The sequence below is a fragment of the Eumetopias jubatus genome, unplaced genomic scaffold (genome assembly GCF_037043125.1).
Source record: "Eumetopias jubatus isolate StellerSeaLion01/CBP00866 unplaced genomic scaffold, mEumJub1_p1.0 scaffold_16, whole genome shotgun sequence".
In the NCBI taxonomy this organism is placed as follows: domain Eukaryota; kingdom Metazoa; phylum Chordata; class Mammalia; order Carnivora; family Otariidae; genus Eumetopias; species Eumetopias jubatus.
The window spans coordinates 87,110,649-87,251,106 of record NW_028274822.1 but is presented as its reverse complement, the minus strand read 5'-3'; the positions used below and the strand labels follow the sequence as shown (position 1 = coordinate 87,251,106).

General features: G+C 49.1%; 4 protein-coding genes across 16 annotated transcripts in view; 2 read left to right on the top strand and 2 right to left on the bottom strand.

Moving 5' to 3' along the window:
- ABCB9 (ATP binding cassette subfamily B member 9) overlaps positions 1 to 11,676 on the top strand; it is a 22,333-nt gene extending 10,657 nt beyond the window's left edge. Inside the window, exons 6-11 of one of the 2 annotated variants that reach the window (XM_028092518.2) lie at positions 188 to 316; positions 2,286 to 2,474; positions 2,918 to 3,091; positions 5,907 to 6,066; positions 7,925 to 8,061; positions 10,455 to 11,676. In XM_028092518.2, the coding sequence (XP_027948319.1) occupies positions 188 to 316; positions 2,286 to 2,474; positions 2,918 to 3,091; positions 5,907 to 6,066; positions 7,925 to 8,061; positions 10,455 to 10,715 (1,050 nt within the window). In that variant the 3' untranslated portion in view covers positions 10,716 to 11,676. The remainder of the gene's footprint in view (positions 1 to 187; positions 317 to 2,285; positions 2,475 to 2,917; positions 3,092 to 5,906; positions 6,067 to 7,924; positions 8,062 to 10,454) is intronic. The other variant, XM_028092519.2, reaches the window with a different exon arrangement.
- Positions 11,677 to 37,064: 25,388 nt separating this feature from the next.
- On the top strand, positions 37,065 to 63,334 carry VPS37B (VPS37B subunit of ESCRT-I). Of its 3 annotated transcripts, XM_028092484.2 has the most exons (5): positions 43,117 to 43,184; positions 43,598 to 43,670; positions 58,782 to 58,953; positions 60,388 to 60,470; positions 61,250 to 63,334. In XM_028092484.2, exons 2-5 carry the CDS (start codon positions 43,662 to 43,664, stop codon positions 61,745 to 61,747), a joined length of 762 nt encoding a protein of 253 aa, XP_027948285.1. In that variant the 5' UTR covers positions 43,117 to 43,184; positions 43,598 to 43,661; the 3' UTR covers positions 61,748 to 63,334. The 3 variants fall into 3 exon arrangements, with proteins under 3 accessions (XP_027948284.1, XP_027948285.1, XP_027948286.1); XM_028092483.2 differs by lacking the exons at positions 43,117 to 43,184; positions 43,598 to 43,670 and adding an exon at positions 37,065 to 37,213; XM_028092485.2 differs by lacking the exons at positions 43,117 to 43,184; positions 43,598 to 43,670 and adding an exon at positions 57,287 to 57,393.
- Positions 63,335 to 65,078: 1,744 nt separating this feature from the next.
- On the bottom strand, positions 65,079 to 92,791 carry HIP1R (huntingtin interacting protein 1 related). 3 transcript variants are annotated; one of them, XM_028092435.2, is made up of 32 exons: positions 92,617 to 92,789; positions 78,961 to 79,024; positions 78,190 to 78,332; positions 77,879 to 77,935; positions 76,667 to 76,747; positions 76,191 to 76,267; positions 75,890 to 75,951; positions 74,009 to 74,149; positions 73,012 to 73,069; positions 72,838 to 72,913; positions 72,535 to 72,675; positions 72,362 to 72,423; positions 72,214 to 72,286; positions 71,949 to 72,132; positions 71,771 to 71,859; positions 71,561 to 71,677; positions 71,380 to 71,481; positions 70,882 to 71,076; positions 69,948 to 70,095; positions 69,705 to 69,791; positions 69,301 to 69,408; positions 69,012 to 69,148; positions 68,651 to 68,761; positions 68,246 to 68,304; positions 67,999 to 68,029; positions 67,857 to 67,919; positions 67,391 to 67,491; positions 67,164 to 67,269; positions 66,933 to 67,056; positions 66,788 to 66,849; positions 66,485 to 66,691; positions 65,079 to 66,234 (listed from the first exon to the last, which is right to left on the bottom strand). In XM_028092435.2, the coding sequence occupies exons 1-32, from the start codon at positions 92,707 to 92,709 to the stop codon at positions 66,187 to 66,189; spliced, it is 3,207 nt and encodes a 1,068-aa protein (XP_027948236.1). In that variant the 5' UTR covers positions 92,710 to 92,789; the 3' UTR covers positions 65,079 to 66,186. The 3 variants fall into 3 exon arrangements, with proteins under 3 accessions (XP_027948236.1, XP_027948238.1, XP_027948237.1); XM_028092436.2 differs by lacking the exons at positions 65,079 to 66,234; positions 66,485 to 66,691; positions 66,788 to 66,849 and having other exon boundaries at positions 67,377 to 67,491; positions 92,617 to 92,791; XM_028092437.2 differs by lacking the exons at positions 75,890 to 75,951; positions 76,191 to 76,267; positions 76,667 to 76,747; ... (2 more) ...; positions 78,961 to 79,024; positions 92,617 to 92,789 and adding an exon at positions 74,936 to 75,022.
- Positions 92,792 to 94,325: 1,534 nt separating this feature from the next.
- CCDC62 (coiled-coil domain containing 62) lies at positions 94,326 to 137,318 on the bottom strand. 8 transcript variants are annotated; one of them, XR_015766925.1, is made up of 14 exons: positions 137,124 to 137,318; positions 134,953 to 135,145; positions 132,524 to 132,690; positions 130,252 to 130,353; positions 126,924 to 127,095; positions 123,780 to 123,881; positions 119,014 to 119,102; positions 118,557 to 118,672; positions 116,048 to 116,776; positions 113,091 to 113,247; positions 109,406 to 109,531; positions 98,410 to 98,503; positions 95,965 to 96,099; positions 94,326 to 94,558 (listed from the first exon to the last, which is right to left on the bottom strand). XR_015766925.1 is itself a non-coding variant. In XM_028092464.2 (13 exons), the coding sequence occupies exons 1-12, from the start codon at positions 137,157 to 137,159 to the stop codon at positions 98,450 to 98,452; spliced, it is 2,043 nt and encodes a 680-aa protein (XP_027948265.1). In that variant the 5' UTR covers positions 137,160 to 137,318; the 3' UTR covers positions 94,326 to 96,099; positions 98,410 to 98,449. The 8 variants fall into 8 exon arrangements, 7 of the variants coding, with proteins under 7 accessions (XP_027948265.1, XP_087875445.1, XP_027948267.1 ...); XM_028092464.2 differs by having other exon boundaries at positions 94,326 to 96,099; XM_088019319.1 differs by having other exon boundaries at positions 94,326 to 96,099; positions 119,014 to 119,099.
- Between the last annotated feature and the right edge of the window lie 3,140 nt (positions 137,319 to 140,458).

Sequence of the window (140,458 nt, the reverse complement as noted above, 5' to 3'; positions counted from 1 at the left end):
CCGGGCACCAGCATGTGGGAGGACATCCCTGCCTGGCTGGAGTTTCAGTCTGTGGCTGGGCGAGCACAGCCCACAGCTGCTCTCACCTCCCCCTGAAGCCTGGGGTGGGGGGTTTGGGGGGGGGCGTGTCAGGGTCTGAGCCAAGGCCCCTGTGACCCAGGTCCCCCACCCTTCCCTCTGCCCCCAGCTCACGCTGCTGGTAGTCCAGGTCAGTATCCTCTACTACGGGGGCCACCTCGTCATCTCGGGACAGATGACCAGCGGCAACCTCATCTCCTTCATTATCTACGAGTTTGTCCTGGGAGACTGTATGGAGGTGAGGGGCTGGCTTGGGGAGGGAGTCCGGGGGAGCTGGAGGGATGGGGAAGAGGGATGTAAAGGGGGGAAATACTCCAGGGTCTGACGGATGGGGTGTTTCTTTCTAAGTAGGTGGGGGAGAGAACACAATACCAACGATGACACGGCAGTATTGCCAAGTGGCTACCGCAGCTCCATTTACTGAGCAAAGTGACAGGGACAAGGATGTTTCAGGAAATGCTCTGAAGAACACCGTGAGGGGTCTCAGTACTATGCTACCTCCCATTTCTCTGAGGCTCAGACAGGTTAAGGGACTTGCCCACCACGCTGGTGGGGGAACCGGGTTCAAAGCCAGACGGGTCTGACTCTGAGGCAGGGAGCTGGGGTGTTTCTGCCCGAGCCGCCCTCCGCCGCTGCTTGAGGATGCTTCGAGTGGGGGCCTTAACTCCCTGGCACTACGACGGGCCTCCGTGTCCTCCAGTGATAAAGCTGGGGGTGTGCCTGGGGGAGGGGGTGTTAGCGCTCTGCATCGGCTAGAGCCACACCAGCCTGTCATTTGACGCTGCAGTTCTGCCTCTGGGAACCTGGGCCGCAGAGACGCCCACTCCGGTGGGCAGAGGTGTGTGCGCGCTCAGCGAAGCGTTGCTTCTCATAGTGCAAAGTCCAAGCGTCCTCCAGTGCCGGGGTCAGGGATTGGGCCAGCATGGCCCATCCGAGTCCCAGAAGCAGGACGTCTGCACGATAAGAAACTAGGCAGCAGCTACTGATGTAGGCAGATCCGTGGGTACCAGCGTGCAAGGGACCCTGAGACGCACCATGAAGCAATGGGAAGAGGCTGATTCCAGTGGCGTGGTTTTTAAATCTCAAAATTATTTATCATGTATGTGCACGTGCTTGTAAATGCACAGAGGAAGGACTGGAAGGAGACGGTACGCAGATACCTGGGGCCAGCTGTGGGAGGAGGTGTGAGGGGCACCGCTCCACGGTGCGCGTATCTTAACATGAGTGATACTGTCTTGATGTTAATGATAACAGTCCTAGCTGTGCTGGATTCCCCAGCCAGGCCCCTCGGTCATAGCACGCAAGGGCCTGAACTCAGGAGCCGACCGTGCCCAGGTTCAAGGCCTGGCTCTGCCACGTCCTGGCTGTGTGAGCTGGGGGAAGAGACTTGAGCTCTCTGTGCCTCAGTTTTCTCATCAGCAAAAAATGAGATAATGCTAAAACCTACCCCATAACATATGCAAAGCGCTCAGCAAAATGAGTCGTCATGATCACTCACATTTATGTTGTATATGTTTTTACCCAAGGAGAATGGATAGCGTGAATTAAGGGCCGTTTTTTAAAACCGAAATTTTAAAAATGCTGTGGCAGCCTAGAGAGGAATTCCGTTCCGAATTCCTGTTCTGCCACATTCTAGCTGGTTCCTTTAACTGCCCTGCCCTTCCGTTTCCTCCGCTGGGGGGTGGTAACACCCACCAGGCAGGACGGTGGTGAGCTTTAGCTGTACCGGCCACGAGGCGCTGGGCTCCTGATGTGTTCTCACCAATGGCTCAGTCTTCGTTATTGCTGCTCTCGTGGGTTTTTGGTTTTTGTTTGTTTGTTTGTTTAAGATGTTATTTATTTGAGAGAGAGAGAGGGAGAGTGAGCATGAGCAAGGGGAGGGGCAGAGGGAGAGGGAGAAGCATGCTCCCCGTGGAGCAGGGAGCCCGATGCAGGGGTCGATCCCAGGACCCTGGGACCATGACCTGAGCTGAAAGCAGACGCTTAACAAACTGAGCCCCCCCAGGCTCTCCTTGGCTCCTCTCCTTTTATCAGTGTTGTCATTATCTGCTCTACTACTGGGGGGCCCCGGCAGTGTCCTGCACCCCCCCCCAGAACGGCTGCTGTGTCCCTGCTCTCTCTGCACCCTCTTCATCTCTCTGGCCACCATGGGGGTCCCAGCGCTGCGGTGTCACTGGGCCAAGAACTTGTGTCTCCTCCCCCCGCAGTCCGTGGGCTCCGTCTATAGCGGCCTGATGCAGGGAGTGGGGGCCGCCGAGAAGGTGTTTGAGTTCATTGACCGGCAGCCAACCATGGTACATGATGGGAACTTGGCCCCTGACCGCCTGGAGGGCCGGGTGGACTTTGAGAACGTGACCTTCACCTACCGCACTCGGCCCCACACCCGAGTCCTGCAGGTAAGGGGTGCCCGAGGCCCGCCCACATCATCCCTTCCCTCACAGTGTAGCCAGGATCACGTAAGGCGGAGTCCTTGTCCTCGTGGAGTTTGGAGTCAGGGAAGGCAGATCATTAACAGAGCATTCCAGATACTAAGTGCTAGGAAGGCAGTAAATCAGGGTGGTGTGGTAGGGGTAGCGCACAGGGATGGTGTTAACAGTCAAGGAGGGCTTCTCAGAGGAGAGGACATTGGAGCTGGGTCCTGAACAAGGAGAAGAGGCACCCAGGCAGTGGAAATGAGCATCCAAGTCCTGCCAAATCCTAGAAAGGAGAGCATTCCAGGGGCTGGCAGTGCCCAACCATGGCAAAGGAGCATGGGTGGGCTGGGAAGGGTGCCCGCCGGTGTCCGAGGCCAGAGCATCTGAGCCAGTGGCCCCACACCATGTCTGCCTGTTCCTTGCAGAATGTCTCCTTCAGCCTGTCCCCAGGAAAAGTGACCGCGCTTGTGGGGCCCTCGGGCAGTGGGAAGAGTTCCTGCGTCAACATCCTGGAGAACTTCTACCCCCTGGAGGGGGGCTGCGTGCTGCTGGACGGGAAGCCCATCAGCGCCTATGACCACAAGTACCTGCACCGCGTGGTACGTGAATGGGCCTTTGTTGTCCTCCTGTGCACTTTGTCCGACCTTCACCCTCGCGAGCGATAACGCAGGTGCAGAGAAGTGATACAGGTAACACAGGCTCAGAGGGTCGTACCCGCGCACCGGCGCCCAGGTCAAGAAACAGAACATTCCAGCACTCCTCCACCCCGTGTGTCCCTTCTCTTCCCCACAGAGGCTGCATCTCCCTGACTCTTAGGATCTTCTCTTTCTTTTCTTCAGTTTTACCATCGCTTTGTGCCTCCCCAAATAACAGAGCTGTGTTTTGCCTAGTTTTGAACTTTATCTGGCTGGAATCATAGAGCATGCGTTCAGATGGGTCTTGCTTCTTCCACTCAGCCTTATTTGTGAGACATCCAGGTTGAGGCTGTGGTCGTAGTTCATTCATTTTCGTTGCTGGGTGATAATCTACTGTGTAAACATGTCACAATCTATTTATGCATTCTGCCCTTGATGGAGACTTGGGTTGTTTCCTGTTTTTACCATTACCAATACTGACATAGACAACTTTGTCCACGTTTTCTGGTGCACACGGGTACGTATGTTCTCCCAGAGTGGATGTATATGCCCAACTTTAGTAGCTATTGTCACTAGGGTGGTCATACCACTTTACATTCCCACTAGCAGTGGATGAGAGTTCCAATTGCTCCACATTTAAGTCATCTCTAGTACTCAAAGGAGGCTTATTCATGACCGTAGAGTTTTTGGTAATCATTTCAGGAAGGGATCCTCAACACCTGATCCTGTGCTAGCATAAGAACAGGGATGCCCTGGGGGGTGCCTGGATGGCTCAGTCGTTTAAGCATCTGCCTTTGGCTCAGGCCATGATCCCAGGGTCCTGGGATCGAGCCCCGCATCGGGCTCCCTGCTCAGCAGGGAGCCTGCCTCTCTCTCCCCCACTCCCCCTGCTTGTGTTCCCTCTCCCGCTGTGTCTCTCTCTGTCAAATAAATAAATGAAATTTTTAAAAAATTAAAAAAAAAAGAACAGGGATCCCTGGATGGTTGTTCAGGTTGTACATATAACAAGAAAAACCAACTATCAAGGAGGCACCATTTCCATCATCAACATACGTGAAATTATAGGAGAGCCTGAGGGTTGGCACAGAGATTCCAGAACTCCTAGCCAAGTTCTAGATGGTGGCAGAGGCCACACATTGTGATATATGCCTACCCATCTGCATATAACCAGGTGTAGATGGCTGAGCAGTGACCCCAGATATGTGATGACAAGGCTGCTGCCCAGCAGAGTTCTGGAAGTGGCCCTTAGGTAGAGCTATTCAGGCTTTGCAATAGCTAATATGCTCAGACATGTAATATTCTTAGACAGTTAATATTGTCAGTGCTGATCTTTTGCCAGCTGGTGAGTACATACGTAGAGGTAGTTCACAGAGGTCTTTTGCATTTTCCTGATGACCAAACATATCAAGTACTTTAACATACGGTTCAGTACTTCGATTTCCTCTTTTGTGACTACCTTCTCTTTAGTTCAAATTAAAAGTTTTAATTTTCATAAGCCCCAAACAGTAAAATGCAACAATCTAACCACATTCCCATATATTCAGAGAATTTTGGAATTAAGACGTGAGAATTCCCCTTCATCTCGCCTTTTAAGTTCCACTCCATGGAGATTAACTGGTGTTAGCAATTTAGCAAATATCCTTTCCAACCTGTTTCCTATCTTTATATAAATATATTGATAAGTAAAGGTACATATATAAGTTTTTTGCTTTTTCGTTTTTTTTTAAAGAGAGAGAGGGGGAGAGAGAGAGAGAATCCCAAGCAGGCTCCATGCCCAGCACAGAGGCTGACGCAGGGCTCGCTCTTATGACCCTGAGATCATAACCTGAGCCAAAATCAAGAGCGAGACGCTTAAACGACTGAGCCACCCAGGCGCCCCTACATATATAAGTTTTTTTTTTAACAAAAACAGAATCATGGTGTGTGTGTGTATGCGTGTATGCATATTTGATTTAATGGATACACTGTGATTATTAGTTAAGCCCCAATTTATGAAACTGATTTTTTTCTGTTTACAATGTTGCAGTGATATCCTCCATAATATCATTTTTGTAGGCTACATTCCTAAAACTGGGATCATGGAACAAGCTTCTTTAAATTATTCTCTCTGGGGGCGCCTGGGTGGCTCAGTTGTTAGGCGTCTGCCTTCGGCTCAGGTCATGATCCCAGGGTCCTGGGGTCGAGCCCCGCATCGGGCTCCCTGCTCCGTGGAGAGCCTGCTTCTCCCTCTCCCACTCCCCCCGCTTGTGTTCCCTCTCTCGCTGTGTCTCTCTCTGTCAAATAAATAAATAAAATCTTTAAAAAATAAATAAGTTATTCTCTCTGGAGGGAGGGGACACCAGGGAGGCCTTTATGGCCTGGGGGCTGCGGTGGCCTCTTGTCTTCTGGTGTGGACAGAGCGACTCACATTCTACATTCTCTTTCTTTCTACGGCGCCGCCCCGCCCCCCCCACCCCACCACACCCCACCCCCGCCGCCCCAGGACTGGGGCAGAAGGCAAGCTCTCTTAGCGGTCAGGGAACTTGGCTTAGCCCAGAGCACCCAGCTCAGCAGGCCCCAGATTTTTGGTCAGGGGAAGCTGAAGGCTTGTGCAGATTGTGGACTCTGTTGTTTTTGAAGGAGAGAGGCAGCTGATGCTATAGCAGCCAGGCGCAGGCCCTGCTCGGATTTCAGACCCGAGACCCCTGGCGTCAGGCAGGCCTGGGGCTGGCAAGGTTCCCGGTGACAGCTGGACGGATGCGTGCCCGGCCTGTCATGCCCCATCCTTTCTCCTACACAGATCTCCCTGGTGAGCCAGGAGCCGGTGCTGTTCGCCCGCTCCATCACAGACAACATCTCCTACGGCCTGCCCACCGTGCCCTTCGAGATGGTGGTGGAGGCTGCACAGAAGGCAAACGCCCACGGCTTCATCATGGAGCTCCAGGACGGCTACAGTACAGGTACACAGCCCAGGAGCATCACCTCCACCCTGCCTGAAAGGTCCACCCTCAGGGATGTGACCCTCTGAGTTAAGCATTACTCTCTGCCAGTTGCTGTTCACTATTTCAGGTGAAACTCACTTGACATTTAGTACCTTTACAGTACTATGCAACCAACCACCTCTATTTAGTTTTAAAACATTATTTTTTTTAAGATTTTTATTTATTTATTTGAGAGAGCGAGAATGAGAGAGAGAGAGAGAGAGCACATGAGAGGGGGGAGGGTCGGAGGGAGAAGCAGACTCCCCGCTGAGCGGGGAGCCCGATGTGGGACTCGATCCCGGGACTCCAGGATCATGACCTGAGCCGAAGGCAGTCGCTTAACCAACTGAGCCACCCAGGCGCCCATAAAACATTATTATTATCTATTATTTTTTTAGAGAGAGAGAAGGCATGAGCAGAGCGGGGAGGGGCAGAGGGAGAGGGAGAAGCAGGCTCCCCACTGAGCAGGGAGCCCGATGCGGCACTCGAGCCCAGGACCCTGGGATCATGATCTGAGCCGAAGGCAGGTGCTTAACCAACTGAGCCACCCAGGCACCCCAGAGAGAGAGAGAATCTTAAGCAGGTTCCACCCAGCAAGCCCAGGGCAGAGCCCGACAAGGGGCTCGATCCCACGACCCTGAGATGGTGACTTGAGCCAAAATCAAGAGTTGGTTGCTTAACTGACTGAGCCACCCAGGCGCCCCCAAATATTATTATTTTTAAATTATATATATATATCTCAGATTAATTATAGTTGCTTAATTTTATATTAATAATATAATAAATTTAACAATATACTGATTTATGTTATATATTTTGTTATATTTAACATACTTTAAAATTTTAACTCTTGTGAAGGGGCTGTTCGCATGGTTCAAAACTAAAAACACATATGAAATGATAAACAGTGAGGGGTTTTACTCCATCTCCTTCTCTGCCCCTGTTTCCTCTTGGGCCACCAAAACTTTTGTTAGCTTCTTACATGTCCTTTGGGAGCTTCTTCATGCAAATAGGAATGTATATTTTTATTTCCTCCTGACCTTTTACAGAAAAAAAACAGCACCCTATATTCTGCACCTAGCTTTTTTTTTTTTTTAACTTAACACAGTGTCTTAGTGCCCATTCCACATTGTCACTTAAAGAGCTCCCTTGATCCTTTTTGAAACAGTTGCATAGTATTCCAGGGTATTGGGCTTTATGATAATTTGTTTAAATAATTAATTCAGTTTCCTGCTGATGGACGTTCAAGTTGATCTTTTGTTTTGATTTGCAGTATTAGTACTGTGAGTCGTGCATAACACGTGCCTTTGCCACTGTACGTGGGAAAGTCAATTGTAGGGACAATTCACAGAGGTGGGGGTGCTGGTGCCAGGGTTGTGCACTTGTACTTGTGATCCGTAGACTTGCACAGCACAAAATGATAGACACAGAGGTATATGCCCTGCGGCCAGAGGGATCACCCCCCCCGCCCCCGTGCTTGCCCCAGGAAGGTGGGGGAGTGCCTGTCTCCCCACAGCCACGCCAGGACGGTGTATTATCAGACATTGGGATCTTTGCCAAATTAATAGGTAAAAATTGGTATCTTGGTGCCAATTGAATGTTGTTATGATTTGCATGAACAGGGAAGGAGAGCATCCTTTTGTGAGTTTGGGAGCCGTTGGTTGTCCGGTGGCCCTTCGACCCACACCTTTTCCCGAAGAGCACAGCTCCTGTGGCAACAGGGAGAGGAAGGGGAGGGGGCCTTCTCTCTACCCCAAGTCTGCGCCGGCCTCTCTCTACCCCAAGTCTGCCCTGGCCCCACCCTCTGCTCACTTGCCCCGGCCCCTTTGTCACGCAGAGACTGGGGAGAAGGGTGCCCAGCTGTCAGGTGGACAGAAGCAGCGGGTGGCCATGGCTCGGGCTCTCGTGCGGAACCCACCCGTCCTCATCTTGGACGAAGCCACCAGTGCTCTGGACGCAGAGAGCGAGTACCTGGTGAGTTGCGGGCTGGTGGGGTGACGCCAGAGTACGGGGCAGGCGCCGGGAAGGGCTTGGAGGCGCCATGGGGGCTCTCCCAGGCCGTCAGCTTCCGGACTGCGGTGTTCAGGGCTGAAGGCGGGGAGCCAGGGGAGAGGGGACCCAGGGCTGAAGGTCTAGCCAGCCGGCTCTTGGCAGAGCTGAAACTATGTGATGCGGATTTGGAGTCGAGGCCCTGCCCTCCGCTCATCGTGGGAGTCAGGGTTGTCTGCTCCCTGAGCCCCCTTTTCAAGGTAAAGAGCGTCCAATGGTGTATTTGTCACTGACTAGCCACCTTGGCCCCCCCGTGGGTCGAATCATTGATTACACAGGTATTCCCTGAGCTCCTCCCGGCCACCAGGCTGCAGTGGGGGCTGACCAGACAAAGGCCTGCCCGCGCAGCGTTTCCAGTCCGGGGGGAGACACGTCACAAACAAGGAGACAAGCCTGAGTTCAACCTGTGGCCTACGGCACGGAGAAAACGAAACCATCATTTGAGAGAGAGATTGAGACAGGTCACCCCTGTCACAGAGAAACACAGCCAGACACTGACGCTGGAAAAACAGATTTTATTCAGTAGCAAGTGACAGTAGGGGAAAGAGCGGGACTCCCTTCTGCTTTGTGCAGAGGGGACAGCGGTGACAGGCATTGAAGGAGGATGAAGGCATAGGGAGCGGGCTCACGGGAAAGCCAGTGGTCGGCCAGTGTGGACATGGTTAGGAGCGGTGTCTGCTGGCTGCCAGCCGCGGGCCGGAATTCTGTCCTCCTGTAGAGCCTCGAGACCCAGGCCTGTCCTCCCTGATGATTACATTTCAAAAATGGCCTTCAGGTCCTTGAGGAAAACACTCTTGACTTGTAGGAGATTCACATATATATATATCGAAGGGACAGAGAAAGGATTTACAATTATAAGCCCTTTTTATTAAACGCTCTAAGAAAGGGAGGTCGGGGGCCTACCGTCAAGTGTTGGCTAGAACAGTCAATTCTCCTGGCAGCACCGAGCATTGGGGGGGGGGGGGCTGGGTCATCCCTGAGACACGGCCTTACACTGCCGGAGCCCTGCTGGAGTGTGCCCGTCTCCCCGATGGAAGTGGGGTCTTCAGGTGCCATTTGAGCTGAGACCCAAGAGGAGAGGAGCCAGCTGAGCGTCCAAGGAGGAGAGGGCAGCAGGTGCAAAGGCCCAGAGCAAATTCACAGGCAAGCCCAAAGGTCAGCGTGTCAGGCTGGTGGGAGTCTAAGCTGAGGACGGAGTCATAGACACAGCCTCCTCACGCCCTAGTTATAGTTTGGGTTTGTTTGTTTGTTTTTAATTAATGGAATTTTTTTTAAAGATTTTATTTATTTATTTGAGAGAGAGAGAATGAGAGACAGAGAGCACGAGAGGGAGGAGGGTCAGAGGGAGAAGCAGACTCCCCGCTGAGCAGGGAGCCCGATGCGGGGCTCGATCCCAAGACCCTGGGATCGTGACCTGAGCCGAAGGCAGTCGCTTAACCAACTGAGCCACCCAGGTGCCCTGGAATTTTTTTTTTTTTTTTGAAGAAAAGTTTCAGTTTTAAAGAAAATTGAGCAAAAAGTGCAGAGAGTTCCCATGTATCTCCTTTTCACCCCCCAGTTTCTCCTGTTATTAACATCTTGCCCTGGTGCATCCGTTACAATTGATGAGCCAGTTTTAATACATTGTTACTAACTGAAGTCCCTGGTTTATATCAGGGGTCGCTCTTTGTGCTGTGCGCTCTTGTCTATGACAAGTGCAGAATGGCAGGTGGAGGGAGTCTGGATTTTATTCTTGTTTGGGACACGAAGCTGTGGCGGGGGGTGGCTCAGAGCAGGAATTCAACAAGAACCGATTGAAATGTTAAATCCACGCAGGCAGTGGGAGGGGGCGGGGCGGGCAGGTTGCAGGCCTTCGGGTGAGAAGTAACAGGTAGCCGTGGCAGGATGGAAAGAACCAGATGGACTGGGGAGAGATGCACCTGCAGGATTCGGGCGTGAGTTGGATTTGGACAATGAGCGAAGGAGTTGAGGGTCATGGTCTCGTTGGCTTGAGCTTTGGGGCTGACGGTGAGACCTTGAGGCACGGCGAAGGTTAGCGAGCCGGAAGGAGCAGGAAGAGCAGAGGTGACCAGGTTAGCAGGTTAGGGTTCACCTGTCACTCGCCACGCACCTCCCCTGTGCCGGGCCCTGAGCTCCGTCCCCTGTGAACAAAACCCCAGGAAGCCTGTCATGTGCGAGCCCTGAATGAGGAACGGAGGCTCAGAGAGGTGAAAGCATCGCTGCGACGTGGTGGGTGCGGGAGCCGAGCCAGGCCCAGACGCGGTGGTGGGCGGCTGGGGGCAGTGCCCGCACGAGCCGGCGCCCTCGTGTCTCCCCAGATCCAGCAGGCCATCCACGGCAACCTGCAGAAGCACACAGTGCTCATCATCGCGCACCGCCTGAGCACGGTGGAGCGTGCGCACCTCATCGTGGTGCTGGACAAGGGCCGCGTGGTGCAGCAGGGCACGCACCAGCAGCTTCTGGCCCAGGGCGGCCTCTACGCCAAGCTGGTGCAGCGGCAGATGCTGGGGCTCGAGCCTGCCTCGGACTACTCAGCCGGCCACAAGGAGCCGCTGGGCAGTGGCGGTCACAAGGCCTGACCGCGGGCCCGGCCTCTCACGGTGGGGCCGAGGCCCCGGCGCCCGCCTGGCAGATGTACCCATGGGGGGCCCCCCCACACCCGCTGCCCTCTGAGCCCAGGCCCACAGCGCTGGAGGGCAACCTGCCATGTCCCATGTGTCACTGCTTCCTGCATCGTGCCCCTGCTTCCTGCCCCGTCCTCCGGGCCACCACCAGCCCCCTGCCCCCCTTCCCTGCTGCCACAAACCGCCGCCTCCAGTCAGGCAGTGGAGACACCACTGGTCTCTCCATCTGGTCTCCCAAGGCTTCTAAGAGAAGGTAGAGCTACCTTTTTAAACCAAGATCTTACCAGGTTTTTTACTGCTTGGTTTGATGGGCCCCAGTCAACTCCCAGATTTCAAAAACTTTTTTTTTTTTTTAATTGGGAGTAATGATGGGCAAGGTCACTGAGATGCTCTAGAAACTTCTGAGCCAGGAGTAAACGATCCTTCCTAATAGCCTGGGGGATGCCAGAGGAGAACTAGGCCTCTACCCTTTGCCCCTCAAGAGAAGGGGCTTTCCTGTCCCAGAAGGGGGACACAGAGGGGGGGACTTCTCTCTTCCCAGCTTCGTGAGTCAGGCCCAGGGTCGGCGGGGAGAGTGGAAAGCGCCTGTCTGCCCGTGGTCCCTGCCGCCCTGCCAAATCTAAGCCAGTCTCACTGTGAACCACTACTAACCTTAACTGGGGGAGTGAGGGGCTGGCCAGGCCTGGCAGAGCCTCAGGGTGTCCCCAGCCCTGCACCCAGCTTGAGCCCCTCAGGCCCACCTTCATCCCCTGCTCCCATCAACCCCCTCCAGCTGGCAGCACCCCCCCCCAACATCCACCCCTGCCGCTCTGCTCTTCGGAGGCCCGGAAGCCCTTCAGATGTTGGATGTTTGAGAGACACATTCTCTTCCCTGTCTGGTGGACGGGACGGCGGCAAAGCTCAGGCTCTGGCTTTGCAGGGGGGTGGGGTGGGAGGGGCATCGCAAGATGTTGGAAGAACCCGGTCAATAAAGTGTACTACCTCTGACCCCTGACCTCTGACCTCTTCCTGGGCCCTGGGCCCCGTCACCTGGTTAGGTTTTTCCATCAGACCTAGCCTGAGAGATTTGGGGTGGTATAGGGCCTCCCCGCCCCAGGGTCTGGGAGCCGCCCTTCTGTGCTCTTCACATCCCCACAATCTCCAGCCCCAACGAATTATTCAGGTCTGTCTGTCTGTCTCCATGGGGCTTGTGCAGGGTCATGGAGGCCTGTCTCCTTGAAATCTGGGGGACTTCTGTGCCTCCTGGGGCAGCCGAGATCCAGCAAATGCCACCTGCTTTTCCATCAGGGACCGGGCACCCCACATCCCCTCCACCCCACGGAGCCAGGAAGCCTTATCTCATAGCTCCATCAGAAGGGAGGGGGGCGACTGGACTCAGGAAGACTTCTGTGGCAGTTATTCTTACTTGCTGGGCTGTGAGGAAGCCTGGGGTCCTGGGAGGGGGCCGAGGGACAGTGGCTATTTACCAACCAGTAGAGAAATATTTCAGTACCGTAACTGCTGGTACAGCCATACGGCATACGTCAGCTCAGTGTCAGCCACGTACCCATTTTCCTGCCAAATAAGCTGACCCACGCTGCGATCAGCTGAGTCTCCTGCTTCGCCTCAGGGGCTTGAGGGAATGGAGTCCCAGGGAGGTTAAGCTGCTGGTTCAAGACCACCAGCTAGTAAGGGGTAGAGCCGGGATTCACGCCCAAGAATGTGTGTGTGTGTGTGTGTGTGTGTGTGTGTGTGTGTGTGTGTGTGTGTCTGACCCTGACCACGGGACACCTAAGAGTGGAGCTCCAAGGGCACGGGCTGGGGACACTCTATTGGCCTTGCAGTGAAGACTACAGATTGAATGTTGGACTTGAGTTCTCAAACAGAAGTGCCTCCAGGAACCAGGTAGGGATCAGAAGTGTGTGCAATCAGCCAGGTGTAAGAAAAGTCAGACAACGCTCTTGGTTTCTTTTCTGCTTTTCCATTTTTGCGATGGTGCAGAGAAATCTTTCTGTTCCGTTAAAAGAGAACACGGTGCAAGCCTGAGGATGAGTGGCAACCAAGACCTCAGACCTGTGAGGCACGGGTGGCTGGGACTGGGCTGCAGCCCCTCAAGGACGTGTAGGAAGGTGGCCTTGAGTTAGCAGATCTGCAGAGATTTTCAGAGAAGCTGGAAATTCCAGTTTTAGTGTGAGATTGACGGCTTTTTATAGATTGGCTCAAATTAGTTTTACAAAACCCAGGGCCAATAAACACATCTGGAGGCAGTCTGCAGCCTGTGGGTCACCAGTTTGCAACCCCTATGCTGAACGTCCTTTTCCTCCAAAGTCTTTGGAGCTTCCCCATCAGGGAGTTTTCCCTTCTTGCGGGGCGGAGCGGGGGGGGGCCGCAGCCCAGCCCCATTCCAGCCCAGGCTCCTCTCTCACCCCCTCCCTGCTGCCCGTCTCTTCGCCTCACCCCCCACCCCCCCAACAACCCCAGGCTGGGCTCTCAGATTCTCCCCACTTTTCCACACCAGTGGCAGCTACAACTCCCCAGTTGGCAAACCTGAACCCAAAAGCAGACCCTACGCAGACAAGAGAACCTTCCAGAGACCAAGCTTGTTGCTTTTCAGAAGGCAGATATGATTTTTATCTTTATTTTTTTAAAGATTTTTTTATTTATTCATCAGAGGGAACACAAGCAGGGGGAGCAGCAGAGGGAGAAGCGAACTCCCCGCTGAGCAGGGATCCCAGGACCCTGGGATCATGACCTGAGCCGAAGGCAGATGCTTAACCAACTGAGCCACCCTGGTGCCCCAGGATAATTTTAGTATAACAGAAAAGTTGCAGTGAACAGAAAGAGTCCCTCAGCCAGTTTCCCTCCTGTTCCTATCTCATGGAACTGTGGCGCACTCACCGTGACCAAGAAAACAACACTGGTCTCTCACTGTCCACGAAACTCCAAGCTTTTTTTCTATTTCACCGATTCTCCAATAACGTGGTTTTGTTGTTGTTGTTCAAGGATCCAATTCAGGGCACCATATTGCATTTCAAGATTTTGGGGGGTTTTTACTGTAATAAAATATACAACATAAAATTTACCATTAATGACATTTAGTACCTTCCCAGTGTGGGACAACAATCAGCATCTTCTAGTTCCAGAACATTTTCATCCTTTCCCTCCAAAAAACCCATCCCATTAACAGCCCCTCCCCGCTGCCCCCTCCCCAGCCCCTGGCACCCACCAGTCCGCTATCTGTCTCCGTAGATTCACCTCCTCTGGACATCTCCTATCAGTGGAACCATGCACTATGTGGCCTTTCGTGTCTGGCTTCTTTCACTCGGCATCATGTTTGCAAGGCTCACCCGGGTTGTAGCAGGTGCCCGCGCTTCCTTCCTCTTCAAGGGCTGAATCGTTCTCCATTGTGTGGATGCACCACGTTTTGTTTATCACTTCATCCTCTGACGGACACTTGGGTTGTTTCCACCTTTCGGCTGTTATGAATAGTGCTGCCGAGAACATGCATGTCTTTCTCCAGATCTAAGTTTTTCTATCTCTTGGGTAGACACCTAGGACCAGAAGGCTGAGTCATACGGGCACTCCCTGTTTCGCATTTTGAGGAGCCACCAAACTGTCTCCATAGTGGCTGCCCCATTTTACGTTCTAAAGTATTAGGGTTCCAATTTCTGCACATCCTCACCAAATGCTTGCTATTTGCTGTTTTTCTTTATTTATAATTTTAAATTACAGTCATCCTGGTGGGCCTGAAGTGGAGAGCCATGATTTTTAAAGTAAACTTTTTCTCCTTTGTGATTAATTGAGCAAATAGGGCTGTCCTGTTCCGTCTCAGGTCTTGTGTGAGGCAATCAGGGAAAACCCACGGCAGCCAAGCCTTCGGGGAAAGCGCCGTCCGCTGGGGAGACAGACAAGGAAATAAGTAAGGATGAGACTGAGTGGAGATGGGCACAGGGGCCGTGGGGGCCCAGAGCAGGCTTAATCCTTAATCCTGGTGTAAGGACCCAGGGACGAGAGGAGGACAGAGGCAGGGCTGTCTTCCCACACACTTGCAACCTACATTGAAATTTTTGAACAAGGGGCCCTGCATTTTCATTTTGCACCGGGCCCTGCAGATTCTGTAGCTTGTCTTGGGTAGTTGTCCCAGCTGGAGGCAGGGTTCTGGGGAAGCCAATCTCCACAGCTGCATCTTTGACATCTGGAGGAGGGGGCTTTTTGTTTTTAATTTTTTTTAAAGATTTTATTTATTCATTTGAGACAGAGAGATACAGAGAGAGAGAGAGCATGAGCAGGGGGAGAGGCAGAGGGAGAAGCAGACTCCCCGCTGAGCAGGGAGCCCGATGCGGGACTTGATCCCAGGACCCTGGGATCATGACCTGAGCCGAAGGCAGACGCCTAACCGTCTGAGCCACCCAGGCGCCCTTTAATTTTTTTTTTTTTAAAGATTTTATTTATTTATTTGAGAGAGAGAGAGAGCACATGAGAGGGGAGAGGGTCAGAGGGAGAAGCAGACTCCCTGCTGAGCAGGGAGCCCGACGTGGGACTCGATCCCGGGACTCCAGGATCATGACCTGAGCCGAAGGCAGTCGCTTAACCAACTGAGCCACCCAGGCGCCCCAATTTTTTTTTTTTTAACCTGGGTATTTCTGACCTGTCAGGACCCTGCTGTGGATCCTCCTTCCCCTCGTGCTGCCTCCTCTCTCTTCCAAGCTGGTCCCTGAAGCTGAATGAGTGCATTAGGCAGCAGATGGGTTTTTCCAAATGGCTGGTCTCAGCAGACTCTGATCCAGAGTGTACATGTTGGGAGGAGGCTGTTAATCTGATTTGGGGTCACAGTCACAGCTGACAGCTCCAGAGACAGAAACCCAGCACCTTAAGATGCTGGTTCATCAGCTGCAGAGCTGAAGAGGTCGCTGAAGGTGGGCTCTTTGAGGCCAAGCAGCCTCACCTGGATAGTAGGAATGACGGTCCCTCGACAGTATGTTCTGTCTGTTGCCCAGTGGCTATGCCAAGGCTCCGACCCCACCTTCCCCTCAAGCTCCCAAATCTGCTTTTCTCCCCAAGTCTGACTGAGACCTCCCCTATCTCAGGAAGCTTCCATAGCTCATGGGCTCAGAAATCCACCTGTCCTCCTTTTCGGGTTTTTTTTTTTCCCAAGATTTTATTTATAGGGCTGGCTCAGTCCATAGAGCACGTACATCTTGATCTCGGGGTCCTGAGTTCAAGCCCCATGACGTAGGGCTTGCTTTAAAATAATAATAATAGGGGCGCCTGGGTGGGTCAGTCATTAAGTGTCTGCCTTCGGCTCAGGTCATGGTCCCAGGGTCCTGGGATCGAGCCCCGCGTCGGGCTCTCTGCTCGGCGAGAAGCCTGCTTCTCCCTCTCGCGCTCCCCCTGCTTGTGTTCCCTCTCTGGCTGTGTCTCTCTGTCAGATAAATAAATAAAATCTTAAAAAAAATAAAATTAAAATAAAATTAAATAATAATAATAAAACTAAAAAATAAAGATTTTATTTATTTATTTGAGGGACAGAGAGAAATCATGAGAGGGGCAGGAGCGAATGGGGGGTGAATGGAGGGGCAGAGGGAGAGGGAGAAGCAGACTCCCCGCTGAGCAGAGAGCCGGACACAACATGGGGCTCAGTCCCAGGACCCCAAGATCATGACCTGACTCGAAGGCAGACGCTTCACCAACTGAGCCACCCAGACACCCCTCGATTATTTTTCTCTTCCGTGCCAAGTGTTGGTGTGGGTGTGGGGAGACAGAAGTTCTCATCCACTGTCTCAAGAGTGCAACCACTTTGGAGAGCGATTTCCCACGTATGGTAAAAAAAAAAGGTTGAGATGAGCAAACTGTACGAGCCACAACCCTGCCCTTCATGTGCCTGAGAGGAGTGGCTTTAAAAAAATTTTTTAATTGAGGTAAAATTCACAGAACATAAAAATCACCACTGACACCATTTTTTGAAAGCGTAGAATTCACTGGCTTTTACTAAGTTCACCATGTTGTGAAACTATCATCAGGACCTAATTCCAGAACATTCTCGTCACTCCGGAAAGGAAGCCGTACCCATTAAGCCCTCAGTCCCCATTTCCCCTCCCCCCAGCCCCTGGCAACCACTAATCTGCTTTCCGTCTCTATGGATTTGCCTGTTCTGGGCACTTCATAGACATGGGATCATACCCTATGTGACATTTTGAGTCTGGCCTCTTTCACTCAGCATCACGTTTTCAGGGTTCATCCATGTTGGAACATGTATCAGCACCTTATTCTTTATTACGGTGGAATAGTATTTGATTGCACGTGGCAGGAACATCTCTTGTTTATCCGCCCATCTGTCGATGAATACGTGGGTTGTTTCCACCCTTGGCGGTTGTGAATAGAGCTGCCGTGAACATTTGTGTACACGTTTTCTTGTGGACATCCATTTTTAATTCTCTTGGGTGGAATTGCTGGGGGAAGAATATCTTTTAAGCCTTGTTTTTGGGGCGCCTGGGTGGCTCAGTCAGTTAAGCATCTGCCTTTGGCTCAGGTCGTGATCTCGGGGTCCTGGGATCGAGCCCTGCGCCGGGCTCCCTGCCCCCTCTGCCTGCCGCTCCCCCTGCTTGTATGTGGTCTTTCTCTCTGTCAAATAAATAAATAAATTTTTTTTAAAAAAAGTACTTATTACAAACTATTCTGACCTATGTCATTTAAGAAAAAAATAGATTTCATGACCCATTAATGCCTCAGGCAATTTGAAAAGCACTGCTTTGAGATTTTTTTTTTTGAAGTTTTTTTTTTTTAATTTAAATTCAACTGGGGCGCCTGGGTGGCTCAGTCCTTAAGCGTCTGCCTTCGGCTCGGGTCACGATCCCAGGGTCCTGGGATCGAACCCCGCGTCGGGCTCCCTGCTCCGCGGGAAGCCTGCTTCTCCCTCCCCCACTCCCCCTGCTTGTGTTCCCTCTCTCGCTGTGTCTCTCTCTGTCAAATAAATAAATAAAATCTTAAAAAAAAAAGAATAAGAGTAAATTCAAAGCAAATAGAATAAAATGTTAACGTTTGGTTCTGAGTGTTGGGCACCTGTGTTTGTTCCATGTACATTTCTTTTTTTTTTTTAAGATTTTATTTTTAAGAAATCTCTACACCCAACTTGAGGCTGGAGCCCACAACCCTGGGATCGAGAGTAGCACATTCCCCCAACTGAGCCAGCGGGGCGCCCTCATGTACACTTCTGAATATTAAAATTTTCCCCAGGGATGGGGGAACGGGACACTCAAAACAAAGTAAACCAACCCTTGTGTGCTAAGCCCTGAGGAGTCCCACCCACACTTCCTGGAACAAGATGGAAGGCCGCTGTTGTGATTTCTGTTTACTGGAAACAGAGGTTGTTGAAAGCTCAACAGCGAGCTAGCCTGTCTAGACGTCTCTTTTGGACCTGAGAGGCCACGGTGGACATCTTCATCTTCCTCCCTCTCTGAGAACCTCCACTCCAACCCTGCACTTCTCCAGGGCCCGAGATTCCAGAAAATTCCACAGAGCAGCACTCAAACACCCATTACAGCCGAGGTCAGTAATTTCTGGTCCCAGGTAGGAGAGCTATTATATTTCAAATAATAATACAGAAACGTTCTTTCACTTTTTGGGGGGTGTTGGGTAGGGTGGGGTCTGAAAGAGGTTGGTGATTTGTTTAATGTTTGCCTTTTTTATTGTAAAATACAGATAACATAAAATTGACCATTTTAAATTGTGCCACCCAGAGGCCTTAAGTACAGTCACAATTTTCCTTTAACTTTTTATTTTAATTTTAATTTTTTAGATTTATTTAAGTAATCTCTCTACCCAGCATGAGGCTTGATCTCAGGACCCCAAGATAGAGAGTCACATGCTCTTCTGACTGAGCCGGCCAGGCGTCCCTCCTTTTATTATTATTATTTTTTTAAGATTTCATTTATTTATTTGACAGAGAACACAAGCAGGGGGAGTGGGAGAGGGAGAAACAGGCTTCCCGCTGAGCAGGGAGCCCGATGCAGGACTCGATCCCAGGACCCTGGGATCATGACCTGAGCCGAAGGCAGACGCTTAACGACTGAGCCACCCAGGTGCTCCCCTCCTTTTACTTTTTAAAAACACATTTATTGGGGCACCTGGGTGGCTCAGGTCATGATCTCAGGGTCCTAGAATCAAGCCAGGCTCAGCGGGGGTCTGCCTCTCCCTCTGCCCCCCACTTCGTGCTCTCTCTCTCTCTTAGGCATTCTCTCTCTCTCTCAAATAAGTAAATAAAATCTTTAAAAAAACAAAACAAAATTTATTATCTCCTTTCATCTGAATGGCCAGCCTGCAGATATGAGGTCAGAGACGGGCAGATGATAGTGATGCTAGCCACTATTCTGGTATAAAACGTTTCGACACACTAATGTCACACTAAGCATTTTGTGTAATATTCATTCTTCGGCTCCTCACAACAAGCCTGTGAGGGAGCTAGTACTATAAACCATGTTTTTCCGAATAAGAGAAATGAGATTAAGTAACCTGCAAAAATTCACAGAGCTATGTGACAAAGCTGGGACCTGACCCGGTCATCCTGAACACCTGAACCCCAAGCTGGAGCCCTTAACCAGCATTACCAGGCTGATCACGGCCTTATTCATCTAACCAGTTCCCCACCCAAATTCTTTTCCATCTTCGTGGCTTTTTTTTTTTTTTTTTAACCTTTGCAATAAGTCATTAAGAGTTACTTGTTCTGGCCCAAGGACTGGGAATCGCTGAAGAGATGTCTGTGCTGAGTCACAAACAGGGAAGAATGAAGAAACAGAGCATAACCAGTATTTGCTTTCTCGGAGCGGGAGGAAGTAGTCCATTTAAATAGCTAGTCACTCCTTGGCAGTCCCAGCAGCAACCTCAGATGACAAAGACATGCCTCACGTTGTTGCTGCTTCTTAACTTTGACAACCCGAGATCAGTCATTCAGCAATGATTATTATGTATTGAGGGCCTACCGTGAACCAGGCACTGTGCTAGGTTGTGGGTCACCACGGAACATAAGAGGTACGAGGTCGCCTACGTTCTAATGGAGCATGAACGCCAAATGGTGAAAAGACAAGAGAGTGACTTGGGGGAGGGTGCTGTTTGAGTTGGGGTCATCTGAGGAGCTGACATCTGAGCTGAGTGAGGCAAAGGGCCAGCTGCAGGTATCTGGGGGAAAGAATGAGCCAACAACAATCAGGTGGGTCCTCAGAACCCTGAACATGGAGTAACCCTAGGACCCAGCAACTCCACTCCTAGGTAGAGACCCACAAGAAATGGAGACATGTCCACGCAGAAACTTGTACATAAACGTTCGTAACCGCTCTATTCACAAAAGCCAAAAGGCGGAAACAGCCGGATTGTGCATAAAGTCACAATGGATAAACAAACGGTGGTATATGCACACAGTGGATATGGTTCAACTGTAAAAAGAGAACAAAGTTCCGACACCTGCTACCACGTGGATGAGCCTTGGAAACATCATGGTAATGAAAGCAGCCAGTCACAAAAGCGAATAGTGTATGACTCCCTTTGTATTACATACTCAGAATAGGCAAATCAATGTCAGAAAGCAGGTTAGAGGTTACCGGGGCATGGGCGGGGGTGGGGGGGTGGGGATGGGGAGTGACTGCTTTAATGGGCATGACCTGTCTTTATCAGTTGATGAGAAAGTTTTGAAGCGCGAGAGACCTAGAGGTTGCATAGCACTGTGAACAGGCTAATACCAATGCATTTGCACACTTGAACATGGTTAATTGCATGTTATGTGAATTTCACACACACACCCCACCCCGCAAAAAAAAAAAGGTGGGTGGAAAAAGATTGATCTGGGCAAAGGAATGGCAAGTTTAAAGATCACAAGGCAGGAAGAAGCCGGGAATTTGTGGAGCAGGAAATGAGCAGTGACAGGGATGCATGGAGAATGTAAGAGAGGAAGGAGGGACAGGGCTGGATCCAGCGGCTTCTGGAAGGTGGTTGACCTACTCTGCCAAGAGTGGAGAGTGTTGGAGGGTTTTGAGCAGGGTGTGGAAAATGTGCTGGACTGGACGGGGCCCAAGAGAGGCAGCAGACACCCCACGCCCCACCCCAGGCAGCCAGGCCTGGGCTCAGCCCCCTGTGTAGCCTTGGAGAGGGACCCTCACTCAGGACATCCTGCTGTTACTTATAACCGAAGGGGCCTGGGGCTGTATGAGTTTCCAGCGCTTTCAGAAAAACACTTCAAAGAATTTTCTGATGGAACCAGAGGGTGTTATGCTAAGTGAAATAAGCCAATTGGAGAAAGACAATTATCGTATGATCTTGCTGATATGTGGAATTTAAGAAACAAAACAGAGGATCATAGGGGAAGAGGGGAAAAAAATAAAACAAGACGAAATCAGAGAGGGAGACAAACCGTAAGAGACTCTTAAGCATAGGAAACAAACTGAGGGTTGCCGGAGGGGAAGAAGGTGGGGGATGGGGTCACTGGGTGATTGACATTAAGGAAGGCACGTGATGTAATGAGCTCCGGGTATTATATAAGACTGATGAAATCACTGACCTCTACCTCTGAAACCAGTAATACATTATATGTTAATTGAATTTAAATAAAAATTTAAAAAAAGAATTTTCTGCTCTATATACAACAACATCAAAAAATGGCATTAGCTAGGGCCCTGGGGTAGATACACAATAGAGGCCCTTCACCATTCCTAGCCCCAGAGCAATACAGCACACACCCAGAGGCAACTGGAGACTCTGTGACACCCCCGCCCCCCCCAACGATGACTCTTGGCAGTTATGTAAGCCCTTCAGTTGACAGGTCTGGTCAGCTGCCAGACATGAGTTCCCTGACCTCTGACCCTCAATTATCTGGCGATTCTGAGTATCAGCCTAGAGAAAGAGAAGGCTTTTTCCAAAGGGGAGACGGGCTGGAAGCCGGACTGATGTGTGCTGGCTCCAGTCAAGGACAGGCTTTCCCAGAGCAGGAAGCTGGCTGACATCTGCTGTGCCCTTCGGCCTGTTGGCATCTCCCTGATTCCCCACTACCCCAGCTGGTCTCCTCCGTTCTCATTGGTTTGACCTGTCAAAGCTTCCCTGGCCTGTTGCTTGCCCTTCGAACATACTACAAGTTTCTTCAAGCCTTTTCACACCTGGATCCCCTCCTAGTAGGTGTGCTCCTTGCTCCTAAGTAGGTACCCAAACCTCCACCACAGGACAAACTCCCACAACCTCCCTGCCTACTCGATCTTGCCTCTCTGATGCCCCACAGGCCCCTCGGAGTCATCGGGGCAGAAATGCAGCCCCAGGCTTTCCTCCCAAACCTACTTTTCTCATAGTCAACTCCATCTTAGTTAATGACACCGTCCACCAGGTGCTCAAGTTCAAATATCTGGGCATCATACCCGACTCCTCCCTTTCGCTGTCCCCTACAGTTCACCTCTTGGTGAGGCCTGCCACACTGTCAGGGGGTCAGATCCCTTGAGTTGGATTCTCTTTTTCCCTCTCCCCCCGAGACCCAACGTATAACCCATTCTCCACAGTCACCAGCCAGATCTGACCTTTTTATTAGAGGACTTTGTTTTTTAGAACTGTTTTAGAGTTACAGAAAAATTGCAACAATAGTACAGAGAGTTCCTGGGCGCCTGGGTGGCTCAGTTGGTTAAGCGACTGCCTTCGGCTCAGGTCATGATCCTGGAGTCCCGGGATCGAGTCCCGCATCGGGCTCCCTGCTCGGCGGGGAGTCTGCTTCTCCCTCTGACCTTCCTCCCTCTTATGCTCTCTCTCTACCATTCTCTCTCTCTCAATAAATAAGTAAATAAAAATCTTAAAAAAAAATAGTACAGAGAGTTCCTATAACTCGCTCACCAGGTTCCCATTATAATACTTAAGTTAGTACAATCCATTTGTCCCAATTAACCAATATTGATGTGTTATTATGAACTAAAGTCCATAGTTTATTTAGATTTCCTTCCTTTTCCCCTAACGTTTTTCTTCTGGCCCGGATCCTGTCCAGGACACCATGTTCTACATGGTCCTCGCATCTCCTTAGGCTCCTCAGGGTTGTGACAATTTCTCAGTCTTTCCCTGTGTTTGGTGATGAGGACAGTTTTCAGGAGCAGGGGTCGTGGACTTTGCAGGTAGTCCTCTATCGGGATTTGTGTGATGTTTTTCTCATGATCAGACTGTGATTTATGGGTTGGGAGAGGAAGACACAGAGGCCACATGCCGTCGTCAGCACATCGCATCGCGAGTATCCACCAAACATGATTGCTCACTCTTGACATTGACTTTGATCAATCGCCTGTGGAGCTAGTATCTGTCAGGTTTCTCCGCCGTGAAGGACCCTTCTCCTCCCTTTTCCATACTGTGCTTTTTGTTGTTTGTTCGTTTGTTTTTAAGATTTTATTTTTAAGTAATCTCTACACCCACCATGGGGTTCAAATCCACAACCCCGCGATCAAGGGTCACACGCTCTACCAACTGACCCAGGCAGGTGCCCCCATACTGTGCTCTTTGGAAGGAAATCACTAGGAACAGCCCACACCTAAGGAGTGGGAGTCATTGAGATCATTAGAACTGTTAATCTGTTCTCTTACTCCTCTGGTTCAAACCTTGGCCCTGGGTAGCCTGGCCCTGGCCCATCCCAGACTCTCCTCTGCCACCACCCACCCCACCTCGCCATTCCAGCCATGCTGTCCCCTTTCTTTCCTCAAAATGCAACTCTGGGTGCGCCTGGGTGGCTCAGGTGTTAAGCGTCTGCCTTCGGCTCAGGTCATGATCCTGGGGTCCTGGGATCGAGCCCCGTGTTGGGCTCCCTGCTCGGCGGGAAGCCTGCTTCTCCCTCCCCCACTCCCCCTGCTTGTGTTCCCTCTCTCTGTCAAATAAATAAATAAAATCTTAAAAAAAAAAAGGCAAATCTGTCCCCACCACTGGGCTTGTGTGAGGCTCTTCCCTCTGTCTGCATCCCCTTCCCCCCAGTTCTCTCCTGGTTGGCTCCTCCTCATTCAGGTTTCTGCCGCTCAAACGTCACCTCCCCTGGGGGATCCAGGCAAATCCTGGGGGAAACCCTGAGTCCCATAAGGGCTCATCAAAGGCTTTCTTTTGCAAGGGCATATGCCAACCCATGCACACAAAGGGCAGCGTGGCTTTTTTTCCTCCCTGATTGCTAAACATTTACCCAGACACCACCGACAGACATCACTGACCCCAATCCTAGGGGATGGTCAAGAAGCTTGTCTGGACGCTGAGCGACCCGGAGGAAGAGAAAGGAACAAGAAGAGAAAATTCCTGAGAAGTTGTCACAGCTCACCCACAGACGCGCCTCAGCTGTGTGCTGATCCGAGGTGGCCCTGCTGGGTGGTGCCCTGGGAAGCTGGCAGAAGCAAACACAACTCTTCTTCAGAGCACGGCTCATTCATTCTAGGCGTCTCTGAATCCCTGCAAATAATTTCCCAAGGGTAATGCCCCACATACAGTTGAAGAAAACCTGGCCCATGAGGAAACAAGGCGCCGGGAGCGAGAACCGAGAGAAGGAAGGGGGCAGCACATAGACCTGATACTGGAATTTTCCCAACACAGATTTGAACGCAGTTATGCTTACCCCATGTAAAGAAATAATCACCAAGCTTGAAGGGGTTTACAAGGAATGGAAGTCTGTAAAAAGTGGCATAGAAGATTTGATAAAGAACAAGACAGAACTAGGGATATTAAAAAATAATAAACTCAACTGTATTTGACAGAAGATGGGACACAGCAGAAGGATTAACGAGGTATCAGAAGAAATTATCCAGAATGCCACACACAGAGACAAAAAGGACAGATAATACCAGAGAGAGAAAATGAGAATGTGAAGATTCTGGGAGATGTTGTTGTTATGCATTTGTTTGGAGTTTCAGACAGAGGCGAGAGAGGATGGGTGGAGGGCGCTTTTTAAGAGATAATGGCTGAGAATAATCCAGAATGGATGAAAACATGTCAACCTACAGATTTGAAGAGGCCAAATATTTGTTGAATGAATGATTCAACGTCTTTTTTTTTCTTTTTTAAAGATTCTATTTATTAATTTGACAGAGAGAGACACAGTGAGAGAGGGAACACAAGCAGGGGGAGTGGGAGAGGGAGAAGCAGGCTTCCCGCGGAGCGGGGAGCCCAATGCAGGGCTCGATCCTAGACCCTGGAATCATGACCTGAGCCCAAGGCAGATGCTTAATGACTGAGCCACCCAGGCGCCCCATTCAACATCTTTCAATAGGAATGAAAGATTCCTTGGTGAGCCTGTTCTGCCCCCCTCCCCCTTCCAGCGTGAGCTGCTGTGGGTGGAAAGCCCCCTCATTCTTCCCCAAAACTTTGCACAGTGGGAGCCAATCCACGTGACTGAAAGTCTGTCAGCCTCCTGCCAGATGTCCTTCACCCACTGTTCAGCCTTTGTGGTCTTGCCTCGCCTCCCTAGTTATCTGTGTGGTTTTAAACTAGACGGGCAGGGAGAGGAATGTTGCCCAGCTACTGAGCTGAGACAAGCCCAGCTTGCAACCCCAGAGATTCTCCAAAACTTTCCCCTCAGGGAAAAGGAACATCTAAACCTGCTTAGCAGTCTTTTTCTCTTGGAACAAAGGGAAAGATTTCCGAACCCAGAAAAACAATCCGAGTAGCCCTCCAGCTGAGCAAGGGGGGAGGGGTGGGTAACGGATGAGAACAGGTCTGTGTTGTTGTCATTCTCTCTGCTGAGCCCCCACCAGGCATCAGGGGCATTGCACACCACCTGCACTAGGCTGCCAGGGGGCTGATTGGTCAATGCGGCATCATTGGCCCCATGCACGTTTTTCTAGAACTATTACAATGGCTTGTTTTTGTGGTGAAAGAGCTGAGACAAGAATCGGCCCCATTTTCCAGAAGGGAAAACTGAGGTCCAAGAAGCAAAGCAATCTGCTCGTCTTTTTAATTGACAGAACCCAGTTTCTCTGGTGGGCCAGAAGAGGCTGTTCCTTGTCGTTGAAAATGGACATCAGTACCTGCCACCATGAATCAAATTCTCATGTCCAAAGCAGGCCACTGGACTCTGTAGGGGACCACCATCTGACTTTCCTGATCCTGGGAAATTGGATCAGCTCATTGGCAAGGACAGACCACATGCAGGTGGAAACGGTTTCAGTCAGTTTACAAAAGAGAAGGCAAACAAAGACAGGTCGAGAGAGCACGGACGGAAGAAGCGCGGGGTTGCCAAATGGAACACAGGTAACGCGGTCCGGCGCGGAGGAACTCTGAAAACCTACGCAAAGTTGAGGAAGCTAGATCCAAAAGCACAAATACTGTATTTCATTTACATGCAATACCTACGACAGGCAAATTCAGAAAGTGGAATTGAAGTCACCAGGGGGTGGAGGAGGGGGACAGGGAGTTGGTGGTAAACAGGGACAGAGTGTCCGTTCAAAAATGTTTGGGGTAGTGGGGCGCCTGGGTGGCTCAGTCAGTTAAGCATCTGACTCTTGATTTCGGCTGGGGTCGTGGTCTCAGGGTCGTGAAATCGAGCCCTGTGTTGGGCTCTGAGCTCAGCCGGGAGTCTGCTTGAGATTTTCTCTCTCCTCCCTCCCCGCTCCTTAAAAAAAAATGTTCTGGAGACAGATGGTGGTAATGGTTGTACAAGAATAGGAAGGTACTTAATGGCACTAAGCGGCAAATTTAAAAATGGTTAAGATGGTAGATTTGTTTTTAAAGGTTTTATTTATTTAATTGACAGAGAGAGAACACAAGCAGGGGGAGTGGGAGAGGGAGAAGCAGGCTTCCCGCTGAGCAGGGAGCCCGATGTGGGGCTCGATCCCAGGACCCTGGGATCATGACCTGAGCCGAAGGCAGTCACTTAACCAACTGAGCCACCCAGGCGCCCCAAGATGGTAGATTTTATCTTATGTATAGTTTGCATGATACACAAATATTTTTAAAAAGTGGTAGCTGAACTTATTCTATATATATTAATAGAGGTGGCTCCTTAGAACAGAAAAAGAAGCATGTCACATAATATGATGCCCTTTAGGTTTGGGGTTTTTTTTGTTTATTTAAAACTCCACCAAAACCAATACTAAATAAATATGCTACGTATTCATATGTACATACGTTAAAGCATAAAAATGGTCTGGAAAAATGCACCCCGTAGAGTTAATAGTGGTCACTCCTGAGGGAAAGTCTGGAGAATAGAGCTAGGCGTCAAAGGCGGTCTTAGGTTCTAATTTATTTGTTCTTGAAGGAGGACGGCATGGCAGGCTGGGTACCATCCCCCATCCCCTTCTCCCCCAGTAAATCCGCATCCCAATCCTCAGCACCTGTCAGTGTTGCCTTTGGTGGCAAAAGGGGCTTGGCAGGTGTGAATCAGCTAGAGATCATGGGTGGGCTATCCAGGTGGCCCATATAACCACAGGTGCTTATAAGGGGGAGGCAGGAGGGTCGGAGTGGGGGGGGAGATGCGAGATGCGAGATGCGAGATGCGAGATGCGAGATGCGAGATGCGAGATGCGAGATGCGAGATGCGAGATGCGAGATGCGAGATGCGAGATGCGAGAGCAGAAGCAGTTTCCTGCCATGCACTTTGAAGGACAAAGGGAGCCACCAGCTGAGGAGTGCAGGTGGCCTCTAGAAACTGTGAGAGAAGCAAGGAAGCAGCTTCTCTCCTCCCAGCCTCCAGGAAGGAACCTGTTCTGCCAACACCTTGGCTTTGGGACTTCTTGACTTCGACTGCTGAGCTTCAGAACTGTAAGAGAATAAATCTGTGTTGGGTTGGTGGCGGTTTGTTAAAGAGGCGTGGGAAACTATACATGGCTGGGTTCATATATTGTGCAGTTAAACATTACGGAAGGTATGTAAATAAAAGACAACGGACACGGGAGGAGGCAGGTCAGGCGAGGCAGCCCCTCTCAAGAGTGAATTCGTGGGCTTCTGGAACCCCGGAGGAGTTGAGGTAAGAGGTACCTGAAGTGGGGGGTGTCGTGAGGCGATTAGCATGTCACAGCCGCCTGGGGAACTAAAGGTGTTCATGAAATAAACTCACATCTTCACACATTCTTCTGCCTAAGATTAGACCTGCAAAATTTCACAGTGCTCAGAACAGTCCCGATTTAGTGTCTGAATTAACACCTTCTGCCTAGAAGAATCTTCACTTAAAAAACGCATGGATTGAAAGAACAAAACGACTCTATTCCAGTACTAAGGAAGCAACGTGAACTTGGGCAGCGTCTCTTGAGAGCTTCACACGCTTCTGGAATTATCCGAGGGTCAGATCATGTTAAGGAGTCGCATCTATTCATCTTTAGCAACATGATTTCAAAATGTCAAATTCCATTTGAATTTAACTCCCCTTAAAAAAGGGGGGGGGAGTCGGTGGCAGGGTGGAGATGAGCAAAGTTGCTTGAATATGCATTGAAAGACGGGGGTGCCTGGGTAGCTCAGTGGGTTGAACGTGGGACTGTTGATTTCGGCTCAGGTCATGATCTCAGGGTCGTGAGATTGAGCCTCGTGTGGGGCTCTGTGCCGAGTATGGCCTCTGCTTGAGATTCTCCCTCTCCCTCCGTGTAGCGCCCCCCCACCGCACCCTCTTTTTTTTTTTTTTAAGATTTTATTTGTCAGAGAACACAAGCAGGGGTAGCAGCAGGCAGGAGAAGTGGGCGAGGATGCCGATGCGGGGCTCGATCCCAGGACTCTGGGATCATGACCTGAGCTGAAGGCAGATGCTTAACCGACACTGAGCCACCCAGGCGCCCCTCATTAGAAAGTGAAGGGAACATGATTCCCCACTCTTCAGGTGTGGGCTGTGCTGAGTGACTTCCTTCCAAAGGGCACACTATGGAAAGCCTAGGGTGGGATTGGGGTGGGGGTGGGGGTGGGGGGGTGAGAGGGGCAGTCCTTTCAGAGCTGAGAATCTCAGCAGGTGATCAAGGTTAACATCAGTGGGATCAATCAAGTTTGGTGGATACTCATGATGACAATGGCATGTGGCCTCTGTGTCTTCCTCCCCATAAACCCATAATCCCAGTCTAATCCTGAGGAAAACCTCAGACAAATCCCAGTAGGGGACCACCCACCAGTACCCCTCAGAACTGCCCAGGTCATCAAAAACAGGGAAAGCCTGAGCAGTTGCCACAGCCGAGAGGAGCCTGAGGAGACCTGGAGTAAACATAATGCGTTGTCTTCCCAGGGCAGAAGAAGGACATTAAGGGAAAAACCAAGGAAATCTAAGAATATGGACTTTATTACTAACTAAAATATTAATGTGGGTTCATTAACTGGGCATCTGTACCATATTAATGTAAAATGTTAACAGGGGAAACTGGGTGAGGGGGTATATGGGAACTTTCTGAACGACTCAATTTTTCTGTAAATGTAAAACCATTCTAAACAAAATCAAGGGGCTCCTGGGTGGATCAGTTGGTTAAGCGTCTGCCTTCAGCTAAGGTCATGATCCCAGGGTCCTGGGATCCTGTCCTGCATCAAGGCTCCTTGCTCAGGGAGCCGCCTTCTCCCTCTCCCTCTGTCCCTCCCCACAGCTCATGTTCTCTCTCCCCCAGGGGTGCGTGCGTGCACTCTAAGTCCTTTTTATTTATTTATTTATTTTTTTAAAGATTTCATTTATTTATTTGACAGAGAGAAACACAGCGAGAGAGGGAACACAAGCAGGGGGAGGGGGAGTGGGAGAGGGAGAAGCAGGCTTCCCGCGGAGCAGGGAGCCCGACGCGGGGCTCGATCCCAGGACCCTGGGATCATGACCTGAGCCGAGGGCAGACGCTTAACGACTGAGCCACCCAGGCGCCCCATGCACTCTAAGTCTTAAAAAATATTTTTAAAATCTATTAAATGGTTCAGTTCAATTTCTAGGAAATTGTCCTATGTATATGCTCACAGGTACACAAAGACATGTACGCACAGGTGCCCATTACATTGTACTATGGGGACAAGAAGGAACCTAAATGCCCAAAGTGGGCACTCTGGAATACCCTATAGCAGTTAGAGATTGTCGTCTGGCTAAAATGACCCGCCAGTTGCCAAGTAGTGAGATCCAACTTACGCTAAATGAAAAGTTACATATGTGCCTGTTTTTCTAGACGTAGAAAAATTCTAGGGAGAGAAACACAACTACTTGTAGTTGGATTTGTTGTCTTTAACATTACAGTTTACCTCTTTAATGTTTGGACAGCTTTTATAATAAACAAATATTTAAGTATTTGAATGTTAATTTGTATACTTAAAAAATATTCTAGACTAGCCCAAAGGGATAGAGAATATTAAATCTGTCATCCAGCTAAGAAATGAAAGATGCAAATTACTTCTATGACTAAAAACAAAACCCCAAACCCTATAAAGTTTCCACCTTGAAAGAGTTTCAGTTTCTCCCTAGAGAGTTTGCAAGCCCAGTGCCTGGAAATCCTGTCTCTCTAGTTCTACTTAACTGTAAAGCAACTTGAGTGTCCTACCCACTTCCCCAGTGTTGAGTTTTTCAAATCTTGTCAGGGCTGCAAGTGAAATTTAGAGCTACGTTTCTTGGTGCATGAACCTGATATTCTCGAGATAGTGGGGCTTACTGCAATGTGTGCAAGCACAAAACAGGCTGTTTACGGCCTCTGTCGCAAAACAGCAGCGTCAAGGCAAAACAGGCCCAAATACTGAAGGATCGTTTTTGAAAGTCCATTGTGGTGAGGAAACCAAAATTCCAGCATTTGAAAACTTTTGGGGTCCTCTCCAGGGATGACCTGTGAATTGCTCTTCCGAGAAGCAAAAGTTACTCTTACAGATGATCCCTGTGAAATGGGGTTGGCTGAGCAACAGGATGTAAAAATTACCTCTGATTACGCTTATTACCTCATTTTTGTTTTGCACTTTTATTTCAAATGTTTTTTGGTGAGCTACAAAAAGCAAATCAAACATGTTAACTATCAGGACACTTCTCTGTTGTAAACCTTTCTTTTTGTTTTGTTTTGAATTAGGTACTCTAGGTCCAACAACTTAAAAAGACTGTTTCTATGTTCCTAGACAAACCTGACTTGTTCATGGGTATGTATAATTTCAGCACAGGCATACATTTATATTTTGCTTTTGTACCTCAGTATGAATTCATACTGGATTTTCCATATTGCTTCATGATCTTATTTTAATGACAAGAAAATATACCTGAACCAGATTTACCATGATTTACTTAACCATCCCTTGGTCATTTAAATTATCCTTTTTAGTTGTTTAAGATTTTTTTTTTTAAAGATTTTATTTATTTGACAGACACAGCGAGAGAGGGAACACAAGCAGGGGGAGTGGGAGAGGGAGAAGCAGGCTTCCCACGGAGCAGGGAGCCCGACACGGGGCTTGATCCCAGGACCCTGGGATCATGACCTGAGCCAAAGGCAGAGGCTTAACAACTGAGCCACCCAGGCGCCCTAAGATTTTATTTGACGGGGGGGAGGAGAGAGAGAGAGATTGAGAGCACGCACAAGCATGGGGGAGGGACAGAGGAAGAGGAATGAAGCAGGTCCCCGCTGAGCAGGGAGCCCGATGCAGGGCTTGAGCCCAGGACCCTGGGATCATGACCTGAGTCGAAGGCAGATGCCCAACAGACTGAGCCACCCAGGCGCCCCATTTAAGTAATAATAATGGTCACTTATCCATCCTTCCCACTTATGACCATGGTATAGAGGCTGCGTTATCTGTTGCTGAGTAACAAATTACACCCAAACTTAGTTTAACAAACGTGTATTATCTCAGTTTTTGGGTGTCAAGAATACAGGAGCAGCTTAGCTGAGTGGTTCTGGCTTGGGAACTGTCAGGAGATTGCAGTCAAGCTGTTGGCCAGGACTGCGGTCACCTGAGACTTGACTGGGGATGGCTCACTTCATGTGCCCTTCTGCGTTGGCTGCTTAAACATCTGCATGATAGGACAGCCAGCTTCCCCTAGAGCTGGTCATGTGAGGAGGAGAGGGAAACCTAGAAATCCCCTCTTGGGGGTGATGTGCCATCACTTTTGCCATTGTGTATATCATGCAGACCAACCCTGGTATGATCCAAGAGAGGGCTACTCAAGAGCCTGCACATCAGAGGGTGGCTGCCGTAGGTGCCTTCTGATGTTCTAGCCATCTGCTTCCCATTCCTTTCTTTGCTTTCGTATTCTGGGTCTTAATCTAAGAAGACCTTTGTTGCAGGAACAATTAGTCACATCCTTTTTATATAGAAACATTTAATTTTCTGTGCATCCCAAATTATCTTCCTGGGTTGTAGGAATAAAGAAAGATAAATTCTCTTTATAGATGATCCTTACTGGTTTCGGAACTTTTCAGACCTCTTGCAACTGAACTGTACTGAATAAGAAATGAAACGATGCTCATTCTTATGACACAAGAAACCCTGGTTAAGGGCGCCTGGGTGGCTCAGTTGGTTAAGCGACTGCCTTCGGCTCAGGTCATGATCCTGGAGTCCCGGGATCGAGTCCCACGTCGGGCTCCCTGCTCAGCAGGGAGTCTGCTTCTCCCTCTGACCCTCTTCCCTCTTTTTTTTTTTTTTTAAAGATTTTATTTATTTATTCATGAGAGACAGAGGGTGGGGGAGAGAGAGAGAGAGAGAGAGAAGCAGAGGGAGAAGCAGGCTCCCAAGGAGCAGGGAGCCCGATGCGGGACTCGATCCCAGGACCTCGGGATCATGACCCGAGCCGAAGGCAGATGCTTAACCATCTGAGCCACCCAGGCGCCCTGACCCTCTTCCCTCTTGTGCTCTCTATCTCTCATTCTCTCTGTCAAAAAAAAAAAAAAAAAAAAAAAAACCCTAGTTAACAGCAATGACAACCCAACCCAGGATGGCTATTACCAAAAAAAAACAAAGAAAACCCAGAAAACAAGTTTGGTGTGGATATGAAGAAAAAGGAATCATTTTGTATAGCTTCTGACAATATAAAATGGTGCAATCACCAAAAACAGCCTGGCAGTTCCTCAAATTAAAAATACTATATATTCCAGGGGCACCTGGGTGGCTCAGTTGGTTAAGCGACTGCCTTCGGCTCAGGTCAGGATCCCAGGGTCCTGGGATCGAGCCCCGCATCGGGCTCTCTGCTCGGCGGGAAGCCTGCTTCTCCCTCTCCCACTCCCCCTGCTTGTGTTCCCTCTCTCACTGTGTCAAATAAAATCTTAAAAAAAAAAAATATTCCAGCAACTTCACTTCTGAATATATACCCAAAAGAACTGAAGCAAGGACTCAGCTATTCGCACATCAGTGTTCATAGCAGCATTGTTCACAACGGCCAAAATGTGGAAAGAGCCCAATCCATCAACCGATGAATGGATAAACAATATGGTATGTACATACAATGGAATATTCAGCTTTCAAAAGGAATACAATTCTGAGACCTGCTAGGACATGGGTGAACCTTGAAGACCTTCAGCTGAGTGAAATAAGCCAGTCCCAAGAAGGCCAATATTGTACAAATGAACATACCAGAGGTACCTAGTATAGTCAAGTTCATAGAGCTAGAAAGAAGTACAGTGATTACCAGGGGCTAGAGGGAGATGGGGAATGGGAGTTACTGCTTGAGTTCAGAGTTTTCAGTTCTGGAGATGAATGGTGGTGATACTTGCACAATGGGAATGTATTTAAGGCCACCAAATTCTACACTCAACTATAGTGAGAATGAGAAATTCCACATGTGTATTTAATCACAATAAAAAAAAACTTTTGGAACAACCACTTTGGAGAACAATCTGGCAATATCCAATAAAATTGAAGATGTAAATACCTATGACCCCCCAACCACAGAAGAATTTCCTAAATTGTCATAAATGTATACAATGGGATGCTATACGGTGTGGAAAAATGTTTCAAACTATATAATCTAGCAAGGATCCATCTCAAACTTAACATTGACTATAAAAAACAAGTAGCAGAAAATGTACCTGTAGGGGTGCCTGGGGGGCTCAGTCGTTAAGCGTCTGCCTTCGGCTCCCGTCGTGATCCCAGGGTCCCGGGATCGAGCCCCACATCGGGCTCCCTGCTCGGCGGGAAGCCTGCTTCTCCTTCTTCCACTCCCCCTGCTTGTGTTCCCTCTCTCGCTGTGTGTCTATCAAATAAAATCCTAAAAAAATACCTGTATATAAATATTTTTTTTAAATTCATGGATCTATACATATGAGGTAAAATAAGAGGCTAGTAGCTACCCTCTGGAGAAGCAAATAGAGAAATGTGATTGAGGAGAAAGGACACATAGGGTTTTCAATTGTGTCTGTGATGTCTGTCCTTAGCCTGGTCATTATGAATGTTGTATTTTCGTTCTCTCTCGCTCTCCCTTTCTCTTTGTGCCTGAGATAGTTTATTAAACTCCACATAGGAGCAAAAAAATAAGAGGGGGGGGGAATAAAAGACCAAAAGAGCCAAAGCTCAAATCAAAATAACCAACCTCTTTTCACCCTCCACCTTTATAACACACAAAAATATCAACCTTATAAAGATATATAGTATTTTTAAAGTTATTTTTATCTTCTCTCCCCAAAGCAGGGGTTGTGTCTAAGATGGGTTTTTTTTTTTTCTTGTTGACTCTTGCTTGGGTCATGTTGGGCACTTAGTAGATGATGGTGACGTCAGGCTGTGAGGAGCGTGACAGCTTTACCTGTTGCCTTGGGGAATAATTCCTCCCCTGCCCACACATAGCTGCATAGCATATGCCATGGATACCCTGTCATCAGGTCAACACATTTTCTCCCAGCTCTTCCAACCGAAAATATGTATACTTCTACTAACTTGTGTTGAAGAGCAAGAATTCTAAACTTAAGGCTAGCTGATTTTAAGGTTCAACTATGTGAAGGTTACTTTATGCCTTCCAAATGGTTCCTGATGTTGTGAAACAGGAGATTCATTTCTCCGGCGGTAACAATAGTCCCATTGAGAGAGCAGCCCTGGCACATGCATACGTCGCTCATGGTTTGCCAGAACAAAATCTTAGTTAACCCACAAACATTACAGGCAGACGTAGGTGTGTAGAGAAACCCAAATATCAGTCAGCCAAAAGGAGGAAAATGTGCAAGTCCACCCGCACATTAAATTGACAGGTTTGGCACCAATGTAAGGATTTTCTGACGTTCCTTCTCTCCTTCCAGTCACTTTTAAGAGTGATGAGAAGTTTTTAGAGCAGCATAAAACAAGATGTTTGTATGGTTTGCCCTCTTTGGCAAAGAAAACTGTCTTTGACTCGACTAGGTCTGTGGCAGAAAACAGGTTTGAGAAGAGTTATGAAAGAACCAGGTGAGGGGCGCCTGGGGGGCTCAGTCGGTTAAGGGTTCGACTCCTGATTTTGGCTCAGGTCATGATATCACGGTCGGGAGACTGAGCCCCATGTCAGGTTCTGTGCGGGGCAAGGAGCCTGCTTAAGATTCCCTCTCCCTCGGCTCCTGCCCATCCCTCTCCACCTGCAGGTGCGTGCTCTAAAATCCTAAAAAAACAACAACAACAACAAAACAGGCAAGGCTGAGATGTGAATGTTTCAGCTGAGCGTTTTAGTGGTCACTGTATACAAAAGTGACATTCAGAAGTGGGTGTGTTCCCGATGTGTGTTCTTGACTGAGTCACTTCATCCCTCTATATTCTGGAGTGCTCTGACCCTTAACCTTATTCTCTCCTTCTGTGAGGACTGTGAGAAATTTCTGGATAACATCTTAAGCCTCATGGGTGAGAATTTCCTGGAAATACAGCAATTATTCCCAACTTGACAGGTCTACTCTTTTCCTGGAGAGAAAAGAAAAACACTGAGTTAGTACCCTGAACCTAACTTGACTGTTGACATTCCCTTCCTCTTTGCTGTGGACTTTCCTCCTCAAGGCCACGTTTTGAGACCAAGTATAACAAGTTCAGAAGAAGAAAACTACAGAGTGCTCCTTTTGAACTCAATAAAACCTTTTGCTTGCAGATAATATGAAATACTTCTAACTTTTCTACAAGTGTGTGCCTTCCTCAGGAGGGGCTGGAAGGAGAGTGAGAACAGGGTCAGTGGAGCCCAGTCTAATGTATGGGTGGACAACTCAGGCCTTATGTTCTACAGATGTTAGAGCAGAAGCATCATCTTCATACACAAAGCTCATCAGTCAGTCAATAAGCATTTACTGAATGCCTCAACTGTGTTCAGTACTGAGTTATGCGTGAGGTCAATGTGGTATGATGCCAGCCTCGTCAATGCCAGACTGGGAGCCAGGAGGCCTGCCAATCACTGGATTTTGGGAAAAACCAAAAATTTTCTCCTTCCAGGGCCTCAGTTTCTCTATGTGTAAGATTAAGAGGCTGCAGTAGTTAACCTCAGCCTTTAGGTTTCTTCCAACTAGAATGGTCACAGATTCCAAAGGAGGATAAAGAGTTCACAGGCTCCTGAATCTCGAGAGACTTCTAGATAGCTGAGGAGACTGAACAATTGTACCCCACATTGTGTTGTTTCTGAAAGCACAGCTTGGCCCACCTGGGTGCCTAGGTGTCTTCCCCAAAGTTAGTGCAAAGCGGTCACATGAACAGGTCTCTCTGCTCATGATCCTGTGGCCCTACTGCTTTTCTGAGGACTCCCTCCCTGAGTGTACTAAGCTAGTCCTAATCGGGCCTTTGCACATGCTTGTCTTGCCACATTGGACTTCCTACAGGAATGGTGGCTGGTTCCTCCTTTCTCGTCCTTTAGCTCTCCTTAGCTCTCCCCTTCTGAGTGCGCTGTCTTCTATCTCTAAGGTTCTTCTCTCGTCTCTTATTTCAGCATCTCTGTCCTTCTTTACAGTCTCCCAATTTGTAGCCCTTTTACTTGTTTCTCGTTTGCTTCCCTTGTCTGTTGGCTCCACTGGGCAGGGATGCTTCTTGTTTTGTTCAGAACTGGTCACCCAAAGCTTAGTCCACGTAGAAGTTCTCACTATTTGTTCAACGAGTGACTCTGCAGCTCCACAGTTCCGAGGAACCGAAGGCATCTAAAGTTGCTTTCCCCATAAAAATGCCCTTTTTTGAGATTCCCCAGGCCAGGTAGGGCTTAGGCTGCAGTAACTTCTTTCCCACTGCCTGCTTTCTTTGGATCTAGACCTTTCTTTGCCTTGAGGAAAAAGGCTCTATGTCATCACAACGCCTTCTCCTGTGCCGCAGTGACGACATTACTGCTTCTCGCGGCCTCACAAATCCATTCGCAGCTCCTTTCTTTCCCTCTAGAAGCTCCCAACCTTTCCCGGGTCAGCCCTGCTTCACGTCTTGCCCCGGGTCCGGCCTCCTACGTCACGTCCGCCCGCCCGCGCGGTGATGACGTCATGCTCCAGGGTTGGCGTCACGTGCGCCCCCCCCCCCCCACCGGGGACGGGCCTTGAGGGCGGCGCTTCCGGTCGGCGGAGCCTGGCGGCCGGAGCGGCGGTGGCGGTTGAGACGCGGGGATGGCGGGCGCCGGGAGCGAAGCCCGGTTCGCTGGGCTGTCGCTGGTGCAGCTCAACGAGCTGCTGGAGGACGAGGGGCAGCTGACGGAGATGGTGCAGAAGATGGAGGAGGTGAGCCGGGCGGGGGCGCGCGGCGGCTGCGGGGCCTCGAGGAGGGGCGTGCGGGGTCGGGGGCCCGCGGCGGGCTGGAGGTGGCCGGAGGCGGGGGCGATCTCGGTGCCTCAGGTTGGGTTGAGGACTGCGTCGAGGAATGGGAGGGCTGGGGACGGGGTGAGGGGACGGAGCTGGAGCTGAGTGGGGCGGGGGGAAGCGCCCTGAGACGGGGCTCGAGGGATGATCGGGCTCGAGGCGAGGCTTTGAGGCACGGAGGCTGGGAATGAAGCCGGGATTAGAGAGCCTGGAACGGGCATTTGGGGGCTCGGGGGGCTGGGGCTGAGTCTGGTGGGTCGAGGAGGGAATTGGGATGGACTGGGTTGGAGAGGGTAGAGGGGGCTGCGGCGGAGGACTGGGGGTGACTGAGACCGGACGGAGGGGGCCGAGGGCTAGGTCTGGGCAGGGGTTGAGGGGCTTGAGGAGAGGGTTGAGAGGTCCAGGCGGACTGAGGCAGTAATCGGGCTCTGCGAATAGGTTTTCAGGGGCTGAGTGGACTAGCTGGTTAGGAGTCTTAGGATTGCCATTTCCAGGATGGGTTTTGGGGGGGGGGGGAGCTGAGGCTCCGTAGCTGAGCCTCAGCCTGAGAGGACTTTAGGATTGGGCAGCGTCTCTGAGGTTGTGGGAGGCAGGAGGCCACGGGTTTAGCCAGATTAAGATTTGAGGGGTCCGTGTATCTAAGAGTTCCCAGGAGCGTTGGAGGGGCCCTGTGGGGTCTGCCTTTCATTTGGAAGGGGCCCTAGCGAAGCCATCCCAGGTGGTTCTCCGTGGTCTGGTGGGTGGGAGCAGGAACCCCTTTCTCCATAAAGTTGCCCCCTTCTGTGAAAGCAGGGAATATGGGAATCTAGTAAGGTGGCTTTGCCCCGGTGTCCTACCCTGCTGGGGCCAGTGAGAGTTCCTGGAGCTATTTTTTTGGGGAGAAGATAAACCGGGGGTTGGGAGGCTGACAGCCAATCCCCACCTCTTTGATAGTTGAGGTCCTGCCCAGCCTCTGGAAGGATATGGCCACCCTGTTTCTGGTTATGTCACTGGGTTTTTTGTGGCATGGTTTGCTCTCTGGGGTAACTGGCTTCACGCTTGGATTTGCACTGTGTTGGTCTCTCCTTTTCCCAGCCTTTTTGGACTCTTTCTCTGAATGCCCCATCCTCCGGGTCTGGGTCTCCTCCAGGCAGGTGCACCCAGGCTGATCCCAGCTCTCCCCAGCCCATGTACCACTCCTACCTCTTTGTCTCCCAAGTCTGAGCCTTCCCACGCCTACAGGGCTGAGCCTCTCACCCAGAAGCCTGAGTGGGGGCTTTTGGCTTTCTTTCCCAAGAGGGATTGTTCAGCCCTGAGCCAGCTTCCTTGAAAGGGGGCTTGTATGGAGGTGGCACATTCAAAATGACTGGAAAACCCTCAACAGATTATTGTCCTGAGCTACAGAGAGGCCACTGTAGTAAGATGGTATCAGTCTCTCCATTAATACACCCCTTGTGTTCACGGGCTTTGTAACTTGGCACATAGAACATTGCTCCGAGATGCAGTTTCCCTCATTTATGGTCTCCATGTGGCACTTTCCATTTTAGAGAATAGTAAGTGACAAGATCCATCTTTCTTGACTGAAAGAGTTTCACGTTTCTAAAGAAAGAAAATCTTTGCTTAGTTTTTCTGCTTTTCAGTTGCTGGGAGACCTTTTGTTATATGTCAGCAGGCATCTTTCTAGTTTAATAATAAAATGACAGGTATAGTTTTCTAATGTGTAATACCACCTACAAATTATTTTGCTGTGTGACCATTCTGTTTCAGTAAGAACGGAATACTGTATTTATATTGGTGTAGTTAGATTGTTTATATTCTACCTTAATAGAAATAAACTGCCTTTTAGTGGAGGGAAGATTGTAGAAAGAGTCAAGTAATTTTCCTGACTCCGAGGCTGTTAGGGACAGCATGACTTGTTTCCTCTACCCAAGAAACTGGAGATTAGTACATAAAGGGAAAGGCAAATTAATCTAGCAGAACTTTGTTGGTTGCTTTTTTTTGTAAAGGTGACTGTCTTACCAGAGTACCCTGTACAAATACTGAGGACTCACCGACTGCCCTTGATTAGACCACATAATTCAAATTAACTTACTCAGCAATAGTTTGTTCTTCAGGGTGTAGTGCTTTTAAAACAAGGAAACTGATCTAGAAGACCAGAATACTTCAGCCAAGCAGCTCACCTGGCTACAGTCACACTTAGCAAATCCTGTTCCTCTGGTCACATGTGGCATGTTTCTGTGGGAACGGGTATAGCATGAATAACTAAAATTTTGGCCGTGTTACTTTGACTCAGCTGTTAATGTTATGCATTGGTTTATTGGCTTATTTCGGAGTGGTTGTGAGACACAGAAGAAAATACTCTGTAAACTGTCATCTCTTGACCAAAAGGGAACTTAGAGACTTTGGAATCAAATACTGCAGGCTGGACTTGGCCACTTGCCAGCTGTGTGATTTCAGGCAAGTTAATCCACCTCTCTGAGCATCTGTTGAAGGCTGATATAATAGAGTTGATGTGGGGATTATGTGAGATAGTGCATGTTAACACAGCACATGGTTAGTGCTCAATCAAGACTAATTGCAGTTACTAATAACCAGCTAATTCATTGTTTTTTAGAAAGGTACTGACAGCCATTAATAGCAGGTCATCCTGACAAGTTAATAGGGTCTTATTTCAAGAATATTAAGTAAGTTTTTATTTGCCATTAACTTAAGAATTCATATCTTACCTTTTTATGGTCAAAACAATTATGTAGATATCTCAGTAGGTTTAGGATGAGACTGTAAATGCAACAGGCCTTTTCCAGCATAGAATCTCTTAATCTGAACCAAAGGCTTTTTTTTTTTTTTTTAATTGGCAGAAGGAAGTGTTTTAAATTGTAGAGTAAGACTTCTTCAAGCCTTGAGGGGATGTTTTGTGGCAGAAAGCGTGGCTAGGTTTTGAAGGCATTCGCTGTTAGGTTTGAATACAGCTGTGCATTCTTCACTTACATTGTTTTAATTGTGGTGTGTGAGCTTTAGCGCAGCTCAAGACATTAAAATCATGTTGAAGCTATAGACGGTCTCATTTTCAGTGCCTGTGTGTTTATCTTTTCGTGTTCCTCCTGTTCCTTATGCAGTTCCCTAAATGTAGTACCATCCCCAGTGATCTTTGCTCTTTCCTTTCCTGTGGGCTGACGTTTCATATGCACACATTTTATTTTTATTTAAAGTTATTTTTACATGGCAATGGAATGTGCCTTTCTCTCTCCATCCACATTAACCCCATTGGACTTACAGGGCACTCCCTTAAAAGGAACTGTCGCTTAGGGGATTAGGCAGCTAAACCACACCTCTTGGGTCAGGTCTCCTGGTGAGCTTTCTGAGGAAATGTTGATTGGTTGGTGTTAACTAATAATTTCACCTCACTAAGGTTCAAATTCAGGATCTGTGTTCCTTTGGCAAGTGAAAATGCCCACATGCAAAAACGCTGAGGGTCTGAAAAACATTGTTTTGTGGGAAGAGTCTGGTCTGGGAGAAGCTGTTTCCCTAAGGCGTGTTCTGGTGTGATTTGTGTGGGGCTGCAGAGCTACTGCATGAATCATAATGGCTCATTGAAATGTACTGACCTTGCTTTAAACCCAGGGACTGTTTCCTCAACATGGCACTGAGCGCTGGTGTGACTGGTTTTTGGAAGTTAGGATTTAAACTCTTGGAGTGCCTGCTACTGAGTTTGTTTCTGTTCTCGTTGTTATATACAAAGGCTTCAACTTTTATGTTTGAGTCTTCTCTTCCATGGACTTATTATTTTAACCCTTGAGTAAAAAATTACTGTGCCTGAGAATATTTTCTGAAATTCGATTTTTTTTTTTAAGGAGGCATTAAGATTTTGAGGAGGGGCGCCTGGGTGGCTCAGTCGATTAAGTGTCTGCCTTTGGCTCAGGTCATGGTCCCAGGGCCCTGAGGTCGAGGCCCCCCCCCCTCCCCAGCCAGGTCTCCCTGTTCAGCGGGGAGCCGCCTTCTCCCTCTCCCTCTGCCCCTCCCCTCCACTTGTGCGCACTCTCTCTTTCTGAAATAAATAAAATCTTAAAAATTTTGTGGAAAGGGGCGCCTGGCTGGTTCAGTCGGTGGAGCCTATGACTTTTGATCTCGGGTCATGAGTTCAAGCCCCACGTTGGGGGTAGAGCTTACCAAAAAAGATTTCATGGAAAGCACATAGCTGAGAGTGGTGTGTCTTCATTTCAGTTACTTAACTCTCTGTGCTTCGGTTCCTCCACTGTAAAGTGAGAGTAGTAACCATGCAGGTTTTGTGAGGCTGAATGGAATAGCAGGTGAAGGCAGTACTTGGCACAGAGGGGGCTTCTGTAGAGGCTAGCCCCCTTTCTTTCTTAGGAGATTTTCAGAATTCTGTTAGACTGGCTGGCTTAGGTGAAATTTGACCGCTTATGTAATTGCTCTCTACTTCTTTTGCATAGATTAAAAGTGCAGTGGGAGTGGTACAGTGCAGAACCGACTTTGATACCAGCTGTGTAACCTTTGGCAAGTGTTGTCTTCCCGAGTGGAGTTTCCTTATTGCAAATAAAGGGGATGACAACAGTAACCTACTTCATCGGGTTGGTTGGGTGGATTAAGTGAGTGTATAAGATGCTTAGTATGGCACCTAGCACAGTGAGCACTCAGGAAATTGTTATCAGCTGTTATTGCTAAAACAAAAAGGCTGCATATCCTTGCTGCCATTTCAAGAAGATTCCACTTCAGTTCCACAGCTGTGGGGCACTAACTGCATGCGAGGCATTTTAAGGATGGAAACATGAATAGGGTATAATCCCCGTATTATAATTTGGGGAAGAAACCAAGTATGCAGACGTTTACAGTGCAAGAGAGAATAATAGGGAGTTTCGGTTTGGAAAGATGAACATGATGAGGTGGTGGTGGTGGTGGCTGTCCAACAGTGTGAGTGTACTTAAAACTGGCACTTGAAAATGGCTAAAATGGTATAGTTTATATTTTATCACAATTTTTTAAAAAGAGAGACTAAGAAGAAGGGCCACATGTGAATTGTAAATGATATTGAAGTTCCGATGAAGAGGCTGTCTGGCTAGAGTAGTTAGATTCCTAGTGCAAGAGATAGACTTTGGTAGGTGGGTAAGATTTAAGAAAATAAATGATCGAATACAATAATACCTCTGAGAGGGTCTGGAATAATGTGAGGAGTATCTGTGCACCTGCCACCCGGCTTAGGAAGTAAACACTGCCTACCCAGTGAAAAGCCCTCTTTGTGCTCCATCCTGAGCATGACACCCCTCTCCACCCCCAGCCACGGTCTTGAATTAGATATTTATTTCTCTAGGGTTTTGAGTGAGAAACATGGGGAATCAGGAGGAAGTGACAGCAAGAGCACAGGCCCAGAGCAGGAAAGCACAGGGCAGGCTTTATGAGTGGTGAGTTGCCATCTCCTTTGCCAGATCAGATCTGCCCGTGAGTAGGGAAATGACCGAGCGCCAGAGGGGGCAGAGTGCCAGTTGAGTGAGTGGAAGGCGGGTAATTTGTTAGCAGTGAGTTTCCATGACTTTTTGGAGCAGAAGAGCACTATGATCAGAAGTACGCTTTAGGAGGTTGACTTGGCAGCAGAGTATGGGCTGGGTGAGTGCAGGAAGGTTCAGGAAAGGCCAGGGTGGAAGTGCAGTGGTGAGAAGAAACCAGGGTTTGAGCTGGGGTTCTGGGAGAGGGGACGCCAACCTCACCAGCTTTGCCTTCCATGTGCCCCCCCCACCTCCTCAGTCACAGACACATGGTCTCTTCACTCCTTTGTATACCTCTTCCGTGGCACTTGTCACATGTTTTGTAAGTCACATTGACTTCCTTGTGTCCCTGGCTAGTCTGGGGGCTCCATTTTGTCCTGTGTGTCTTTGTGACCTTGGCGTGTAGGTGCTGCTGGGTGAGTGGTGCTAACTGGCTGCAGGTGGAAATGAGTAAGGGGGGCGTGGGGGGAGGGCTCCCTGAGACTCTGCAGCCCGAGAGTGCGGGGCAGGGAGGACCGTTGTGTGGCATTTCCGGCAGCAGTTGGAAATATGGCTCTAGAGCTTGGGAACAGTCAGCTGAGACACAGGTTTTGGGGCCCACTTCCTTCAGGAAGAATCTAAAAGTTTGGAAGGCCAGCAGGAGTAACTAGCGGGCTGGGAGAAGCACAGGGAGAAATGAGTCTGGTGTTTTATAGACAAGCCGACATCCTCTTGTAGTGTTTGTACTGACCGTATCAGACTAGTCAAAAGAGGAACCTGAACTGTTTGAACCTCATCTGTCATGCAGAACTGATGTGCTCTTGAGCTAAGCCAACTTTGTTGTTTGTAGACGACCCTGACCTACGCTGGTTCAACCTAACGACTGTTGGACTTGACGAGGGTGTGAAAGCGGTATGCATTCGGTAGGTAGCATACTTGGAATTCTGAATTTGTCTTGTCGCAGGCTCACAATCTGCGGTCCCATTCTCTCCCAAGAGGCTGAGCAGTGGCCGCAGCTCCCCGTCAGCCACATGATCATGAGGTTCAACAGCCAGTATGCTGACCACCACCTGCACCCCCACGGCTGTTCTGCTTGTCACTCTCAGTGCGGTAGTCAGGAGATTACATGGGATAGTCAACACTCCATTATAAAATAGGCTTTGGGTTAGGGCGCCTGTTTGGCTCAGTCGGTAGAGCACGCGATGCTTGGTCTCAGGGTTGTGAATTCAAGCCCCATGTTGGGCATGGAGCCTACTTACCATTTAAGAAAATAATAAAATCTTAAAAGAGATAGGCTTTGTGGTAGAATATTTTGCCCAACTGGAGGCTCACATCAGTGTTCTGAGCACAATTAAGGTGGGCTAGGGTAAGCTATGGTGTTCACTAGGTTAGGGTATATTAAATACATTTTTGACTTAATGATATTTTTTGTGATGGTTTTTTTTTTTTTTAAAGATTTTATTTATTTATTAGAGAGAGAGAATGAGAGGTAGAGAGCATGAGAGGGAAGAGGGTCAGAGGGAGAAGCAGACTCCCCGCCGAGCAGGGAGCCCGATGTGGGACTCGATCCCGGGACTCCAGGATCATGACCTGAGCCGAAGGCAGTCGCTTAACCAACTGAGCCACCCAGGCGCCCTTTTGTGATGGTTTTATCGGGATGTAACCCCATTGTAAATTAAGGAAGATCTGTATTTGGCTTTTATCACGGTATTTGTAGTAGAATGTTGCTGTGGGGATTATGCCAAATGTGCAGTGCAGGGTTTTCTATAACGACCTGTGTGTCAGCCACTGTTCACATATATAATCACTGACTCTCTGAACGTGCTGAGACAAGAGTTGGTTTATTTCCTCCCTCTGCTCTGTGGGTTTTTCAGATTCCATCATTATTAGGGAAAACTGTCTTACCTAGTGGTAAAAAGGCGGAGGAAAGTAGTTTGTGGAATTGGTTCCTAGGGAAGAATGAAAGCAGAGCAGTAGATGCAGCTTTGTTGTCCTAGGTTACGTTGCAGTATGTCAAGAGAAAGCTTTTGAAAGCATTTCTCATGGAATTATGAGGAATATTGTTCATGACTCTGCCGAAGAGTTGATGTGAAAAGCGTATATTTGAATAGTTTATTACGTTACAAGCAGTGTCATAGTTAATGTTTCCTTCAAGTCAGATCTTTCATTATCACCAAAGGTGGTGCCACCAGGAGTGGCCTCGAGGTTCTGTTCCTGTCCGTTGCCTGGTGCCTGGGTCGGCAGAGGGACAGAGTAAGTGCTAATTAATGCTTGCCATCAGACAGCAGCTTTCGTCAGTGTGAACACAGCTGGGGCCGAGCCAGTTTATTCATTACTCAGCCTTTATGGAGCACCTTGGGGATGGAAAGCCACGAAGTCACTTCGCTTTCCTCTTTTAGGATTTCGCAGGTGTACAAAAGTCCGTCTTCACAAATATTGGATGTGTGAAACAGTAGTGATGGGGACACTAGTGGCAGGGGACCCAACAGGCCTTTGTGGGGCTGGGGGAGATCCACAGAGAATGTTTCCCAGAGGAGAGATGACTCATGAGCTGTGATTCAAAGGAAGAGTTAACCAGGTAATGAGGGAGAAGGCCTTCCAGGCACGGGGGTGGACAGCCGGCACAGACGCAGAGGAAAAACCTAGAGAGGGGTGCACAGCAGGAATATTCAGCCTTGCTGGAGGGACCGAGAGAGGCCAGACGGCTTGATCCTCTTGGCAGAGGGAGCCGCGGGAGTGCTGTGGTCACAGTTGTGGCTTAAATGGACAGTTCGGGCAGCCCCGTTGGTGGGGGTGGATTTGAGGGGGTAAGACCAGAAAGCAGGGAGATCAGCTGGAAGGCTGAAAGGTGGTTGGTAACAAAGACCTTCGGGGCAGCCCCAAATCACTGACTTGAGGGCTCACGCCAGGCTCCTCGCAGGCCTGGGAGTCTTGTTTTGTACCCGATTCGAATAGGAACACAGTTATATGGTTTGTCTGTCAGAGGCAGACTTTTGAAGAGTATAGGGAGAAACTAACAGAGCCACTAACACCATCTGGAAAGAAATGATAAAGAGGAGGCAAAGGTTATAAAAAGCCTCACAAAACACGTAAGGTCGGTTCCTAAGCATAGCGGTTAAAGATGGGGTTTGGGTTGCTAGGAAACGCTGGGCACCGTTAACCTCCCCGAATGTCCGTTCCCTCATCTTTAAAACGGGCACATTAGAACAGTGGGCTTACGAGGCATCAGGAGGGTCAACCACGAAGATGTTTGTGAGCTGCTGAGCTCGGGCTGTGGCAGGACTACGTGCCCGGTAGATGGAGGCCGTGGCCGTCTTAATAAGGTGCTGGGGCTGTTTGCTTCAGGGTAGCATTTCCCTTGGCCGTCCTTGGGGCGCTCATGCTGTGCATGTCAGTGGCAGTCACATGAAAAGGAGTTCCATGGTAAATAAATTTGGGAAACCAGTGTTTTAAAAGGTTTTGGTTTCGCTTTGCTTTGTTTGGTACTTACTACCAGGGTGTGCGGTGAAGCTCCGGAGGGGCAGACGTTGCTGCATTTCCCAGACTTGATCATGGAACTCGTGGGACTGCTTCCCTGGGGCATGCTTTGGCAAGTGCTTGTTTAGGGGATAATGTGCCATCTGCTTCCAACGCCCATGGGTACTGCTGTTTCACACACGGTCCCGTAGTTACTTGATATTCATGGCGCCCTTCTGTGTCCTCAGTGGCTGGTCTCCTTTCACATACTCTGTTGAAGAACACAGGCCGTGTATGGTATTTTATTTTATTTGTTCTGAGTATATAGTATTTCAAATTTCTGATTCCAATTGATCGAATCTTTAAAAATATTTTTTGTGTTTATTACAGAAAATTATAAAGAAGAAAAACATAATCACATGTAATACCACCACCCAGAGAGAAGAGGAATACTGTTAACATTTTATATTGCTTTTTTTTTTTCTTGTTTTCCCCCCACTGGGATCATTCTGTATAGAGAGTTTTTTGTTTGCTGTGTGTGTGTGTGTGTGTGTGTATGTTTTAACCTAAAGTTATACTCTGGTCATTTTATTTTTTTATTTTTTTAAGATTTTATTTATTCATGAGAGACAGAGAGAGAGGCAGAGGGAGAAGCAGGCTCCCAAGGAGCAGGGAGCCCGATGTGGGACTCGATCCCAGGACTCTGGGATCATGACCTGAGCCGAAGGCAGACGCCTAACCATCTGAGCCACCCAGGCGCCCCATTTTCTTATTTTTTTTTTAATCAGAATATTATTATAGGACAATTTGGGTTTTTGTATTTTTTTTTTAGATTTTATTTGAGAGAGAGCGAGAGTGAGAGAGCTCGAGAGCGTGTGCATGCATGCAATCCCAGGACCCTGAGATCATGGCCAGAGCCAAAGTTAGATGCTCAACTGACTGAGCCACTCAGGTGCCCCATGCAGTTTAATGGCTGCATGATACTTGATCATGTGGATATGTCCTAATTTATGTAATCATTCCCTTATTGGATATTTAGGTGCTTTTTTTTGCTACCATATTACGTTGTCATTAACATCTTTGAACATAAATCTGTTAATCATTTTTTTTTAAAGATTTTATTTATTTATTTGACAGAGAGAGACACAGCAAGAGGGGGAACACAAGCAGGGGGAGTGGGAGAGGGAGAAGCAGGCTCTCCGCCGAGCAGGGAGCCCGATGCGGGACTCGATCCCAGGACCCTGGAATCATGACCTGAGCCAAAGGCAGACGCTTAACGACTGAGCCACCCAGGCGCCCTGTTAATCATTTTTTTAAAAATTGATATTTTAAGTCTTAGGCAGTTTTTTAGTTAGAACATCAAATTCCCTACATCAAATAAAATTGTAGGTATTTTTTGTTATGAAATTTAAGTAGAGGGGTGCCTGGGTGGCTCAGTCGTTAAGCGTCTGCCTTTGGCTCAGGTAATGGGCTCCCCGCTCAGCGGGAAGCCTGCTTCTCCCTCTCCCACTCCCCCTGCTTGTGTTCCCTCTTCACTGTGTCTCTCTCTGTCAAATAAATTAAAAAAAAAATTTTTTTTTAAAGATGTCATTTTTTTTTAAGATTTTTATTTATTTACTTGACAGAGACAGAGGCACAGCGAGAGAGGGAACACAAGCAGGGGGAGTGGGAGAGGGAGAAGCAGGCTTCCCACTGAGCAGGGAGCCCGATGCGGGGCTCGATCCCAGGACCCTGGGATTATGACCTGAGCCGAAGGCAGACGCTTAACGACTGAGCCACCCAGGCGCCCCCCGCAAAAGAAATTTAAGTAGAATAGTTTCGGGGTAACTGATTCTTCTTTGACTAATCCTTCTCTACCCCTGGACTAAAGAAATCCCACAATTAGAATAGCATTTTCTCATACTGAATAGAAGATGAATAATTTCAGTCATGTGAGAGTAAATTTTATCCACTAAACTGAATTCTTGACTCAGGTGTTGGAAAATTTATATCATGATGTATTTTAAGTGTAAAAGCAAAATTGTCAAAAGATTGTAGTCTTAATATACGTAAGCCAGGATCCACCTGGTTAGGCATTTTTGTATTTGCACCTGTGTAAAGACTGTCCCAGAAAATTTATACATTCAATTCTTGTAAATTGTGGTTAAAAGGAAATAGAGAAAAGGCAAAAAACCCTTCAGCTCTTACTAAACAAATGATTGCTTTGGTGGTTTGTCCTGGCCAGAAACTGCTAATAAGAAAAGCAGGACTTATAGGGCGCCTGGGTGGCTCAGTCGGTTAAGCATCTGCCTTTGGCTCTACCCTGGTCATGATCCCAGGGTCCTGGGTCCACACATTGGGCTCCCTGCTCAGCGGGGAGCCTGCTTCTCCCTCTCCCTCTGCGTGTCACTCTCCCTGCTTGTGCTCTCTCTCTGTCTCTCTCTGTCAAATAAATAAAATCTTTAAAAAAAAAAGGCAGAATTTAGACGTTCTATCTTCCATAGGCTTTCCTTTGGGGAAGGGAGAAGTAATCTGGATTTAAAATTACAGTAGGAGCTATTAATTGACAGACCTCCACTTAACCAGAATGTTTCAGTAATTGACATTTCCCACCATCAGATATAGTGATTAATGCCCCCCTCCCCATGATCATGATCAGGTATCTGGACATTTCTGCTCCCACACTGCAGTTGTATACTTAGAGTTGAGAACCTGTCCATTCTGTTTTTTTTTTTTTTTTTGAAGATTTTATTTATTTGACAGCTCAAGTAGGCAGAGAGGCAGGGAGAGGGAGAAGCAGGCTTCCCGCCAAGCAGGGAGCCCGATGCGGGACTCGATCCCAGGACCCTGGGATCATGACCTGAGCCAAAGGCAGCCGCTTAACCGACTGAGCCACCCAGGCGCCCCCATTCTGGTTTTCTTACAGTAATTATTTCGCTAAGTACTGTGGCAGCTGATGAGCCATGAGTGAAAAGACAAGGAGAGAAATTGGAGCTGAGTGCTTTGAAGAGTTAATAGAAGGTGGTGCCCTAGAAACAAACTTGCTAGTGAATTAAGTATGGACCAGGCTTCGGGAGAACGGAATTCCAGGATTCTGCACTCACCTCGCACATCTAGTCTTAAACCCTCCACATCAAAGGATGTGGTCTGGATGAAAAAGAACTTCTGGAACTCAAGCTAGTGGAACCTTTCTCTTGGAAAAGACCTTTGCCTTGAATGAAGAAATGGACAGATGTATATCTTTAAAATTTTGTGTGTTTAGCGATTTACGGCTTTAACGAAACTGCCCAGCTGACCAGCAGCTAATTGGTTCTGATAATATGGACTGAGGGCTTCTTGATGGCTTCCCTGGCTCACCTGCCAACGTTGATTTGGTAGGACCGAGTGTGACAAGCCCCTTGCCTTTAGGAGACAGGGACAAAGGCAGTTAACGTTGTGATCAGGTTGGTGCTCCTGTCCTGCCTTTTCTTCCTCCCTCCTCCCAGAGTACTCAGAAATTATAAGGTCACTGATACTAGGAAAGTAACATTTTCTAGCATGTGACAAGTTATCAGAACTGGTCACACCTATTATTATATTTCTTATTGACATCATTAACCACATAAGTCCAGGAAGTAGGGAGATCACCCACCCCTGTGAATGTTAGGAAGTAAGTCTTCTAGGAAAACAAAAGCACCCTGGTGTGTTGAACCTGCCAGAACTAGAAAGCTAATTCTTCTCTGGGACTAGTCCATTTATTTTCAGACCTAGCTTTTTGGCATTTCTACGGTTAGTTGCACGTAAAGTGAATAACATACTGATTTTTAAGATGTGAGCCAGCTCCATATGGAAGGGATCATTCCAGTCTCTGTCCTGTTGCCTGCTACTTTGAGGGCAGCTAGTTTCACCTCAAGGATTTTGACATCCCCAATCAAAAATAGCAATCTTTATTAATCTAATATGTTCGCTCTGTTGAGTGGGTTGTTTTGGTGGAACATTAGCTAAGCAGCCGGTAAATTTTCTCTCCCGAGTAGGCTGTAGCCTTGGAGATGGTTTCACACAACCCACCAGGTGGTTGTATTTTAGGACAGTTTCATAATGTTCTACAGTTCTTTCACTGTATTTTTGAGTTTTCAGATCTTTAGTTTTTGTTAACATGTTAAACAGTCCAACTCTGTAACTCTTAAGTTTTTTCACTTGTGGATTTGTAGCACACCTCCGGGATATTGTGGGCTTGGATTACAGGCTCCACTGAAAGCCTGAATTTGGTTGGAAGACTGGAGAGGGGGAGTTTGTCACTGGCAAGGTCTTCACTGAATGGAAGATGAGTTTGGGCTTGCTTTTTTTTTTTTTTAAGATTTTATTTATTTATTTGACAGAGAGAAAGCACAAGTAGACAGTGGCAGGCAGAGGGAGAGGAAGAAGCAGGCTCCCGCTGTGCGGGGAGCCGGATGTAGGGCTCGATCCCAGGAACCTGGGATCATGACCTGAGCTGAAGGCAGCCGCTTAACCGACTGAGCCACCCAGGCGCCCCGAATTTGGGCTTTCTAATAACCTAAGCTTTAACAGGAAAGCCCACACTCAAATTGCATGTGATCTTGGTGATATTTACCCTAAGATTAATTGGTGAGTTAGATCATGTGTAGTACAATAAAAGGAGAGATTAACCTGGCTGAACGCATGCCAGCCTTTTTGGTCACCTGATCCATAAGCTTGCTGTATTTAGAGTCTCAATGCAACCTAACATTTTCTACTGGTAGGGAAGTACAAAAGCTAAGCTTTAATTTATGCCTCATCTTTATATTATGGATAGCTTTCAATTTAATTTTATCTGGAGAGGAAAATAGAAATATAAAAATGAATTTCCCACCAAAAGGAGCCAGTATTTCTTGGAGAAGGACTAGTCCAGATCGGGGGCAGCAAATGTACACATGGGTCTGGGACAGCTTGTTCTACTAGAGAGCGGGAAAGCTCTCTAACCCCTGGGGACCCACCTTGAAGTGTCTCCCACTGGCCGTGGGCAGTTTGAGCCTCAGGAAGATTACTAACTGCAGTTAATTGAAACCTATAAAAAATACATATCCGTTACTTAATAATGCCCCCCCAAAAAAGCTTATTAGTCTTTATCAGGGGTTGCTTGATCATTAACTCAGTCTTCTAAAAGTTGGTTTAAGACTGGGGAGAGGTTGCGGTGGAAATAAACAGTCATCCTGCTTTTCCTATATAAACGATTTCAGATGGTCAACCAGATGAGGCAGAAGCTCATTACAAGAGGAATTGAAGCCAACACAGGCAGAAGTTGAAGTTAGAGAGTTATTGTTAATTTTAATGTGATTACGGCATTATAGTTGTAAAGTTCTTGCCTATTAAAGATACATACTAAAGTTTTTTAAGGGTGAAATGATAGGATGCCTGAAATTTGCTTTAAAATACTTGAGGAAAAAAAAGTGGGGAGGGGGGGCACCTGGGTGGCTCAGTTGGTTAAGCGTCTGCCTTCGGCTCAGGTCATGATCCCAGGGTCCTGGGATCGAGTCCCACATTGGACTCTCTGCTTGGCAGGAAGCCTGCTTCTCTCTCTGCTGCTCCCCCTGCTTGTGTTCCCTCTCTCGCTGTGTCTCTCTGTCAAATAAATTTTAAAAATCCTTAAAAAAAAATGGGACGTATCTCAATGAAGCAGTATGGGTGAATATCACTAATTGTCAAACCCTGGACAAGGTACACAGATTCGTTATACTCCTCTCTCTACTTTCCCTTCGTGTTTGAAAATATCCTCAATAAAAAGGTAAATGAAAGATATAAACAGAAATTGAGATGAGTGAATCCTGGAACTTGAAAAGAGAAGTGAGAGTCGAACAGTTCTGTGCAGTGGATGGTAGATGCTACGGCGTCATGCAGGGCACAGTCCTGTAGAAAACGCACTTGGGAGACAGAATATCCTGACCCTTAACCTCAGGACTCTAGTCACTCACGGGCACTCCAGACTCTGCTGGTCTCTTAAACCTCCCTGAGACTGTATTTCTTTCCTGGGTAAAATGGGGGCAAATCTGTCTCCCCTTTGCTGAGAGGATTGAATACATAAAGAGAAGGTGGCACAATGCCAGGCATGCAGTAAGTGCTCAGTAAATGTTAGCAGATACTGTTGAAACATGTAGGGTGCTGACGGGAGTGAAGTTTTCACACCAGTAACTTAAGTGTTTAAGTTCATACTATATGGGTTTTTGTTGTTCTTTTTCTCTTTTGAGCCATTTCATTTATTTTTTTTTAAGGATTTTATTCATTTGAGACACAGAGATAGAAGAGAAAGCGTGAGCAGGGAGAGAGGCAGAGAGAGAGGGAGAAGCAGGCTCCTTGCTGAGCCAGGAGCCCGATGTGGGGCTCGATCCCAAGACCCTGGGATGACCTGAGCCGAATGCGGACGCTTAACCATCTGAGCCACCCAGGCGCTCCCATTTCATTTATTTGGAGAGCAAATGCAGTCTGTGTTGAGAGCTGCAGGGAGAAGGGTCTGGCGCCCCCTGAAGTTGGGCAGCGGGATGCTCACAGGGCCTGCTTACACTTGGGGTTGTGAGGACAGACTGTTCTGGTTATTGGCTCCCCAGAACCTGGTGACAGGTGCTATTTTAGTATTTCTTGAATGAATGAACGAACGAACCAGCCCACCATGGTGTTGGAGCATCTTGTTGTGGCTGCTCCGAGCTCTACGTGAGGTCCTGAAGTCTGTGCGTCTTTGGGAATACAGCCCTGGGGCGCCCTTGCTGGTCCTTCCGGCCCCGCTTTCCCGGCGGGAGGGGGCGGGCTCCGCCGCGGGGATGGGGCAGGGGTTGTGCGCACTGGCTGCCGGCTGAGGTGTGTGTGTGTGTCCCGCGTCGCCGGTTTCTCTGCCGTGATGGGGAGCCTTGCTTCAGAGCCGTAGCGGTCGTCACCCTGAGAGTCTCCTCTTGCACCTCCCTTCCAAACCACTGTATGCTCTGGAAGTGTCTGGTTTGGAAAACCCGCACCGCGAGCTCAAGCCTCTGAACCCCCGCGGCCAGCAGGGCGCAGGCCGCTGCCGTCCCTCTGCTTCTCCTCGGCGACCATTGCACGTGTCACCCATAGGGCATTTATATCTGGCTTCTTCCGCACCACCTTTATTGTCGACTGCACTTCCCTAGCCCAAATTCAGCTCGAATGGCATGCGTGTGAGGTAGCGTGTAGCATGTGCATGCTGTGGGACCCTCAGTGTTAACGTGAGCGTCGTGAGAGCGAGAGGGGGGTCTTCACGTTTCTGCCTGGACAAGCGTGTCCAAAATACCTCGTTTTCTTTTTCTTTTTCATGTGTGTGGGTGTGTGTATGTGGTTGATGGTCCTTTATTTTTATTTATTTTTTAATTTAATTTTTTTTTACTATTTGAGAGAGAATGAGAGACAGCACGAGAGGCAGGAGGGTCCGAGGGAGAAGCGGACTCCCCGCTGAGCAGCGAGCCCGATGCGGGGCCCGATCCCGGGACTCCAGGATCATGACCTGAGCCGAAGGCAGTCGCCCAACCAACTGAGCCCCCCAGGCGCCCTGTTTTGATTTATAGAAGCGTAGTTGACCTGTAACTTCCTGTGTAGATGATTCAGTGGCCGCCACGATGAGTGTGGTCCCCGTCTGTCATCCTCCCACGTTGTGACAATGTTACTGTGTTCCCTGTGCTGGGCTTTCCATCTCCATGACTTACTTATAACTGGAAGTTGGTACCTCCTAATCCCCTTCACCTATGTCACCCTTTTTTGAAATAGCTTATTTTGCTAGAGCCTCTGCTCTTCTGGTTCTAATACTAACAGGTTGTATTAAAAAATAATACTCTTGGGCGCCTGGGTGGCTCAATTGGTTAAAGCGACTGCCTTCGGCTCAGGTCATGATCCCGGAGTCCTGGGATCGAGTCCCACATCGGGCTCCCGGCTCAGTGGGGAGCCTGGTTCTCCCTCTGACCCTGTCCCCTCTCATGCTGTTTCCCTCTCTCTCTCTCTCTCTCTCAAATAAATAAAATGTTTAAAAAAAAAATAATACTCTTGGGGCGCCTGGGTGGCTCAGTCGTTAAGCCTCTGCCTTCAGCTCAGGTTATGATCCCAGGGTCCTGGGATCGAGCCCCGCATCGGGCTCCCTGCCCCGCAGGAAGCCTGCTTCTCCCTCTCCCACTCGCCCTGCTTGTGTTCTCTCTCTCGCTGTCTCACTCTCTGTCAAATAAATAAAATCTTAAAAAAAAAAAAAATACTTGAAGCACCATGTACAAGGAGAAAGAGAAAAGTTAAAAAAAAAAAGATCATTCAGAGGTTGCTGTTAACTTCGAGTGAACATTGTTACCGCTCATGGAGGGAAGGGGCAGGAAGGATTAGAGAAATTGGGTGCTGTTCCACATGCTACAATCCTGCATCTCGTTTTTCTCTGATTATGAACAGAAAAGGAAACTGAAGTGGAGTATGTGTTTAAAAAATGTTTCCTTACCACAGTGAGGCTATTTCCTGAAAGGATTTCTCTATGGTTAAGAAAAAGGCTCATGAGAACCATCCAGAGGTCGGCAGCACGGTTTTCAGTCTCAGGTATCTGTTGGCCCTGTGACGTGGCTCCTAAACCGCGGTGACCCCTGCAAGCATTCTCAGGGTCACGGCACGGATCCAGTCACAGTCGCCGAGCCTGGGGTCGGTCTCACGGGCGGTGGAGAGCTGGGCCGTGTGTCACCCACAGTGGCTGCCTCTTGGACCTTGCTGAGCGTGCTGTGCACCGTCCCCAGGGAGAGGGCCCCGGGCCCATTCCAGCCAGCTCGCCTTTGCTTTGCAAGTGATAGAACAAGACTGGCTGTTTCCTCCCCATTTCTAATTGGAGCAAGGGAAAGGAATATTACGGAGAAAGGAGTTTTTCTGCATCTAGTGCAGCATCCCAGGTGTGTTCTGAGGTGCATCCGAGTGTTGGAATGGCTTTATCAGATGCTTAAGAAGCTGCTCCCCCCTCAGCACACTGTCCTGGCCTTGTCCCCTGGAGAGTGCTGTGGGTGGTCACTTAGAACTTACCAATATTTACTAACAAAAACATCTGAATACCCGAAGGATATAAAAAAAAATTACAGCTTTTAATGCCTGTCCGTTGTAGTTTTATTTGGCCCTTGCTGGCTGGCATATTAAACCAGCCTTTATGCATCCTGTGCAAAGAGGCTGTGCTGCTTTGTGCTGCTGTCTTCTAGGACTTTCTGACATGCAGGAGACGTGATTTTGACCGATTTAGACCCTGCGGGAATAAAATTTCTTTGTAGATATGTTTTATGTGGAGACCAGAGCAGTGGTGCTTAGCTGGACCCATGCCTGGGCCTCGTGGAGGATTTAGCTGACGCAGGGGGGGTTTGAGCAAACCAGCACCCCTTCCCCTCAGGTGACTCTAAGATCCGGCCACCGTGGGCAAGCACTGCTGAAGAGCAGTCCTTTAACGGCATGCTAGAATTAGACACCTCGGGATGCCAATACCTTTCCATTGTCCCTACGGAGATCTTTGCTCACAGCTGTGCCTCCACTGAAGATGGAAATCCTGCTTCCAGAATTAGCCTTAGCCCCAGTGTGAGACCCCCCACCGCCCCCAACTTGGTCTCAAAAGACTTTATCAAGGGAGCCTGTCTGCTCTGCGTAAAGGATTTGGGGCATTTGTTGCTTGACCTACACAGCTTTTACCTCCTTCTACATTATGTGATCCATCTTATTTGCTGGACCTGGCCTCAAATGACTGGCTTTTGGGGGGTGGGGAAGGATCTCTGCTTCAGTCAGCAGATCCTTCCTGAGTGATCCCCGTTAGGTGCTTGGGACACCAAGATCCTGCCGATGTTAGTATTCCGGTGGGGAAGACTGTGAGCAGGGAGACTTCCTACTCGCAGATTGCAGCCAGTGGCTGCGAAGACATGGGTGCTGGGGCCCCACCCTGAGCAGGAGCCCGTGGGAAGAGCAGACCTGAGCTCCAGAGGCCGTGCAGGAAAAGGCTGGGGGTGCTCTCGGAAGTTCCCGTGGCGGGCAGATGGGGACCCAGTGATGAGGGCATGTTAAGGTCCGTTCCATTTATGATGACTGAGTTTATGTGACCATAGGAGTGCTCCTCTTCCTCCCAGTGCTCTGGGCCTAACTCAGGGCCTGGCAGAGAAGAGTTGCCCAATAAATGTTTATTGAACAAAGACTTAAGATTGAGTCAGAATGCTGGAGTGCAGGGAGCCGGGGGGGCGGGGCGGCCCGGGCTGTGGCCTTGAACACCTGCCCCTTCTCCGCCGTCAGAGGAGACCGGCGTGCGGGGGAGGGGGGTTGTAGAGAAACTCCTCAGCAGTTTCTTGATTTATAATTAAACTTTAAATTTTGAGGTAGTTGTAGATTCACAAGTGGTTGTAAGAAACAAGAGATCCTGTGTGTCCCTCCCTCCCCCACCGTGGGAACCCCTTGTGGAATTCTGCCCCACCCTCACAGCCCTGTTGTTGACCCTGGTCGGGATAGGGGCGAGCAGAGCATCCCCTCCCCATGAGCTTCCTTCCCGAGGCCCTTCCCCAACCACTCACCTGTCTCCATTTCTGTGATTGTCATTTCAAAAGTGTTGTATACACTGGATCCTCGAGTGTGTGACCCTTGGGCTGGCTTTTTTCACTCAGCATAATTCCCTGGAGTCTCGTCCAAGTTGCCACGTGTGTCAGACTTTGTTCTTTTTTAGACTGAGCGGTGTTCCGTGGTGTGGATGCGGCGCACTTGGTTCAGCCGTCCACGGACAAGGACGGCTGTGTGGCTTGGGGGTTTTGGCCGTTGCAAATAAAGCCGCGTCGAACGTTCCCGTACAGGGTTTGGTGGGAACAGAAGTTTTCATTTCCCCTGAGGTGAATGCCCAGGAGTACAATTTCTGGGTCGCATGGTAGTTGCATGTTTCGTCTTAAAAGAAATTGCTGAGCTGTGCTCCCGAGTGGACTATACAAAGGTTTATGTTTGTTTGTTTGTTCTTTCAAATGGCTTAACAATAGAAGGAAAGCCTCCTGTGCAGGGGCTCGGGATGCGGCGCACGGGTGCGGCGGAGGGGGGGGGGGCCCTTCCGGAACTCTGCGCTGCCAGGAAGCCTGTTTACACGAGGGCCCCAGATTCTCCCTGCCGGCTAAAAGCAGCAAGAGAAGAGAGAGTATTTCTGCTGCTCTAATTTTGTAGTGTTGAGCTAGAGGCTCAATTTTCTATCTTAATTTAAATCCTTAATTTAAATTCCGTTTTAAGGTGAGCCTAATCTTTAGGGCCCTGGGCCCAGCTCCTGGGTATGGAAGGTCCAGACCACATGCCTGCTGCAGGGAGCCCCCCCGCCCCGGGGCTGGAGCTGCTGCCGTGTTCTCTCCCATCACTAGGGCACGCGTGTGAGTGGGTGCCTGGGTGCCGGCTGCGCTGGGGACTGGGCTGGCACCCTGGGTGGGCTTGGCCAGAAGCAGAGGCAGCACAGTGGGAAATCTGCACCCAGACTCTCAAGAGGAAGGAAGTCATGGCGAAAATAGCCTGGGTGGGGGACGCCTGGGTGGCTCAGTCGTTAAGCGTCTACCTTTGGCTCAGGTCATGGTCCCAGGGTCCTGGGATCGAGCCCCGCATCGGGCTCCCTGCCCGGCGGGAAGCCTGCTTCTCCCTCTCCCACTCCCCCGCTTGTGTTCCCTCTCTCGCTGTGTCGCTCTCTGTCAAATAAATAAATCTTTTTAAAAAAAGAAAATAGTCTGGGTGGGGTGGCAGCAAATATCAAGGGGAAAGTGAGGTAACTGGCGCTGGGTTGCAGGAAAGCTACGAGAAAGCAGCGGAACGGGGCAGGACCGTGCGCTGTGGGAACTTTAGGTCCACACAGCGAGGTTGCTGCGGGCAGGCCATGGTGGTGGAGTCCTGTCACTAGCCAGTACCAATGGTGTCCTATGTGTTTGGGGTTTTCTTTAAACATAGTTTTGCTAAGTTTTATTAGGGAATTCTTTGCCTTGTCTTCAGACCCTAACATTTCCCCCTCACCCTTGTGGTCCCGGGCTCCGGGGCTTCTCCCTCCCAAATAATGCCTGGCGGGCAGATCAGCCCCTTGGCCCCAGCTTTGGGTCTGGAGGTGGGCGTGGGAGAGCGAGCAGGGTCACTGTAAACGGAATGCGTTCCCAGGGGGTGTCAGGCTTTTGTGTTTGATCTCTAAGCCTGATGATTGAGCCTGAATTGACACCATGCCAACTGGTTCTCTGCTGTTAAAAGTGATTCTTTAACTTCCTGTGGAGCAGCAGAAACTGGTTTTGAACAAATCTAGCCCTAAATCTTTACAGCTGTTGATCCCTGCAAGCACAGCGGAGGAGTAAGGGATTCCAGCCACAGCGCAGCTAGTGAAGTAAAGAGCCTTGACAAGTCACAAGACAAAGCCCGTCTGCAAATCGTTGGAAAGGAAGTAGCTTTGCTCTTTAAGAACAGGGAGCCGTGTCCAAACTACAAACCCAGAGGGGCTGGAGTCTGGGCCGGGAGTGGCCCACATGTGGTCTCAGCCGGGGACCAGCCCAACGACGGAAGCAGATGCTGGGGCTCCTGGGGGCGGGGCTCAGGAACCTCCGGAGACTGGTCTGCGAACTAACACTCGTTGGTTCTCATCATCCTGTGTTCCTTAACAGACGCAGAATGTTCAGCTCAACAAAGAAATGACACTCGCCAGCAACCGGAGCCTGGCAGAAGGAAACCTTCTGTACCAGCCCCAACTGGACGCCCTGAAAGCACGTTTGACCCAGAAGTACCAGGAACTCCAGGTTCTCTTTGAAGCCTATCAGATAAAGAAGACCAAATTAGGTAACTTTTCCAGGGTGATCCTTCCAGAATAAAGAGTGGAGGGAAGGGCACATTTTCAAGCTGTTGGGCTACCAGGAGAGAAGTATTATTATGGAAAAATTTCAGATTGAGACACTGGTTAAGGCCACAAAGAAAAAGTGTACATACAGAGTCATTCCACCTGTTTAGAAAAGAGACTTAGCCACTTTTTAAACAAAATTTCACTTTCTCCAGACAGCCAAAAAAAAGTAATTTTCTGAATCATGGTATTGAACAAATGTCTCCTCCTGTGAGTTAGGCCTTCAGAGTTAGTGCTGAGAAATATTCATCATGGGGGGAATATTTCATCTTGTGGGGACATTTCATCTTAACATCTCACTTAGATTTATGTCATTATGAAGAGCTGTAGGAACTGAGTATGGAGTCCTGAGCTGAGTGCTCGAAAGCCTAATGGCTTTCGAGGGGGCTCCAGTGAAGAAAAGGTTAAAAGCCCTGCCCTTCAGTGAGGTCTGATACCAGGACTCCCTCAGCGTCTGCGTCACTGCAGTAAAAGCTCAGGAAGGCAGGCCCAGCCTGAGGAGCTCTTTCCTGGCTGGGAGGATGTACCTTGTAATGTAAACTGGTAAAAATCGGCTTGGGAAAGTTGTTTGGCAAAACCTACCTGAGGGAAACCTGTGCTGACTCTGTGATTCAGCCAGTCTGCCCCTCGGTGTGCCCCCAGCAGAGATGGACGCTCGTGGCTGTCCATGGACAGGCCCAAGAATGTTCACGTAGCTTTGTTTGTAATAGTGGAGTTTGGAAACCACCTAAATGTCCGTGTACAGAATGCTGGGTCCGTGAGTTCTGGTCTCTACACAGTGGACATTGAAGGAAACCGGGATCTCAGATCCACGGTGTGGGCTGGAAGGGGCCAGCACAGAGCACGCCCTGGGTGATGCGCTCCCGTGAAGTTCTCAGCCAGGCAGGACTTGGGCATCGGCGCCGCCTCGGGGCCAGTCTCTGGGAGCGGTCCTGGTGAGCCTTTGCGAATGTTCTGTATCCTGATCTGGGTGGTGGTGGTGGGGGTTTATACACTTTTAAAAATTGAGGTGCTAGGCTTAAATTACATCTATTTGATGTAAGTTACTACTCAGAAATACAAAGGAAATCTGCATGGGGTGGTTCATGTTATGTTGTGTGTTGGGTGACAGCCCTCTGTAGGGCCAACAGTGACATGGGGTGTGGGATGCATGGTGTAGCCCCGAGTTTGTCCCCTGTTTTGTCCCGTGTGCTCCTTCCTTTCCTGGATTTTAAGGCTTTGACTTTCAGCTCCCTAGGAAGCTGTCTGTTAACCTTTCCAGGTAAGGTGCGCTCCTCTTTGAAAGGAGGATGGCACGGAGCCTGGGGGAGCATGTCGTTCTGAGGGGCTGGGGCCCGGATGCCCCCTTCTCTCATCATGCCCCTTGCTTCTTTCAGACAGGCAGTCTAGCAGCGCTTCCTTGGAGACCCTGCTGGCACTCCTGCAGGCAGAAGGGGCCAAGATTGAGGAAGACACCGAGGTAAAGCCAGCCAACCGGCGTGAGTGCAGTGCCCCAGGGCACAGATCCCAGGGTCTGGGCCAGTTCCTCCGCGGCCAGGAGGCTGTAGTGGGCCTGGGGCTCCAGCGAACGGTGCGCACCGTACTGCGAGTCCACGCCGGTCCCGGGGGCTTCCGGCAGCCGACACACCTTCGGCTCTGAATCCGCGGGCAGGGCCGAGCCTTTGAGATGCAGCTCGTTGAGCGCTTGAGGTTGGAGCCTCACTAAGCAATACGGCCCTGAGTCAGGGTCAAAAGTTGCACAGCTGTAGCAAGCTGAGGTGGGCGGCACGTTGCCAAGTTGGGCCGGGTGGTCGAATTCACCCCTGGGTGTGGGTGGCTCCCTGGTGGGGCACGAGCCTGTCTCTGTCCTACTGACTCTACGGTGGAAGGAAGGAAACGGACTCGGGCTGGCTTGGTGAGAAGGTGGGAAGCGGGTCGGGTGGTTTCCTCTGGGCCTTGAAGCCCAGCAGCTCAGGGCTGCCAAGAGGCCCGCTTCCTCAAGGGCTGGCTCCCCCTCAGGCCTGCTGCCTTGTGCAGCTTGTGGGGGTGCGGCGGGTGGTCAGGACCAGCTACCTCTTTCCCCTTCTCTCTGCCAGGGTGCTGGGGGGGCTGCTCTGAGGTCAGCCAGGGTCTGCAGTGGGAAGCGGGGGACGGGGGGCGGAAGGAAGCTGGGTGTTGTCTCTCGCTGGGTGGTGAAGGGAGCTTCCTTCCCTAAGGGCTGACCTGTCCCTGTAACCAGCTTTCTCCTGCTGCTTTCAGAACATGGCAGAGAAGTTTCTTGATGGAGAGCTTCCTCTGGACTCCTTCATCGATGTCTATCAGAGCCAGCGGAAACTGGCCCACACTCGAAGAGTTAAAATCGAGAAGCTCCAGGAGCTGGTGCTGAAGGGGCAGAGACTTCCACAGGCCTCTGTGCCGGCCCCACTGCTGCCCAGGGTGCCCGAGCCGATGCCCGCTGCCCCCCTGCCCTACCCTACCTCGGAGGCCGGTGGGCCTCCCTCCATGCTACCTCGGCGCATCCCTCCGCCACCGCCCCCGGTGCCTGCAGGACGCTTGGCCACGCCGTTTACCGCCGCCATGGGCTCAGGACAGGCCCTCCCGTACCCGGGGTCACAGTGCCCTCCCCTGCCCCCCCGCATGGGCCTGCCCCCCCAGCAAGGATTTGCCGCACAGTTCGTGTCTCCGTACCCGCCCGCTCTCCCCCAGAGGCCCCCGCCCCGGCTGCCTCCACACCAGCCAGGCTTCATCCTCCAGTGAGCCTCCCCCGTCCTTCCTGGGAGGCTGCACCTGCCGGCCGGGGCTCTGCACACACAGGCTGCGAGGACCAGGGGGCCGGTGCCCTGGGCCAGCACGTCCATTTGATTTTAGAACTGTAGGTCAGCGGTAAGTAGCCGTAGGACCCCGGTTTTGTACCCAGGAGGTTGTGTGTGCAAGGCCTCAGCCTGGCATCCCCACGGTCGCGTTGGTTGGTTTTTGGTATGATTTTTAAGTCTTGTAATGTTGATGGACTTCTAGGTCTGGGGGAAAAGCGTCCCTCCCTCCCCACTTAGAATTGTGGTCCTCCCATTGCGACTTTATTTAATGAGCATGCTCCATCGTTTCTTCTTTGTTTGCAAAAGTCCAGACTGTGCGGCCTCGCCCACCGCGCGCCACGGTCCCTGGTCAGGGTAGGTCAGGTGGGCTGGCCTGGAAGGTGCTTACTGAATCTGGGGGCAGGGGTTGCCAGTCACCCCTCCCCCCAAACCTGGATGCTTCAAAGCCCCGTGCAGCGTTTGCACTGGGCCCACGGCCAGGTCCAGAGGCTGGGTGAGTTGCAGCCAGGCCGGAGGAGGGGGGTCTGAGCTGGGCCTTGCACGGCGATGCCCTCCACTCCTTTTCTCTCTCCGCCGTGGGCCAGCCCCTGACGGTTTCTACAAAGAAATACTCCCCCTAATATTTTTACTACCTAATTTTCCTATTTTATATTGGCAAAGAAAACTTTTTGGACACAAGACCATTCAGGGAAACTTTATAAAAATGCAAATATTGTTTAGAGCAGATTGAAGTACAGAAGTGAATGCCATTTCCTTTTTTATAAGCAGTGTATGGTCACACCTGTGGGTGCCTGTGCTGTGCCTTAGTTTCCCCTGGCGCCAGTGAGGGGCCGGCCCCAACTCCCCTGCAGGCCCCCAGGCTGGGCAGGCGGAGGGGTAGCTCCTATAAGCGGCTTTATGTTCCCAGAGGGGCTTGTTAGTTGTGTTACCAGCGGAAGCAGCCTGTCTCCCCCCCCCCCCCGCCCCATGGACCAAGATCCTTGTAGCCAATCTTCTCTTCTGCTGGGGCCTCCAGGCAGGAGGGGCACAGAGGGACTCGAGCAGCATCTCGGCTGGGGCCGGAGCCAGCCAGCACCAGGATCCTTGGAGGGTGCCAACAAACTCGGACGCGCTGGCCACACCCCTGGCTCTTCCTGGCCCTTTAGGGTCGCACCGGCCCAGGTGACAGAACTGAGACAGAGCACACGGGGTCGGTCCCAGCAGGCCAGGGCCGAGACCACCATGCTTTGTCTTCAGCTGCCCTGGGCGTGAACACCCCTGTACCATCACTGTTTGTAATGCTGGGGGGGGGACGATTTACTGCCCTGCCAGAGTTCTGGGAAGCTTGAGATTGGTGCTCCCCCCCCAATCCCTCCACCACCCACCCCGAGGTCGGGGGATGCCCACAACCTGTGCAGGGCGTAGCCAAATGTGTGAGCTCAGTGTGGATGTGGGGAAGGGGCTGCCAGGCTGGCCTCGTCTCTCTCCAGGGCCATGCCTGAGCCGGGGCTGTAAAGCTGGAGGACCCTTTTAATAAACAGAATTAACGATGGTCCTGTCATTTCTTTACTTGGGGATGTGCATGGCATGTTTGGTTCTAGATGCTCAGTGATCAGAGTTCCAAGAGGGAAGCTGACTTGTGTCTGTTGCAGTTGAGAAGCCACCCAAGATGGCTGAGGTGTCTGCCTTGACCGGGGTCCCTGGCACTAATAGAGCGTTTTGTGCTGCTTCCCAGATTCTCCTGGCCAGGGGTAAAGGTGGGAGAGCGTGTCCCTGGGGTTGCAGCTGCCCCCCGACCCCCCCCCCCCCGGCTTCTGGGTTCATTCTCTCTGGCTCTGTCCTCCGGGTCACCAGCATGGACTTGCACTGCTGAGGGGAGCTCGGGCCCTTGTCTGTTTCAGGTAATGATAGAACTGAATGGGTGACCTTTTTTCTGGAGCCGAGACAACCCCCCTCCCTGCCTACCGGTCCCAGGTGGAGTTGGGTGCTGGGAGAGGGACCCTCCAGGGCTGCACCCCAGAAGGGACTTTCCGCACTGCGTTGGCCGGAACAGGAGCGCCGAGACCAGTCCCGAGTCAGCCTCCCTGGTGCGGCCCCCTCCGGGGGGCTGCCGGCCCGTGCCTGTCCCCGCACAGGGAGGATCTGCCAGGGACAGGGCTGGGGTGGGCCTGGGAGGAAGAGGCAGGCTTCTCCCGAGAAATCCGTTTGCTTTGGTGAGAATTTTTGTCTGACAGTTGCTCTTTCCCCAGGGGCTGCTTAGGAAGCTTCCAGCCCAATCTGTAGCCTCCCGTGGGGGCGCTCGCTAGACAGGGCTGTGCTCGTGGTGGCTTCTCAGCAGCCCAGCCTCGTCCGATCCTCGCCTCCCTCCTCCAGGCCCCTGTGCTTGGGAGGGGGTCAGGGAGGCGCGGTGGGGGTGGGGGTGGAGGGTGGGTGCGCAGACCCCGAGGCTTCCGGTTAAAGGTTGGCTCCTGGAGGACTTCACGTCAGTCCGGCTAGCATTGCTCTGGACCGGGTGTGGTCCACGCAGGGCAGTTTTCACTGGTTTGTATTTGGTGGACTGAGCATCTGCTTTCATGTCTTTTCTGAAGCCGTTTTCCCTTACAAATGAGAACCAGACACCGGTTCCATTTGACAGCCCCACCCACGTTTCCCAACCAGCCCGGAGCCAGCGAGGCAGGCCCCATGTCACCCTTCGGGAAGGCCGGGCTCAGGGAGTGAGACTCTCGTCCGAGGCCGCATGTCCTTCTCGGACCCGCACCGTGTCGGTTTCCACAAATGCTGGTGACCTGCGGGGGAAGGGGGCACGCGCACCAAGGCAAGCCCGCCTGGCCCGGAGCCGTCCGCACCCCCGGGGAAGGCGGGGGCCCGCACAGCCCGAGGCCGGTCAGGTTCTCGGAGGGAAGGCTGGGTGTGGCCGCGCCGCCAAGTCCCACCAGCGAGCCCCACCAGGGGCCATTCTTAACTGCAAGGACTCCGTGGTCACTCCTCCCCTTCCCGAAGCAGTGAGGTTTCCGAGCAGGCTGGGGGAGTGGGGGCAGGAACCCCGGGGGGGGGGCTTGGGGGCCCCCCAGAGCGCGGGGGGCCAGGCGGGGGGCCTCACCACACCGGCGTCTGTCCCCAGGCCTCAAGCCCCAAAGCTCCCCGGACACAGGCCAGGGCACTGCGCGGCAGAAGCAGCTCGAGCCAGTTCCGTGGTTCCAAGCGCTCCGTGCCCTGCAGAAGCTAAGCGGTCCCCGACCCCGTGTCGCGCGTCCCAGCCCCGGAGAAATGAACAGCCCAGGCGCGGCCCCTCTGGCAACAGTCCAAGTGCACTTTATTGCTGACCTGACTCTTCCAACAAGGTAGCGCGAGGGGCAAAGCAGAAGAGCTGGTCCTTTTGCTCCTCTCAGAACCAGGGCTGGGGCCGGACCGTCGGGGGTGGAGGAGTTTGCGGGGGCCCCAGCTGCTGGCCCTTTCCTCAGGCGTCGGGCTGGGGGCTCCAGGAACACAGGTTCTTGCAACTCCTCCCCAGGGGGCAGGGCAGGCCAAGGGGGCAGTGGGGCTGCCGGGCGGCCCCCGCCCTGGGGGTGGCACAAGGCGCCCTCGGCCTGGCGGACAGCGGGTGGGCGTCCTGGTTCCCGGGCTTTCGGTGGCTGTGGGAGGGCAGGCTGGGCCGAGTGAGGGGAGGGCGCGGTGGAGAGGGCGTGGGCGATGGGAGACCCGCAGATCGGGGCCTCCAGGGCAGGAGCAGTGAGCAGGGGCATGAAAACCAGGAACCAGGAGGGTTGCCCCAGATGGGAGCAGACTCCGGCAATGCCAGCAGGCCAGCACCCATGCCCACCAGCTGGGGGCTCTGGCCGCTGCCCCCAGACTAAGGGCACATCCTCTGTGCTCCCCTACACGGAGGCCTCCGAGGGAGGCCCAAGGAGTCTGGGCACGTACCCGGGCCCGTCTCCACGGAATCCGGGCCCCAAGGCGGCTACAACTAGGTGACATCTTGCCTCCGACCCTGGCAGCCAGCAAGGACTGGTTTTTCAGTATTAACCTCAGACCTTGAGTTCAGAAGGCAGGGAGGTCCTGCCCAAACACCCTCTCCAGGGGCCCTGCTTCCCAGGGTGAATCCAAACTCATGAAGGAGAGCTCTAGCTCAGATTACAAATGTTCCATATATTTCCTGAACACCCCTGGCTCAGGCCTGCTAGGTTCTGGCTGCTCTCACCAGTACCTGGTGCAGACAGACTCATGTCCAGGAGAACCGCCCCGATCCCTGATCCTTTGGGTTCAGCCAGGCCTGGGGGCCTTGGGGACACCGAACCTGGCTGTGGGGCAGGGGGCTGCACCCCTTGGAGGCTCCTGAGCCCAGTCGGGACAGCCACCCCAGGCCCAGGCCTGCCCACTAGCCTCCCCAGCAGACCCTTCAGGAGCCTAGTAGTTGACGAGTTGAGCTGGGTAGACGCCATCCTTTTTGTCAAGCTGCAGGAGGCAAAGATGAGGGGCTCAGTGGACATGGCCAGGCCCCCAGACACCCTCCTGGGCCCCCTGCATCCTGCCCTTGAGCCAGCCTCCCAGCCTCCCTACCCCCCCCCTTGCCCACCCTCCTCCCCCTGTTGCTGCCAGTCAGAGGTTCCCGACTTTCCCGAGGCCCTGTGCCCTGCAGACTGGGGTGCAGAGACAGGGACAGCACCCCCAGGGCCCCTCCGGCCCCAGCACTGATGCCTGGCACCTGGTGGTCCTGCCGGGGGGCCACACTGGGCTTCTGGGCCAGAGGCGGCTTCTTGCAGGCCCCGCTGCGGGCGGCAGCGCTGGGTCGGCCGAGATCCTCATCACGGGGCGCCCCCACCGCCCCCGCCAGCATGTAGTGCTGCTTCCGCAGCATCCCCAGCCGCACGCGCTCGGCCTCCAGCGTCTTCTCCAGCTCCAGCACGCGGACCTGTGGCCCCGCACGCCCGCTCAGATCAGGATGGCCTCGTGACCCGGGCCGCCCACCCGCCCAGAGCTCAGCCCTCGAGGAGGAGCCGGTGCTCACCTGGGTCTCCATCTCCTCTTTCTTCAGCTTGATGAGGGACAGGCCCGAGAAGTCCATGGTGTCTGTGGCCAGAGCAGGGTGGGGGCAGGGGGTGAGCGTCTGCACACCTGCCCCCACCCCAGCGGCTAGCAGGGCCCACACTCACCTCGTTCTTCGATTTGCTCCTGGCCTGACTTGGTGGAGGCCACCACGTTGGCGGCCATCTCGTTGACGCTACGGGAGCACTCCTGGAGGCGGCTCAGGTGCGGGCTGTGCTTGTCCGCCTTCACCTGGGGGAGTGCGGGGGCGGGTCAGGCTCAGGCCCCCCGCACGGGGAACCTATCAGCCAGATTTGAGTTGAGGCTGCGGCGAGAGGCCGCCACGCACCGAGCCTCACCTTGGAGGCAGCCACGAGCTGGGCTGTGCTGGCTGCGATCTCGTGGGAGCAGACGATGAGCTCTTCGTACTTGCCCGTGTGGAGCACCACCCTGTCCGCCGCCTCCCTGCGGACAGAGCCGGGCAGGGCCTGGGTCTCCAACCCCATGGACCCTGGACCACCGCCACGCTCCCTCCCCAGACCCTGAGCACCACACGCCCTGCTGCCCCCCACCTGGGGCGACATACACCAGCTGCGTGGCTCCCCAGCCCACGGCCTTGGAGGCGGAGATGAGGCCTTCGGTCCACCTAGAGTTCTTGGCATAAAACTCCTGCTGCGTGGCTGCCCCCTAGTGGCAACAGGAAGGCAGGGCAGGGGGGACCAGTCAGTGATGTCACATGTGGCAAGGGATCCCCATGGGGTCCCTCTGCCTTCACCTCCGCCACGAGGGGACATCCGGGGGCCGGGGTGGGGGGATGCAGGTGTGAATCCTGGGCACGTTGTGTGCATTCTGGGGGGGGGTGGTTTTCATCATTGCACAGGTCAGGTAGCTCCTGCCCAAAGAGGCTCTGAGGTCCGGGAAGCCAAGGGGGTTGTGGTCTGGGACGAAGACGGCTCAGAGGTCACACCCCTCTCAGGAATCTGACCCTCGCTGGCCCGGTGGTGTGGCCCAGCCTGGGACGCCCGGTCAGACCAGTGGGTGGCCCCACTCACCCTGCCGCTCTCCACAATTTCCTTCTGTAGGCTGGTGGATGTTGTCACCAGGAGCCGGATAGCCTGCCAAGACCAGAACACAGGTCACTCTTGGGCTGGCCTTCCCAGGTGCACGGTCCAGCCTGGGGTCCCAGCCACTCACCTTCATCAGATCTGTGCAGGAATTGAGGATCCTGAGGGGAGCAGATGATGGGGGGAAGAGAGGACAATCTTCAGTGTCGCCCCAGGGAGTCTGCCCTCTGGCGAACGACTACTACCAGGCCCAACGAGGGTGCTCAGTGGGTGGGAGGGAGTGCTGACTTGTTCCCAGGCCCTGCTGGAGAGCTAAGCAGGCAGGACAGCACACCCTGGAATCTGGGGGGCAGGGGGGGGCCATGAGCGGGGCTCACCTTTCATTCACCTCTAGCTTCACCCCAGAGCTGGCCTGGCGGGCCTGGTTCATCATGTCCTACACCAGTGACAGAGCTGTGAGCAGGCTGCGGGGAGGGCAGTGCGGGAGGAAGGGGGAGGCAGTGCTGGACCAGCCCCAACCCCTCCCAAAAGAGCCACTGAGCCAGGGAGGAGGGAGGGGAAGAGGCTGGAGGGAGACAGGGCAGGGGGGACAGGGTGGGGGGCAGGGTGGGGGGCAGGGTGCGGCCAAGGCAGAAAAGCCAGGGCCACCTCTCCCCCCTCCCAGCTGTGAGCTGCAGAGGCCGCCTGCCCCTTGCGCAGGAGCGAGGGCTGCGGAGGCGGGCCCAGCTCAGCCCCCAGGGCTCCTGCAGGACCGGGAGGAGCCCCTGCAGCCCAGGCGTCACCTCGATCCTCCGCACAGCATCTTCGATGGCTGCAGACGTGGCTGCCATCTCCTTGTCCACCATGGCCCCAAGCTCCTCCTGACGCACATCCAGGCTCTTGGGCTTCAGCTCCTGGGGCAGAGGGCACGGGGGAGATGGGCGGACTCCCCCTAGGAGTCTGGGAGAGGCTGGGGCAGCAGCACGCTGGGGGGCGGGGGTGCCGTCCCTGCCCCGTGTCCTCCAGCTGCCGGCTCTGCACACGAGCCCCCATTCAGCCCAAACCAAAGGGAGGTGCAGGGAAATTGAGGACCCGAGCCTCAGCCCGGTGTCATCACCCCTCCAGACCCCAGCCCACGCTCCGTGCCATGGCTGCGTCCCTCACCTGGCCCAGCTGCAGGATGCCCTGCAGGGGGGTCCGCACCAGGCCGGGCCGGGCCTGGTGCAGAGTCTGCTGTTCCTGCAGCTGCCCCATGAGCTCCAGAGCACGGGCCCCACACTCCCTGCAGGTGTCGACCAGGCCTGGGGAAGAGAGGTCTGTCAGGGGGCCGGCACTGGGGAGCCCTGGACGTGGCCCCGGCATGAGTCTGGCGCCAGGACCCGTGTGCAGGCCCCAACCTTCCGGGGGGTCCGCTGTGGGCACTGTGGGTGAGTCAAACCTGGGGCCCACTTACGGTCCGCGGGGTCGGTAGGGGCCAGGTGGGAGGTGGCACCGCCATTGATGATGGTGTCTGCAGCCAGGTAGGAGAACTGGGTCAGGGCTGCCACCAGCGCAGAGGCGTCTGTAGGAAGGAGCAAAAAACTCTAACACCACTGCTGCGGAGCAAGGACCGGGGCCTACAGCGGGCTGCTCGGGTCTTCAGCCCCGAAGCCCAAGGGGCACCAGGGCCCCCGTTTATAGATGACAAGAGGCAGGCTCGCAACAGCCAAGGTCAAGCTGCTGGACGGCAGCCACGTCTGAGTGACCCCAGGCCTACAGAGCGGGCAGGACTGGGCTCCTGGCGGGTGTGGTTGGGGGGGGGGGTATGGCCTCCCCAGTGGCAGGGGGCAGCCATGGCCAGCCTGTTGCCGTGCTTACCTGACCTGGACACCAGGTACTGGGCATGGCCCTTCTCCAGGGCGCTCATGGCGTCCAGGGCGGCCTGGGCCCTGCTCACCAGGTAGTCTGCAAGCAGGGAAGAAGCGGTGAGGGGCGGAGCCTGCCTGGAACCCCATGGCCCTGCCGCAGGGTCTCTCAGGGTGGGGTGGGCTGGACACCCTACCAGGCCAGGGAGGAAAGGAAAGGCCCAAACAGCCTGAGTGCCCGCGCCGCGGCCCCCACCTGGGGAGCTGGTGCAGCGCAGGTGCAGGGGGTCATCGAGCTTGGCCACAGCGTCCTGCAAGATGCGCTCAGCCTCGGCGGCAGTGCTCCGCAGCACCTCGAACTGCTGGTCCAGAAGCCTCCGCCGTAGCTCCTGTTCCTGAGACTCCTGGTGCGGGAGGGCAGAGGCAGCTTAGAGACCCTGCCCCAGGGGGGAGCCCGCTGGGACCCACACTGCCGACTGAGGCCTGAGGAGGGCCACCGCTCCGCCCCAGGGCTGGGGCCGCTCCTCCGGGGAGCGGGGCAGACGGCTCAGCAACAGACACCCCAGTTAAAGAGTCGGCAAAGGATCTGAACAAACCTTTCTCCCAAGATACACAAAAGGCAACAAGCACACAAGATACTCAGTATCGTTAACCCTTAGGGAAACCAGACAAAACCATGGGGAGCCGCTGCCTCCCACCCGCTGCGGTGGCAGAAATAAACTGCAGAGTCGCAGGCCCTGTCAGGGACGCAGGGAAATGGAAAACCGCACACGTTCCCCGCAGCATCACCGATAGCCAGAAAGTGGAAACAAGCCAAATACACATGGACGGCCCAACGGACAGGCTGTGGTCTGTCCCCGTGGTGGGATATTACTGTGCCATGACTCACGGACGAACCTGGCAAACACCGCTCAGCGCAAGAAACCGCTCCTATGGTGCGGCCCGTCCGTGTGCGTGTCTGGAACGGGTCATTCCAGAGACAGAGCAGGGGGCAGCAAGCAGCCCGGGGGCCGGGACCGTTGCGGGCGGGGACTAACGCCTTAGGGGGTAAAGTTTCCTTTCGGAGCGGTCAAAATGTTCTGGGAGTATGGCGCGGACCCACAACCGTGTGGACACATGGCCCGCACCCTCACCCGTGGGGGGGAGGGGGTGGGCTAGTGCCACGTGAGGGGTCTCAGCCCAGCCGTTACCTTGCCCGCTAGCTGCCCCCGCAGCTCAGCGCTCTCCTGGGAGCTGCGCTGCCGCTCGGAGCTCAGCGCCGCCTCCTTCTCCCGCACCAGGCCCTGGGCCGCCAGCAGCTCCGCCTCCCGCCGCTGCACCTCACTGCTCAGCGCGGCCTTCTCTGCACTCAGCGTGTCCAGCCTCGAGCTCAGCTCCGACCCGCTCTGCGAAGCCCCGGCACCTGAGCGGGGCTCCCGGGGCGGGGGGGGGGGGGCGCCCTCAGCCGCCCCCTGTCCCCACCCACATGTACAGACAACACCTGAGGACCCCGTTCTCCTCACTCCCCGCCGTGGACAGAGAACGTCCTGCGTCCCCCCGGTGGTGGGCCAGAGCTGCACCCCACCACTGCCAAGGGCTCCTCGGAGCCAACCGAGTGGCATCGGGGCAGGGCCCCGTTCACGGGAAGGAGAGCCCTAACCCCCATCCCGCTGGCTCCCGCGAGGCAGCCCCGCCAACAGCCGCCATACCTGCTCGGTGCGGGTCAGCGCCTCCTGCGCGCGCGCCAGCTCTCCGGCCTTGGCCTCCAGCTCCTTCTTGAGCTTCTCCAGCAGGTCACTCTGCTCCTCCAGCTGGGACAGGGCAGCGTGTCACGGGGGGCGGGGGGCGGGGGGCGCGGGGCAGGGGGGCCCTGGCGCGCACGGGACGCACCTTCACTTCCGACTCCCGTTTCACTTGCTCCATCTGGAAGACCAGCTGCTCCTTCACCCGTGCCACCTCCTCCTGGCTCTGCTGCGTCACCGTCAGCTGCTTGGCCGTGTCCGCGTTCTGCACGGGCAGGGGACAGACGCCCGCTCCAGCACCGCTGGGGGCCGCACGCAGCGCTGCCCGTGGCCGGCCACGCCCGCACCCCCCACCTACCTTCCGGAGCAGCTCGGCGTGCGTGCCGATGAGCTCGCTGTGCTTCTCCTTGAGCTTGTGGTAGCGCGCCTCGATGGCGCTGGCCTTCTCTGCAGAGGACAGGAGACACGGTGGTCCCCGCCGCGGCCCCCGCCGCGGCCCCCGCCCCCTGCCCCCCACCCCGGCGCCGCTGACGCACTCTCAGCCTCCTCGCGCAAGCCCTGGCTGCGCTCGCCTTCCCGCTGGGCGGCCTGCAGCTGGGCCAGCTCATGGCGGAGCTGCTCGTTGTCCACCAGCGCCTTCTGCTTCTGCTTCCGCTGCTCCTCCAGCTCGGCCTCCAGCGCATTCACCTGGCCCTTCAGCTGCGACACGTAGCGCTGGGCCTGCGCAGCGGAGGGGGTGTCGTGGGGGCGGTGCCCGCCTGCGAGGAAGGGGGGTGCCCCCCAGCCGGGCCGCGCCCTCACCTCCAGCCTGATCTTCTCCAGCTCCGCACGGAGCGTCTCCACCTCTCTCTTCAGGGTCTCGATCTGCACGTCCCTGGGGACAGATGGCCTTCAAGTTCCGTGCTGACCACAGCTGAGCCCCCACCGTGGGCAGCGCCCGGGCCCTCACCTATCATCCTTCAAGGAGCCATTGGGGGGTCCAAACGTCTGCTCGAAGAGGTCAGCCACCACCTGCCACACAAACACGGTGACCCACTGCCACCCCCCACCTCCGGGGCCTCCAGGCCAGGGGCAGAGGGACACTCAGTCGCCCGACACCCGACGGGAAGAGGGGGCCCTCACCGCTGGCTCCTCAGCTGGCGGCCCTGTGCTGATCTCAATGAGATTCTCCGGCTCCTCGTCCTCGGGGGCCTCCTCGGGGATCACCACCACCGGCTTGATGTGTTCAGCCAGTGCCGAGGCCCGCAAGAAGTTGGGAGGTCCCTGGGGCCGGGGGGGAGGGGGTGACCAATGTGCGGGAGCTGCTCCTGGAGGAAGCCCCCCTCAGTCATCCCCAGAGCCCAGTGGGGCCCCCCACCAGGTACCCCGGGTCCTCCGAGCGCCCAGAGAGGGAAGAAGGCTGCAGCCCAGGGGGACGATGGGTACCTCGGGCAGCCGGGGGATCTGGATGAGCCGCTTGAAGTAGAGCATGTCCGAGGCTCTGCGGAAGAAGTTTCTGAGGCTGCGGGAGCAGAGGACGGGAGGTCACAGGGGAGCCAGGCCCAGCCAGGCAGCCCCAGCTCATGAGGTCCCAGAGCCTCCGCCCTGCCCGGGCCGTACCTGTGAAACTGCTCATGGAACCGGTCCCTGTGGCCTTGCAGGGTGTCAGCTGGAAGACCTGAGGGAAGGACGTTTGACGGGACTTCCTCTCTGATCCCTGCTCCCGTGCCCACCCTGTTCTGCCCCCTTCTAGAAACTGTCATAGAGGAGAGTGAGGGGAGGCCGCAGTGGGGTTCAGCTCTCAACTTTGAGCGAGAGAGGGAAGGGGCGCGTGACTTGACCATGGCAAACCTGACCTGGGTTTGCCCGCAGGTGCGCTGTGAAGTCGCTTCTGGACTCGAGCCTGGGCGGAGAGCATTCCAACAGCTCCCAACCCCCTCGGCCAGGGGTTCCCAGAGCGGGATGTGGGGACCAAGACCTCCTCAGAGGGCCCCCACCAGGGCCAATCCCCTTGTGAACATGAAGGGGAGGAGGGGGCCACAGGCCCTGTCGGACCTGCTGCGCCAGCCCAAAGGGGATGTGAGGCGCCCCGGCGGCCGAACGCAGACGCCCACTGCCCCTCCGAGGCCGGGCCTTTTGGGGAAGCACAAACATGGAAACCTACGCCCCTCTCCTCGCTAAATCTTTGTGCTGGAAAAGAGCAGTTTTCCGTCACAACTATGCTGTTATGTCCATGGGTAATGAATGCGTTATTGCTACGTTTAATAGTAAGTATTGGGGCGCCTGGGTGGCTCAGTTGTTAGGCGTCCACCTTCAGCTCGGGTCATGCTCCCAGGGTCCTGGGATCGAGCCCCGCATCGGGCTCCCTGCTCAGCGGGAAGCCTGCTTCTCCCTCTCCCACGCCCCCTGCTTGTGTTCCCTCTCTGGCTCTCTCTGTCAAATAAATAAAATCTTAAAAAAAAAAAAAAAAAAAAACCATGTCTAACATCTCGATTTTCACTTCTGCTGTGGTAAACATCTAGCAACATAAGCCGCCTGAGCACAGCCCTCTGTGGTTCTGGCTGAACCTTGGGGGGTGGGGATCTCCGGCGGGGGGCGGGGGACCCGGGGGACTTACAGGCGTGCAGCTTGAACATGAGCTTCACGGTGTAGTGGTAGAGGTGGCTGCAGTCCTGGATGACCTGGATGAGGGGCGCCAGGCGGCACTGGCCCGAGGACATCTGGGACACAGCAATGGCTGTGTTGAGCTGCCGGAAAACTGCCAACAGAGGTGAGGGAGGAGCGTGCGCGTGGGGAGCCACGCAGCCTCGGGGACAAACGTGGGAATGGTGGCGGAGTGCGGGCCCCGCGCCGTCACCTCAGGGCATTGTGAGAACCACCCTGGGCGGGGGGGGGGGGGGGGGGGGGGGCAGCGGCCCGGGTCCCTGTGGTGCCAGTCCCAGCCGGGCAGGACACCTCTGCCCCGGGTCCTTGGACCCCAACACGCTCTCCACTGCTAGGATAGGAGCCCCAGGGCTGTGGCTGCCCCAGACGGAGCCCCAGAGCACCCCCCCCAAACTAGGGCCACAGCAGGGTCGGGCAAATAGAAGACAGCTCGGCATGGCCAGCATTTCCCCGACAGCGTCCACACAGCGCGCCCGAGCCCAAGGGATCGGGGGACAGGGGGGCTCAGACGGTCCTGTACCCATGGGCCTCAAGCTCACCCTAAAGCTCAGGGAAAGGAGGAGGCTCAAGGCTGTGCAGCCAAGTGCCTCATCTTACGGCCGTGGAGAGAGGGGTCAGCCACATGGCAGCCAGCTCAGGACTCCGTTCTGCAAACCCCAAGTGACCCCAAAACCTCACTTGCACCCGGGGTCAACCTCCCCTGTCCCGGACAGTCAAGCCTTTCATCACATCGGCTGAGCGGGAGGGAAAGGGACAAACATGAGGCTGCCCCCACTGCGATTAGCCTCTTCGTCAGGGCAGGGGGCAGACCACACACGACACAGAGGCCAGGACACTGTTCCAGAACGCCGGGCCCCAAGCCCTGGGGTCCTATGCTCACCTGGCCTAGGGCGGCGGGGATGGGGCGGGGCTGAGGAGGAAGAACCAGCGAAGGACAGTCCTTCACCTTTCTAAACCTTAACGTGTCACATCAAGTACGTGTTCCCGTAAAAACTGAAACACACATAAAATGCTATTTCGGGTTTTATACAAGGCAAAGCCATCCCTTTCTCCACTGAGGGGCATTGGGGACGGTTCCTGGTTAAAACAGCATGGCGGGGAACACCCTGGCACCCTCTCCCCAGGGAGATGCCGGCCTGTGGACATTAGGGCACCCCTTCTTGCTGCTTCATCAAGACGTCAGTGTCCCCTGGGGTGGGCACCTGCCTGGGGGTTTCCTCTACCTTCCCTCGTGGGGACAGCCGTGAGAGGCACAGCCCACCTCTGCTCCCCACCAGGGGACCTGGGCTCCCCTGGGTGCAGCTCTGAGTCCAGACCCCGCTCTCAGTCCCGATTTTCCCTTAAAAAGGCATTTGCTACTCATTCTCCTACAAAGAGCCTTGAGTCACCCAACAGGCCGTCCTGAAGCTGCCGCCCAGAACAATCACCTCTGTAGCCCCCCGAGATTTCCTGTCCAGCAGTGGCTAGGTCCCTGGGCCGGAAAGTCCGACATGACTCACAGGCCTTTTAACAGCAGGAAACAGGCAAGATGACCCAAACCAGCTCTCTCCCGGGTGGGCTCTGCAGATGCCAGAGGCCGGGGGTGCCCGGCTCAGGAACCTGAGGCGACACTGGGCCCTGGACACACCCCCGGGGCCTGACACCTGCAGGGGCAGTGACCACCTCTCCCCACGTCCTGGGGACTCCTGGGGGCCCCATTACCCACTCCTGGCGGGAGAGGGGGTGGACACCCCAGGGCGCAGTTAGCTGGTGGAGCTAACTTCTCATCTGGCTGTGGGCCCTGGGGGATCACACTGGACTCGGGCGGGCCAGGCCTCCTCCTCGGTTGGCTTACCTGATTCAGAAAGCCTCAGCTCACAGTCCATGTAGTCAAACATCTCCACGGTGAGCTGGAAGCTACGAAGGGGAAAATGGGGGCCTGAGTGGAGCGGGGGGGAGTCGCCCCATGAGACCCTGCCCCAGGTGGGAAGAGGGAGGAGCTCATCCACACACCTCTGCAGAGGGCAGCCATCCTTCAGCCCAAGATGCCCGATTCCAAATAAACCCCAGGCCTTTGATTCAGCCTCAGCTCCCTCAGGAACGGGACCCCTAGCCCCAGCCATCCACTGAGGAGCACCCACATGCGTGGGACTCACATGTTGTTGACGTCGGTCCCAGCGGTCTTCTCTAGCACCTCGTCTGTCACCTCCAGGCCTGCGGGAAACTGGGGGTGCTACAAAGAGGACACCCCCACTCAGCTGAGGCCCATGCTGGCCCCAGCCCAGAGCTGGTTCTGGCTTCCGAGGACAGGAGACAAGGCTGGAGAAGTCCCCATCTGCCCTGGGCACTGGCTGAGGGGGGCTGTGGGTGACCGGGGAGACCGGGAAGGGAAGAGAGGACGTCCAGCCAGGGCAGGAGACTGCCCAGAGCCAAGGGCAGGGTGGAGACCACCTCCAGCATCGGCGGGAAATGCCCCAAGGTGCACGGACCCTCAAGGTGCCCTGGGCACCCCATGTTTCCCCTCAGGTCAAGATCAGGACATGGGAGACCCCACCGCCCTGCTTCCCAGGACATCTCAGAGATGAAAGTCCAGGGCCCCTCCCTCCAGCCCCACAACTACCGAGGAAGCTACCTTGAGGTGGAAGGAGATTTTGGTCAGTAAGAGTTTGGTGTAAACGTTCACCAGCTGCCCGTAGCGGTCATGCAAATGTCCCTGTGGAGGGAGCCCAGGGTGAGGGCCTGCCGTCCCCGGAACGTGCCCACAAACCCTACAGGGCCTGGCCACGCTCTGGGGCAAGCGAGCGTGCAGAGGCAGGAAGGTGCAGGAGGCCAGCTGAGTGTCCTTCCTTCCCCCGCCGCACGGATGGACGGACGTGCCCGCACGAGTCCCACTCGGCCTTGCCGAAGGACCTCCGCCAGCCCTCCTCTCGGTCTCCAGCTCTTTAATTTTTAAAAATCTTACTCCTAGTCCTTCTTGCCAAAGAAACTCTTGTTGAGAAGAGGGCTCTCTGTCCAGGGCAGCAGGCCAGCTCTGAGCTGGGACACTTCATTAAAATGCTGGTGGCAGCCAGGGAGGCACATTCTGCCGGGGGCATCCCCCACACCGTGGCCCCTGCAGTCACACCAGCTGGGCCGTGTCTGCAAACGGCAGCACGGGCACCGCTTTCTTTACCTCAAGGACATGGGGGAACACAGCCCTTCGCGCCCCGCCCGGGCCTCCCTCTGGTCAGTCCCCCCAGTCCGCCCAGCCCACGGGGCCCCAGCAGTACTCCCAGAGGACAAACACGACCTGAGGGCCTCCCTCCAACACCCCAATTCCCTGAGGGTCTTGCAGTGGATCTTAGCATGCAAGCTCTTGGGACTTTCAAACGTCACTGTGGAGAAGAATCTTCTGGGGAGTTTTTTGAACCCAGTTTCCAATCCTGAGATTCTAAGGCAGCCAGTCTTTGGTGGGGGGGCAAGGAGTCTGCACCCCTCACATGGGCTGTAACTGCCAGTCAGACACCCAGACTCGGGCGTTGCCACGGTTCCCAACTCCCGGGGACTGCAGAGCTGGTGAGTGGCTGGAGCCGGAGGGCCCGCTACTTACGTGAAGCTCCCCCCGCCCCCCCTGAGGCCTTAAAAGCAAGGCCGACATTTCCCTCATGGTGCTCATCTGCCCCCACTGTTGCCCCAGAGAGCACCGTAACTTCTGCTCCGAGGGAAAGGGGGGAAAAGCCCATCTGTGGGGAGCGTCCATTCGTGCGGGGGCAGGGAGGGATGGAACCCCGAGCAGGACTAGGGTGGGACTTTCTGGACGGCACCCGGGCGAGGGGCTCGGGCCGTGCTTGCTCCCCACACCTACCCACAGATCTCCTATCTCCCGGATGTTGCTCCGATGGCGTTGGCAGTCGTGCAGCACCTGCAGCACACGGTGGACAAGAAGGATGGAGCCAGCCCTGCCCGGGTGGGGTCCCAAAACAGGCGCTCCCTCGCCTCCCACCCCTGTGCTAGCTGGCCTGCCGAGGGCAGGGAGGGACGGGCAGAAGTGGGGACCATCTCTCATTTCGAAGGCACCCTGCTCTGCTCCCTGGGGTGCCGGCCTGCTCAGGCAGCAGCGGACAGAGGGCCCAGGAGACCTGCCCCACCCAGTACCAGTGGACAGCAGCTACTCACATTCGGGTGTCCGTCTCGAAGCACCTTGTGCAGGACGTGGCAGAACTTCCAGCTGAGGATGGAGCTACTGGGAAGTGGCAGACCAATGGCGTAGGACCAGAAGGTGAAGGCCCCCTTCTCATGGTGAGTGCCCAGAATGATGCCTACCAGGGTCAAGGTCAAGTGCAGGAGGCAGAGACTCAAGGGTGGGGAAGGCTGGGGGGCTCGGGCGAGTGCAACTCAGTGATGCAGGGGGAAGGCTGGGGGGCTCGGCGAGTGCAACTCAGGGATGCAGGGGGAAGGCTGGGGGGCTCGGCGAGTGCAGCTCAGGGATGCTGGGGGAAGGCTGGGGAGCTCAGCGAGTACAGCTCAGGGATGCAGGGGGAAGGCTGGCCCTTCACCCACGGCTACCCAGCGCCTTCTCCCTCCATGTCTGCCGGAGTTCGCCGAAAGCTATGGTTTTCTGCCAAGGTCAAGAAAATGAGCAAGGTCAAGCCTCAGGAATTTAACCAGGCCCAACAGCCTGAGATGATAAATGGTGCTCCCCAGATGGGATCTAGAATCTGAAAGGAGCAGAGCAAGGCCGCCTCCTTAGGCCTCTGTCTCCGCAAGGGCAGACTTGACAAAGCTCTGGTGGCCGGCCCCCTGCAGTGGCCCCTGCCCCCCACTTCACTTCCCACCAAGTCCATGGTCAGAGACCATGCAGGGCAGACCCCTGTCCTCCTCACACTCTCCCCCCCTCCCCGCCCCCACCCACAGGGACAACGGCCAGCTGGAGGCAGGGAAGGATACGCCGGGCATGCTTCTCCTTCACGGGGGCCTCCTGGGTGTTGATGGCTTTGCTGATGCTGATGGCCTGGGAGGGAAAAGAGAAGGCAGTGTTCAGAGACCCACCAGGCGGACTTCCCCAGAAGGCACAGAGTCTTCCCGCCAGTCAAAGGCAGGTGTAAAGATACAGAGGAAACGGCTATTTTCTCAACCTAAGCGAACCAGAGCAATGAAGATTTTTTTTTAATCAATTTCTTTGAGAGAGAGCATGAGCGGGGGGGGGAGGTGCAGAGGGACAGGGAGAAGCAGGCTCCCCACCGAGCAGGGAGCCCGACACGGGACTCAATCCCAGGACCCTGGGATCATGACCTGAGCCGGAGGCAGACGCTTAACCAAATGAGTCACCCAGGCGCCCCTGAAGACTTCTTTCACTTGATATGTGCAGCCCAAACTGAGCCAATAGCTGATGCCAAAAAGCCACTGGGAGCCTTCAGGGGGCTGGGAAGTAAGCACAGAAGCTGGCTGGCGGCTGGAGGCCACCTCTGGTGGGACACCTGCATGTGTTTAGCTCACCCTGGAAGGTGAGCCCCCCACCCCGGCCCCAGGGTAGCCTCCATCCTGTCCCTCCCTGAGCCCTCATGACACTCCAGGAAGACACGTGTCATCCCATGGAGAACCAGGACAAACCCAGGTCCTGTGGCCTTGTCTGCCAAGCAGGCCACCTCCCTCCTGGGTGAGGACTCAATGCCCACCCTCACTGAAGCAGAGGGCGACAGTGGCCCAACTGGGGGTGGCGGGAAGCGGGGCGGGGTCCACCTACCATACTCACTGCTGCCACCCGGGCCCTGAGCAAGCAGCCAATTCATTTGTGGCAGAGGTTCTCACCCACCTCCACCTGCCGGGATCTGGTCTCTTCCCCCTCAGCTCAATGCTCTGCAGTCCCCGGCTTCCTGGATGGGGCTGCTCCCTCACCAAAGGTCCCCGGCACTTACTGCCATCTCTGGCCCTACTCACCCAGGAACGAGAGTCGGCCCTGGGCTAACGTGAGGATGAGTTTTATTTCTCCACCTGTGGGCAAGCTGACAAGTCTCTGTGCACCTGCCTGGCGCAGAGCTGCGACATCAGTGTGTGTGGATGGAGGGGAGCTGCCCGTGCCGCTGGTGGGAGGGATGGGCAGGTCCTGGCCAATGCAGACACGACCCAGCCCGACCCAGACGGGATACTCCCGTCTCCCACGGGTCCTTCACCGGGGCCCAAGCCGGCTTGCCCCCCACCCCAGGCCGTGCTAGGGCCTGTAATGGGCTGAGCAAGGGCTGGGGATACCGTGCACTCCTAGCCTGCAGATCAGCACCTGGTCAACAGGACACACTTGTATGGTGGTCTGACTCGGGCAGGAATGGGAAGGGGACAGGGCAGAGGGAGCTCCAAGGGGCAGCCCTGGTGCTTGCTTTCCTCTTAGCGTAGAGGCCACCGTGCCCTCCGCCTCCGGCATCTATTCATGGTAACTGCCCAGCCTGGCGAGGAGGTGATTTCACTCACGAACAGCTCTACTATGAACGGACTTTGGGGTTACTTGGCAAGGCTGGGAGACTTCCTCTGTCGATATAAAAAGGCAACCCCATGGGAGTGAAGGCAGTCCTCTCTGGGCAGACACGCAGCTTCAGAACCACCCCCCCACCCCCAGAGCCCACAGTGGCCCCATTGTGTGGATACAGGAGTGCTGGGGGCTGCAGCATACCCCACAGTGGGCCCCGCGGGGGCCACTCTTCTGGAGTCCCACCCCACGGTCCGGAGAGAAACCCAGACAGGCTCTGGCCTCTCTTATTCCCAAAGCCTCAGCGAGCCAGACCCAGAAGGCTCCCTCAGCCATCTGTTTGCCGACCCTCTGCCAGCACAGCCTCCCTGAGGCCTCAGCGCCCGCCTTTGTTCAAGAAGCATCACTGAGCAGCCGCCGGGAGAGCAGCCGAGCCCAGACCTTACTTCTCCCCGCCCCACCTAATAACCATGCCCCGCCTGGGCAGAGCTCCGTCCACAACAGTGGTGGTGACAGTGACGATCACCAACTGCCATTTCCTGCGTGGTTACCCCGTGCCAGGCACAGGCAACACGCCTCCAGCCACAGCCCTAGGAAGTGGCCACGAGCCTGCTTTCCGGATGAGAAAACAGAGGTACAGAGAGGTTAGGTGTGCTGTCCATGCAGCTCCTAAGGGCCAAACCTGATCTAGCAGACTCTGCTGCCGTCAGCGCCCCAGGCACCTCCCTCCCCTTCAGGCACAGAGCTGGGAGGGGGCAGGCAGCAGGGGCCATGCCGCCCCCAGTGAGCTGCCCACTCACACGCCAGGTGTGTCCTGTCTCTGGGGGTGTGTAACTCCATCCCCCAGCTGCCCTGACACCTGAGCTGGCTCTTCTGACGACTGCCACCTGGCCCAGCCTGATCCGGAAGATTCTGGGCAAGAGCAGAGCCCAAGCTACACGTGCACAACAGGCCCAGGAGGCAGCTGCAGCTGCAGAGATGTGACCGGCAGGCAGAGTCCTGCAGCGAGTCCTGCAGCAGGCCCCAGCAAGGGGCTTCGGTATTAACTGCTCGGCCTCCTGGAGGAGCCCTGCCACTGCACAGCAGAAGAGAGACATGCCCTAAAGGAATGGGGGGCTAGGGCCCAGCAAGGAAGAGGAGTGGTGGGGAAGGCGCCTTTTCCTCTGAGGGAGCAGTGCAAGCAGCCAGGGTTGAGCTGAAGGTGGGGCGCCTGGGGCAGGCCGTCCCCCCACCCCCAGCCTTCCCTGCAGGTCACTAAGCACGGCCTCTACTTCATCACTGGTCCAAAGGTAGACGGAGCACCCACTCATTGCTGGGCACCAGACCCTTCCCCACCACCCCTCTGGGTCTCTGCTTCCCGGTCCCCTTCCTGCCGCCACCCTAGTGCAGTCTCCCCGATGAACGCTTCTCCGTGGACTCGGCGACAGGCACCCTCTGACCCTGAGGTTTTCCTGTTCTGATCCATCCTACCCGGGAATGTCAACCCTGTGAGGGAAGTGCTTCTGCGGCTCTGGTCGCTGCTGTCCCCCCAGCCCCTAAATGGTGCCTGGCACATGGAGGGGGGGTGCCCCAGGGCCCCAGTGAGAGGTAGTGACTTGGGTCCACGGCAGCGTCTGCGCATCAGGCTCCCCCCGCCCCGGCTGCCTGCAGGAACAGGGTTCCTCCCGGGGTGGGAACACGGCCCCGTTGTGTACAGGACAGCAGATGTGCGGGTCGGGAAGCCTCATAAGGAGGCACAGTGCTCACACAGAGGGAGTCTGTGCACACTTCACAGGGACTTGCTTTTCCTACCAGGCACAGCAGCCAAGCCTCGTCCCAGGAGGGGATGTCAGGCCCCGGGGATGCCCTAGCCCGTCCTGAATGAGCTGCAGGGGTGGGGAGAGCGTCGGGGTTCTGCTCCTTGGTGCTGGAATGAACCTATGCTGGGCGACTGTGCACAGCTCGGCATCTAGAGTTTAGCCTCGAGGCAGCTCCGATGGTCAGCAACACGGATTCTGTCCACAAAGCATGGTGCCCTCAGAGCAGGCCGACAGGGTGGCTTGGCAGGGAGGGGGGCTGAAGGGTAAGGGGCAGTCAGAGGGGGGCCCAGCACCATCACGAGGGTGCTTTCCAGCCTGCTAGACTGAAAAAAGGCTTCTTTCGGCCCTGCGACAGCGCCCCCCCCGGCCAGAACTACCCCAGCAGCTCTGACAACAGCCCATTGAATCCCTCACGGCTGGCAGGTCAGTCGCCACGGAGAGAAGCGGCTCTGAGTGGAATGGACTGAGGAGGGGCCTCAGTGTGTGGGTGGAAAACCCAGAGCTGAGAGACGGTCCTGGGTGGGAGGAAGGACAGGTGGCAACCAGTCTGGGACTTGTCTGCTTATCGGACTCCCAGGGGAGAGGGGAAGCAGCTCCCACTGGACCTTCCAGGAGTCGGGAAGGGGGGCCAGGGGGCGGCTCTCCCCACTGCAGGACGGCGGGACAAGAACAATAATGTTGAGTGCCAGGGCAGCTGGGAGACCCCAGAAGTGCCCAGGGGGACTTCGGTGGGAGCTGGACAGTCTGCAGAGACGGGTTCCTAGACCGGCAAGCGTGAGACAGTCAGCGGTTTCGTGGGCTTTCAGGCCACTGCTGCCTCTTCTGTGCTGGGAAAAGCCACACCCCAGGCCCTGGGCAGCCACCTTGCCGGCCTCTGAGAGTCTGCACTTTGTTCCGCCCAGGGCCTGGGTGGGGAGCAGCCCGACCCTCTGAAGGGCAGAGGTGGGTACAGCACTGGGGCTGGCCAGGAGCCAAGGGATGGGAAGGCTCCAGCAGGCCCCAGCGATGCCATCAGACTTGGCGGCACCGGGAAGCTTCACGCCCCAACAACGGCAAACTAGGCTCCATAACCTGATCGTAAAAGGATTTTTATCAAGTTCAGCCATGGGTCAAGCAGCGTGCTGAGCACTTGACTAGTATTAGCTCATTGACTCTCCGAAGTCTCCTTAGGAGGAGGCAGATGAGGAAATAGAGGCTCACGGAAGGTAATCACTTGCCCAAGGTCATAATGATGAAATATTGACCAAGTGCTTGCTCCCTGCCAAGCACTGTTCTAAGGGCCTTGCATATCGACTCGATCCTCCTCTGCCGGTGGAGGGAAGGGCAGGGAAGCTGCAGGACCGGGCCTAGGCTGCGCGGCTCTGGATACTATCCTCTCAGCCGCCACTGGGTCCCGGAGGAGGGAGGCTGGGCCCAGGCAGCAGTGCGTCAACAGACCTCCTTCTCTGCCCCGCCACAGGAACCCAGCGCCCCCAGGGCTGCTACCGCTCGGGGAGGACCTGGCCCGACTCCAAGTCGGGAAGCACATTCTGGATCAGGGATCGGTTCCGACCTCGGGTAATAACAGCATCAGGGCGGCCCGCGGCTCTCCATTCCCACGACCAAGGGCATCCAACTCTGGGCTCTGACCTTCATCTCACTTACCCTGGCTCCCTCCCAGGGCAGCTTCTGTCCTGCAGCCAGGACAAGCGAAGCCCGAGGAGACCATCCAAGGACCAGGCCGGACAGAGCCACCAATGGCACCCATCCTCAGATGAGGGCCTAGCAGGGACATACACCAGGAGGCATCCCAGCAGGTGTGGATGTGGGAAAGAGGAGACCCATGAGGCAGCCAGGCCCAGGCTGGAGCCACAGCCGGTGGTACCCGAGAGGCTGGGTGCCTGGTATAGACTCCAGAAGCAGGGCCTCGGGGTGCAGACCTGGTCAGCAAAGCTGGATGACCGAGCCTAGAAACTGCAGTCAGTAGCTGCCCACAGCAACGCAGTCCCTGTCCCACTGGCTGTGGGCCTTCACAGAGGGCAAGGGGGGCCCTGGGAAGTTTGGGAAGAGCCACACAGGGAGGGCAGTGGGGGAGGCAACAGTCATGAGGACAGAGCAAGAGTGTGGGCATCTCATGGAGCCACTGCTCCTCGGCCCAATGCTCACCAATACCCGTTCACTGTTCTGGAAACCCACAGCCCTTGGCAAGGGGCTAAGTGGCTGGAGAGGATACAGCCCCGGCTGTCCTCTGGGAGACCAGATATTCAAAAGACCCCTCTGCCAGGAGCCCCTGTGCCTGGGGACAAAGACAGGTCTTCTCACCCATCCCATCAGTGATGCTACAGCACCCCAGCCTGCAGACACCAGTCATCTCGTCCCCAATCACTGGGGAGCCTTTGCTTTAGAAACTTCCCCTTTCCAGGCAAGGATTTCCTCATGGGGAAACAGGAATGAAAAACCCCTGGGTCCTCTAGAATGCAAACATGCACGCAGCGTGTCCAAAACACCTCGCTTGGTTCCAGCCACACATTCCTCCCTTTTCTTCCTCATAGGGCAAGTCAGGTCCCACCTCCAGGCCCTGGCGCATCTCCCATGACCGAGCTCTGAACTGAAATGCTCCTTCCCGGAGGGTCTTCCCCAGCCACCCTCCTTGGAGGAGAGCATCCTCTGTTTACATCCCCCAGGATGTTTATGATCTGAAACCATCTTGTTTACCACTTATTCTCAGCTTCTACCTCTGACCCCCAAACAGATGTCCACGGTACAAGGGACCCTGTGAGTCTTCTGCTCCCTGCTGAATCTCCAATCCCCAAACCCATGCCTGGCAGTCAATAAATCTTTATTGGATGAGTCAGAGTGAACACTTGAATGAACAAAAGCTCTTTCACATATATGTTCTGGTTAAATTCAAGGCAGTGAGTGTCTTTTTTTCCAGCTAATAATTTAGCCACTGGTTACATAGTAAAAGCAGCTATAAAACATTTTCTATTCTGAAAATCAATCCTGAAATGAATCAGACTTAAGCCTCCTTGTCCTGTTATCACACTTAACAGAGGCACTCAACAGGGACAAAAATGTCCTTCAAAGAGCCGAAGCACAGGGACTGGGCAGAGAGGTGGGTAATTCTGCTTTAGTGTTTCCAAAGTGATGTGTGAAGGACAGAGACCTCATTCAAAAGCGTTTGCCATCTCACAAGCCACTGCTTGCTGAAAGCAAACACAGGATTTCTGTAGCTTAGGAGGCGCTGGGATGTGGTCACGTGCAAAGCAGGGAGGTGCCCTGCAGCTTGGTGATCCGGCAGATGGGAAGTCGGTGGAGCGGTGCTGGTCCTTTCCCGCTCTCACCCCATGCATATGCCCCAGTCCCCACTCAGTCTGGGCCCCGCCATCATGCTGTTTATGCAAACTGGAGGGTCGTATCCACGCCTACACCCCTCCAGCGGCCAGGCAGGAGAGCGCCAGGGAAGGATCCTCCCTCTCACCGGGATGCAGCTAACACGGGGCAGCCTGACCCAAGGCCACTTCTCCCCAGGGCTCTGCAGGGCACACATGAAGAGGAAGATGACGCAGCTCAGAGTCCCGCCTCCACAAGCTGTTTCTGAACGGACAGGGAGCCAGCCCAGGTGGTTTTGTTCCTCGGGCCCTGGTGATATCACTCCACAGACCTGTCTGTCCCACAAGCCAGGGGGCTGAGTCACCCCCCCCCCCGGGCAGGCGGACCTATTGCAGTTGGAGGATTGTGTTTATTTCAACAAGAGAAAAAAAAAAATTCTGCCTGAACTTCTCTCCACAGGCTCAGTCTTCCCTGCAGTGGGTGCTGGGGGGTGGGGGGTCTCCTAGGTCTCGTCAGGTGGCCGTGTCAAAGAAGGGAGGCCTGCTGGCCCCAAGGCATCCACGCAGCGTGTCCCCTGAGCCATGTGCTCCGAGAGGCTAGGACATAAGAGGAGCCAACAAGATCCCACCTGAGGATCCTGGGGTTCAGTGAGGACTCCGGGCCTCAGAGGGGGAAGCAATGCAATCCTTTCTCCCATGTGCAAGCTGACAGCTGCCCGCTTCTGCTGGACTGACTGCCACGTACAGGGACCCAGGGACACAGTGTCAATGTCATGAGAACTAGGGAAGTGCAGCAAGGCTTGGGCAGGGGGTAAGGGGTGGATGGCTTCACAAACGAGGTGATACCTGAGTCCACCTGGAAATCAAGTGAAGGGGAAGGGCGTGGCCAACAGCGCAGCCCGGCTGGCAAAGGCAGCTCTACTCTATGGGCCAAGTGTCTCAGGTTAGCAGACTGGGTTTCCCTGAGCCTCAGCCAAACAGGCCTAGACTCCAGAGTTTCCACGGCGAGCTGTGGGAAGGAGCAAACGAGCGCCCAGTAGGGTTTCATTCACAAAGGGGCCCAGCCTAGAGCTGGCTGGAACTCTGGGCGGGGGGCGGTGTAACCTGCTGTCTTCCCCCAACCTGGGTTGGGGGGGGGGGCATCCCTGGAAGCAGGGGCCTGCAGTCTCCAAGAAAGGGGAGTGCTTCCAGAGCAGGAAGGGACTGTCCCGCACTTTCCTGCATCCCCCCGCCACCCCATGCTGCAGATCGGCTTCTCTTCCAAACAGCCCTCGCTCCCCCTACAGACAGCTAAACTAGGGACACAGGGACACAAACCAACAAGGACACGAGTTCGACTTCTTTCAGTCCAGCCTGCTTTTCCGTACACAACAAACCACTAACACCCTGCGTCTCCTCTGTACCAGGCAGCCCCGCAAATCCTCACAGTCCCTCGGTGACGTGCACACGATCTGCAGAGGAGTCTGGCTCTGACCTGTGCTACCAGAGCACCCCTGCCGCCCTCGCCCCTCTCACGTCTCCGTCATGGATACCGAAACTCCTGGAGAGGACAAGACTGGTCTTCACCTTCCGGCGGCAGAGCCCAGAGCACCAGACCAGCCACGCAATAAACGGTCCTCAGGAACGTGTCACGGGAGCAAATGTACACCAACAACGGGAAGGGAAGGACCAGCAGCCCCATCCCCACCCCAACCTGGACCGACAGGTCACCTGACACCCAGAGAGCAGAGGGAGAATCCAGGGGATTCTGGCTGCCTGGGGATTCAGGAAGTCAGCTGCCTGCCTGGGCATCACCAAGTGGGGGCGTCTGGCTCCTTGGTAGGAGACGGCAGTGGCCACGGCAGAAAGGGCGCAGCTCACCACCCAGGACCCACCCCAGCTGACTTGGACCTGGGCAAGGGAGCAGCTCACGGGCAGCTCTGGGTGGGGGCAGCATCCTAGGGAGGCTGTGAGCCTGGTTTCTCCTTTGCAGGAAGCCTTGGCTCACCTCTGTTCTTCAGCCATTCAACCTGTCTGTACTGGTGCCGGGCACCATGCCCGCATATGGGGACCTTGCGCCCCACCCCACGGCCATTGGGGGACCCGGGGGGGAGGGGAGCTCTGGCTCCCCACCACGTGGTTTCGATCTCTTCCCAAACTCGGAGGCCAGGGGAAATTTTTTTGGTGAACATTTGTATGAGGCCCAGAAAGGAGTTGGTGACTTGGGGAGCGTTAGAACACCACAGCGTTTATAAGGAACAATGAAGACCCAAAGGTGGGCGTGTGTATGTCTGGTCAGAGGAGACCCCACGGCGGGGGTGATGGGCACCGTGGGAGGGGAAGGGCAGAAGGACCAGCATGTCAAATACGGGAATCGGAAGGAATACTGCATACTTGGGAACGGCTCTCAAACCCAAACTCAAGGTCTCAAACACATGTTTGTGTCCTGTGGGCTGCCTTCAAGGAGACTCTAAAGAATTCTTGGCTAGGGGACTTAAACAACAAAACCAACCAACCAACCAACCAACGCCCGGGGCTTATCCAGGGCGAATCACTCCTCATCTCCAGCACCTTCACATGGACATTGGAAAGACACTCCCCAGTGGGGCTCCTGAGCACCTTGAACAGACAGAGCGCTTTGTCAAACACATAATAGATATCGAAGAATAGGAAGAGAATGTAAAAGATCCCATTCATAATTTTTACAGCCATTACATATTGAAATAGTTACATTTTGGATACAGTGGGTTCAATAAAATACACGATTAAGATGAATTCCACCTGTTTACTTTGCCATGTGGCTACAAGGAAATCTAAAATTACACGTGAGACATGTATTCCGTTTCTATTGGACAGTGTTGCTCTAACATGAGCCAGCGCTGACAAGTCCTGAATGTCAAAAAAACGTTACTCTTTACAAGATTTCGATTCCCTGGAAGGGTGCTGAGGGGATGGGTCACTGACCTGGAAAACTGGACTTATGAACTGTTTTCTACCTGCTGTGCCCTCCTCACCCCTGCACGGTGTCCTCCCCAATGGAAAACCCCTAACACCTGGGTAGTCTCACCTCTCCATTTAACGCCCACCCACTGGGCTTGGCTCACTGAACAGGATGGCCCCTCTCTGTCCTGACCTGAATAGAAGCTTTTGGGCTCGATTTCTAGATCTTGCAGAGAACACCGAGCCAGAGAAGCACAAACACTCCTAGATAAGGAGAAAGTAAGTCCGACGTTTAGCATTTCCAAGACTCCTGAGTCCTCATCCATAATATGCCTCAAAGATGGATCTCCTCTCTAGTGGAAGTTCTGACATAGTTCTCAAATGGTAAAGCTTTTTGGGGGTTGGGGAAGGAAGGGAAGGGGGAGTGACAGTTGGCTATCTGCAGAGCACCAGACCATGCGTTTTGCATTCTGTGTATACTAGCAGCCCATGAGTGCCACAACTGAGTGCCTTCAAACAACACACATTTTGGTCGTCTTACAGTTCCGGAGGTCAGAAGTCCAAGACAGGTCTTCTGGAGCTAGTATCGAGGTGTGAGCAGGGGTGCCTTTCTTTCTAGAAGCTCTACGGACAGCTCCATTCCTTGCCTTCTCCAACGCCTACGGGACGCCCACCTTCCTTGGCGAGGGGCCTCTCTTTCCACCTCAAAGCCAGCAACAACCAGTTCCTCCTTGCAGACCACCCCCCCGGGACCTCCTCCCCTCCGTCCCTCACCCACATTTAAAGGCCCTGGGAATACACTGGGCGCACCTGGCAAACCCAGGAGAATCAGCCCAATCAGCTGATTGGCATTTTCTTACCAAGTACTACAATAAAGTCTTCCCAGGTTCCAGGAATTAGGATGTGGCCATCTTTGAGGGCCAGCCTGTCACACAGTGTTTCTCTATACCTCAAACCAGCCATAGGGGCCAGGTGGAATTAATCTGTTTTTACAGGTGAGGAAACAGATTCAGGAGTTAAACAACTTGCCCAGGGGCACAGGCTCCAGCACTCAGGTCCACCTGACTGTAAGTGCTTCCCATGATACACCATCTTTTTTAACGGTATGGCCAGTTTCGGGTTCAAAATGCTGATATACTGTATTCTACGGTATTCCGTATTCAGAATGTTACAACAATGAAAAGTCAATACTACTGTCATCGCCATTTTGAAAAGCACTTTTATCACCAAAAAAGGCTCAAGTTGTGGGGAAGAGTGGACCAACTTTCCAGACACTCCCTCTGGGATTACACACACACACACACACACACACACACACACACACCTTTCCAGACGCTCCCTCTGGGATTACACACACACACACACACACACACACACACACACACCACACCACACCACACCACACCACACCAGTCACAAGGACTCACCAAAAAAGGCTCAAGTTGTGGGGAAGAGTGGACCAACTTTCCAGACGCTCCCTCTGGGATTACACACACACACACACACACACACACACACACACACACACACACACACACACACACCTTTCCAGACGCTCCCTCTGGGATTACACACACACACACACACACACACACACACACACACACCTTTCCAGATGCTCCCTCTGGGATTACACACACACCACACACCAGTCACAAGGACTGGCTACACAAAGGAAGTGTGACTGGTCTCCCCGAACACTCCCGACTTGGGTAGGGAATGGACCTTTGCAAAACGGGGTGTGGCCTGCCAAGAAAGCTAATGTTGGAAGCATTTTTCCTGCTCCGGATTCAGGAGCCAAGGAGAAAGGCGAGGCTGGCGGATGCCAATGGCAAGTTCTAAGCAAGCCAAAGAGCTCCCCCGCAACAGAGGGCACCGGGGTCAACGCGAAGACAGAAGCAGTGTATTCCGAAGGGAAGGTGGGTCCGTGAATTGGACGTGCTATTTTCTGTCCACAAGGAGACCTGTAAGTAGCAACCTCAGCTCTCGGGCTCCTTTCCACCAATGGGGCCTCGCTGGCAGCTCACCAGATGTTTCTGGAAGCGAGCTAATTAAATATTAACGATGCACAAAATCTTTATCCTCCATCCCTCAATAAGTCACTCTGAAGACCAGCAAACCCAGACACTGAACCCAAACTCCATCTATCCAGAAAAAAAAAAGGGTCAGGGAAGGGTAAATCCTATGAGAGTCACCCATTACAAAGTTATTCATTATTAAGTAACCCTCTCAGCCCCTAAGAAAAACCCAACTAGAAAAAACAAACCTGCTTGTTTACCAAACCAACCACTAAAATGTATGGATCTAGATCAGAGATTCTTTTTTTCACATTAAAGAAGGTTGCCCTTGATTTATAATAACTTAAAGAGTAAGATTAGTCAAAATGGCCCTTTAAATTTCATCTCTGTGACAGAACTTTTTATACCTTCTCAAAAGCACAGGGGAAAAAAAATCTAAAAAATCAGTGAATAAAGCTTCTGACAACACCCAGATTCCCTCTGCCGATTAAATTTTCCTCTCCACCCTTGCACAAACTCCTGCCACAATTAATTACGTATTAATGCCTTTAAATTAAGTGCCACATTTGTTTTGATGATGGGCTATCCCGGCTGAAAATAGCCCAGATGAGGAGGATCATAAAGATAAATTAATAACTTGCAGGTGGGTTGGTTCCAGGCCTTGGCTTTCATAAAGCCTTGGAGTCCCAAAATTTCATTGTCGTTTTCACCGCTAATCGTAAGCACAAAGGTTAGACGGTCCCCTTGAGTTTTCCTTCTTTCTTTTTTTTTTTTTTAAGATTTTCTTCATTTATTTGAGAGAGAGAGAGCACAAGTAAGCAGAGCGGCAGGCAGAGGGAGAAGCAGACTCCCCGCTGAGCGGGGAGCCTGATGCGGGGCTCGATCCCAGGACCCCGGGATCGTGACCCGAGCCGAAGGCAGATGCCTAACCGACTGAGCCACCCAGGCGCCCCGAGTTTTCCTTATTTCAAAATGAAAGCTGCTGTAGACGGTGGTGTGTAGATAACTTGATTTGAAAGCAACTGCGGAAGTCACTGCTATGGGCAGGGACAGGTGGGAAGGAACTTGGTACAGCAACCAGCCACAAATGACACCATAGGGCTTCAGACAGGGGCAGGAGGGGTCCTTTCAGCTTCCTTTATTTGTAAAGCAAAATTGTTCTGCTATTTCAGTCTTGGTTGACTTACTTTGGCAAATAAACAAGCATGCTGTCCCCTCCCCCAGGCATAAGGACACCTCAGTATTTGTAAAATAAAAAGGAACAGAAAACCAGAAGCCCAGCAGCGACAGCGTTCTGTGTTCTCAGCAGGAACACATGTACCAATGCACACCCGCGCCATTGCTGAATTTTGAAAATAACCTTTCCCAGGATAGACGCGTGGGAAGCGCAGGAAGGGAGCCCTAGGAAGTTTCTGTCAGGCGCCCGTATTTAATAAGGGGGTGTGAACCTATTTATATGTGGGCCAGCGCTCAAACAAGTCTGGCTACATACGTGAAACTTTTCGCCCAGCATATAATAAGATATTGTGCGGCCCTGGAAAACAGCTCAGGCGAAGAGGAAACTGGGAGTTTCCTTCAAGGAAACGCTCTGCTTCCCCGAGGTGGGAGCATTTTCACACGGCCTGGAAGAAGGTGGCCGGAGCCCGTCCGCCGGAGCCGGGGAGGGGCGGCACGGCCAGGGCAGAGAAATCCAGGCAGGCCCCGCCGGGAGGCGCACCTAGGCCCGGGCACACCTGACCCCACCTGGCTCACCGCCGCATCCTCCCTCGCCCCGCACCTGGGTCGCCCTCTACCTCGCCCGTCGGCCACCTCGGCCCCCTCCACCTGGGTCGCCCGCCACCTCGCTCCCAAGCCACTCGCCTCCCCCCAGCCCCCGGGACCCCGCCACCTCAGTCCCCCGGCGGCCTCTCGGCCCCGTCGCCGGCGCGCGCTTCCGGTTCACCTGCGCGCGGGGCGGCTCGGGGGGGCGGAGGCCCCGGCGCAAGGTGGCCGGGGGCGGCCCGAGCCCGGGAGCTGCGGAGGCGCGCACCGGCCAGGCCCCGGGAGGCGCGTGCTAGGGGACCGGGGAGAGGGCGCCCGCCCGCGGCCCCGCCGCTCGCCTGGGTCTTGTCGAACTGCTCGCGCTCGGCCTCCAGGCTGTGGCCCGGCCTGCGGCTCAGCACCCGCGCCGGCACGCTCTTGATGCTGTTCATCCTGCCGCCGCCGCCGCCGCCGCCGCCGCCGCTCGCGCTCCCGGCCCGGCTCCGCGCGACTGAGCGTCACGGATGCCCGCCCCAACCTAGGCACCGCGAGGCCGCCGCAGGGCGCCCAGCCGCCCCGCCCCTGCTCCCGCCCCTGGCCCTGCGCGCGGGGGGCGCGGGCCTCCCCCTCGCTCGCCCCGCCCCCGGGCCCGCCCCTCGCTGGGCGGCGCCCTGGCCACGGCCCCCAGCCCCTCCACACCTCTGCCTACCCGCCTGGGCCGAGTCCCCTTGCCCACATCCTCCACCCGGCTCACTAAGTCCTGTCTACACCAGAGCAGGATCTGGCTAACTGGAGAAAACTTGGCCTCAATGAATCTGACCAATGGAATCACAACTAGACATTTTTTTTTTTGCCTTTTTTAGTCTTAATTTATGTGTGAAAATGCATACAAGTAAGCCGTCCGCTTTGTGCATCTCCAACGTTAACAGCAGCTGTCATCAACGCGGGGCTGTGGGATGAATCTTCGGAGGCTGCAGGCTCCGTACGCGGACACCTTGCCAGAGCCGAGGAACTGCAAGGGGAGGAGGGCAGGCGGGGCCGGGACAACCTGCGGACAGATCTGAACACAACACAGCGCTGGACCACCAAAGTGCATGGAAGAGACGCCACAGGAGGTCGTGGGAGTCTTTTAAAAACGTTATTGTTGGTTTGCTTTTTAAATTATCCAAGACTGAAGTAAAAAAAATATATATATATGTCTATATCTCACAATTCTCCCAAGTGTATGCTATCAAATGGTTATTTTGTTTCTGCTGTCCTCCGTTTTCCTCTCAGGATATAGGTGTGAAATCACCCAATACAGGTACTAAAGACTCCCCCTTGAAGAGGGAGTGATGAGTATGAAGAGTATGATGCCTACATACCCCTGACGGTGGTCTCCCTTTCTGTAACTTCATGGATTAATCTCTGCCCGCCCCCAAACTGACACTGGATACTTGAAAAGCTGTATTTGACAAGGCTCTCTTCCAACTCCACCAAAAAGAAATTAACCATGCTTTATCTAATTTCCAATCCCTGAAAGGTCTCTTTACCTGAATAACAATGGCTAATATTTATTGATTATTATTTGCCAGGCACTGAGCTAAATCCTTCACGTGTACTATTTCATTTTTAATCCCCAGCACCCCAGTCAACAGCTGTGGTCAAATAAAGACCACAGTAAAGGGGCTTGCTGGCTCCAGACAGCTGTTTCTCGGACTCCTTTTTCCACATCGAACAAAAGCAAGTTATCCTGTGAACTTCATACTTAACACAGCATCTTCTTTCAAACCAGGCAACGACCCCTCTGGGTTGAGAACATCTGCCACAGTGACTTAACATTAGCAACCAACTACCACTCTTTTTAATAATAGTTGGTTGCTGGGGTCCCGAGAGCACTAAAATATCTCTAATGAATTATAATGTATCTGCTTGTATGTAAGCTTTTGAGCCCCTGGAGGGCAAGGACCACATCATCTTACTCCATTTTATAACCTCAGTGCCTAGCAGAGTGCCTGGCACATTAGCAATGTTCAATAAATGTGTGTGCAATGCAGGGTTGAGAAAGTGAGCAAATAACCCTCCGTAATTTGGTACACTTTAACATATGGCTTAGTTTTATAAAACGAGCAGCGTGGGACACAAGGGTATAAGCTTCCCCACTCTGAATTTGCCAAGGTTCATCTCTGGTAGCATCTTCGGGCAGGAGACCTGGTTCTAGTACTGGCTCCGTCACTGGTCAGCTGAGATTCTCCATGTCATCAGAATCAGGGTGCCATTTTGGTGTATCTCCAGGGCTCTTTTCATGCTTCCCGCGGGTTACTACAAAGGCAAAGGATTTGGGTTACGAAGACCTCATGTCAAGGAAAACCCAAGAAAGACGAACAGTAGGGTTTACATCATTGGGCTTACTGAAATGATGGAGCTGCAACCCCCACACTGCCTCACTGACACGTGTGTATGATCTGGCCCCAACCCCTCAGTCCAGCTTCATCTTACGCCATCCTAGTCCATCAGGTATGGAAATGCACCAAGCTCCTTTCCACCTTAGGGCCTTTGCGTATGCTATTACCATTGTGAGGAATGCTCTTCCTCTTCCTGTTTGCTGGTTGGCATCTACTTATCTTTCAGCTTAGTTCAGGGAAGCCTTCCCTGAAGACTCCGCCTTTGACCTAAGCCCCTGATGTATGTTGTCACAGTAGCTCCAAGCTTTATTTCATAGCACTTACCAGTTTTTCATGAACTATTTGTGATTATTTAAGGTCTGTCTCCTTCACTGTAAACAAGGATTCAGTCTTCTTTGCTCACCGTTGTGTCTCCAGTGGCCAGCAAAGCAGTATTTACTGTGTGCTCAAATTATTTTGTTTTTTGTTAGATGTCCTAAGTGTGCATTTGGCTGAGAACCCAGAAATCATCCTTTATAGGACTGATTAATGTGCCCTCCTCATTTGATAAACTCCTCTCAAAGACCACTCTGGGTTTTTTGTTGTTGTTGTTTCCCTATTTATTTATTCATTTATTTTTATTTATTTTTTTGATGTAGTGTTCCATGACTGTTTGCATATAACACCACTCTGGTTTTTAACCTACCTTGTCTATTGTGGTCCTGATTAATGTGTCTGGTTTCTTCGTCTAAACCAACCTCACCCCACTGAGCCTCTCAATACCACGCTTTTCTACTATAACTTTTTAGGTAAAACTGCTTTTAGTGTTTACGTATTATCTTGATTCAGAATTTCTTCCTTTGGGGGTATTTCTATTTCACCTTAGAAGATCTGTCCACAAATTCTAAAATTACACCAGTCTCTTCTGATGGCTGAGATGATTTCTGGCAGGTGAATTACAGTACTATTCCTCTCAAGATGGAAGAATGCTGATGACAAAATATAAATATTCAGTTTTATCTTGCAACTCTTTCAAACAGACCGAGGGCTGACTCTCCATAACAGAAACTGCTCACGTATTTAAATAACTTAGGCTGAGACAGATAAGTTGGTAAGAGTATTAAGATTCCCCATTTTTTAGTTATATGTGCTATACTTCACAGTAACGTGTGGGGTAAGATGGGTAGAGTAGATACGGTAATCCTATGAGCTCAAATACATTTAGCCACAAAATAATTTTTGACTTTTTTCATTCTTTAGTTCCCTGAAATTTTCCTACTTCTTAGCATTTCATCAGTGTTCTCCTTCTCTTTTCACTGGGCAAGATGACGTGTAGCCACGAACCTAGCATAAAGAGGAGAAATTTTCATATTTTGTTTCTCAGACTGGAAATGAGCCTCTCCAGGGACATTTTAGGTTTCCAACAGCTCAGAATCAACTCTACCTTTCTCAGACTTCCTCTATACAAACCGGCCGTGCCTGAGGGAGAAAGCAAGCATTTATAAGGAACACAGCCAAACCTCACCCAATTTCTCTTTTCGGCACCCTAATTAAAAGGCTAAATGGGGTGGCTCCTCCACTCTCAGGAAAATCATCTCTGAAGTAGCACTGAAACCTTTCAACAAAGGGGCATTCATACAGTACAACGGAACCTTGATATCTGCAATGCTTAAAAAAAAATACATTCCCATTCCTGAGGAAATTAACTTGCCAGGTTCGGTTTGAAGGGAATAACCTTCCTTATTTTGCTCCTGCATAATAAAAAGAAACCCAAGAAAATTATTTTTTTCTTTCTTATTAAAAATATTTTTTATTGAATGAAGCTGATCAATTCTCTTAGAAGGGACAGAAATGCACATAGTATATTCTTTAAAAAATTAAATTATAAGTTAAAAGGGAAGTGTTCTGGTTTTTAATGATAAAAAAAAAAGGCATATAAAACTTGATCTTCCAGCAAGCTTTTGTTTGTGTAAGTAGATGGGACTTACTACAGACCCAGACGAGATGGGGCTCTGTTCAGCTTTGGGACAGAAGGACCTCAATTGTCAGTAACTGAGGAGATACTTTCCGGTTAAAATATTTTGTATCATATCATTTTATGTCTATTTTACACAGCAAAGTTCAGGGCTAGAGCCACAAAAGAAGAGACTACTACTACTCATATGTCTGCAGCTGACTCTTGAGAAGCTGTTGGTTGTAATTTAAATGTATGCACAGGTTTTTAAACAATCAGATAGTTAAAAAAAGCATTTTACATGCAGGGATTCTCTATTGGATGTCCACACTTTTAAAGAGCTTCTCTAGTATTTAACTGTAGTCTGCATCTTTACAGAGAAGTCCTTTTCTCTCTGAGCATAATTCCGAGTTTATATATAGATAATACACAGTAAGGTCTATTTCTTACACGTAAAAAAAAAATTTCTTCAAAATGAAAACGGTCAGCTTGAAAACAAATAAAATATAGATGTTGAAAAATTAACTTTCAGTTTCTGCTTCCCTTTGGTATTAAATGTTCCTTACAAAGGATTACAATCCCCTTTTTGTTTTCAAGGTTAAGTATTAGGTATTGATGTCTGCTTCCTGCCTTCCAAAGATGAGAAATCAGCTTCTGCAGGAAGGAAACGCAGAATTAATAAAACCAAGGCAAAGAGAGCTGTGCTCTTTAAGTTCCCAGCCTCTAAAAAATTAACTATACATCCTGACTTTTATCTACATAAGGTCATGCAAAATACCATAAATATGAAAACTTCTCAGCAAAGAGAGAGAAAGAACAGGAGAGAGGAAGAGGGCTACCTACACTTACTGCTTTCACAGTCTTCTTGAGATGTTACCAAACTGGATTCTGAAGAAACTTTGCATTTGAAATGCAGGTTTGATAGAAGGAAGCACAGATCAAGAAAGTGCTTACTACATCAATGAACCTTTCTTTCTTTTTTAAAGATTTTATATTTAAGTAATGCTTACACCCAACGTGGGGCTTGAACTCACAACCCTGAGACCAAGAGTCACATGCTCCATGGACTGAACCAGCCAGGTGCCCCAGTCAATGAACCTTTTTACAAAACTTAAAACCCCATGAAAAGACTTCTTTCCAGCCAAATGAAATACTGAGATGTTATTTAAGAGAGAGAGAGGTGGGAGGGAGGGGCAGGGAGAGGGAGAGAGAGAATCTTAATTAGGCTCCATGCCCAGCACGGAGCCCGACTCAGGGCTCGATCTCACGACCCTGAGATCATGACCTGAGCCGAAATCGAGAGTCGACGCTTAACCAACTGAGCTACCCAGGCACCCCTGAAATGTTAATTTAGATTCTGATTTTGAAAGCTGTCTATAGGGGCGCCTGGGTGGCTCAGTCAGTTAAGCGTCTGCCTTCGGCTCAGGTCATGATCTCAGGGTCCTGGGATCAAGCCCCATGTCAGGCTCCCTGCTCAGTGGGGTGCCTATTTCTCCCTCTCCCTCTGCTGCTCCCCCTGCTTGTGACCTCTCCAGCATCCTCTCTCTCTAATAAATAAATAAAATATTAAACAAAAAAAGAAAGAAAGGTGTCTGTATTCACTTCCTTGTGTTTAAAATTCTAGGCATTAAGATCAAGAACTTTTTGATCTGCATTTCTCAAATAATTGACATTTTACTGATTAAATTTAGAAGGTATGTATAAATAGGTCAAATAAGAGAGAGGATTACAGGTCAAACAAATGCATGGCCTTGACTCTACATTATCAATGTTCCCAAGTTACTTATTAAATATCAAGGGAGATAGAAGGGGAGATACACACAAAGGTGACTTACCTATGACCACAATGAACAGTGAAGCTGACTTTTGTTTTCTTCAATTACTAAGAAAGGCAGTTTTCTGAGCTGACTCTTCTGAGACTTCTAAGTTCTACAAAACAACTTCAAAATTAAGAGTCCAGAAGAGAAAAACTTGACAATACTTAAGACAATACACAAATATAGCAGAAATGCCTTTAAAACACCTTAAGGAATCAATGAAATACAAAGAAGTTATTTCATACAACTACCTTCCATCCAGCAAAGAGGTACTGATTTCCTATTCGTGTGTGGGGCCCTTTTGGGTCTAATTGCCTAGTAGGAAGGCTCTGTTTGCTTTACCATGTATGTTATGCCTTCAACTACGGCAACCTGCTAATGCCCAAATATAACTGGCTCTTTGTCAGCCTTAATATGGACTATGTCACGAACCCTTAATGAAGACAGTGGTCATCAGCAGGAATGAACAACTGTAAGTGCCACTGTTGATAAAGTCCCTACTAAGGGCTGGTTAGCATTGTTAGTTGTTTCAGGAGATATTTTTAAAAAGAAGAAGAAAAAAAAAGGAAAGAGGAGAATGATACCTGGAAAGACACGGGTAGACGCAGATGGTGAACTTCAGCTTGTAGGGTAAGCCCACCTCCTCAGCCTCTTCCTCTTCCCCGTGGGGCCCGCATTTGAGCTAGGCTAGGGTTATTCTCTGGGCTTTCACTCGTGCTGCTTCCTCTCTGCCCAAACAGCCTTCCTATGTATTTTATAACCTGATGTATTTTATTTTATTCATTTAGAAACATTATTCTAATGGGAGAAGATATTTGCAAATGACCTAGTGGATAAAAGGGCTAGTATCCAGAATCTATAAAGAACTCAATAAAATCAACACCCCCAAAATAAATAATCCAGTTAAGAAATAGGCAGAACACATAAACAGACATTTCTCCAAAGAAGACATACAAATGGCTAACAGACACATGGAAAAATGCTCAGCATCACTCATCATCAGGGAAATACAAATCAAAACCATGATGAGGTATCACCTCACCTCTATCAGAATGGCTAAAATTAACAAGTCAAGAAACAACAGGTGTTGGTGATGATGTGATGATGTGAAGAAAGCGGAGCCTTTTGCACTGTTGGTGGGAATGCAAACTGGTGTAGCTGCTCTGGAAAACAGTATGGAGATTCCTCAAAAAGTTAAAAATAGAGCTACCCTACAATCCAGCAATTGCATTAGTAGGTATTTATCCAAAGGATACAAAAATGCTGATTCGAAGGGGCTCATGCAACCGATGTTTACAGCAGCACTATCAACAACAGCCAAATTACAGAAAGAGCCCAAATGTCCATTGACTGATGAATGGATAAAGAAGATGTGGTGTATATATGTATGATGGAATATTACTCAGCTATCAAAAAGAATGAAATCTTGCCATTTGCAACAATACAGATGGAACTAGAGTGTATTATGCTAAGCGAACTAAGTCAGAGAAAGACAAATACCATATGGTTTCACTCATATGTGGAATTTAAGAAACAAAACAGATGAACATAGGGTAAGGGGAGGAAAATTAAAATAAGATAAAAACAGAGAGGGAGACAAACCATAACAGACTCTTAACTGTAGAGAACTGACGGTTGCTGGAGGAGAGGAGGGTGGGGGGATGGGCTAAATGGGTGATGGGCATTAAGGAGGGCACTTGCTGGGATGAGCACTGGATGATAAATGTAAGTGACGACTCACTAAATTCTAGTCCTGAAACCAATACTACATTATATGTTAACTAACTTGAATTAAAAAAAAGAATACATATCAAAACAAACAAACATTACTCTAAAAGGGATCTATAGGGTTTAATCAGCCTGCGATAAAAAAAGGTTAAGAACCCTGGCAGACAACACCAACAGTCTCAAAAAAGCAATGAGGATGTCCTGTTCCATGTACTTGTCAAAAGTCCAAATTCAGATTCCAGCTGAATCTCTCCCCAACCCCACCCCTCAAGTAAGTAGGAAGCCTGCCGTGGGGGAAGGTGATGTGGTCAGCTGTGCAGTGTTTTACTCTTTCTTTCCTTTTTTCTCTTTTTAAATTCCTGGGGCTCTTTTTAAATAGTTAGTACACTGACAGAAAATAAAGATAACATGTTCTTATTCCCATCCCCTTTTGTACATGTGAAGAATACCACAGAAACCTTTCAGTACCTTGCTTCTATTCACTTAATAATACATCCCAGAAGTATTTCCACATCCAAGATCTTCCTTATTCTGGTTAATGGCTCTGTAATATTCCATCGTGTAGACATACCATCACGACTCCCTCAGTTCCTTTTTGCTGGAGACCTGGATGGTTTCCGAACTTTTGCTATTACAAGGTAGTCCTGCAGTGAAAAACTTGTACCCGGGCCCCTTTATACACATATGGGTGTCTTCGTAGGAGAGATTCCCAGAGTGACACTGCTATGTCAAAAGATCAGTTCCGCAATTTTTAGGAAACAGTGCCAAGCTCCCCGCCAGAAGGTTTGAATCACTTTGTGCTCCCCCAGTGATGTCTCAGAGTGCACTGCAGAAAAAGGCTTTGAAATAAGACCCTTGTTCTCAGCACCAGATGGCAAAAAATGGTGAAGCAGACAGGCCGCTCAGCACCTTATCCTGCTTCCATATTGCAAAACCTAAGGATTTTTTTTTTTTAAAGATTTTACTTATTTATTTGAGAGAGAGAATGAGAGACAGAGAGCATGAGAGGGAAGAGGGTCACAGCGTCAGAGGGAGAAGCAGACCCCCCTGCTGAGCAGGGAGCCCGATGTGGGACTTGATCCCGGGACTCCAGGATCATGACCTGAGCCGAAGGCAGTTGCTTAACCAACGGAGCCACCCAGGTGCCCCAAAACTTAAGGATTTTTAACCAATTATTTGCTTTCTCCTGTAACTAGCTATACCCAGTTCATAGGACCAGACGAAGTGAGTTGTAAAGTATGTTGCCAAGTAGATTTACTTTGTTTTGTTTTAAAGATTTCGTTTTTTTATTTGACAGAGAGAGACACAGCGAGAGAGGGAACACAAGCAGGGGCAGAGGGAGAGGGAGAAGCAGACTCCTCACTGGGCAGGGAGTCTGACTCAGGGCTCCATCCTAGGACCCTGGGATCAAGACCTGAGCCGAAGGCAGACAGACACTTAACCAACTGAGCCACCCAGGCACCTCTAGATTTCTGTTAATTGAATTGTTTTTGCAACATTTTCAGAATTAGTTAATAATCTCCTGGAAAATTTATTACATCTGAAGCCAATATTTTTTCCAACTAATTCCAAATGATTATCTGATTCTGGCTATGGAATGTTAAGTAAGAGATTTAATCACTTTTCCTTACCCATAAGATGAAAGGTTGAGATTACATACCTCTTCTGGGTCTTTCTAGCTCAAAAATTCTCTTAAACCAAATTTTCATCAACGTCAATAGTTTTGGCATGTTTTCAGTCTATAGCCGAGGTTACTGTTTTGTTTTTTTCCTATCATGTCCATTCCAGGTATTTACTGAGCAATCTCCGTAGAAGATACTGTGTGTGCTACAACTAGGAATGCCAAGATGAGTAAGAGGGGCTCCTGAAGGTGCTCACGGAGAAGAGGAAGACAAGCATGTAATCTGTCATGCACTGTGACCTGCATGTTCAAGGAGACACATGCACAGAGACTGATACACATAACCGTGTCATGAGGACAGAAGTGAAGGAGCTCTCGATTTTATCTCAGATAGGAATTTAACATAAAATCCTACAGAAGAGGTTAAGAGCCTGAGGCCATAAGAATGAGTAGGAGTGGGTGCCTGGGTGGCTCAGTTGTTAAGCAACTGCCTTTGGCTCAGGTCATGATCCTGGAGTCCCAGGATCGAGTCCTGCATCAGGCTCCCTGCTCAGCAGTGAGTCTGCTTCTCCCTCGGACCCTCCCCCCTCTCATGCTCTCTCTATCTCATTCTCTCTCTCAAATAAATAAATAAAATCTTTAAAAAAAGAATGAGTAGGAGTCTGTCAGGTAGATCGTACTGAAGGACGGTCAGTTCCGTTAGAAAACGTTTTGAAAATATGAAGTTGTTCTGACACAGCCGATATATTAGGGAACAATCTGGGCATAATGTGAAGTTTGAATTTATTCACGTGCAACTTTGTCCACGAGAAACACTAGGTTAACTGTACCCAGCTGGACTGAGCCACAGCATGCAGGAATACATACATCCACATGCACCCCTCAAACATCCGCTGGCCCCCTAGCTTCCCCTGTGTGTTATAAGCCACACCCATCCACATTTGCCGCTACAACTTCCCATCAGATTACCTTCCTGCCACTTCCCAGTGAATCACAAGCTGCCATCTCCCTGACACCCAATTCTACATGCAAACTTCAGGTCTCTTTCCAGATAAAGTGCCATATTTATTGCTGTATTTATGTATTTCTTAACCACCCAAAAGGTATAAAAACTCCTACCATTTTGATTACATTCCTGTACTTTTTTAAAAAAATGTATCATTGGCAAAGTGTGTGAGTATTACGCTCCTAACCCCATTTTTTCCTGTAAGCTGTGTGGTTTTTATTGTATAGTTTTGTACTGTGTGGACATATTTAGGAATCCATAAGTTGTATTACAGAAGAAGTAATGTGGTTATCAAAATATTAAACAAGGCTGTGATATAATAATATGCACCTTTTTTTAAGTTTTATTTAAGTAATCTACACCCCATGAGGGGCTCGAAATCACGACCCCAAGATCAAGAGTTGCATACTCCACCAACTCAGCTAACCATGTGCTCCTTGCACTTTTTTTCTAAAGATTTTATTTATTTATTTGAGAGAGAGAGCATGAGCAAGGAGGAGAGGGAGAAGGAGGCTCCCCACTGAGCAGGGAGCCTGACGTGGGACTCGATCCCAGGACCCTGGGATCATGACCTGAGCCGAAGGCAGACAGATGCTTAATAGACTGAGCCACCCAGATGCCCCTGTACCCTTTTTTTTTTAAAAGATTTTATTTATTTATTTGAGAGACAGAGAGAGAGAGAACATGAGCTGGGGGAGTGGCAGAGGGAGAAGCAGACTCCCCGCAGAGCAGGGAGCCCGACACGGGGCTCAATCCCAGGACCCTGAGATCATGACCTGAGCGTAAGGCAGACACTTTAACCAACTGAGCCACCCAGGTGCCTCTGAACTCTTCTTTATTAAAGCATTAAATAATAAGATCTAGCAGCAGGTCTACTATTCTATAATTCTGAGGTAGTGCTAAGTTATAAAGGATATTTCAGGATATCTGCAATAACTATAATGTGATATGAAACCATCTGTGATCTCTACTAGGGACAAAGTCACAGGCTTTACATACTACTATGGCTTGTTTCCTATATTCATAATTAAAGGAAATGCTAAATTTCAATTAGAGGTTAGTTAAAATAAGCTTATGTGTGATTTCTATTCCCAAAGTTTATGGATCCCCCAAATTCTATTCAACAAACTGATTAAAGATCTCTGCCCAAAAAATCCACAGAGAAAAAAAGTAGATTAACAGTTGCCAGGGGCTTGGGGAGAGGGAATGGGGAATGACTGCTAATAGGAACAGGGTTTCTTCTGGGATGACGAAAATGTTCTAAAATTGGATTAGGGTGACAGTTACACAACTCTGTAAATATACTAAAACCACTGGATTGTACACTTCACATGAAAGAACATTATGTTATGTACATTATATCTCAATAAAGCTGTTTAAAATAAAAACCCTTATGAATACTTAAAAACATTTTCTGTGCCAAAGTAAATAAATTGCTTCACTAATGCTTTAAAGAGTTTGTCAAGAAAAAAAAAATCTTCCCAGAAAACACCACAAAGTCCATCAGGGTTTCCACTTTGAAAAGCTCATATGGCATACATGGTATATATACTTTCAAAAATCACTATTTTGGGGGCCCATTATTTAAAGGTAATCTTTGAAACTATATTGAAACTCACGGCAATGAGCGTGTTGATTCTAAAATGGTTAATGTCCTTGGGGCGCCTGGCTGCCTTAGTTGGTGGAGTGTGCAACTCTTGATCTCGGGAGTTGTGAGTTCGAGCCCCACGTTGGGTGTAGAGATTACTTAAAAATAAAATCTTCAAAAAAATAATAAAATAGGGGCACCTAGGTGCCTCAGTCGTTAAGCGTCTGCCTTCGGCTCAGGTCATGATCCCGGGGTCCTGGGATTGAGCCCTGCATCGGGCTCCCTGCTCCACGGGAAGCCTGCTCCTCCCTCTCCCACTCCCCCTGCTTGTGTTTCCTCTCTTGCTGTGTCTCTCTCTGTCAAATAAATGAACAAAATCTTAAAATAATAATAATAATAAAATAAAACGGTTAATGTTCTAATTTCAGATCATCTGAGGCACATGGAAACAGTGCCATGGAACTCTGAATCTAATAAAATACCAATATGATGGAGAGCTACGCAAGCAATACCCCCACCAGAGAGAATTTCACTGAACAAGACAAGGATGTCCACTCTCACTTTTCTATTCAGCATTGACATGGAGGTCTTAGCCAGAGCAATAAGGTAAGAAAAAGACATAACCTAAAGATTAGAAAAAGAAATTATTTACAAATGACATGATTGTCTATGTAGAAAATCCTAAGAATCTACAGAAAACCTACCAAAATAGGTGAATTTAGTTAAGAACAATTTACAAAAGTCAACTGCAATCCTTTATATCATCAACAGACAATTAGAAAGTGAAATTTAAAGTATCATGCATAATAGCATCAATAAACAAAATAATAGGAATAAAATTAACAAAAGATATGCAAGACCCCTATGAAAACTACACAATATGGTTAAGAGAAATGAAGAAAGACCTAAATAAATGGAGATATATACTCTCTTCACAAATGTCAATTCTTGGGCACGTGGGTGGCTCAGTCGGTTAAGCGTCTACCTTCGGCTCAGGTCATGATCCCAGGGTCCAGGGATCAAGCCCTGCATCAGGCTCCCTGCTCAGTGGGGAGTCTGCTTCTCTCTCTGCCACTCCCCCTGCTTGTGCTCTCTCTGTCTCTTAAATAAAGCTTTAAAAAAATGTCAATTCTTCCCAAAGTTATCTATAAATTCAACAAAATCAGAATATCAGAGTGTAGTTTTGTGAAAATAGACAAGTTGGCTCTAAAAGTGCTACAGACCTGCAAAAGATCTAGGAGAGACAAAGCAATTTTGCAAAAAAGAACAAAGTAGAGCATGTATACTACTTGATTTCAAGACTTTCTACAGAGTTACATATTCAGTACAATGTGGTCTAAGGAGAACAACCAGATCAATAGAACTGATCAGAGAGTCCAAAAATAGACCCTTGTACATACAGTCAACTGATTTTCAACAAAGTCAACAAAAGTAATTCAAGGAGAAAGGACAGTCTTTTCAACAAATGGTGCTGGAACTGGATATCTATGTGAAGAAAAATGAGCCTGATCCTTACTTCATACCTTCTGCAAAAATTAAACTGAGATAAACCATAAACCTAAACAGAACTTTAAAACTTTTAGGAGGAGAAAATATTCACACCCTTGAGGCAGATTTCTCAGGGTACAAAGAGGATCATTTGAAAAAAATTGATAAACTGGACTTCATCAAAATTTTACCTTTCTGCTCTTCAGAAGACACTTAAGAAAATAAAAAGGCAAACCACAAACTGGGAGAAAATATTCACGATATATCTGACAAAAGACAAAGGCTGTATGTGCAGACTATGTTAAGAACTCTTACAATTCAGTAGCAAAGGAAACAATTCAAATTTAAAATGGGTAGAAGGTTTGAACAGACATCTCACAAGAGAAGATATGTGAAGAGCCAATAAGGATGTGAAAAGAGGCACATCATCAGGTTATCAGGAAAATACAAGTGAAGCAGCAACCAGATGCCACTTCGCATTTACTAGGACGGCTAACTAAAATCAAGCTGACTGACAAAACCAAGTGCTGGCAAGGATGCAGAGCCCCTGGAACTTGCACACACTGCTGGCAGGGACGTAAAGGGTGCAAACCACCTTGAAAAACAGTATGGTGGCTTATTAAAAAGTTAAACATATGACTGTCCTATAACTAGTGATTCTACTTCTAGGTATTTGCCTTAGAGCAATAAAAACATATGTCCATTTAAAAAAGGCTTATATAGGGTGGCTCAGTCAGTTAAGTGGCTGCCTTAGGCTCAGGTCATGATCTCAGGGTCCTGGGATGGAGCCCCACACTGAGCTCCCTGCTCAGAGGGGAGTCTGCTTCTTCCTCTCCCTCTGCCCCTCCCCCCACCCCACTTTTGCTCGCTCTCTCAAATAAATAAAATCTTTAAAAAAAAAAGGCTTGGGGCGCCTGGGTGGCTCAGTCATTAAGCATCTGCCTTTGGCTCAGGTCATGATCCCAGGGTCCTGGGATTGAGCCCCACATCAGGCTCCGTGCTCAGCCAGGAGCCTGCTTCTCCCTCTCCCGCTCCCCCTGCTTGTGTTCCCTCTCTAGCTGTCTCTCTCCCTATGTCAAATAAATAAATAAAATCTTTAAAAAAAATAAAAAATAAAGGCTTATATAAAATGTTCATAGCAACTTTATTTGTAATAGCCCCAAACTGGAAACCCAAATGTCCCATCAATAGGTGAATAGACAAACTGTGGTCTAGTCATACAACAGAATACTAACCAGCAATAAAAAGGAGTGAAGTACCAACATATACGACGACATGGAGGAATCTCAAAATAATTCTATTGAAAGAAGCTAGACAGAGTACATACTATATGACTGCATTTATAGTAAGTTATAGAATAGGCAAAACTATTCTCTCATGATAAAAATCAGATTGGTAGTTCCCTGGGGTGGGCGTAAGGGAGGGGTCCACTCCAAAGAACATGGAGAAACTTTATGGGGTGACGGAAATGTTCTATATCTTGACTGGGATATTGGTTACATGAGCATATATACATTTATCTAAACTTACTGAACTAGTGATCGTACTAGTTTTCTTTCTGTCTCTCTTTCTTTGAGAGAGAGAGAACTCGAGCTGGGAGGAGGAAGAGAGAGAGAAGCCGACTCCCCACTGAGCAGGGAGCCTGACTCGGGACTCAATCCCAGGACCCTGAGATCATGACCTGAACTGAAGGCAGATGCTAAACTGAGCCACCCAGGCATCCCATGGACTAGTTTTCGTTAAAGAATGAGTATATATGCATTAAAGGCTACAAACAGTTGATTTTAAAAGAAGTATTTTGGTGTTCTTACAGACCTTTTTTATTTTAGTTTTTCAGTCAGGGATACAAAAAAGTTTAATTTGATGGCTTTCAAATTATCTTTATGTACACAGCACACCCAAGTAATGTACCTGGTCTCTTAAATTTAAAAGCATCAGTTCCAAGCTCTTACTTTACAGATTAGGAAAATGGAGCCCAAGTATCCTGATTTCAAGTTCAATGTTCTTTTCACTATTTATGTTAAGGCTATAAAATCCACAAAGCAACTTACATCACTGCTATTGAAATGTTACTGTGCTCAGAAAAATCAATTAAAATTAATTTGTAAAACACTCCCTGAAGGAATGACAGATTTAGAATGACTATTTTGCAATTCCTAATGAAATAATAGATCTAGGGACACCTGGGTGGCTCAATTAAGCATATGCCTTCAGCTCCTGTCATGATCTCAGGGTCCTGGGATTGAGCTCTGCATCTGGCTCCCTGCTCAGCAGAGAGCCTGCTTCTCCCTCTCCCTCTGCCCCCCTCCCTGTTCTCGCTTTATCTCAAATACATAAAAAATTAAAAAAAATTTTTTTTAAATAAAGAAATAATAGATCTGAGTAATAATCAAAGAATGCTAAAATCATTAAGTGAACTTTATGATAATAAAAGCTCAGGCTGACAAACTCTTGAATTTGCGATCAAGCTTTACATCCTCAAGTAGCAAAACCAGATATTAGGATCTTCCTGATATGATGGAATACGCAGCAGACGGCATCATCAGTGAAGGAGTGATGCCAAAGCAAACAAAAACCCCAAACTGATCCCAAGTCTAATCAAGTCACTAGATCTAAATACCAGTTCCTAGAAATCATGGAGGATAGGGGAATGTGTTAAATAACAGTGAGGACAGTTAGCAAGACCCAGAATGTGGGAAATGCTACAGGACAAATGACCCAATGTCTCTTCCACAAATTAATGGTATTAAAAAAGTGAAGAAGGAGGGGACGCCTGGGTGGCTCAGTCGTTAAGCGTCTGCCTTCGGCTCGGGTCATGATCCCGGGGTCCTGGGATCGAGCCCCGCATCGAGCTTTCTGCTCAGCGGGAAGCCTGCTTCTTCTCCCTCTCCCACTCCCCCTGCTTGTGTTCCCTCTCTGGCTGTGTCTCTCTCTGTCAAACAAATAAATAGAAAATCTTAAAAAAAAAAAAAAATGAAAGAGAAGAAAGAGGAGGAAGTAAGAAGGAAGATGGGGAAGGACCTGTCAGTGACTAAGACTTTATTTTTTTGTTTTTTTTTTACTAATCTCTACACCCAATGTGGGGCTCGAACTCATGACTGAGATCAAGAGTTACATGCTTTTTTGACTGAGCCAGCCAGGTGCCCCTTAAAAGATACTTTATTATTTTTTTAAGATTTTATTTATTTGAGAGAAAGAGAGTGCATGAGAGACAGCACAAGGAGGGGGAAGGGGCAGAGAAGAGGGAGAAGCAGGCCCCCCACCGAACAGGGAACAGATGCCCAACCAACTGAGCCACGCAGGTGCCCTGTAATATTCTACTTCTGTATTTGAAATTTTCTATAGTAAAATGTATATTTTTTATATCCCCAAGAATTTATATTCATAAACCCAGGCAATCAGGAAGAGGAAGTTTGGGTGCAGTGACATTTGAGTGTGATTTTTCCCTCATCTTTAAAACCAGTTCCTTTAAAGGAACTTTCCTTCTGATAGAAAGGGATGCTCGACCAGTGATATCTGCAAATGAATACTCAGGGGAATATTCAGATACACAGATGGGGTCAAAAGAAAAGTAACCACATACATTTCTGGCACTGCTGCTGAGATTCTCAGAGCTGATGGGGAGCAGAGTACTCAGCTCCAGGTCTGTAACCATCTGGCGAGACTCTGCCAGCAAACGCTGAAGCTTGCTTGTGGGCGAAAAGTCATCCTGGGAAAACAACACAATGTAAGCATTCAAGAAATCAGGAAGCATTTTTAAATGTTTATAGTTACAAGTACAATGTTATAAACACAAATGTTAACTACCCATTAATATTTCTCTGACTTTACGTATTACATATCAAAGCAGGACATTAAATACTAGAATAACCAAACTCCATTTATTTCTTAGAACCTACCTAGCTAGGGGTGCATGGGTGGCTCAGTTGGTTAACTGTCTGACTCTTGGTTTTGGCTCAGGTCCTGATCTCAGGGTCATGAGATCGAGCCCCAGGTCGGGCTCTGCGCTCCGCAGAGTCCGCTTCAGATTCTCTTTCCCTTTCCTCTCCCAGTTGTGCACACTCTCTAACAAATAAATCTTAAAAAAAAAAAAAAAAGTACCTACTTGGCTAAATTATTTGATTTCAACAGAACTTACAACTAATTAAGTAACATCTATGTGATAAAAAGAACTGTAGGCTAGGGTACCTGGCTGCCTCAGTAAGTAGAGCATGCAACTCTTGATCTTGGGGTTATGAGTTTGAGTTCCACACTGGGTGTAAAGATTAAAGATAAAATCTTAAAAAAAAAAAAAGAATCCTAGGCATTGTTTAGCTCTCCTAAATCCACTTTCTAAAGCCATAATTAGCATGCTAATTAGTATTAGCCAAAATACTTGCAAAATGTAGCTTTAACACTAAATAAAGGCTTGTAAACTTTTTAAAATATGTGGATATGTGCCTTAGTTTGTTCTTGTTTAATTTTCAACTTTGGGACCTGAAGTTTTAGCACGACAACAACCCTCAAAAGTACCTAGACTAATTTTTTCATTAAGGAAAGTTAATTCTGGGTGCCTGGGTGGCTCAGTCAGTTAGGCATCTGCCTTTGGCTCAGGTCATGATCCTGGAGTCCTGGGATTGAGCCCCATGTCAGGGATCTTTGCTCAGCAGGGAATCTGCCTCTCCCTCTCCTTCTGCTCCTTCTCTCTCGCACTCTCTCTCTCAAATAAATAAATAAAACCTTAAAAAAATAAATTTAGGGAAAGTTAATTCTAGGGGCACCTGGGTGGCTCAGTCAGTTAAGCATCCGATTCTTGATCCAGGCTCAGGTTGTTTGTTTGTTTGTTTTTTTTAAAGATTTTATTTATTTATTTGAGAGAGAGAATGAGATAGAGAGCCTGAGAGGGGGAGGGTCAGAGGGAGAAGCAGACTCCCCGCTGAGCGGGGAGCCTGATGTGGGACTCGATCCCGGGACTCCAGGATCATGACCTGAGCCGAAGGCAGTCACTTAACCAACTGAGCTACCCAGGCGCCCCTAGGCTCAGGTCTTGATCTTGGGGTTTTGAGTTCAAGCCCTGCACTGGGCTCCAGTCAATTATAATTTTCCAGGAACACAGATGATCACTACTGACCTGGATCTAGAAGATGTGTGTGTGCGCACACACACACACATGCACAAACCTAAATATATATGTATATATGGACTACATAAGCATGCAATGTCACATATTGCCTCAGAAAAATAGGTACAAACTTTGAAAAAAAGGTCTCATGAGAGCTAAAAAAGATAGTAGCTAACACCTGAAACCATACCCACAATGAATAGGGATCCTATTCATCAAAACCTATGCTCCTTTGGAATTCCTTCCTCTTGAGTCCCTCCCCTCATTCTCAAGCAACATTGATCTGTTTTCTGTCACCAGAGACTAGTTTGCATTTTCTGGAATTTTATATAAACACTTTCATACTTTTGTCTGTCTGGCGTCTTTCATTCAGCAATAATTATCTTGAGATTCACCCATGTTATGTATGTGTAAGTAGTTTATTCCTTTTTATTCCTGAGAAGTACTCCATTGCATGGATACACCACAGTTTGTCTCTTTACCTATTGATGTGTAGTTGGGTTGTTTCCAGTTTTCCAGCTAATACGAATAAGCTGCTTTAAATATTCACATGCAAGTCCCTGTGTGGACATATTTCCATTTCTCTAGGAGTAGAATAGCTGGGTCATATGGTAGGTATATATTTAACTTTTTAAGAAATTATTAACATGTTTTCCCAAGTGAATTTCCCCACCACCAGTGAAAGTCTGTGTTGCTCCAGATTCTAGTCAACACTTGGTAGAGTCGATTTTTAACAAAGAGAACTAACACTCATCAGATACCTGTTAGGGGCCAGGCCCCGTAGTATCACATTTAGACCAAGCAATTGTAATGTTATTATTGCATATTTGCACATAAGAAACTGAGGCTCAAAGAAAGTAAATAATTTTACTCAGGTCATTGAGCTAACACAAAGCAAAACAAAGATTTGAACTCAGATCAATTTCAAAGCCCATTATCTTCCCCCCAAATAACACCAAAGGTGATTAAGTTCACTTGAACTTATTTTCTCTGTGAAAGAGCTGCATTGAAGATCCCATTTATGGTGAAGATACTGACTGGCTCATCCATAATAGTGACAATGTAGTAACAACTTTACTGACCATCAGGAGGTGTGTATTCAAATCAATGGACTACACATCAATCAAAAATCAAAATGAAGAGACAAAGTCTTCAAGTATGGGCATGGATAAATGTCACAAAATATTCACAAAGTTGGAAAAAATCATATTGCAAAAGGATAGAGACAGTGTTTTACCACTGATGTACATTTTATTTATTTTTAAAGATTGTATTTATTTATTTGACAGAGAGAGCAAGAGAGCACAAGTAGGGGGAGCAGCAGAGGGAGAGGGAGAAGCAGGCTCCCCGCTGGGCAGGGAGCCTGACAACACGGGACTTGATCCCAGGACCCCGAGATCATGACCTGAGCCAACAGCAGACGCCTAACTGACTGAGCCACCCAGGTGCCCTTATTTTTTTTTTTAGATTTATTTATTTAAAAGAGAGAGAGAGCACACGTTGAGTGTGCAAGAGCAGGGGGAGGGGCAGAAGGAAAGAATCTCAGAATCCCCACTGAGTGTGGGGCTCAATCCTAGGACCCTGAGATCACGACATGAGCCAAAATCAAGACTGGGATGCTTAACTGACTGAGCCACCCAGGCACCCCCATTTATGTACATTTTAAGCATAAAACAACATTATGTAGTGCTTAAATATGTATTTTTACATACTAGGTAAAAGTATAAGAACAAGCACGAATGCAACTTCAGGAGAGTGATTAACTGTTGGGGAGATGGGGCATGGGACTCACACTTTATCTGTAATATTTTATTTCTCCAACAGGAAAAATAAACAAATATGGCAAATGTAAACATGTTAAATCCGAACGTAGGCGCACACTGCTAGTTATAGCCTTCATTTTCTGTTATGTTTCAAATACATGTGTGTGTCTACCAACCACCTGGAGGGCCTGAGGGACATTTTAACTAGACTTAATCTACAGGATGATATTTTAAGGAAACTCTGACTTTGGTTAAATGATGTAATTAAAATCACATAATTAAAAAAAAAAATTGAAGAATGACCAAACTTAAGCTCACTAAAAGCAGTGCTACAGAAGAAGTAGAAGTATGCTGGGGAGAAGTTTTGCTTGAATAAACTGGGTATTTCTAAGCAAAACACAAACCTTGTCAGTGGACAATGGTGCCTCTTTGTTGAATAACAAAATCTTAGGTGAGTTCTTTGTATCAGAAGAGGGCTCTGTGTCTCTTAATTTCTCATCCTCTCTTGTGGCAGATTTTGAAGAACCCAAACAGTGGGAATGCTGGATGGCAATTAGCTCACTATAAATAATAAAACCAAACAGAAACAGACAACTTAAAACAGTATCAAACATATTATCACCCATAGTCTTATACTTAAAAGTATCTCAACAGGACCCCCCCCAAAAAAAGTTTTTCTTTTTCATGAAGAAGCTCAAATTTGAGAACATTATAGATTTGAATAGAATGCTTGAGTGGAATATTATAAATTAATGCATATGCTCTGCAGTAAGAATTAAATCAAAATTCTTAGTTCAAGGGTTAACAACAGAACAGAGAATTTCCCTCCCCCTTCCAAAAACAAGAAAACAAAAAAGAAGGTTCAAGGGACAGGATCATCCAAAAGGGAGGAAAAAACTTGTGAAAATTTTGGGTTTTTGGTTTGTGAAGTTGATTTTTGTTAATGGTTTTTAAAAGTCCTTTTGTGAAAGTAGAACAGCATTGTCAGCTATTAATTCTTCTATAAGTCCTCAGTATTAGAGAAGAGAGACATGCAGCCAAGTGTCTGGGTATGTTCTTAAAGTGTGGGCTCAGAGCAGAGTGAACCGCAAAAGCTGTTCTGGAACAGACCAAAGGCACTGGAGCTTCCTCCTCCCATGTTCCCTGAACCTGAAGGAGAACAGGCTGCCGTGGCTTCTCCCTCTACAGCTAAAGGCCTATTTGTCATACAGAATGGTGGTCTGATAATAGAACAGGTACACAGTAAGTTCTTATAATCTAAGGAAAACTAGGAAAACATAATTATCTTTTCTATTTAATCACGTGTTTGGCATGTGATGTCTCGGCATGTGCCTCTGCCGGCAGCACAGTTCGTTTGGATTATTTCAAGCCAGGGAGGTCAAAAGGGTCTTGAAACAAAACTCCAAATTTAAATTTGAATTTCTTTTATATGTTAAATCTAAGATATGTCCACTATGCTCTTAAAACTAACATAGTTTTCCCTTAATATATGCGTGTTGTTTGTTCAGCAGTGAACAATGTGCAGTTGTGCCCTATTGATACTTGCAATTATTTTTTAAGATTTTACTTATTTATTTGACAGAGAGAGAGAGAGAGAAAGCGAGAGGAAACACAAGCAGGGGGAGTGGGAGAGGGAGAAGCAGGTTTCCCACTGAGCAGGGAGCCCAACGTGGGGCTCGATCCCAGGACCCTGGGATCATGACCTGAGCCAAAGGCAGACGCTTAACGACTGAGCCACCCAGGTGCCCCGATACTTGCAATTATTTAAAGAAAATCTTTAATATGAATAGATAACATTTAGTGGGACAACCATTTTTTTAAAGTTCACAACTGACAGAATAACTATCTGTATGATTTTTAAATGGCTCAGGCTTCTCAAAGGGCCAAAGAAAAATCCAAATAATGAAAATACCAGAAAGAAATTTTTATCATAAGTCCTAGGAAAGTCAGTGTGATGATTAAAATAAGGCTCTCAATATAGCAACTTTGTCCTTTCTGTAATTTAAGACCCAAGAGCTAGCTTTTATTTAAAAATAGCAAACATTGGGGCGCCTGGGTGGCTCAGATGGGTTAAGCGTCTGCCTTCAGCTCAGGTCATGATCCCAGGGTCCTGGGATCGAGCCCCGCGTCGGGCTCCCTGCTCAGTGGGAAACCTGCTTCTCCCTCTCCCTCTCCCACTCCCCCTGCTTGTGTTCCCTCTCTTGCTGTGTCTCTCTCTGTCAAATAAATAAAATCTTTAAAATAAAATAAAATGGGCGCCTGGGTGGCTCAGATGGCTAAGTGTCTGCCTTTGGCTCAGGTCATGATCCCAGGGTCTTGGGATCGAGTCCCACATCGGGCTCCCTGCTCCTTGGGAGCCTGCTTCTCCCTCTGCCTCTCTCTCTCTCTCGCTCTGTCTCTCATGAATAAATAAATAAAATCTTTAAAAAAATTTTAAAAAAATAAAAATAAAAATAAAAATAGCAAACATTACTATAGTGCCCCTCAACCACAAGATTTAGCAATTCTAACAATAAGATGAACCTGAATAATGCAGCATATGCTAATAACTAATCCATTTTCTTCTCTTAAAAAAACTATTAACTTTTACCAGCTTGTTACATAAAAAATTTTTTTTTCTTGCATGATTTTAAAAAATAAGAAAGTTTAGGGGGCGCCTGGGTGGCTCAATCGGTTAGGCATCTGCCTTCGGCTCAGGTCATGATCCCAGGGTCCTGGGATCGAGCCCCACATCGGGCTCCCTGCTCAGTGGGGAGCCTGCTTCTCCCTCTCCCATTCCCCCTGCTTGTGCTGTCAGATAAATAAATAAAATCTCAAAAAAAAAAAAAAAAAAAAAAGGAAAGCAAGTTTGGGAAATGTAAAGTGAACAGAAAGGCAGAAGCAGTTGGATATGTAAATATGCCAATGGGGTGGGGGTGGGGGCAGGGGCAGGGGTGGGGAGGTGGCCAGCAAAATTCTTATCAGGGGTCTAGGGAGTGTGATCTCTGCATAGACAGCTTATCAATTCACACTGGATCCAGGGGTGAGGAATGTCCCAGAGCAGCATTCTACTCTGTAAAGTGACCCCACTGTTAGTTTTTTAAAAAAACATATTTGCCCAACTCATGACAAATGGCTTTGTTTTCAAACAAAACCTTTGCCTCAGAAGCTGTCCTAGGTACAAACTCTTCACTGGAATCTAATATGGTCTCTGCACAATGGAAAACTCAACAGCCTACGTGCTGAGGAAGAGAGTACTGGGTCGGCCTCAGACACGACTTGTGTTCGCACACACTGTTCTCCATGGAGCAAGCACGCGGCGGCTACCACAGCCCCTTCCATTTCCCAGCATCAGCGTTGCCCAGTACAAAATGTTACTAACCTCATGGCGGAGTTGTATTTCCTTCCACGGGCACTTTCTGAGCAAGTACACACAGATTTATGGCGAACAATTCTTTGCACTTTAGAAGGCTTGAAAATGCTCATCCACTCCATGTCAGACATGTGGCCTGGGGCTTCAATGATGAAGTTACTCGGGTGGCAGCACTTGGACTCATACATGTCACTCTCCCCAAGACAGGTTTCATTTTTATGGCAACAGGAGACTCCAGACCTTTCTATGTCATCTTGACTTTCAACATCCAGCTTTTCTGGTTGTCTGGAACTAGAACAGCTGGCCAGGCCCAGGTACACATTGACATCATGCCACTGTTTCTCATCAGATAACGAGGTGGATGCTTCAGAGAGTTGTTTCTCTTCATTCTGAATCCCGATCCCATTACCTTTTGGTGACTTTGCATGGATCTTGCACAATGTACTTTTGTTTTCTGATTCGATCTGCATTTTTCCTCCCAGAGACCAAGACTTTTGCTTCTCCAGTACATCTTTTGTAAACAGAGATGAGATAGCAGTTACACTTTTTTCCCCAAATGAAGTATTACCCTGTCGTTTCTTCTCTTTGCACAGATCACAAGGGCTCCTGTCTGACCGATTTTGCTGAATCAACGTGGTCTCAAATTTTGGATCTTTAACCAATGACTTCTGATTTTTCTCCCTCTTAATATCGACTTTTGGGCGGTGATTCTCAAGGTCTGACAAACACATGTCTCTGCTGTGGTGGCATTACAAAAAATGGAAGTTATAAGATACACTTGATACTGTCACTCTAGATATTTCACCCAAACCTTATTAGTTGAGCTAAATCCTATTAAGACCCATCTGTCTGAAATGAAAACATAAGGGAGAACGTGTATTCTTTCTTCAGAACCTGATTTCAGCCCAACTTCAAGGAAGTCTCTCTGACCAGCAAGCCCACACACTCTCTTTCCCCTTCCCGTCCTCAACTCCCACCGTGCTTACTGCCAATACCGCAGTCCTCATTTTACTGTATCATCTACCTAATCAGGCAGCAAACTTCTATTATAACTATATTGTTCACTCACTTTCATGCACATATCCTGTCTTTCAACAGACTCCTAAGTTCCTTAATATGTAGAGGCATTTTTAATCCTCCTGGCACTTTAGGATAGCCTTTTACAAACATTAAGTGTTCTGTAAATACTTGTTGATTGATCTGTTATTTCCTCTTCCTAATTCTGTTAGTTTCACAGTAAACAGAGGTAAAGGCAGGACTGAAAGGGGACAGAGATTCAAGGAACAGAGACACAGTGGGAAGGGCCAAATGCGTCTACCATACAGCATTCACGGCCATCCCATTTATCTGCTAGATATTTACATGGCGACATACTGAAAGCTGGTCTAAAGTAAGAATGACAGGTGTGCATAAAATGAAAATATATACAAACATGATAAACCTTTTGATAAACTGTCTTCAGATATTTGGACACGGAGAGTTCGGAGCCCTCAGAAAACTCGACCCCCACCTCCTGGAAGGGCACAGGCCATTCCACACTCTTAAAGAACAGCCTCACTCATCTAGCCCAAGTGCCTCCCAGGGGCAACGAAGTACAGAGAAGGGAAAAGCCAATATGGTAGGGGCTTTGGCCTGTGCAAGCACTCCAGGCTGGTGCAGAGTGTACCAGCAGCGGCAGCAGCTGGGGCACAAAGCAAGAGTGTAACACCCCCAGCAGAAGGCCTGGAAAGAAAAGCAAAGCCGGCTCAGCAGTCACTCTGTCTGTAGCAAGAGCTGCTCCAACGGTTCCTGCAACTGCTAACTGCCAGGCCAAGGAGCCTCACGGTCACACCGGGTGGCCAGGAACTTCCCTAATTCCTGTTCCCATTCATGACTGCTTGTCACACTTCTGCTTGGAAAAGTAGACTAAATTTAACTGTGGGACAGCTACATGCCTATTAAATTAAACCACACCTCATATATTTACATTTTAACTTTACAAAACCAATTTAGTTCACACACTGATTATAGGTAAGAAGAGGTGTCTCCTTCTACTAACAAGGAAAACAGGAAAATCCAGCTAAAAGCAGAGATCACCCTCAGCTAGCTGAACAACTACTACAGTTATTTATACCATTCGTTGGTGTTTTTTTCTTTTAGGCAAGTACCATGTCCTGTGTATCTTTATTTTCCCCATTCCCAGCCCAGTGAGTGCGAAACACTAAACTCTGAGTCCGCACGAAAGAATAAATGAGTCACCTCTGGTTTCTACTTGAGCTCAAAGTCTTATACACAACAATACACAAATAAGGCTAATGAATTTCTTTTACCAAGTGGCTAAATCAGGATCAGGCCTAAAATTCTAAGATCAGGTCTCATTATAACCCAGGATTATAATAACAATTACTAGCTCATATTTATTGACTCCCTACCATATAGGAAATGATAGTAGATACCGGCCCATAGTAAGTACTTCATAAATAGATTGAATGATAAAATAAAATACAAGATCATACTAATAGCATCTTGCTAAGATTACCTGGACTCCAGAACCTTTGATTCTTCCATCTTTGAGTCATATATCTGTATTAATTCCTGAGAATTTTCCACATTAAAATTAAGAAACTGCAGATCACTCTGTTGTTTTACATAAATCTGCCGTAGATATTGATAAATCAGTAAGATGTGACAACAAAACTATAATGAGCCAACATTCAAATGCTAAAACAGATCAGACAGTGATAGAGAAATATGCTAAATATGTTTGCTTTTATTTTTCCTATGTTAGCACTCGGATTCGTTAGTATAACTAGTTTCCAAACCTTTCATTACCATAAGCAAGACCCTATCAGCTATGCTAAATATTATATACCTTTAATGTAGTTAGGATTCCAAAAGCACCATAAACAAAAATCGACAGACACACACTTTTCCTAATTTGATGTTTGTTTATAAATGCTTCCCAAATAGTAAGAACAGTATAACTGGGGACATACCTGTCTCAGATTATGCAGTTCTGCATTTGTACGTTCTTGCTTTGACTTTGCAATATCAAGTAACTCATCTTTCCTTTTTTCTCTCTCTGCTATTTAAGAACAATTATTATTAAAGTATTTTTCATCAGCCATATCAACACAAACCTTTTCATTTCCAAAAATTTAATGTTCCAGTAACTTGTTTTCCCCTTGTTCCTGAACTTAAAGTTTACAAAATGCATGGCTGGGAAGAGCTTTAATCTGTGATTCTGACTAGATCTTTCACCAAATTTGAAAATTTTCACAATATAATTAATGCTGAGTCAAAAAAGGATTCAGAATTGTATCAACTGTATGATCAAATCACACTGTATGTTTGTATACACAAACACACAGGAAAAGTCTGAGAGCAAATACACATAAGTATTTAAAGAAACTTTTTTTAGATGTGAGGATTAATGACAATTATTTTCCTCTGTTTTTAAGGGGGGGGTGGCATGATAAAATACATATTACTCTTTAATTTTTTTCACATTACATGAGTAACTTATGAATGCATTTTCATTGTAAAAACCCAAACAACATATTACCTCTATCAACAGAAAAAAAAATGAACATTACAAGGTATAAAAAAAAAATCATGATTTTTACCAGTATGCAAGTCAGTCTGACATAATCTCACAATCAGGCCCTTCCTATATATTGTTACTGACCAAAGACCAAAGATATTTGTGTCTATGAAGTGCCCACATAGCAGATAAACTTGCCCAGCATTCCTTTAAAGATTTTCTTTTTTTTTTAAGATTTTATTTATTTATTTGAGAAAAAGAATGAGAGAGAGAGAGCACATGAGAGGGGAGAGGGTCAGAGGGAGAAGCAGACTCCCTCCCGAGCAGGGAGCCCGATGCGGGACTCGATCCCGGGACTCCAGGATCATGACCTGAACCGAACGCAGTCGCTTAACCAACTGAGCCACCCAGGCGCCCATAGATTTTCTACCTCTTGAAAACTCTTCACCTGATAGGTAATTAAGATTCCGAGTTCTCTTGAATACACATAGTTATACACTCAATTTTTCTCAAATAGAGAGCAAAGATAATTTTTTTTTTTAAATCTTCATTCTTTTACAAAGATCATCAATGTTTTGCTGAAACACGGATATGCCACTAACTAGAGTTAGGGCACGAGAAAGCCATATTCTAAAAACAGTTTCAGAACTTGGTAGATGAGAACCCAGAGGAGGGAAAGAATCTAAGGTGCTGTACAGGGGCGCCTGGGTGGCTCAGTCATTAAGCATCTGCCTTTGGCTCAGGTCATGGTCCTGAGGTCCTGGGATTGAGCCCCGCATCGGGCTCCCTGCTCGGCGGGAAGCCTGTTTCTCTCTCTCCCACTCCCCCACCCCCCTCTCGCTGTGTCTCTCTCTGTCAAATACATGAATAAAATCTTTAAAAAAAATAAAGTGCTGTACAAGGGCTAATATCAGAAAAAAAACATTAATATTATTCTTAATGAGAAAGTGATTCACACAGAAGTGAGAAATCAACAATAAATGCTTAAGAAAAACATCAGTATCTTTATAAGAAGTTCATGCTAAATGTATAAAATAACGCTCTACATGAATCAATTTTAAGAAAATCTGATGCAATCTAAATAAAAATTTATATCTATGGTTCTTTCATAAAACACTTTTTTTACATGTCATTTTTCTCATGGATGAAAAAGGATATAAATTTTTATTATTACTTTACATCTGGACATCGCATAAAACACTTAAGGACAAAGGCATGCACTTTGCTATAGACTGCAACTCCACTAGACTGCTGTTCTGCAGTGTTTGTCTGTGGTCAGGGGACCAAGGAGAGGAAAGAGTGACAGGGGTCTGTGCACAGCACCCTCTCTCCTCCCCAACGTGTTTCACGCTCAGCCTTTCAGATGCGGGTCTGTAATAGCACCTTGCTTTCAAAGGTAATCCTTGTGCACAGAATCGAAAATGTGAAGACAAGCACAGTGAACCTGGCCAAGTGGCCAGGTTTAAACTACTACGTCTTTTCTATTCAATTTTGAATTTATTTCTTTGCATTACATGAGTCAATACCATAATGAAAGCATATAAATGTAATGGATTTGCATTATTTATGTAGAGTTGCATCTAACTTATGAATTCGATCATAAGCACAAAGAAAAAAATAATAAAAGGAATCACAGCTACTTTAACAGTAGAAGCAATACCCACAAGGCATCTGTGACTCTTTCCTGATCTCACTTCCACCCCACCTCTCGTATTAACAGCACTGCGACACGCTGGGTGCAAATCCTAGTGTGTAGAGATACTTGTTTTGAATTCAGTATGGCCCCTAAACAAAAGCCAACTACTTTATTTGGAGTTCAAGGATAATTTTGTTTATTTTTTAAAGATTTTATTTTTAAGTAATCTCTACACCCCACGTGGGGCTCAAACTCAGGACCCCAAGATCAAGAGTCATATACTCCACCCACAGAGCCAGCCAGGCACCCCTCAAGGGTAATTTTAAATATATCTGAATTTTGCCTTAATCCCTGACTTTAGAATAATCTATTATTGCATAGGAGGCAACTCCACTGGAAATATAAATGTTTTCCTAGATGAGATACTTTTCTACATGGCTGGGTTTAGCTGAGAAATCCAAGTGGAGTGGGTCCACCTATTTTCACAAAGTGGTCAGAGGAAACAAAGAGGTACTGGACTCCACTGCTCACTGCCTGAGCAAGGAGCCTAAACAAGACAGCACAGGGAAAGGCGCCTGGAAGTCTGCAGCTGCCACAGTCTGGCCAAGGCTCTGCCTTTCACTGCCTGAGAGAACTGAGGCACTCACTCGCTCCCATGGGGCCTCATTTACAGGACCATCAGGACCCCAGAAATGTGAACTGGTATTCTCGCTTTATTTGCAAACTTCTTATAAGCAGTTATGTACAAACAAATGAAACATGTCTCTAAGCTTATGTGAAAAACTTCATCTTCAATGAGAGGGAAAAAGTTTTGAACTTAACATAAAAGTGTAATTTTAAGACATCTTCTAGCTTCCAATAAAATGTGTTCATTTTCAGCCAGAGCACCTGACAGCATATTATCACGTTAAGCCTTTTAAAATTATTTTTAGGCTTAATTCACTTTTATAACTTAAACATACAAAAATTGTTTTGAGACAGTGGTATGAGTAGAAAAGATGTTTAAGAAATCAGCTTAGGGGGCGCCTGGGTGACTCAGTTGGTTAAGTGTTCAACTCTTGGTTTCAGCTTGGGTCATGATCTCATGGATTCTGGGACTGAGCCCCTCATGGGGCTCCGATCCCAACAGGGAGTCTACTTGAAGATTCTCTCCCTCTGCCCCTCCCGACTCATGCGCTCACTCCCTCTCAAATAAATAAATCTTTAAAAAAAAAAAAAGAAATCAGCTTAGGAAATGATAAAAAAAAATTATTTCACAAAATGGATTTTTTTAAGATTTTATTTATTTGAGAAAAAGAGCACGCGACCACAAGCAGGGGGAGCGACAGGCAGAGGGAGAAGCAGGCTCCCTGCAGAACAGGGAACCTGATGCAGAGCTCGATCCCAGAACCGTGGGATCATGACCTGAGTTGAAGGCAGACGTTTAACCGACTGAGCCACCCAGGCATCCCAAGCCTAAAAATAAATGGATTTTCTGTGGGCCTAGGAGTTTCTTAGCAACTAGCAGAGTTCCAAAACTCTGATCCAAAGATTGTTTGTAAATCAACTGTAAAGCTTCAAATATACATATATGTTTTTATATATATTTACATATGTATATTTATTAATAGATTAACTTTGAAAGAGCAATCCTAGAAATAACAGAAATAGTGACCTCTGATGGTAGAAAACTGCATTTCCCCATCCTTACCATATGACATGAAAATTAAGAATTCCATTTTATGTGAAAAAATGTTAATAATGCATTTTGCCTTTAGCTTATAGAAATGTATTCTCCTCCTAGAAGGAAGGGAATTGAGGGTATATATAACTAGATGCCAAAAATGTCAATTTATTTAATTCTGTTTGGAATTTCACCTCCAAATCTATGATTTTCCTCATACTAAATACAAAGCCTAATAAAATTTGGCTGGCAGGGACAGAGATAAGATCTATACATCAGTGATTCTCAACCAGCAACAGAGAGGGAGAGGTCTGAACTAGTGGAAACTAGTGGGGCGTATAGGGGACGGTGTGGGAGAATGTGGCTGGGGAGATGGAATGCAATTTTTATGTTTATCTGGAAGGGGGCCTAAGGCAAACTATTGATAAATTTGCTATTTTTAATTATGAAAAATTCATCCTTAACGTTATCACTTCAGGTTCACGCTGATATAACAAAACACATGTGCATTTTTCCAACTGTAATCACAGGCGATCTATTTGCAAAACTGGAAAATTGAATTTCTAATTTTTACCTAGTATTTGCAAAAGTATAAACATCCTTCCTTCTTTGATTCATCAAATCCTTTCTTAATGGATTTTTAAGCACATGTATCACGATTTTAGTGAAAAGTATAGTCATATACTCAAGCTAGAAGAGAGGGAAGGTAGCTCCTTATTTTAGAGAAGAGGAAACAGGGTTAACTGGGAGGCATGATGACAACTTTAATATTCCCTGCCTGGTCCCTCCTGGTCCAAGTGTATTTAAAAAGTTACTATTTTGAGAGAGGTGTAATTCCTTTAATCTATCATAGTTGTACCACAGAAAGTTTAGGCTACAAAGAACTATTCAATCACTTAAATTAATTATCTATTTTTACCAGTAAAAACCAATTCATCATGCAGGCAACTTTTCTCTTGCTTGAGACGAATGATCTCTTCTCGTTGTTCATTATTTTCTGTTGTCTTTTCATTTAGATCCTCTTCACAAATAGAAGAAAACAAAAGTCCTTGAATAAATACTATTTGCTAGAAGAAAATACACTGTGAGTACCTCTCATGCCCTTGGCACCCTTTCCAATTAATGTGAAGTCCCGTCGGAGCTGCAGCCAACATATATCTAAGCCTCGCTGCATCCCTGGCAATGACCTTGTCAGGCTTCCCTATCCCTGACTGGTCTCTCTGCTCAAACCATGCCTCTCCTGCTACAGCCTATTGCCCAGAGAGCAATAAGGGCATTTTTTTTTTTTGAAGTAGTGGGGCTCAAACACACAACCCCAAGATCAAGAGTCACATTTTCTTCCGACTCAGCCAGCCAGGCACACCAGGGCAATCTTTTAAAAGTAAAAAATCTGTGGGGCGCTTCGGTGGCTCAGTCGGTTAAGCGTTTGCCTCGGCTCAGGTCAGGATCCCAGGGTCTTGGGATCGAGTTCCGCATCGGGCTCTTTGCTCAGTGGGGAGTCTGCTTCTCCCTCTGCCTGATCCCCCTGCTTGTACTTGTGCTCTCTCTCTGATAAATAAATAAAATCTTAAGAAAAAAAAGTAAAAGATCTGCTCATGTCACTCTTCTCCTAAAAGCCCTCCTAACTCCCTTAGGATGAAATCCAAATCACTACCCTAAGCCCTGAATGGCCTGGTTTGGCCTATCACTCTCCCCTTTCTTTTGTTCTGTTCCTTGAACATGTCCCAACCTCAAAACCCACTCAGGGCTTGTGCATTTGCTGTTCCTCCTGCCTGGAAGGCTCTGGGCCCAGATCTTCATGTGGCTAGTTCTTCCCACCATCCAAGTTTCTCTCAAATGTTCTCCTCAAAGTCACCTTCCCAGTCCACCCAAACTGAGTTGATTCCCCTGTCCATTACCTTGTTGTCCTTTAAAGAGATAACAGAGTCTGTCCCTGCTGTCAAGGGGTGTATAGTGTGATTACGGTTTTATAGCTGAAGCTACAAATGTAGACAAAGCACATGATTTGCCACAAGTCAGGGCATCATAAGAAAAAGATTTTAGGGGCACCTGGGTGGCTCAGTCATCAGCGTCTGCCTTTGGCTCGGGTCATGGTCCCAGGGTCCTGAGACTGAGCCCCACATTGGGCTCCCTGCTCTGCGGGAGGCCTGCTTCTCCCTCTCCCACTCCCCCTGCTTGGGTTCCCCCTCTTGCTGTGTCTCTGTCAAATGAATAAATGAAATCTTTAAAAAATAATAATAAGATTTTAGAAGGCTGAGTCTTTTAAATTGACCACAATAAACTTTCACAATTTCAACAGCAACTCACTGGCACAGGGTGTAGGAGTGTTGAAAATCCTGACTCCATCCTGTTCATGTCCGTGCAATGACCTCCCTCACGCCCACGTGCTCCAGGCCCTTTGGAGGCTAATGTGTGCCCTGAATGGAATTCGGGAAGGCTTATTCTGATCTTCCCTCTAGTGCACAGATGGCACCACTGTAGATGACCACCCTCTGACCTCACCAGAAAGCCCCCTGTTCTATAAAAGCCGTGGATTAAGGTCTGGAATTTGCGGAGAGTAGTTATGTAGCACCAAGGTCGTGGTCTACCTGACCCCCCATCAGTACGTTACCCTGAATAAAACTCCATGTAAATGGTATGGAGTGACTTCCTTTGCTTTTCAGTCTCAAAGTGCCTTCCCGGTCTGGCGAGTACTCTACTGTCCCTCCTCCACCTTCTAACAATGAGGCACCCCACTATGGACAGAGGTGAGAGTAACTTCCACCAAAACATGGCTTTGTCATTCTAAGGCTGCTTGCTGCATAGTGGGAGTCTGTCTGTGTGTCTAACACGATGACCAATGACTCTGCCCCAGGGAGGGGAAAGGCCACAGAAAAGTGGGCCTACCTCCACGCCCTCTGTAGGCAAATGTCAGCTCTTACTCCACCACCTACCTCCACATTCACATAAATAGGACTAACCTATTTGGTATACCTAGCCTCCCCTTCTTTATAAAACTTTAAGTAACATTACTTAGAAGGAAATGAATCACTGAGTTACTCTGAGAACAAAAATAGAAAAGGAGAACGCAAAAGGAATTTTCAAAAATAAAACATGCGTCAAAAAGCTACCCTGGCAGATTGTGTTGTTAGTGGCAATCCTTCATCCCTCCCTGCATTCCTCCCAGAGGGACAGATATTTCTCCACTGCCTGACTTTGGGCTCAGCCACATGATGCTTTAGCCAACAGAGGGAGGGTGTGTCGGGTTCTTGCATGTTTCTGCTTCTATTTTTCATCTAATTATCTATCTATCTATTTTAAGTAAGCTCCACACACAACTTTGGGCTCCAACTCACGATCCTGAGATCAAGAGTTGCATGCCCTCCCAACTGAGCCAGCCAGGTACCCCTGCTTCTTCTCTTATATTTCTGCCTTCAGGGATGCCTGAGTGGCTCGGTCATTAAGCGTCTGCCTTCGGCTCAGGTCATGATCCTGGAGTCCCGGGATCGAGTCCCATATCAGGCTCCCTGCTCAGCGGGGAGTCTGCTTCTCCCTCTGACCCTCCCCCCTCTCATGCTCTCTCTCTCTCTCTCAAATAAATAAATAAATAAAATCTTAAAAAAAAAAAAAAAAGTTTCTGCCTTAACCGTGGTGAAAAGTGCCCAGGCCAGCTTACTGGTGAGAAATGAGACATGGGAAGCAGAATTGCCCCAGAAGAGCAGCTCAGCTGGGCCCAACCGGGATAAGCCAATCCCCGTCAGGCTGATACCTGAGCTTATCAGATGCTTCTGGGTGCATACTATCAAGATGTTGTTGCTGGTTGTTATGAAGCATAAATTAACCATAACTAACCGGTGCAGCAAAGGCAATTTATTTTAAAAATATAACGCATTATACAGTTTCCTCCAAGTCTGTTATTTACCTTATAACATGAATACTGCAGCATAATTCTGTATAAATGAAATGAACATTTCACGGTAGGATCTAAGGCCAGCAACAGACCTCTCAATCACAAGATGAAGTGAACCCAAATGAAGAAGTATGTGCCCAAGATGAAATGCTTGAATTGATGTCTCTTTCTTACCTTTCAGTTTATTGACTTCAATTTTAAGTGTCTTCAATTTCTGCTTGTAATCTTGCTTCTCTTTCACAATACAAGTCTCCACCATCTTCGCGTCACGCAAGGCATGCTCTAACAGTTTAAATTTTCCTGAGCAGTCTGCAATGTGATTGACGGCCTCAATAATATCTTTGTCCTAAGAACCAAATTTGAAGACTGTTCTGTAAGATTTTTTCTAAAGGGTTTTATTTTTATTTTTTTAAAGATTTATTTATTTAAGAAAGCGAGAATGCGAGAGAGAGAGAGTACATGAGAGGGGGGAGGGTTAGAGGGAGAAGCAGGCTCCCCGCCGAGCAGGGAGCCTGATGCGGGACTTGATTCTGGGACTCCAGGATCATGACCTGAGCTGAAGGCAGTCACCCAACCAACCGAGCCACCCAGGCGCTCCTGTTCTGTAAGATTTTTAAGTTTCAACTAATCAGGGGTGCCTGAGTGGCTCAGTCGTTAAGTGTCTGCCTTCGGCTCAGGTCATGATCCCAAGGTCCTGGGATTGCACCCCACATCAGACTCCCTGCTCCTCAGGAAGCTTGCTTCTCCCTCTCCCACTCCCCCTGCTTGTGTTCCCTCTCTCGTTGTGTCTCTGTCAAATGAATAAATAAAAAAATCTTAAAAAAAAAGTTTCAACTAATCAGTGTAAGATCTCACTTGTTAAGATCCCACCATGTGCCAGATTTCATTCTAGACACTTTATTGTCGTTAATTAACGTAATCTCACAGCAACTCTCTGAGCCGGTACTACTGTTGTCCCCATGTGACAAGCGAGTCAATAGTAAAAAGCCCACAGTTCTGCAACTAGTTAGGGATGGAGCTCCAATTTGCACCTAGCCAGCTGGCCCCTGCAACCACGCATGAACCACCACAGCTTACTGTTTCAGAAAGTTTATAACCACGATGTGATTACTTAAGACACTATAATTGCAGTAGGAGAGCTGGTGGCCCTTGGAGGGGGGCTTACTCTCTGCACTACAGATAAATCCCATGGGCCTCTCTCCTCTACCCCTTTGTTCCAGCTTGTTAAAATGGCAGACTCCAAGACATTATTCCCAAACTACCCAAATCAGACCTCTTATTGTTGAGGTGGTTGTTTTAATTACAAAAAAAGGTATTTGCTTGTGGAAAATTCAAACGGTACCTAGAAGTATAAAAATATTAAGTAAGGGGCGCCTGGGTGGCTCAGTTGGTTAAGCAACTGCCTTCGGCTCAGGTCATGATCTCAGGGTCCTGGGATCGAGCCCTGCATCGGGCTCCCTGCTCTGCAGGAGGCCTGCCTTCTCCCTTTTCCACTCTCCCTGTTTGTGTTCCCTCTCTCGCTGTCTCTGTGTCAAATAAATAAATAAAGTCTTTAAAAATATATATATAAAGTAAAAGTTCCCCTCCCCCACTCACATGGAATAACTATTATTATAATAGCTATAATATAGAATAGTTATTAGTAACAGGTTTTCCTCCTGCTTAAGGACAAGTGTTTCTGCTACAGCACCATATATGCATTCCTGAAGATGCTCATGGTCTGCACATCTCACACCAGGAAGATTTTATGGGAAAATAAGGGTTGGCAGATCAATGGAACTTCATGATTAGACTGGTAGCAAAAAGCAACAGGCCCATTTAAGTATGCAAACAGTTCAGCAAAAGCCAGCGCCGACACACCAGTCAGTCTTTTCCAGCATCTTCATTAGCACTCACAGCCTCACCAGGACTTTGCCACAACGGAAACCAGAGTAGTTGTTAAAGCCACTAAATTGGTCACTATTTGACTAAAGACAATTCCGCAGACTTTAATATTTTCTCTTCAATTTTAAGAAAGCTTGCCCGTGACCACTTTAAAACATTAAAATGCAGGGAAAAAGCACATATGAACTAGCATGAGGGTCCCATTATGCCTAAATCATTCCCTATTCACCAGCTGCCAAACACATGTTATAGCAGAAGAGACTGTCAGTCAATCACTAATCATGACATGGTAGTGGCTCTAGCAACTGCTGGACTGCTAACAGTTTTTCTCTCCATTAAAAAAGAAAAACAAAGAAACATTAGCAAGCAATCTGATTATCAATGACATTGTGAGAACTAACACTGGATACCTTGGAAGAAAACAAGTTAATCCAGACATGCTAAACCATGTAATGAGCCTTTGGAGACAGAGACCAAAAGTGGAGTCCTTTCTCCTCTCTCAGTGTCTTGGGGACATCATTTTAAACTTGTTTCCAACATTTCTAAAATGAGTCTTATTTTAAAGATTCATTTATTTATTTGAGAAAGAGAGCGCGCACAGGCATGCACAAGTAGGGGGAGGGGCAGAGGGAGAGATTCTTCAAGCAGACTCCCCACTGAGCCTAAAGCCTGATGTGGGGCTCGACCCCATGACCCATGAAATCATGACCTCAGCCAAAATCAAGAGTCAGACACTCAACTGACTGAGCCACCCAGGCGCCCCCTTTTTAAGATTTTTTTATTTTTGGGGGGGTGCCTGGGTGGCTCAGTCGTTAAGCATCTGCCTTCAGCTCAGGTCATGATCCCAGAGTCCTGGGATCGAGCCCCACATCCAGCTCCCTGCTCAGCGGGGAGCCTGCTTCTCCCTCTCCTCCTGCTTGTGTTCCCTCTCTCGCTGTGTCTCTCTCTGTTAAATAAATAAAATCTTTAACAAAAAAAAAAAGATTTTTAAGTAATCTCTACCCTCAATGTGGGGCTGGAACACAAACCCCAAGATCAAGAGTCACATGCTCCACTAAGCCAGCCAGGTGCCCCTAAAATGAGAATTTTACTTTTTAAGATTTTATTTACTTATTTGACAGAGAGAGAGAGAGAAAGAGAAAGAGAGAGCATAAGCAGGGGGAGCAGCAGAAGGAGAGGGAGAACCAGGCTCTCCGCTGAGCAGGGAGCTGGAGGCGGGGCCCAATCCCAGGATCCTGAGATCATGACCTGATCCGAAGGCAGACACTTAACTGAGCCACCCAGGTGCCCCTATTTTCTTTTATTTTTTTAAAGATTCTATTTATTTATTTGAGAGTGAGTGAAAGTGAGAAAGATCACAGAAGGAGAGGGAGCTGAGCAGACAGCCTGATGTGGGACCCGATCCTAAGACCCTGGGATCATGACTTGAGCCAAAGGTAGATGCCCAACCAACTGAGCCACCCAGGGGCCCCCCTAAAATGAGAATTTTAAAAGAGACAGCAACATTGGTAGCTCTACCATCTCATTGCAATGGGACTTAAGTAAGATAATGTATGTGACCATACTTTATAAAGTACCAAGTGCCCTGACAAATGAAGGTATTATTATTTTGAATTACCTTTAGCTTTATCATTGTAGTGAGAGCCTGTTCTCGAGCTTGTAATTGTCCTACCTGGGCAGAAAGTTCCACTAATGTGTTGCTGAGATTTTCGTTTCTAGCCTACAAGGGAACAACACATAAAATACTATATTGAGTCATTTAAAAGCTTTCATTATTAGCATTAGCCGCAGTCTGTGCTCATTCTGTTTTGTTTGCTCTTTAACTTTTATTTAGCAACAAAGTGGGCCAAGTAATCAAAAAAAAAATTTTTTTAAAAATCAAAAAAAAATACAAATCTTTCTCTCCATTACCTCTAGCATCCTCTCAATGCTTATGTTTGCCTTCCTGAATCATATTGGTTATGCTTATAAATGTCTATTTCCCAATCTCTCTTATGTATAATTCTAGGTTGGCAAAAAAGAAAATGAATGAAAATTGGATTAGTAAGAGACTTCCTTTGCTGAAATAAAGTAGCATTAGTGAACTTCTATGCGCATATATGTGTGTGTGTGTGTATAATTTTTACTCTACATTGAAAGACCTTCACTTCATATTGGGGTATTCCCATTTATCAGGTTTTTGGGGGGTTTCTTTTTTTTTAACCCCAGAACTACATGATGTATTTATTGGTTGGAAAAAAAGAATAATGAGATTTTTAAATGGTATCTCCATGAAGGAAGTTTAAATACATGCTACGAAGTAAAAGAAGCCAATCTGAAAAAGGTACATACTATACGATTCCAACTATAGGACATTCTGGAAAAGACACAACTATGGAAATGGTAAAAAGGTCAGTGGTTCCAGAGCGGGGTGGAAGGATGGAGCACAGGATTTTTAAGGCAGTGAAACTATTCTGTACAATACTACAATGGTGGATACATGTCATTACACATCTGTCAAAACCCACAGAATATATAACACCAATAGTGAACCCCAATGTAAACTATGACTTTGGGTGACAATGATGTGTTAACAGATTCACTGATTATAACAAATGTACTACCGGGGTGCAGAACGTCCATAGTAGGGGAGACTGCGTTTGGTGGTGGAGGCAGGGGGTATAGGAGAAATTTATGCATTCTACTCTGTTTTGCTGTGAACATAAAACTGCTCTAAGAAATAAATCTTATTAATAAAAAAAAATCCTCCTGCTATGAACTGAATTGCATCCCCCCAAAACGCGTACGTTGAAGCCCTAACCTCCAATATGGTATTATTTGGAGATGCTCCTTTGAGAGATAATTAGGTGTAAAAGAGGTCATGAGTGGGGCCCTCATGATGGGATTAGAACCCTTGTAAGAAAAGACACCAGAGATCTTGCTCATTCTCTCTCATACATTTCTTTTTTTTTTTTTTTTAAAGTAAGCTCTATGCCCTATGTGGGGCTTGAACTCATGACCCCAAGAACAAGCGTCACATGCCTCACCGACTGAGTCAGCCAAGCACCCCCTACATTTTTATTTTTTAATTCAACATATCAATAGAATAGCTTTTACTTATTTTATAGCTAGAAACTGTCTAGAATAATAATCTGAAAGAATAAACAAGGCATTATCATTATGAAACAAGCATAATACAAATGCTATAACAAAAATATGGTTCTCTGTGCCTCTCATAAAACATGAGTTCAAAAAATATCTGATGACCAGTTAGAACTGAAAAGTGAGGGGCGCCTGGGTGGCTCAGTCGTTAAGCATCTGCCTTTGGCTCAGGTCATGATCGCAGGGTCCTGGGATCGAGCCCCACATTGGGCTCCCTGCTCAGTGGGAAGCCTGCTTCTCCCTCTCCCGCTCCCCATGCTTGTGTTCCCTCTCTCGCTGTCTCTCTCTGTCAAATAAATAAATAAAATCTTTAAAAAAAAAAACCTGAAAAGTGAAAAATCAGTCTTACAAATTTTATTCCCCATATGCTACTAACATGATGTAGATCCTGTTTATCGTATCAGATAAGGCACATTTAGAAAGCATCATGTGAAGCTACCAAAATTTGATGCTATTCATCTGAGACTTTGAGAAAGGCTTTCTAAAATAACCCATTGTTGATGAAGTGACAGATGCTCCTCGACCAAATGGGCTGACAGTCAGAAAAGGTGGTAATGAAGTTTATCTCCCAGACAACTCAGCACTGTGCAGCCAACCAAAGCCATACAGTGAGCACGAAACTATGGTGGCAGATGGACAGATCGACTTTCATACACACACATACATTTTAATGGAAACATTTAAATCTAATTTCTCAATACCTGAAACAAAATTTGGGCTAGAGAAGCTTATCACAAAATAAAACCAACCTCAAGGTCTTCAGAGAGGAGAGAGGAATGGGTTGCCTTTTGAGCCATTTCCTGAAGCTGTAGCTGAGTCTTCTGAAGAACCGTTTGGCATTCAATCTGATTAGATTCAAGGGTTTTTACCTTCTTTGTGAGTGACCTGATTATTTCAGTTCTTTTATGTAGTTCACCTGAGGGAAATTTCATCAATAACTACCTTTTGATCAGATCTGAAGTTTAAAATGCATTTTCAAACACACAATTAAAAGGTTAAGTGTGCTAAAAATTTTTTTAAAGGATAATTCTTTTTAAAGAATGTATTATGGAATCCACAATACTGGATAGTATAGAAACAGAATAGTCAGCAACCCAGAAGCCCCATGGATGTCATTTCCTAAACACAATGTCTCCAATTCCCACCTTCCCAACCACTGTCCTGATCTTAATCATTTGCCTGCTTTTTAATTATAGTGTTACCACCCTATGACCACATTCCTAAAACACAGTTTGATTTGAACTGTATATAATTGGGATTATACTCTTGAGTTCTTCCCTTCACATTTTTCTACCTAAGATGACCGAGATTTATCCACATTGTTGTATGTGACTGGTGTTTGTGCACTGTTGTTGCTACATAATATCCCATTATATGATTATGCCAAATAGTATTTACTACTATTGGTAGCCACTTCAGTTGTTTCCATTTTGCAGCTATTATGAACAATGTTGCTCTGAATATTCTTAAATGTGTATCTCGGTGTAATTTTGCAAGAGTTTTTGTAGAGCCTTGCTACTCAAATGGGGTCCTTGAGCCAGCAGCATTGACATCACCTGGTAATTTGTTAGAAATGCAGACTCAGGCCCCAGACCTGTTGTATCATAATCTACATATTAATAAGATCCTTAGGTCATTTACTTGTACTCTGACCCATGGGTATATTCCTAGAAGTGGAAATGCGGGGCCATGAGCTATGTATATCTTTAACTTTACTAGATACTGTCAAATGATTTTCCAAGTAGTTGTCCCAACTGACACTCCCACCAGCAGTGAATGAGTCTTCCCTTGGCTCCAAAATACCTGCTACCTTTATATATACCTGATATCTTTACCAATACCTGATCATTTTTGGTCTGATAAGTGTAAATGGTATCTCATTACGGTTTTAATTTGCATTTCCCTAGTCACTAATGAGAATGACAATCTTTTTTTCTAAGTAGGCTCCACGCTGGGCTTGGAGCTCCAACACAAGACTTGAACTCATGACCCTGAGATCAAGACCTGAGCTGAAATCAAGTTAGATGCTTAACCGACTGAGCCACCCAGGCGCCCCTCAAGTTTCTTATTTTAAGGGGCGCCTGGGTGGCTCAGTTGGTTAAGTTTCTTATTTTAAAACCAGATACTGTTGGCTATATGCAATGTCATCTTCATCTTTAACATATCTGTGTAAGATATATTACATCTAATGTGCAATCAAATCAAACATGATGCGTATGTGTGTGTGGCTGGGTATGGTCAGAGTAAAATCAAATGATCATCAAAGAAATGGAAAATTATGCATATTCAGTTTGTCATGTTTACAGAATCCTTTGGGTAACAGAAGATAAAAAAAAGGAGGTGCAATATAGTTATCTATTAAACAGATCTAGTGTTTTCCCTTCTAATACAGTCTGGCATTGATGTAGTGTCACTAGAACATTCAGACCTCAGGGCAGCACTAAAGGGATGACAGAATTAAAATATGGTACAAAGAAAATTTTTGCAAGCCATTTTTGAGACTGCTATATTTTTAAAAGGTGACTGTTTTAGATACTTAAGATCAAGTTCAACACTAAAAATTTAAAATCTTTGAGTCAGTTCAACAGAAATGGCTAGTCCTGTGGCATTTCTATTCATATTCTAGCTCAAAACTAATTTCATTCAGATTCACTCTTGACACTTTAGATTAACTGGAGCTCTCTCTCCAGCACCCTCTCTACACTTAAACTGTCTGCCCAACTTCAATTCACATTGTGTTTGTTCAATTGTGAGTGTTCATAAAGGCTTCCTATCTTCAATTAAACTAAACTCTAGGGCAGCGGGGATTGTGTTGAGATATTCTCTTATCTTTCCTGTGGGCCCCGCTTTTTTCCCCTAATGTATTTAATATTTAAATACATTTGTGTCTCAGGTGCCTGGGTGGTGGTCGGTTGAGCATCTGACTCTTGTTTTAAGTTCAGGTCATGATCCTGGGTTCCTGGGACTGAGCTCTGCATTGCGCTCCATGCTCAGCAAGGAGTCTGCTTGGGGATTCTCTACTTCTCCCTCTGCCCCCCTCCCTGCTCACATGTGCGTGCGCGCTCTCTCAAATAAAAATATTTATTTTAAAATAAATACATTTGTGTCTAACCCATGAACCCTTTGAATATGTTGGCATGCAGAGATATATAACAGATACTGCTAATGTATTTCTGACCCTCTAATTTGCTGCAACGTTCTTCCAAAGTCAACACTTTCTGCCGATCCTCTTCCCATGAAAGAAGTTGTCTCTGATGTACTGCAACCATATCATTGAGCTCTTTATCGCGGTCTTTTAATTCTCCAATAAGCAGCTGCAGCTCTTTCCGTTGTTTCTCGATAGTGGAAATCTCAACTTCTGACCCGATGTTCTAAACAGAGAAAGTGGTTTTACATCAAAATAAAACTAATCAATAACATAAATGAGCTGAAGCATTTTTTTCCAAATAATTGTATCTTCTTTTGCTGCCAATTCAAGACAGTTGAATTATTTTTTATTCACTGCTTATAACATGGCATCAAAATTATGTATATTTAAAATGAGTTCATGCCTACCTACCGCGCACTCTGCCTCTATAATTTTGTCATACCAAACATGCCACTCTTAAAAAGTGGGACCGTTTGTAAAACCTTCATTGGCTAATCACAAATAAACTCATTTTGGCATTTTTGTCTTTGCTGTCAACCCATTCCTTGTATCAGTCAACAATATTACCCCACACTTTGCCCCAGCAATTCTGGTTCAATCAAGTAAAGGAAAACATGAAATAATCACTGTTTGAATGTAAATAATTCTCATAACATCTAGGGCATATACTCAATCTACCAAGAACAATGTAATATTGTGATTGGTCCAAACTCAACACACCTGTTTATAAAGGAAAATTTTCAAACACACACAGAAGGGAATTGTACAATAAACTCTCTTATGTTCAGTACCTAAATTCTACCATTATCAAGATTCTACCACATCTGTTTCAATTTTCCTTTCTCTTTTTGTTGTTTAAAAAACTCTTACATATTTTGGCATGCATCTCTAAAAATGAACATTTTTCATATCACCATGATGTCATTTCATACCTAATAAAATTATCTACAGTAATTCCCTTTATGCATATGTCATTTTAAAGACTAGATCGTGAAGCTGGTCTGACCTAAATGTGAATCCAGAATTAATCACCTGAGTGGCTCTATAACATTGCACAAATTACTTAACCTCTCTAAGCCTTGGTTTCCTCACCTGTAAAATGGTAATAACACTTTAACTTCTTAGTTCTGTGGATTAAGCACGATAAACTGTGTAAAGCACTCCACATTACTTGGCACAGGGTAAGCACTCAACAAACATTAGCTATCGTTATTTTTTTTTTAAGGAAAAATTTTAAGATACCAACTTAAATACGTGAAAGGGATAGTTTTTCCAAACATTACCTATTATTGATTGTGAAGCACATTTTGAAATATGGTACTGCCCCATCCATGAAATAAAAGAACTGAAAGTATTACTTCAAGAATTCTACCTTAAAAAAAATTTTTTTAATTAAAAAAAAAAGAATTCTACCTTAAAACTAGTAGTTAAAACTTCACGAGGCCCATTTTGTATCATTACTGCTTTCTGAAAAATAAGGTTTGTCAATAAATAATGACGAATGAATTACAGTTACTTACTAGTAACTAAACACAGAAAGTGGAATTTGGATCAAGTGATTCCAAATCACAAGATTTAAATTCTGTCTTTGGTAAACCATTCGTTAATTCATTGATTCACTGAACAAGTATTTGCTGAGCGCCAAGTGTGGCTGGGGATGCAGTAATGAGCGCGCCGGCAAGGAGCACATATTGTAGGATAGGAAAACAGGCAATTCGCCAAACATGCCAAAAAAAAAAAAAAAAAAGCTCATTTCACCGTACTGATGAATGCAAAGCTCACTTTTCTTCGTGCACTCATAAATGCAAAGCTCGCTTTCAACGCTTTCTAGTAAAACGGAGTTACGAGAGTGCTCGTCCCCTCGCAGGTTACCGTGAAAGAAATTAAGGACAGGAAGCGAGGCGGCGCACAGAAAGGCAGCTCTCCAAACGCCCAGGTGTCGTTTAAAAAGTGAGCACCTGGTCACTCGCCGCCCGTCTCGGCGCCTGGGCCGGATGTCGTTCTTACTAAAGTAAGGGACCAGATGCGACGCTCCGCTTCTCCTCTTCGTACTGTGTATCTATCGTTTTACATTTTTAAGCAGAAACCGTTCCTTAAAAACCACCCGGGTTCGGCCAGAGTGCTCCCCGTCCCGCGAGGCTCGCTGTCCACTCGCACCCGGACGCTCCAGCGGAGACGCTGAGCCGGCGGCGGCCGCTCACCTGGCGCCCGACGAGGAAGGTCGCCGAAGGGTTCATGGGCGCTTCCTCCGCCCCCGGAGAAAGTCGGTGAGCGCAGCGTCACCTTACAAACGCCATAGGCGCGCCTGCCCGGAGCGGGGGGCGAGCCCCGAACCCCGGAGCCCCGCGCCCTCGGGCGGTCCGAGTAAGCACCCAAACCGCCCGCCCAGAGGAACGCGCCCGCCGGCCCGGCCTACGGCGTCGCCGAGGGACCATCCCGGCTCTCGCGAGACCTCAGGTGCGCCCTCCTGGCTCTCGCGCGCGCAGGTCGGGGGCTGCAGGCTCCGGGAAGGTTGATGTGCGGTTGAGGTCCACCAGCCACCGTCCGCGAAGAACCGGTTCTTCGCCGTTAGCCAGCGAACGAGGAAGCAAATTAAAGGCCGTTTCTGCCCCCGTCACCCCAGTTTTGACAGTTGAGCTGCTCACGTCCTTCCCGGTCTTGAAAGCCGCTGTGCACACCGGGCACTGAGAACGGTACCTGGCCCGTTCACACGAATACCTGGACGGACGCAGACGCCAGCCCCGGTAGTTAGCAGCTGCTGGCCATCCTAGCACACAGCTCGAAACTACGAATCACAGATTGAGGAGGGGGTGGGGGGGTGGGGGGGGGTGGGGGTGTATATGTGTGTGTGTGTGTTTTGTTTGATTCTAGATGAAGCTTTTGAATAGCAATGAGAACTTAGGCACTTGGTCATGACAAAATCTACCACATTCTGGGATGAATCTAAGCTTTTTCTCGTGTTAGCTCAGTCACCCTGCTTCCTTTCACTTGTTATACAGGAACTGAACTATGAAAAAAATAATACATTTAACCCCTGATCTCCCATCCCCTACTGTTTAACCCATAACATGGCATTAATGGCAAGACAGATTACAAAAAATGGTGTGATAGTATTTCAGCTTTACTTTTTGATTGACTATGAATGAGCAAAGCATGTCCTTGTGTTCATAAAGGATAATCTGAAAAATGGAAAATTTAAATGTCTTGCTTTGAGGCTTTACTGATTGAGTGGCATTTGCCTCCTTGGGATAGGATTGTTGAGGAGAGCCAACAAGACAATGTCTAAGATCTAAAATCAGGAAAGCAAATTCTGACTAGTTAAAAGCATCCTATCAGTAGATGACTGTACAATTAAATCTTGGTGGAATGAGAAAGATAAAAAGGAATGTGGTTGAATGTCAACTTACCAGTTAAGGAGCATTTCAATTCAGGTTTCCCAAATTTCACCATTGTTAAAATACGGCGTTTTTCTACCAGGCAACCACATACCTAAAACTCTCTAAAAGTATGTGTACAGGGGTGCCTGGCCAACTGGGTGGAACTGCTACACTTGATCTCGGGGTCCTGAGTTGGAACCCACATCGGGCGTAGAGATTACTTAAAAAAATAATGTAAGGGGCGCCTGGATGGCTCAGAGGGTTAAGAGCCCAACTTTGGCTCAGGTCATGATCTCAGGATCCAGAGCTCCCTGTTGGGCTTCTCGCTCATCGGGGAGTCTCCTTGTTCCTCTGCCCCTCCCTCACCCTACCCCATGCACTCTGAAATAAAATCTTTTAAATATATATATATATATATAGTATACTTTATGTACAGAAAATAGTAAGAAATGAGGCTCATTTTATGGGATTATGTTTGTAAGTAAATTCAGTGTGGTAAGAGTATGATGACTAGTTGCATATCAAAAACCTCAGTATTTTAAGTTCACTCACTCCCACAGGTTTTCTTTAAAATAGAAAAGAGAGACGCCTGGGTGGCTCAGTCAGTTGAGCATCCCACTCTTGATTTTAGCTCAGGTCATTTTCTCGAGATCAGCCCCACCTAGGACTGGCTGCACACTGGCCATGGAACCTGCTTAGGACTCTCTCTCGCTCTGCCCCTCCCCTCCTCAACAAAATAAAACAGCAAAGACCTTTAAAGATATCTTTTAAAAATACATAAAATGTTTTATGAAAGCTCCAAGCAGGGGTACCTGGTGGCTCAGTCAAAGTCTGCCTTCAGCTCGGGTCATGATCCCAGGGTCCTGGATTCGAGCCCCACATCAGGCTCAGTGGAGAGCCTACTTCTCCCTCTCTCTCTGTCCCCACCCCATGCACTTGCAAGCTCTCAAATAAATAAATAAATAAATAAATCTTAAAGAAAAAAAAGACAGCCCCAAGCATTATACTGCATCTGATTTTACACTCAGTCTAACCGATGAACTAAACAGACTCATTCCTGTCTCCCTACCTTACTTCCTAAGTAATTTAGAAAATAACAAAAACAGGATCTAAATGGTAGACTTCATCTTTAAAATTGCAATTTATCAAATTTTTAACTAAGTGTAAGAAAGCTACCTTGTATCTTTTTTTTTTAAGATTTATGGGGCTCCTGGGGTGCACAGTCATTAAGCATCCAACTCTTGGTTTTGGCTCAGGTCGTGATCTTAGGGTCCGGAGATGGAGTCCTGCCAGCTTAACTGCGGCAAATCGTTTACGATTATGACATAAGGCTGTTTAAAGGTTAGTACTCTTTTTGCTAAAAATACTAGACTGCAAAAACATTTACATAATAAAGAGAATGTATGAATTAAAGTCAATCCTTGAATTTAGCACATTTTAATCAGATTAAACTAATGCTCCATTTTAAATTTCAGGTCAAAGAAAAAGATTCACACATGTTATACACAAGGACAATTTTAATCCTCCATTATCCTGCAGTAACATCCACTGCTGGCTTTATATGGATTAAAACTGCATTTGCCAAGAACTGTGAACACTGAGAATCTTTACATGAAGTCACATAGTTGATACAGGCACAGACATCTTCCAGCACCAACAGAATACATACACAACACATACCAAATGGTCTTGATGGATAAATTTGCTTCATCAGATACTCCTATTTAGTAAAATTCAGTTAATGCAGAATTTTGTTTTCTTAATTTGCATCTTTATTACACATTTTTTCTAAGATTTTAATTATTTAAAAAACCACACATTCAAGGTTGTAATTTGCATGGCAATAAACAATGGGTTCTAAATTTCTTAAAGGTGTCTATAGCGATTTAAAATAACAGGAGTCTTCTTTTCAATTTGTAGAGCCTGACTTAAGACCTTTATAAAAACAAAGTTTAAATTCATTCAGTGCATTCATCAAAATTCACTGTCACTGTTTCTCTTCTGAGAAAGACTCATTTCAATTGCTATTTCCCAGACCATATTTATAGTGAGTATCGGTGTATATTCTTTTCAATTGGCTAGCAGAATGCTAGAACAAGAACTCAGCAGCATCCCTGAATGGCCTTCCACTCAAAACAAAGGTGGTGATAACGTATAAA

Excerpts from the sequence above, each read along its gene's own strand:
- CCDC62 (XM_028092464.2), bottom strand. The coding sequence starts at position 137,159 with ATGAACCCTTCGGCGACCTTCCTCGTCGGGCGCCAG. Across the intron at positions 132,691-134,952 it reads ACGTTGCAGCAAATTAGAGG|GTGAACTACATAAAAGAACT; the intron begins GTCAGAAATACA and ends AATTTCCCTCAG. Across the intron at positions 119,103-123,779 it reads TGATGAATTGGTTTTTACTG|CAGAGAGAGAAAAAAGGAAA; the intron begins GTAAAAATAGAT and ends GTTCTTAAATAG.
- VPS37B (XM_028092483.2), top strand. The coding sequence starts at position 37,103 with ATGGCGGGCGCCGGGAGCGAAGCCCGGTTCGCTGGGCTGTCGCTGGTG. Across the intron at positions 37,214-58,781 it reads TGGTGCAGAAGATGGAGGAG|ACGCAGAATGTTCAGCTCAA; the intron begins GTGAGCCGGGCG and ends GTTCCTTAACAG. Across the intron at positions 58,954-60,387 it reads GATAAAGAAGACCAAATTAG|ACAGGCAGTCTAGCAGCGCT; the intron begins GTAACTTTTCCA and ends TGCTTCTTTCAG.
- HIP1R (XM_028092435.2), bottom strand. The coding sequence starts at position 92,709 with ATGAACAGCATCAAGAGCGTGCCGGCGCGGGTGCTGAGCCGCAGGCCG. Across the intron at positions 76,748-77,878 it reads GGGAGATAGGAGATCTGTGG|GGACATTTGCATGACCGCTA; the intron begins GTAGGTGTGGGG and ends CTCCCTCCACAG. Across the intron at positions 66,850-66,932 it reads GGAGCAAATCGAAGAACGAG|ACACCATGGACTTCTCGGGC; the intron begins GTGAGTGTGGGC and ends CTCTGGCCACAG.